At 44.4% G+C, this 144179-nt stretch overlaps 7 protein-coding genes and 2 pseudogenes across 8 annotated transcripts; 5 read left to right on the top strand and 4 right to left on the bottom strand.

The window, feature by feature from the left end:
- Positions 1-13598: 13598 nt before the first annotated feature.
- On the bottom strand, positions 13599-16938 carry LOC123401957. Its single transcript, XM_045095822.1, has 2 exons — positions 16133-16938; positions 13599-14342 (listed from the first exon to the last, which is right to left on the bottom strand). The coding sequence occupies exons 1-2, from the start codon at positions 16928-16930 to the stop codon at positions 13983-13985; spliced, it is 1158 nt and encodes a 385-aa protein (XP_044951757.1). The 5' UTR covers positions 16931-16938; the 3' UTR covers positions 13599-13982.
- Positions 16939-18735: 1797 nt separating this feature from the next.
- LOC123401956 lies at positions 18736-20271 on the bottom strand. The gene has a single exon (XM_045095821.1). It carries the CDS (start codon positions 20180-20182, stop codon positions 19037-19039), a length of 1146 nt encoding a protein of 381 aa, XP_044951756.1. The 5' UTR covers positions 20183-20271; the 3' UTR covers positions 18736-19036.
- Positions 20272-46045: 25774 nt separating this feature from the next.
- On the bottom strand, positions 46046-50523 carry LOC123402035 (putative U-box domain-containing protein 53). The gene is made up of 9 exons (XM_045095893.1): positions 50187-50523; positions 49933-50054; positions 49231-49361; positions 48930-49135; positions 48437-48663; positions 48011-48070; positions 47666-47911; positions 46690-47457; positions 46046-46609 (listed from the first exon to the last, which is right to left on the bottom strand). The coding sequence occupies exons 1-9, from the start codon at positions 50383-50385 to the stop codon at positions 46412-46414; spliced, it is 2157 nt and encodes a 718-aa protein (XP_044951828.1). The 5' UTR covers positions 50386-50523; the 3' UTR covers positions 46046-46411.
- Positions 50524-52470: 1947 nt separating this feature from the next.
- LOC123401852 (aspartate aminotransferase, mitochondrial-like) lies at positions 52471-56820 on the top strand. Its single transcript, XM_045095709.1, has 10 exons — positions 52471-52852; positions 52981-53066; positions 53607-53813; positions 54144-54249; positions 54555-54659; positions 54762-54934; positions 55261-55420; positions 55522-55617; positions 56275-56369; positions 56463-56820. The coding sequence occupies exons 1-10, from the start codon at positions 52661-52663 to the stop codon at positions 56527-56529; spliced, it is 1287 nt and encodes a 428-aa protein (XP_044951644.1). The 5' UTR covers positions 52471-52660; the 3' UTR covers positions 56530-56820.
- Positions 56821-58741: 1921 nt separating this feature from the next.
- LOC123404869 lies at positions 58742-88751 on the top strand (annotated as a pseudogene).
- Positions 88752-99321: 10570 nt separating this feature from the next.
- LOC123402874 (RNA-binding protein 48-like) lies at positions 99322-102864 on the top strand. Of its 2 annotated transcripts, none has more exons than XM_045096835.1 (9): positions 99322-99465; positions 99557-99640; positions 99755-99835; positions 100476-100615; positions 100779-100875; positions 101487-101556; positions 101919-101981; positions 102066-102153; positions 102247-102864. In XM_045096835.1, the coding sequence occupies exons 1-8, from the start codon at positions 99404-99406 to the stop codon at positions 102141-102143; spliced, it is 675 nt and encodes a 224-aa protein (XP_044952770.1). In that variant the 5' UTR covers positions 99322-99403; the 3' UTR covers positions 102144-102153; positions 102247-102864. The 2 variants fall into 2 exon arrangements, with proteins under 2 accessions (XP_044952770.1, XP_044952769.1); XM_045096834.1 differs by having other exon boundaries at positions 102244-102864.
- A 4223-nt stretch (positions 102865-107087) lies between these two features.
- On the bottom strand, positions 107088-108690 carry LOC123404868 (annotated as a pseudogene).
- Positions 108691-111761: 3071 nt separating this feature from the next.
- LOC123404795 (protein transport protein SEC16B homolog) lies at positions 111762-119960 on the top strand. Its single transcript, XM_045098738.1, has 14 exons — positions 111762-113596; positions 113636-114073; positions 114171-114494; positions 115373-115501; positions 115575-115697; positions 115816-115983; positions 116552-116677; positions 116757-116891; positions 117100-117227; positions 117327-117438; positions 117566-117892; positions 118009-118113; positions 118202-118500; positions 118589-119960. The coding sequence occupies exons 1-14, from the start codon at positions 112091-112093 to the stop codon at positions 119139-119141; spliced, it is 4473 nt and encodes a 1490-aa protein (XP_044954673.1). The 5' UTR covers positions 111762-112090; the 3' UTR covers positions 119142-119960.
- An 18351-nt stretch (positions 119961-138311) lies between these two features.
- On the top strand, positions 138312-140542 carry LOC123403338 (transcription termination factor MTERF4, chloroplastic-like). Its single transcript, XM_045097279.1, has one exon. The coding sequence runs from the start codon at positions 138352-138354 to the stop codon at positions 139504-139506; it is 1155 nt and encodes a 384-aa protein (XP_044953214.1). The 5' UTR covers positions 138312-138351; the 3' UTR covers positions 139507-140542.
- Positions 140543-144179: the final 3637 nt, after the last annotated feature.

The following is a 144179-nucleotide window of genomic DNA, read 5'->3' as shown; positions in this document are numbered from 1 at the left end:
TTTTATAGCCTTCTTGTTAGTGTAGGAGCCTCGAAGAGATTCCCATTCAAGTATGAGATAATTAAAACCACCAATTCTATGATCATGAGATATTCTCAACTCATGATTTCTTCATTGAGTTATCTTGGTTTGGACTTCACCTAAAGCTTTTCCTATGGATTATGCTATCATGGTGCTTGTCATTAATCCCAGTTCTCAATGCACCCTCTTGGTGTAATAAGTTTTGATATCTTTGCTTTCAGCTATCCCTGGTTCTTGTAGTGGTTGGTTGTCACCTCATATTTGTTGAGATGATTTTCATAAGCCCATTACTATCTTGTTCTTTTCGTTGTTGTTTTTCCAACAACTCCGTTCAATTCTTCTTGCAAGGATGCTTGCCAAGTTCATTTGAGATAGTAGTTGTCATTATTTCTTCATTCTCTTCTTCCGTATGAGCTAGTTCATATTCTCTTGTTCCGGAGGCATTGTGATATTGCTCTTTTGGGTCAATCTTGTTGTTCTATCAAGATCATGGTGTCCCCTTGCTCTATTTACTTGTTTGTTGTGATTATTGTCTATTTCTCCTACCTTTTCGATTTTTTTGTCCCATTTTCCTACCGAAGTGCTGCCGAAATTTTCCGTGAATTCTTGCTTCTTTCTCATATCATTCCTCATCGCTTTGCAACCTTCAAGGTTCATTGTTTTCACTCGTTTGCCAAAGAAGCGACTAAGTTTTTACCTCTTGTTCTTTCTCATCCTCTCCCCCTTTCATTCTTGAATCTCGGGGCGAGATCCTCTTGTAGTGTAGGAGAGTTGTGACAGCCCGATGCCAACGTTCCAGAAGATTCCCCCTTCTTTCCGTTTTCGTCGTGTGTCTATTTATATTTGTCGCATCATCATCGCATCATTCTCATCATCTGCATGGCAACGGCATCTCCGTTGCCACCCGTTTTCAAAACTTGCATCCGTTAGTAGTTGCCGGTTCTCGTCGTTGTCCGTTCTGAGTCCGACCGCACACGCACGCGTCCGCGGCACCGTCGAAACCCTGGTTTTAAAGTGTGCGTAAAACTTTCTCTGATCGGGTTGAGATTTGACGTGCGGTCTTATTTTATTTTAGCTAGACCGCCTGTCGAATTTCGTCGTGATCGGAGTCCGTCTGGTACCCGAACGGTCGACCGTTGCGGCACCGTATTCGGTCTACCGTCGGACGTCTATCGGTGTTTTATAATCCATCGCCGTGCCGCCCGTTTTCCCTCTCATCCCTACATAGCCCTTCTACACAGGTCAGTAGTGCCACCTAGCCACTTCCTTCGTTCGTGGTCGTCGGATCTCGATCGGACGGATGAGGTCCACCCCCACCATAGACCAACCCTATATAAGCTCCACCCCCATGGAGAAACCTCTCTCACTCCACTAGGGTTCCCCCTGGTCATTTTTGCAGCCACCCCCCTAGAAATCCCCACCTGCTAGGCACACCCCTTAAATCCCGCAGCCCAAGCTCCATAGTCTTTCTCAGCCTTCGGATCGGAGATATGGGGCTCAGATTCGCCCAAATCCTCACCTACCAGACATGTCCGTGGTCAAATAGGACATGTCCGGGCGACCACAGGAGCTCCATGCCATGGCGAGCTCCTCCCGAGCCCTCCCCGTGCCGCTCCGAGATGCCCCGTCGACGCCGTCTGGCCCCGCCGCCGCGCCACTCCGGCGAGATCCCGCCGCTGGCGACCACCGGGTCGAGCCCACCGCCCTCTTCCTTCCCATCTCGGCCTCCCTCTAACTCTTCTTCTCTCTGTGTGCCACGCAGGAAACCTCCATGGAAGCCAACCCCGATCTCTTCCACCGGCCCCCGGCTCGTGCCGCCACTGGCCGGAATGGGACCGGAGGACCCGGATCCACCCCCTCCCGGCCGCCTCCGCGCCTCGGCCGTCTGCCCTCGCCACCGGCCGCCGCCTCCATGGCTGGCAGCTCGTGCGCACGTGCACGACGAGGTGCAGCGCGAGCAGCCTGGCACCTGGGCCTCGCTCGGCCTCCCACGCCTGGGCCCAGGTCGGCCTCCCGCAGCGGCCCAGGACCTCGTGGCCTCTCCCCACCGCCAGCGCCGGCCCAAAGCTCCCTCCTCCCAATTCGGCCCAAGTGGCCAGGGTGAGTACCCCCCTGCGCCTGTGCGTTTTTTTTTTATTTTGTTGTTGTGCTAGTTGTGTTGGGCCTAGTAGTAGATCCGGCCCATTAGATATTAGTTTTTTTTTACGGAATTAGCAAATTCCAAAAAATAGACGATATTAAAACGTCCGTAAATTTTATTCCGTAAGTCGGATCGAGGTGATCTTTATATGGATTTGGTGTAGAATTTCGCGTAGTATCCATTTTTGCAACTTGCATAAATATTTGATGAGGTTTGTCCCACTGTTTTCCTAGAGTAACGTGTTGTCCCATTAGAATAGTGCCCGAATTTATTTTCCGCGCGAGTTCGAACTGTTCGTATGCCTTAGGTAAAATGCCTATATTTTAGGGACCATTATTCCATGTATTTTAGAGCGATCACAGGTATTTTTGCATGTATGGATTGCCGGTAGTTTATTTTCTCGTGTATAGGTTATTTTCCCGCATTAATGTGTGGCATTATTTTGTGTTGCAAACCCCACATATTTTATATGTTTCCGGGGTAGAAAAATCTCGTGGATTTTTCTGTGAAGGTAGTTTTAGCTTTTGAGTAAGTTAGTTCGCGCGATATTTTGCCGTGATGCCCTTTTGTTTCATTCGTAGGATTTATTTCGTGCTTCGTTTGATTAGTTGTCAACTATGGAGTTGATCTTGGATGTTTTGTTTAGCCCCTGGTATTTTTGGTTGCAATAGAAATGCATGTTTAGGTGTTGTTTGCTTGCTCTCAAGTTGCTAGAAATAGTGCTGTTTTAGAGGAGCTGAAATATTTCTAAGTCTGGAATCTGTTATATTTTGTTGTTGTCTTGTCTTGCTTGCATCTTGTGATGTGTAGCTCTTTTGAGGTTGGTCCAATGGAGTTAGTTGTACCCCTTGTGTTTCTCTGGCATGCTGTAGATTTTCATGCCATTTGGAGTCCCGTAGCTATAGGTTTTGCTGCTGTTAATATGGCTTCAGATCGAAAACTGCACTTTCATGAAGTGCTATTTTCACTAAGTCTGAAATAGTGTGTGCGATGCCTTTTTGTGACTTCTTTCCCTAGTGTTCCTTGCTGCCATGCTAGTTGTTGTTAGTTGTTTGTAGTAGTGCGTCTTGCCCTCTTTCGTGTCATGCCTTGCTTGAGCCTATTGGGATTTTGTAGCTCGTAGTTGTGGGGCGTAGAAAATGCTATGTGGCTGATTTTGGCAGATTGTAGTGATTTCTTGTTTTGCTCGTAGTTGTTGAACCGTAGCTTCGATTTGATCGTGTCCTACATGAAACTTACTTAGAATCTCGTGTAGATTCATGTTCTCTTGCTGTTTGTATGTTTTGAAGTGCTCGTGACCGTCGTTGCACACATATTGCATTCATGCCATCATATCTTGCGATGCTTGTAACTTTTGACCCGTAGCTCCGTTGGAGATGTTCTTTATGTGTAGATTGCTTGTCTTGACGCGTAGAATCACGTGAACCTATTTGTTTTGCTTTTTAATAACTAATTAAATGCATTAGTTCAGATCTGGACAGAATTGTAAATTAACATGTGAGGTCGTCTCGGAGATGCTATATGTCATTTCCGGCCTCATTTAAAATGTCTAGATAGGTAGTTTAATTTCCGCTTCCCCTCTTGCATGTTTGACAACATTAATATTGCCGTGTAAATAACCGGGGTGAACTAAATAATTCACATGTGGAGTTTCGTCAATATGCAACTCGTTGCATATTGAACTTCTCTTAATGTGTAGTTTTGATTGTGTGAAATTGTCATGCCGTGACTTGCATGTATTTAGCTGCTCATGCATCATATGTGTTGTGCATCGTGTGGTGAATTCCGTGTATTGATGCTTGTTTCCGGTTTCCCCCGTCTCGATAGAGTTCCGCAACGTGCCGGATTGTGAGGACCCGTTCGACTACGTCAGTTCGTCTGCTTCACGGAGGCATTCTTCTTCCAAGAGGGCTCTCAGGCAAGATGATCATTTCGCCAGATACCATTACTATCATTGCCATGCTAGTTTTAACGCTTCTATCGATTATGTCTCGTTGCCTACCTTAAATATCAGCCTTCTCAACAATGCCATGATAACCTTCAACCTGTTCGACCTAGCAAACCACTGATTGGCTATGTTACCGCTTGCTTATCCATGTTGTTAGCGTTGCTAGTTGCAGGTGCAGATGCTTCCATGTGAAAGCATGGGTTCCTTGTTATATCACCATATTAATGCTATTTAATTTAATGCACCTATATACTTGGTAAAAGGTGGAAGGCTCAGCCTTTCTAGCCTGGTGTTTTGTTCCACCTTTGCCCCCTTCGTTTCGGCTACCGGTGTTATGTTCCATAAACGAGCGCTCCTAACACGATCGGGGTTGTTATGGGGACCCCCTTGATAATTCGTTTTAGATTAAAGCTGGTCTGGCAAGGCCCAACATTGGTTTTACATTTGCCCAACATAATAATTTGATAATACTGAATTGCATAGGGAGTTAGCGCTACCCGAGGAGTAATTTTACATAAACAGGAGGGGCCAGTGCTGATGGTGTTGGTCCCAAACGGTCTGCCTGCGGGGCCACCGCGAGGAAACTCGAGGTTTGGCACCTGTAGCTAGTTCCATCCGTCGTGTCCTGAGAACGAGATATGCGGCTCCTATCGGGATCGTCGACACGTCGGGCGGCCTTGCTGGATTAGTTTTACCTTTGACGAGATATCTTGTGCATCGGGATTCCGGTGATGCTTTGGGTAATCTCGGAGTTGAGGTTTTCCACTAGGGAATCCGACGAGATCGCGAGCTTCGTGATTGAGGATTTCTATGTGGCTTGTGGTAATTTGTGATGGACTAGTTGGAGCACCCCTGCAGGGTTAAATCTTTCGGAAAGCCGTGCCCGCGGTTATGTGGCAACGTGGAAGCTTTGTTTAACACTGGTTCTACATAACTTGAAGTTAACGTAGTTAAAATATGCCAACTATGTGCGTAACCGTGACTGTCTCTTTCGTGAGTTCTTTCTCCGATCGAGGACACGGTGGGGTTATGTCTGACGTAGGTATGTGTTTAGGATCATTCATTTGGTCATCAGTAGTCACGTCCGTTATGCGTAGATCTTCCCCCTCTTATTTCTTGTACTCGTAAGTTTAGCCACCAAATATATGCTTAGCCGCTGCTGCAACCTCACCACTTAACCTTAACTCACCCATTAAGCTTTGCTAGTCTTGATACCTTTGGAAATGAGATTGTTGAGTCCCCTATGGCTCACAGATTACTACAACACCAGTTGCAGGTACATGTAAAGGTTACTTAATGCGAGCGCGTTGATTGTTCATTTGGAGTTGCTTCTTCTTCTTCTTCTTCATCGATCTAGGATGGGTTCCAGACCGGCAGCCTGGGATAGCAAGGATGGACGTCGTTCTTATTTTTCTCGTTTGATTTCGTCCGTAGTCGAACCCTGCTCTTACTCTTGATGATTATGTAATGTACTGATGTGCCTCTAATGTAGCTTGTGACGAGTGTAAGCAAACTCTGTATATATATCTCTCCTTTTCAGTACATGTACTTGTAACGATATCCATTCTTGCGACACGACGAGATGCGCTTCTGTCCCTGACGAGGCATTCGTGCCAAATTGAGGATAGGGTCGCATCTTGGGCGTGACAACCACATCTTACCACAGTGGATCATTCCCAATGAGATTGGGGATCTTTTTTCGGTTTTGGTTTTTGCTTTCCATTTTATTTTTCCGTTTCTTTTCCCTTTTGTATTTCACTATTATTCCTTTCAGTTTATAATGTATTTACTTTTTACCTCCTTGGTCTGTCTTTTACTATTTCTTCACCTTGTCATTTTTGTGTCAATACGTAAATATTTTAATGAAATGTAAGAACATTTATTTTGATGCACCTGAACAACTTTTCATATACAACAACATCGATTTATGTCACTTTCTCATACCATGAGCATAATTGACATTCACATTCCAACAACCGGTGTTATACAATACGATATCGATATATCAAACCATTCATGAAGTGTTAAAAGTCACTTTGACATAGGTACCAAGGAGTGATATCAAAACAAAGTCGGAGAAGAGTACATACCCACCGACTAACATGACGGTGTGTGAGTGGGCATATGACATGCATATATAAAGCGTGTATCAAGACAAAGAATGAATGGAGGTAGTAGCCCAGACATAAGACCAGAAGATGTGATGGATGTAAAAACTTAAAGCATTAGGGAATAGGAGATGTCGGGAAAGAGGGCACCAGTGTTCAATGGTGAACACAATGATCATGTGCATCTGCATGGAGCATGGCAGCTACTAAGAGCACGAGTTCCCAGAGGAGAACAGAAGCACATGTTAGAATTAACTAGAGCCTTCGAGTTATTTCCCATGTACTTGATTGATTGAGATATAAAACCAAGCCCCTACTTAGGGTGCAATCGCTTCACGGGATTTGTAGAGTTTCCAAAGGAATGTCCATCCCATTGTTTTGAGTTCCTTCGGTTGCGTTCGGATCAAAGGAATTAGCTACAAGCACCTCGTTTCCTTTGTTTCGAGAAGTGCATGAATGCACTGTACAGGCCACCGCATTCTTGTACTTTTTTAAGTTCCTTTTATTTTCTTATTACCTGTGTATCGAACAAGGCCTTACGTACCTTTGACTTGAAGATGAAGTTGATATTGTAATCCATTGTATACATGCCATCCCAGGTTTCCGGCTTAATCAATAAAACCATGATGTGGGTTCTCTATGGAGGTTGAGACCAAATCTTCAAAACACATGGGCTTGGCTCCATTCCAACGGAATCGGCTCACAAGTGTCGCTTTGTGGGACCTTGAGGCGATGACTAAGCTAGCCACTATCATTGACGCTCTTGTCAGGTAGATTCACGCCATGCATATTTTCCGAAATAGAGACGGTGACACTTACTACTCCCAACATTTACAAATTTAATATGGTTTGTCTATTTTAATATAGGCTCATACAAGCTAAAATGAGTGAACTAACGCACTAAAATGCATCTATATATACATCCAAATCAGAACAAAATTACTCCCTTCGATCCATATTATTTGTTGCACTAAATCAACGACAATTAATATGGATTGGAGGGAGTAGAACATCTTAATTATGTTTGTAAATGGGTGGAGCATTATGTATGATTGGTGTGTTCCCGTGGAATGTTACACTATTTTTTCAGTCTCATCCATCAGCAGAATTATATTTGTCAACTGTTTTGCAAATTCAGTCCAAGCGTTGCGCTGAGGGCGAAGTTTTGCAGAAAATCTCTAGTAGAGTCTTACGGCAAGGTTTCGAGAACTGCATTGTCTATCGCGTCTGAAGGCCTGAAGTATGTGATGTGGCCCTGAAGAACACCCTATCTCCTCCATCTGACCACCATGGTTATGTCATAACTGTGTGTACACCGAAGTCACTTTCACATAGCTAGGTACATGTACTACAGAGTACTTTACAAAGTAATGGCATCAGATCAAAGACGAAAAAGAGCACATCCACCAACCTACTTGAACCCGTCCACATATGGGCATGCATATATACCACACCAAGTAGCAGCAAGCTCAACAATCTACCACTGATGAAAGGAGGTGAGTGACCGAGACTAGAAGGGGAGGATGTCAAATTACAAGTATTAGGGAGTAGGAGACACCAGGAAAGAGGACACTTGTGCTCAGTGGAGAGCACGATGAGTCACAATTTCTACCAGTTGTGCTCAGTGGAGAGCACGATGAGTCACAATTTCTACCAGTTGTGCTCAGTGGAGAGCACGATGAGTCACAATTTCTACCAGTAGCATCTCTGCTCACCAAGGCACGAGGGCTTCAATATAGAGAGCATAATAGTTCAATAATGAACATGCATGACACTTAAACTATTTGTGTCGCAAATCTTATCTGTTTCCAAAAGTACAAGATTTAGCTAATTCTCCGTAACTAGCAAAGTGGCCCGCTCAATGCTCGGGCTACAAATGTAATTTGAATAGTCAATATCTTAGCCTTGTATCTTGAGCACGTGATTTTCGACTTGTCTAAATAATTTAGGACCGAATTAGGTGACAGAACCACGCCTTGAACATATGAAGGCTAGGTATCGACAGTAGATAGAATACCACCTCTGAATTACGCACGCAAACTAGAACCGTTATCTGTAGTAGAGATGAATAAATATTTCACGAACCAGAGATTGCTTGCATAAGATCCATTATATTGCCTCGTATTTAGCCATGTTAGCTTCTGTCGGCCAAATATAAAGCACACGGGACGCTGCTAGTTTATTCAAATCTGTAATACAATACTAGAAGGATTACTTAACTTTGCAAAATTCAAAAAAAAAAAAGAGAAAAAGTAGATACTTCCGAAAATTTGTCACTGAAGCTACAGGGTATCATAAATTAACAGAACCTTCAGCAAAGCCATAGCCACCCATGAGTTGTCTCGTTTTCTGTTAGAAGGAGAAAAGAAAAACACAATCAGTAAATCAATATGCTTCTATAGCCCAGCCCTTTTTTTCTTGAGGAAAAGTCGACACCTTCTTACCTGATAGTAAGTCACTTCATCAGTCGATTTGTCCCCTCTCGCCTGCATTTTATTTATCTTGTTTCTGTAATTTTCACAAGCTCCAGAGAAGGGATACACAGGTGATTTAAATAGCATTGATCCCCCGCAACGGTGAGTAGGAAAGGCTGGAGAGGCCCCGAAGAACATCCCAGTTTCGGCCAGACGGAGACGGAGAACATAAACCGACATTGGACCGTCTTCGCCAGTCCATGTTGCCAAAAGAGCATGACGCAAAGCCACGCCGTCCAATCCACGGGACAGCGCCCCTGTGACAGGCCTGCACATAAAAAACTAGACAACTAACCATGGGAAGCACCACCCTCCACACGCCTTCCGATGACATCAGGGAGCATCGTGAAAGCAAGGACGAGACGAGGAAGACTTCTCCACACCGGTGACGATGCGGTCATCTCATCACCGACAATCGGAGACAAAACACTAAAATTAATCCTAACCCTACCACTGGAACGAAGCATTGGGGTCCCCGCCCTCTCCTGTCACCGGAGCGGCGGAGGGAGTGATCATAATTCAGAAAGGGCCCACGGGCTCGCCAACAAGAAGATGCCCTTGGTTTAGAAGAGACCAGGGCATATCATTTCAAGACGTCCCCTGTTTACATGCCCGTCATGTCGAAAATCACTAGGATATGAACCACTTCGTCGAGCTTCCCAAGTTAGGCGAAATGCCTACTACTAGTTGCTTGCTAAACATGTCCACCCACAATGGCGCGCGGCGATTTTGAAGCGTAGACCGTTCCATCGATCGGATCCAAGAGTCTTGTAGGTGCATTTTGGTAGCAAATTCGACCTGGTTGTGACAAAAGCAATCCCCAACTCTTCTTTACAGCGTTGTTTTGAGGAACTAGTTACATCTCCACTTGCAACTGATTATCTAGTTGAACTGAATCCTACTTGTAGTCATGTTCAATCCCCTGAATCTGTGATTATTTGGCCCTCTTTTTTTTAGTAAGGTTCAGTTGCTCAACAACCTTGCTATGGAAAAGAAACGGCGCTGCTTCAACCCCCTCCTGATCGTCCTAACGGCCTCTGCCGTCGCCCGCCCTCCCGCCCTAGCTGGGCACGGCGATGGCTAAGGGTGGGCATAAAAAACCGACGAACCGAAACCATAACCGAAAAAACCGAATTTTCGGTTTTTAGCAATAGTGCATAAAAATTAGATTTTTACACTCACTAACCGAAATAAGTTCGGTAGGTTCGGTTTTGTTTTCGGTTAACCGGACTAGAAACCGAAAAATGTGTACGTATATCTTCCAGCCAGTTTACATGTGCATGCAATCTACTCCCTCCGTTCCTAAATGTAAGTCTTTTTAGAGGTTTCACTAGTGGACTACATACGAATGTATGTAAACATACTTTAGAGGTGTAGATTCACTCATTTGCGCTTCGTATGTGGACCACAAGTAAAATCTCTTAAAAGACTTATATTTAGAAACGGAGGGAGTAGCCCGTGTGTCGCGTTAAAAAAAAGCTCGCGTACGGCTGCGCGACCACATGCATGCAAACCTACACCAATATGCATGCAAGGCCAAGGGAAGCTCAGCCACGTGACCGCATGAGTCTGTGGGCTTCTTTTTATATTTTGTTGAGTTGAATTAGTGGGCCTCCTGATATAATGTGAAGCGACTCGCCGGTAACACAGTCATATTTAGGGCCTGTTTGATTCATGACTAACTTTGCCACAACTAACTTTAGACAAAGTGTGGCTGCCACAAAAAGTGTGGCTAACAAAATGGACACCACAAGTGTGGCAAGATTTGACAAAAAATTGAGTGTATGACATGTGAACCATATAACTAGAAAAGTGTGGCAAGCCACAAGTATGGCAATGAACCAAACACATGCCTAAGGTATTGTGGCATGACTAAGGTTAGGCGTGGCAACCTTAGGCTGAAAATCAAACAGCCCCTTAGTCCCTTCAAGGAGAAGTAGGCAGCAAACCATCTACTGTATATAAGAGGCTATGCGTGTGTGGTGCCAGACAAAAACACAAAGCTAACTACTCCTGTCTCGGTTCATCGGTTTATACCGAAACCGAACCGAAATTTTCGGTCAACCGAAATATCGGTTACCTATTTTGCACTCACATTTTCGATTTTCAGTTTAACAAACCGAATTCAATAAAATATCGAATGGTAAAAACCGAATTTTTGGTTTCTTAGCGTGGCGCTGGCTGCTACCATGTGTATAACAGTAGCTGTCTTAACCAAGACAAAATATGTGTATTCATTTATAGTTTGGTTGGTAAAAAGAGCAGTAGTGCTCACTTGGCCCTCGTGTTCTAGAAGCAATCAAACTCTTGTTTGCACATTCATTCATTCACAAATAGATGGATGGAACGGTCAAACGTATGAGACTCACGTACAGGAAATCAAATATAGGCAGGGGTGCTGACCTACATGATAAAATACAACTCCTGAACTAATCTGAGAAAATTAGAACAGTTATCCCAATGGAGTAGAGATGGAAAACTTACGGAAGGGCGACAACGATTTGAATTGATACAGAAATTAGAACAGTTATCCCTGAACTAATACATGTACCTCCACTGGTGATTTGAATTGTAAACCATGCACGAAAAAACTCACGGAAAAGCGAAAAAATTAAGAGCTCATGCCATACAGTTGGGGCTGTAATACTGGAAAATGTTGATAAAATATCTGTAGCTCCAAATCTGGACTGGGGCATCACATTGTTGAAAACAAAACATGTTGTAAGATTGATGTTAAGTTTCAGAGCTAATTCGAGTAAACCTGGCCCCTGTAAGATTTTTAAACACGTACTCCCTCCGTTTCAAAATATAAGACCTTTTAAAGATTACACTAGGAGACTACATACGAAACAAAATGAGTGAATCTACATTCTAAAATATGTCTATGTACATCCGTATGTAGTTCATAGTGCAATATCTAAAAGGTCTTATATTTAGGAACGGAGGGAGTATATAGCTTCACACTTGGGCGTAATAGGTTTCAGAGCTTATCCATCAACAGCTTCCCCAAAATTTCCCCTCTTCATTATCATTATTATTAACAACTTCACCTCTCATTGGGTATAATATCTACAAATTACAACCATTTGAAAAAAATCAGGAGATCAACAAGGCAAATGCATATTCAAGTCAGTTTACTAGCAGCTTCACCAAGAACAGTTGATTTTAGGCAAAAATGGCATATGCTACTTGCTAGTAATGATAACCAAGAAACACCAGGGTCGCGCTCTAATGCAAAATCCTGACAAAGAAAGCAAAGTAATCCTAGTATAGACATCACCCATCTAATGCTACACCCTGAAATAGACAACAACACTGGCTCGTTGGAGACAAATGCTAACACTACGGTGAATTGATTATCAGCAACTTAACTCATAAACTTTTGTCGACTGTTATGGCCGTCCAGATAGAAAACAAAATGTAAGAGTTCATAAGAAATTGACAACATCTGAAAAAGAGGTAGACTAAATTAACTAAACAGTTTGCTTGGCCAACTGCAAAATGTCAACTTGTGCATCCTAGCATTTTAGTTACAGAACTAAATACTAACACAGGAATTATAAGATATATGAAGACAGTAGACGCATCTGCTAGCAATCACAATGACAACTTATATGGGATATCATACTTACAAGAGGAACAATATTATCGTTTACGCTGGGCAGAGCAAGTCAAGGTCAATGTCCAGTTGGGCTTCAATATCATCCTAGATCAGACAAACAAGATGAAACATATAGATACACATGTGCATGATGCATCACATAGATTCAACACATGGACTGCCAAAAAAAATACATTTATCCTTGGTAACAAAAACTTAACGAAAACTAGGAAGAAAAATCACTGCAAAAATTTCAACAGGTTTGTGTCTTACTGAAAACAACATATAGTTGATATTTAAACAATGACGCACCTTTAAGGCCCATCACCAACAAAATAAGCAGAGCATTAGCAACACAGCAAAATCACACGTAGCAAACACTTAATTTGCAGATAAGTGGATGTATGAAAGGTTTAAGTACTGCCAGCTTGAAATGCTTACTTTGATAGAAAAAAAACTGACCATGAAAACTACAACCTATCTTCTTGACACTTAGAAGCTAAACTGGAGTTCTTTGTGTTTTAAGATCAAACATGGTTCAAATCCTTCTCCCGATGAACATGCGAAAATCATACGGACGATATCTGTAACTGAACTTCAATGATATATTTCTCTAGATGAAAACCAAAGATGGCAGAAACTAATTCAAAAACAGACTATGTGTCAAGTTGGAAGTAATCTGCCCCAAAAGACTAACAGATTATGTGCAACATTTCAAATAATAAACTGAGAAACTAAAGCTACCCACAATAAACACATAATTTATGGCCATGGCGCAGAGCATGAAAATCCACAAACACATAATACAAAATTAATGTTTCTTTGTGTCAATAAAGTTACTATTATCAAGTGCTTCTCCATTGTATCAATAACATTACTAGCATAAAAATGAACTGAGACACCTAAGTTTACTTGCCTAAACTAAAACGATGCCAAGTTGCCAAGCCTCCTCCAAGTGAGAATTCAATGTTTAGTTATGTCATCTCTCTTTAGCAGATAATCTGTAAATATGTGAGCCCCCCACAATTCATCCTGCAGCCCAGTAGGTATTTCCAATATGACCAGTGGCTCCAGATGGTTACCTCTGACCAACTAGAGGAGAACTCACTTACAGAGCCTTTCCATACTTGAATGAATACATATCTATTTTGTTAGTTGAAGAAAAGAGGGATCGATATGAATCTGCATATGAGCAAACCAAAATGACTTGTATATCAAACCATAACTGAAAAATATATTAAGCTAAAGCCAGGTGAATTGACCGTACCAAGAAGACCATTTACCTAAATTTGGGGCAGGCATCAGATTGATCCTCCAATTATCCACTATGAATTGCAAATCAGTAGTACAACATCAGGAATGTTTACCCACATGAAGGAGACCTTACTGTGGCTCATTGTTTTAATGCAGCAGCAACTAACTTGAAAACTGAAATTCTAATGCACTGAAGAATGGCCTGATCTCAAACTTATTTAGTTGGTTCCAGTAAGTGTGTCTAAAACCTGAATGAGGGCGAAGAAGTTCATAACCAATCCATGGTTTCTTCTCTGCCGAGGTGATAGAATTACATACCAGTATTCAGGGATCAAATTATCAATTCCATCACACGTTAGCAACGACCAACCCAGCATCTACCAGTCATACAACAGCGGACAACCAGCAGACAATTACATCATAGTCCTTTCTTGGCTCATGTAAATCTGAAATTAATCGGCAGTTCCCCTTTACAAGCAGCATCATAGTCTTGTTCGAGGTGTGGTGCAGCTTCCTTATGAGGGCATATGAACTTCTCCCTGAATGCCTTTTCGGTCTCCGTAAAAACAGTGCTGTAGCTCGGGTTGCGCTTGAGCAATCCATTTTCCTTGAGAAACCTTACAGCATAGTACCGGGGCCTGAATCGGCCCTCTAGGATGATACCGACAATTGCCGGCTGTTGAGCAATGTAAGCCGGTTGCAAGCCCACCTCAGATATGAGGAACTCGGACCTGTGCTGCAGCGATTCCTCGGACCTCGTCAGCAGCTTTGGAGCCTTAGAAAGAGCAATGCCCACCTCGGCATCCGTCCACGTGAATGTTTTCTTCAAGAGCTCTACTTTGGCGGTGATTTTGTCCTTGCTAAGGAATGCAACAGCATGTAGCGCATGTCTGAACATCGGAGATCCACGGGGTACACCAAGAATAAAATTAGCCTGAACATCACCCAAGGGATAAAGATGCCTGAACATCTGTATAGATATTGCTAATATAGAATAAAATTAGCTAAAAGGTATGGCAGAGGTTAACATGGCAATGCCAACCCCCTTTCTAAGATTATCTTCATTCACATAATGCCCTTTGCCATAGAAGCATCAATTCACCTCCCCTGTACAAATTTTCAGGGCCTTTGAAATGTCCATTACATAGTTGGTGCACTACTACTGCACCATTAAGTTTTCTGATCAGATGCCCAAGGAAAAGTAACAGCTGATAGGCCATACAAAAATATAACAGAGAAAAATAAACAAAAAAACTGATACAAACTACTGGTAAAAAACGAGCAGCTTTCACAACAATTAATATCTCATAAACAAAGCAACTGCAGGAAAACCAAAGATTTTCGGCTTAGAAGAAATAGAGCAGCAATCAACATACTAGATCCAAACTGCATCTAAAATTTGTGGTCAACAGTCAACACACTGTGGTCATAACAAATCCAAAATTGTTCTCCACTAAAAAAAGAAGTCCAAATTTTCCATCCAGAGGGAAATTTTGAGACTTGATGTCATCTTCATTGCCATAATTTTGAGACCATTGCCATAATGAGAGATGATGTCATCTTCAAGAGCTCCGTAGATTCTGGGAGCCAGTCGATTACCGAACAGGGCCTTAACTAAATAGGTGACACGACATTCAGTACAACCAAGAAAATACCTCATCCCCTTAAATGTGTAGACCAAGGTTGGATAAGACATCATCTCTCAACACACGCACACGCTGCACGCACACACAGTGTGGTTATAAGTCGTAACAAATCCAAAATTGTTCTCCACGAAAAAGGAAGTCCAATATTCTCATCCAAAGGGAATTTTGAGACTTCATGTCATCTTCATGGCCAAAATAAGACCCTTCTTTCATGGATAGCACTGAAAACTGCAATGGCCATTTGAGAACACAAAGATAGAGTGAAGATACGCTACTCACTGAAACTTGAAACAATTTGCAGAATGCCATATTCTCTGATCTCACACTCTTAGTTCCAATATGTGTGTCAAAATGACACGAGAATGGACAAGATAGCAGTGTGATGCTCTTCTCTACTGAATGATGCAATGAACATACAAAGACTCGCAAATCGAATTATCGGTTTGATCCTGGATTAGGATATCTAACAGACATACTATAGAAGACAGGCATCACTCAGTTAGGCCAGGATCACTGTCTCGGAATTAATAACAGCCTAACACGCAGAGTGATTGCCATGCCAAGTTTCATACTTGGTTGTTCATGCAAATCTGAATCTAGCGGGCACTTCCCCTCTGCAAGCATCAGCGTAGTCTTCAGCCAGGTGGGGTGCAGCTTCCTTATGAGGACATATGAACTTGTCCATGAATACCTTCTCGGTCATACAGAGTGTACAATAGTAGTTCCGGCCATGGTCTAGAATTCCATTTTCCTTGAGATACCTTAGAACGTAGTAACGGGGCCTGAGCCGGCCCTCTAGACTGTAAGTGAGCATTACCGGTCGGTGAGCAATGTATGCCGGTTCCAACCCCACCTCGGAGATAAGGAACTTGTATTTGCTCTGCAGCGAGTCCTCGGACCTCGACAGCAAAGATGGAGCCCTAGAAAAAGCAGCGCCCACCTCGGCATCGGACCACCCGAACAGTTTCTTCAAGTGCTCTACCTTGGTGGTGATTTTCTCCTCGCTGAGGAATGCAACAGCTTGCAGCGCATGTCTGAACATCCGCGATCCACGGGGTACACCCAGAAGACCTTCTGCCCACCCCGCCGCTGTCCGGATGCGTTCCGTCCTGATGTTGAGTGGCGATGGTGAAAGCACGTAGAGCTTGGCAATGTCGCAAGCACGTAGCCCGCACTCGCGCAGGAAGGCGACATTGGGCTTGACGACCCGCTCGAGGTCGGACCCGAGAATGGAGCCGCTCTTGAGGGCTCCAAGGAGGCTCTCGGAGGAGCCGAAGAAGGACAAGCAGTACTGCAGCCCGGAGACGACGGATCTACAACGGAAAGGGACGCCGGTGAGAAGGGCGAGGCGGGTGATCTCAGACGGCGACAGGCCGAGACCGGCGAGCCCCGCGACGACGGGGGACAGCGTCCTCTCCACGCTGGAGCAGAGGAGCTGCGGGTCCCTGGCGACGACGGCGGCGACTTCGGCGCCGGAGAAGCCGAGGCCGGCGAGGAAGGCGAGGACGGCGTCGGGGTTGGCGGGGGACTTGAGGTGGGAGATCCTGGGGGAGGCCTTGCGGGCCTGAGGCCGGGTGAGGCCGCAGGTGGCGACGAGGTAGTCCTCCACGGCGAAGCTGCTAGGGTTGGGGGGAACGGCGGGAGCGGCCGCGGAGATGAGGCGGCCGAGAGGTGATATGGTGGAGGCGGCTGGAGACGAGAGGAGATGGGCGAGGACGCGGCTACGCAGGCTGAGCATGGCGGCGCCGGCGGCCGGCGGCGACGGTGTGAGAGCGAGAGGATTTGGGTGATGTGGTCTGCTCTCTTCGACCTTTGATGATGACGACACAGCGACCCCACACGTCAGACTAAGCATATACTCCCTCCGTTCCTAAATATAAGATTTCATTAGTGGACTGCATACGGATGTATATAGACATACTTTAGAGTATAGATTCAATCATTTTGCTTCGTATGTAGACCCTTAGTGAAATCGCTTAAAAGACTTATATTTAGGAACGGAGGGAGTACATGATCTGATTGTCTTGGAAGCTCTTGCGATGGCTCTAGCTAAGGATGTTTATGTCCACAAGATTCAAGTGGCGCCGGATTGCAAGACTGTGGTGGATGATAGCAAGCAAAGAGCAAAAGGGATGAATGCAGCTATTTTAGCTGAGATCATCGAGCGTTCTAATGCTTTCACTGCTTGTAATTTCATTCGTGAATTTAGGAGTTCGAATTTCGAGGCTCACACACTCGCTAGGCATGCTCTATCTCTTGGGTATGGTCGTCATGTTTGGTTAGGCCTGCCTGGAGATTTACATTTCCTATATGTAAAAGTTGTCTCAGTTTAATAAAGTCAGGCGAGTTTGTCTCAAAAAAATGATAAATGATAATGTCTTAAAAAATGATAAGACAATATGCATGGTCAAGTGGTTAACAATATGCATGGTCAAGTCTTGATTCCCACTTGATAACATCTAGTACTACATACATTACAAAAATTATATAGAACAAAATAATCAGATTTTATACTTTGGTATGCCCATACATACGATCCATTTATGTATTGTTTTGATCCAATTTATCCTTTTTTTTACCGAGAGCTACTTAAATGTCTAAATGTTCTAAAATTTGAAACGCACCTTATGCACCAATTATTTACCATGCAAACAAATATTTGATTTTTATGAATATTTTGTAAAAAGTTTGATTTTTTTTTAACCGGATGCAGATGAGTCTGAGCTCAGAAATGGATATTCGTTCTTCAGTGATGCTTCTTACAACATCGACTCTTGGATTGTTCAAAAGCAGAGCTTGATTAGAAGCAATAGTCAAACGTACGTACACCTATAACAAAAATGAAGACTACCTGGACGAAGAATTTTTTTAATCTGGTGGGTGTAAAACAGCTACATATGCGGGGGCAGGGGTGCTAGATAGAATCATGTTTAAGTAGCCCACAAGCTTAGTTCAAGGACCAATATGTTGGTGTTTAACTAGTGTAAAGCTTGGTTTCAGGGATCAATCAATCAAGCACCAGGCCTTGTTTTTTACCTCCAGAAAGAATTGAAGAAAATACTCTCAGACAAATGTTAACTTTCAGCATCATGTCAAGACACACACAGATTCAGAGTTAACTTTCAGCTCTGATTCAAATCCAGAGTCAGCTCTGATTCAAAACCTGAGTTCAGTATGTCTACAGCTACGCTATATTGACATTTGGTACTTGCATGCCTGAACTGAGATTTAACTAAATAGGTGACACGACATTCAGTACAACCAAGAAAATACCTCATCCCCTTAAATGTGTAGACCAAGGTTGGATAAGACATCATCTCTCAAAACACGCACACGCTGCACGCACACACAGTGTGGTTATAAGTCGTAACAAATCCAAAATTGTTCTCCACGAAAAAGTAAGTCCAATATTCTCATCCAAAGGGAATTTTGAGACTTCATGTCATCTTCATGGCCAAAATAAGACCCTTCTTTCATGGATAGCACTGAAAACTGCAATGGCTATTTGAGAACACAAAGATAGAGTGAAGATACGCTACTCACTGAAACTTGAAACAATTTGTAGAATGCCATATTCTCTGATCTCACACTCTTAGTTCCAATATGTGTGTCAAAATGACACGAGAATGGACAAGATAGCAGTGTGATGCTCTTCTCTACTGAATGATGCAATGAACATACAAAGACTCGCAAATCGAATTATCGGTTTGATCCTGGATTAGGATATCTAACAGACATACTATAGAAGACAGGCATCACTCAGTTAGGCCAGGATCACCGTCTCGGAATTAATAACAGCCTAACACGCAGAGTGATTGCCATACCAAGTTTCATACTTTGTTGTTCATGCAAATCTGAATCTAGCGGGCACTTCCCCTCTGCAAGCATCGGCGTAGTCTTCAGCCAGGTGGGGTGCAGCTTCCTTATGAGGACATATGAACTTGTCCATGAATACCTTCTCGCTGATACAGAGTGTACAATAGTAGTCCCGGCCATGGTCTAGAATTCCATTTTCCTTGAGATACCTTAGAACGTAGTACCGGGGCCTGAGCCGGCCCTCTAGACTGTAAGTGAGCATTATCGGTCGGTTTGCAATGTATGCTGGTTCCAACCCAACCTCGGAGATGAGGAAGTCGGACCTGGGCTGCAGCGATTCCTTGGACTTCCTCAGCAACGATGGAGCCTTAGAAACAGCAATGCCCACCTCAGCATCTGTCCACATGAATGCTTTCTTCAAGAGCTCTACTTTGGCGGCGATTTTCTCCTCGCTGAGGAATGCAACAGCTTGCAGCGCATGCCTGAACATCGGAGATCCGCGGGGCGCGCCAAGGAGGCCTTCGGCGCACGCCGCTGCCGCCCGGATGCGCTCCGTGCTGATTTTGAGCGGCGATTGTGTAAGCACGTAGAGCTTGGCAATATCGCAAGCATCTAGCCCGCACTCGCGCAGGAAGGCGACGTTGGGCTTGACCACCCGCTCGAGGTCGGACCCGAGAACGGAGGATCCACCATTGAGGGCTCGAAGGAGGTTCTCGGAGGAGCCGAAGAGGGGCAGGCAGTACTGCAGGCCGGAGACGATGGATCTACAACGGAAGGGGACGCCGGTGATAAGGACGAGGCGCGCGATCTGGGAACGCGAGAGGCCGAGGCCGGTGAGCCCGGCGACGACGGGGGCCAGGGTTTTATCCACGCCGGCGCAGAGGAACAGGGGGTCCTTGGCGACGAGGGCGGCGACATCGGCGCCGGAGAGGCCGAGGTCGGCGAGGAAGGCCAGGACGGCGTTGGGGTTGGAGGGGGACTTGAGGTGGGTGAGCTTGGCGGAGGCCTTTAGGGCCTGAGCTTCGGTGAGGCCGCAGGTGGCGACGAGGTAGTCCTTCACGGCGAAGCTACTAGGGTTGGGGGAAACGGCGGAGATGAAGCGGTGAAGTGGGGAGACGGAGGCGGAGGAAGAAGGGAGCAGTTGGGTGAGGACATACTTGCGCAGGCGGAGCATGGTGTACTGCTGCCGGCGCCGCCGGCGGCGAGAGGGGGGTGAGTGAGGGAGGATTTGTGTGTTTTGGTCTGTGGTGTGGTTGGACCTTGATGATGAAGCTGAGCAAATGACCCCACCCGTCAGACAGAGTCTCTCACATCTGATAATGGGCTGGGCTGGGCTGGGCTGCAGCGACTCATACAGGAATTTCCCTCAGCATCTTGTAAAAGAAAAACAATGGTACAATCAGTTTGTCGTTGTCGTCGTTGTTGTTGTCGTAAAAAAAGGTTGAGCATTTTTTTCCTTTCTCTTTCGAGAGTGTTTGATCTATTCATTTTCAACCATGAAAGCACAACGGACATCAGAAAATAATAAAAACTACATCCAAATTCATAAATCACCTAGCAACAACTACAAACATTGAAGCGAGTCGAATGTGCACCGTCGTCATCGCCACTCCCTCAACGAAGTTGGGCAAGGCTTATTATAGTAGACAGTCGAGAAGTCGTCGTGCTAAGGCCCCACAGGACCAACACACCCCGAACAACAACTGCTGCCGAGGAAGAGTAGCGTAAATCGATAGGATCCACCTCAAGACACATGAACGTGGACAAATGACAAACAGATCCGAGCAAATCCACCAAGAACATATCCGTTGAAGACTGTCAGCATTCCTGAAGAGGTCAGGCGGGAAGAGCAAGCTGCTGCTAACACCAAGCTGACCGTGAGCCTCGCTTGCCAGCTCAGCTAGCGGGCCCGAATGGCCTCTAGGCCAACTAGCTGGTTAAGTACCCTTAATAGGCGGCTTTAGGCAAACGGCTGGCAGTGAGTGGATATGACCGAGTCTTCTTCCTCCTCCCCTCCTTCCGACCAGGTTGTAATTCGAATTCATGATGAACTCTATGAAGAATTAGATCAAGATTCTTACTAGTGCTTACAAAGACATACCTCCACACGTCCACCGACGATGCTAGACGCATCATCAGAACAGAGGCTAGGCGGGAAGAACTTTATTCCATATTCAAGGAGCCGTTGTCATCTCACCTTTTTAAACACGACACAAACCCTGACAGATCTCGAAGGCACAATTACAAGCGGAGCCCTCCCACCGGCAAGGGTCCGAGTCCATCGTGTCACCATGGCCTTAAGGCCACCAAAGACAAGGCGGTCAAGCATCGGCGCCGGCGGATGGTAGAGAAACCCTAATTAGGGAGGAGGCGGCTAGGTTTGAAGCGTCTCCTTGCCTTAATTTGCGCGCCTTTTAGAGGGAGGGAGTATATTCAACAAAGAATGAGCACTGATCCGGCCAACGATCACGCAAGATGAGTAGGAAACTTATATTCAACAAAGAATGAGCATTGATCCGGCCAACGATCACGCAAGATGAGTAAGAAACACACGTCAGTTTGAAGCGGCAGAATTCCATTAACAGGATCAAGATTTGCTAGTGCTTTTCACTCATAAATTACGACCCCGATTGGGAATTTCACCAGGGCAATCTCGTTGTTTTGAGAAGTTGGTACGATCTATATTTGACTCTCAAGAAGATATATATTTTGATGTGGGCGTGGGTCTGCTAGCTGCTCTCCATCTCTCTCCCAATATGCAGTTGATGTTGGCAGCATACCTGTCGTGTCATGTCCAAGTCCAACCCCAATTTATGTAAACACGTCAATGCACTGTCGCGTTGCTCACTGGGGGCTTTTTGTGTGTGTGTGTGTGTGTGTTTTGCAAAGCTCAGTTGGTAAATAACATTGCCCGTATTTGTAGAGAAAGAGCAATACTGGTGTACATCATTACTGGTGAGATTTACTTGTCAAATTTCACCTGCCATCAGTGGAGAACATAAAATTCAGGCTTCACCAACTAAGGCCAGATAGACTCAGATTATTTTTTTCCACTTACTATAGATAATTTGTTCACTTGGGTGTAAGTCAGAGAGGAAGATTCAGAGTTTCAGAGTAACCTGGATTGCCATGGTTGTAGTTTGGACCATCTTATGCACCCTGATTATTTTAGCTGAACTGCACCCCCGTACGTGGCACCATATCTGTCTATGTTCAAACCCAGCCCCTGTTTATTTAGACTCGTCGATTTATAACCATGTCCAGTCCCTGAATGCGTCTCTGATTATAAGGCTCTCCTTTTCGTGTAAAGTTCAGTTGGTATACAGTCTTGCCGAGTTTGATCTGGAGAGTTGTAGCTCTGAAGAGTCTGAAGTGAATCGTACATAAAAAAGTTTAGCATGTTAGCTTCTGGCATCATTGCTATTAACTTTCTCCTCTGATTCGAGTTAACTTGGCACTTTTAAATGCTTACTATACCTCACACTTGAATTCGGTATAATAAGTTTCAGAGTTAACATTCATCTTTGATTCAAATTCAGAGTTCAGAGTAGAAAAATTGCCAGCATGTTTCGTCTGGTTGCCTGGAAGAAGAAAAAAGCACCATCCAGTTTCAGGACATGTCCACCTGCAAGAAACAAAGCATTATCCACATTCAGTAAATCAGAATGCTCCTGTTGCGCAGCCACTTTTTGCTTGAGGAAAAACTCCACATTTTCTCACCTGGTGGTAAGTCGCTTCATTCATCAACCTGTTCCCCTCGCCTGCATTTCATTAATCTTCTTTCTATAATTTCAACAAGCACCAGAAAAGGGATCACATCTCTTGAAAGGTTTCTAAATACTTGCTTAGCTTCCCACCTGAATCGGGTATAAAGTTTCGGAGATCACAGAATGGAGTCTGAGAGATTCAGAGTAAAGGTTCAGCTCCGATTCAAATTCAGAGTACAAAATTTTCATAATGCGGATTGTTTATCCATCACTGAACTTCAATGACATCTTCCTCCAGATGAACACCCGATAATTCAAGTACAGACTTGTGGCCAGTTGGAAGTAATCTGCTCCAAAGGCTAGCAGATTATGTGCAGCATTTCAAACAAATAAGAATACCAACTAGCAGATTTAGGGGAAGTAATTAAGAACCTGCAGTCGCGGCTGCAGATATTCAGACCATGAATTAAGAGCATGGATGTACATGATACCAACTGTTGATGCCTATATTCACAATCACACTGACCAAAGTAATAAATTAAGCACTCGGTTTAAGCCAAACTAAAGAAGAGGTAGCTCAGTTACAGAAGGAAGAAACACCAACTAGCTGCTAGTGAACCTCCTGGTGGTGCTTGGCACAAAGAATTACCCACAAAACCAGAACATAATAATGAACTAAAAATCTTAACCAATATGACCAATGGTTCCAAATCGTTGCTTCTGATCTAACCAAAGGAGAACTCATTTGTACACACTATCCGTGGTTGAATGAATGTCGGTGTTTATTCACGACATCAGCCATGGGTAGGCTAAACATGAGTGGTGGGAACCGAGAGGACACCAGCGGGCTCCGGGAACAGGGTTGGTACAAGCCTGGGCCAGTCGGGCTGCAGGCAGTGGCCACAGGCCAGAGGTCGGCGGTAGCTGGGCCGGCCCAGCCCAAGGAGGGGCGAGGCAGGATAGCATCCCAGAGAGCCCGGCCTGTTTCCTTTTCATATACAGTTTTTTCTATGCTTTTTTCTTCCAACGGAAATGTGCTTAGAAAATAGAAAAGGAAAGGCATGTTTATGCAAAGTAAATAGAAAAGTTTCTACAGAATAAAAGATAATATTTTTTCTGCAAAGAAAAATAAATGTTTCTGAAAATAAAAATAGATTTTCCAGAAAAGAAAAGTTCATGAATTTTATAAAAGGATTAATAAAGTTCATGAATTTTTATTTTCAACAGAATATATTTCTGTATAGTTAGAAAAAGTTCATGAATTTTATGTTCACGTTTTTCCGCTGCAAAGTAAAAGTTTAATCCTCCAATTAAATTGGAACCAACGGGAAAATTTAATTGGAGGAATTATTTTTCCCCTGTGGGTGAAATAAGATTCAGATAGTTTCCGCTATGACAAAAGAAAGATGTTTGTTTTAAAGTTAAAATATGGTATTGTTGTTTTCTGACCAACGTTGATGACAATAATACTATAATTCTATGAGTCATCATGTGGATATAACAGGGATTACTACTCTTTTTTTGAGGTAGAAGGGATTGCTACTTGTGTGTGTGTTTTGTTGTTGTGCTAGTACTAGAGTTAACAATATTCAATGTTTTTGTCTCCTCCCTAAATTGCAACAACGAACATAAATTGCAAAAATTCAAGCACGCACAGGTCCATCACCTCAGGAGAGTAACCCTTTGAACGACAAAGAGGCGGCCATATAGGCGACCGGGAGGCTGCCGCTAGGATTAGTTTTTTGCTCTACGGGGGTGATGCAACTTTGGTAGTTCATGAGATGACGACGGCGTCGACTTTGGTTCTGATCGCAAGGATCTTCTCTCCTCTGTGGAGGAGTCATGGTGGAGAAGGTGGGTGAAAAAAATGGCAACTTAGAAGAAATCAATGACACCGCCTATGATGGTGATTGGATCTGCAATCTGGGGATCTAGCAAATAATGGGCGGATGGTAAGGCTTCAAAGACGGCTAGTATATCAGCTAGGATTGGTGAGTTGATGCTAATGTAGAAGGAATCAAGGGGCTTCATCTTCGAGGACCTAGGACATGATCGCTCTAGTATAAAGTAGTGGTTGGTTGTTGGAAAAGTTTGCTCCCTACAACCTATGAATATCAAAGCATTGGAAAGAATGGTGTTGAGGGTGTGGGGATCACACAAGCAAGCACAATTCATGGATATCGGAGGCAATATCTCTATTGTTCACTTTGGTGGAGAAGGGGATTGAAAACACACGCTAAATAATGGCTCATGAAAATTTAAAAAAATGGATCATGGCAGTTTGACTTCAATGTAAATATTCTTAAGGGTTATGAAGGTAATGTTAGATCGTTTGAGATGGTGTTTGTTACAATTGAAGCATGGATTCGAGTGACGAACCCGCCACTAGACAAAAGAACATAGGCTTTCATATTCCCAACTGGCTCGAGAAAATAGTGCGAGTGGACATTGTAAAGGATGGCTTCATGAGGGGCAAGCATCAAGGAAGGTTGGAGCCACTCGTGTGGGATTTCTTCCTTAAATCCTCACTGGAGGATAAGAAGGAAGCACCATGAATCTTCCATGTCTCGTCTCACTACATCTTCTCTCACAAGTAAGGATGTGCCATCAATCTACGACATTTGGTAAATCAGTCAGTATGCTCTCATATATTTTGCAGACACCGCCTGCTCGAGGAAAAGCTCAAAGTCTTCCCGCGTGGTAAGCCACTTCATCACTCAAATAAAAAGGAAATCATCGATACGACATACTTGAAAGAACTACGTACATGAAAACAACATTGCATTGGACAAGATATGTCTAATATAAATATCCACCAGACATAAAAAGACAAGCAAACCTGAGAAATCAATCATACTGGCCAACCAAACTCTGTGTCGTCACCATAACTCTTTTCTAATGGTGCCTTAACCATATCCAAAAGCATTAATATGAGAGGATAATTGTGTTACAGTATATGTGGATTGTACTAGCCCTTTCCATCAGTTCGGACTTTTGATTGCGTTGGCCAATGCATGAAGCTTAACATGATATCAGAGCTAAGGTCTTGAGTTCAAGTCTTGACTTTCGCAATTTATTAAAAAATTGCTGGTAACCCCCCTTTGTGTCCACGTAGAGGCCTCTTGAGTCATACGTGAGTTTCGCGCGCCGTCGCTCTCTTTCTTTCCCGTCACACGTGAGAGGGGGTGTTACAGTATATGTGGATTGTACTAGCTAGCCTTTTCTACCAGTTCGGACTTTTGGTTGCGTTGGCCAGTGCATAAAGTTTAACAAATTGACACTGAGAAATGACTTTTGTAGTATAGCATGAGAAATGGATATGTTGTATGCCACGCGCTTGATGCGGCTTTAGTTTGGACTATCTTGTGTTGCTCCTTTCTGGATATTTAGTTGAACTGAATCCCCGTACGTGGCACCATACCTGTCGAGTTCAAACCCAATGAATAGTCATGTTCAACCCACTGAATCTCTCATCATCGGGCTCTCCTCTTTGTGTAAAGTCCAGTTGGTAAATAACCATACCGAGTTTGCTCCGGAGAAAGAAACAATAGTGTTATCACGTCGATTGCTCATCAAGACCTCTTTGTGAGTTTCCCCCCTCTGTTCCAAATACAGGATTGTTAGAATTTTCAGGATTAATTCAAAAGCTGTATTTTATTATCATCTGTCAACACACTGACTTCATGTAGTAAGTTCACTAGTGAAGTTTGTTTATCTACTCCAAATGAACATGCATAAATGTTGGAGAACTTTTTTTGATAAATGTTGGAGAAATAAACTCCAGAAATAAGAATGATGCAATCAGCTAGCATTTGCACTTGGTTTTCGTCACATGTGTCTGTCCAATAGAGAGTGAACCTGTATGAAAGTATGCACATTTTAATACGACAAGTTAGACATTTATCAAAAAGACACAAAAGCTTTTCGATCAAAGTCCTCTAATCTAGTTTAGGATAAGTGATTTATGAACATAATAAGTTACTCCTCTAATCTTTGCATGAACCAGTAAAATGTGTCATTTACTCAGTAAAATACATCACCCCCCCCCCCTAAAAAAAAAGATAAAAAGTGTAGAAAGCATTCTGCAACATTCTAACTGTTTTGGCATGATCTGTAATTCCAAACATGACGGAGGGAGAAGAGGGTAGATAGGTGAGGACGCAGTATCAGTAGCAGATCAGGGCGGCGGGGGAACGATGGCCACCGGTGGGAGCTCCTAGTCGGCGCCGTATGCATCGACTAGGAGTTGTGGCGCCCACTAGTTGCTTCAATTGGTCGGCTCATTTCACCACCCGTATTGCAGTCCATCACTAGGAGCATTTTATTTGCCGATCAAACAATTGACTGGTTGACGAGTGACCAGTTGACTGATCGGCCGTTGACTTTTGAGTAAAGTATGGTTTTGAAAATGAAAAAAATCACAAAACATCATGAATTAAAAAATGTTCATGTGCTTTGAAAAACATTCACCGAATTTGTTTTTTACAGTTTTTTAAATCAATTTTAAATTATTTATCGCGTTTGAAAAAAATCGTCAATTTTGACAAAAAAAAGTTCATCAACAATTTCAAAAAACTTGCATTTTGAAAAAAAAAAGAGAGGAAAATAATATAAGTAGTCACAACAAGTGAGTTGGCCTTGTTGGTTAGTTTAGTTTGGACAGAAAGAAGAGAGGAGGGCGCGAGTTGGAATTACCTCATGCTGACATTTTTACAGGGGAGTAGAAAATGGAAAACTGGAAAATGGGCCAGCCCAGCGCCGAAATTGCTAAAGTTGAAGTATCGGGCGCGGAATAGGAAATGCCCGGAGGAACCGGGAGGTCCAAAAGGGCGCCCTCAGCGCTGGTTAGGCCAACCGGCGCCTGCAGGGCTCCTCTTCATGAGCCAGCCCATATGGAATGTGTTGGTCCTTTAAAAATTGACAAAAAGTTCATAATTGTTTTAAAAAGTTCAGATTTTCAAAATAGTTTAATGATTATAAAAAACGTTCAATGATTTTTGAAACTTTACGTATTTTCAAAAGGTTCACAGAATTCGAAAAAAAATTCATTAATTTTAAAAAATAGTTCATCGATTTTCAAAAAAAGTTCATCAATTTTTTTAAAAAAATCAGTGATTTTGAAAAAATTCACGAAGTTCTAAATTATGTTCACCGATTTTCATAAAAGTTTATCAATTTCAAAAAAAAGTTCTCAATTTTTTAAAAAATTCACCGATTTCCACAAAAGTTGATCAATTTGGAAAAAAGTTCACGTGCTAAAATTCAGGTAGAATTTTTAAATGGGCCGGCCCATGACGGAGCGCTGCAGGCGCCGGTTAGCAAAGTTTGCGTGTAACTGGTGCCTGTGGCGCTAAATAGGCTGCCCCTCAAAGAAAAAGGGTTACTTATAAAAAAGGCAAACGCATGTGCGTGCAGCTTCCCGTTCCACGTGATACTCCACACACACACATACACACACACACAAAAAAAAAGAACATGATACTCGAGACACACACACACAAAAGAGAACCACATGATAATATACCAAACCAATCAAATTTTTTTTTGCGAATGAAAAAATTTCATTGATTAATCAAAGGAGTCTTTCTTACATAGGGTATCAAACTCCTCCGGTATTCCACGCAGCCAAACAGTTGTACGCTGTTTTACATGTCCGATGTGGGCAAGAGCATCGGCGGTCTTGTTCCTACTTCTTACCACATGCGATATCACATGTTCTCCCACCTCTTCTAGGGTCCGCTGGATCTGTGTAACCATGGTTGCACACGGTGATCTGTTCATGCCTTCTTGGATAATCATCTAAGCCGCTGTCAAGCAATCTGTCTCAATGATCATAGGCAGTACACTCCAAGCTCTCGCAATGGCTATCCCCTCCATACAAGCCGCCAGCTCCGCTTCGAGTGTAGAGGAGCAGGAACGGAGGTATCGGCAGGAGGAGAAAATCACTTGGCCTCCCTCGCCACGGAGGATCATGCCTGCACCGCCAGTATGATTCTCGGCATTAAAAGCCCCGTCGACGTTCAGCTTTGTCCATCCCCGAGGTGGTTGAAGCCATCTTTCTTCCAGCACATTGGTGTTCCTATTCTCATCTTGCTTTGTTCTAGGTTTCCCCTGATGGGAAATCACCATCTTCCCTTTTGCGATGCCAGCACTCGGATACAGCTTTAAACACAACAAGGTTTCGATGTAACTTGACAGAAATCGAGTGGAAGCTTCAACAGGCGGGGCCTTTTTGCCATGGGTCAGTTCGTTGTGGACATACCAACTTCGCCACAGGGTCATCAGCAGAGGTAGGCGCTCCTCAGGCATGCATTGGTCTAGAAGGTGGAGAAGCCATTCCGCACTAGTGTTCCGTACAACCTCTAACTTCGGCATCCGCCATGAATTCTCCATGTCCCTCCATAGACGTTGAGCGATCGGGCATCGACAGAGTGCATGGAAAGTGTCCTCTCGCTCCATTCCACAAATGACATAGGTGTCCGTCAGCCCAATATTCCGGCGTTTCAGATTTGCATCAGTAGCAAGGGAGTTTGTAGCAACCCTCCAAGCAAAAACTCGCACCTTCGGGGGGGCCTGGCACCCCCATAGTGGTTTCTAGATGGACCAAGTACCATCAGGTACCCTACTCGACGCAGTCATAGACGATCTGTATTTTTCGTCATGAGCAAGATGATAAGGCGCCGTGCGGACCGAGAACACTCCTTTAGGGTCTGCAGCCCATGCGAGAACATCATTCACAATCCGGTTTGGGGAGGCCTTGATCGCACTAATAGCATGGACATCTACTGGTGCGAAGTAACAGTTGAGACTCTCCATGTTCCAGCGTCCATATTCATCCAACAGCTCAGACACCCTCCGCAGACGGCAATTTCCTCTTCTCGAGATAGGGCGATAAGAATGGGGTCGAGGGATCCATGGATCTCTCCAAATCCGTATCTGTTCACCATTACCAACGCGCCAGATGAGACCCTTTTTAAGCAGTTCCAATCCAAAAGTGATTGCTTGCCACGAAGGTGACGCATTCCCTGTAAACACCGTGTCTTCCAGAGCTCCGTTGCACTAGTGGGGACGGGGCCTTTAGCCCCGGTCCGTAAGGGGCTTTAGTCCCGGTTCACCAACCGGGACTAAAGGGGCGAGACTAAAGGCCTAACCTTTCGTCCCGGCCCTCTTACAAGCCGGGACTAAAGGTGCTCCACGTGGGCGTCTCGTAGCGCCCCAGGGGCAGGCCCTTTAGTCCTGGTTCGTTACACGGACCGGGACTAAAGATTTTCAGATTTTGCTGGTTTTTGGGGTTTTTTTTAATGAAATTATTTTTGGTTTTAGGGTTTAGGTGTTCGGGAGATTAACGTGATGCCTCGTTTGGTGTTCGGGAATTAGTTTTCATATAATTTAAATAGAAATAATTATGCATATATATATAAGATTAACTTATCTTACAAGCGATCATATATATACAATTATATGGAGATCTGAATTATCGGGACTAGAGTCCGTCTATTCGATTACATGGACGAACATCAGTAATGGCCCTTAGCTACACTAAATCGTCCTTTGTCTTCTATAGCTTCCGTCCTCAGAAATCCCGCAAGCTCCTCTGCAACAGCAATCGCGCGTTGCTCTGGTAGGACCTTCGTCCTCATGGCTGTGTGCTATATAAGAAGAGGAGATGAATATGAATATCAATCATGATAACAAAGAATGACGGGTAAAAATAGAGGTGTGAATGTTCATTGCTTACATCGAATCTGTTATCCTTGAACTCAGAGGTAAACGTGCGAATGGTCTCGCAAACATAGTATCCGCATAGATGCGTTCCCCGTGGCTGTTGGTCGCACTTTACGAGAATAGAATATATATAATTAAAATAATAATCTAGCATCATAAATATATTGAAAATTAATAGAAGTATATCATACTACTACTTACCTGAGCCGCTCTAAAGGTCAGCTTCTCAGGAAAGTTACCGGGAGTCACACACTTGAACCGCTTCCAAACCCTGCCCGACAAGGATAATGATTTGCTAAGTTTTTCATTAATTGATATATCAGAAAATCATCGAAAGAGACCGATAGAGCGCAAGAATGATTCAAATTACCCTTGGAGCATGTCCTGCAGGCTTTGGAACTGTTCCAAGGGTCTCGATAATGGGTCGAAGGCATCAACTCTTCCCTTATCAATTTGAATGTCCAGCAGAATCCAATGGAAGCTGCACATGTGTGTGTATGTATATATATATATATATGTGTGTGTGTGTGTGTGTGTGAGTAACTTATCAATTACACTTATAAGTGTAAAGATCCTCGCCTGAAGTTGTATGGAAACAGTATGTGGTCACAGAAATTTTGATCTGTTAGAAATCTTAGAAGGTTTTCCTCCGTCTCCTTGGGTTTGTCACTTAGCGTCGCTATATGTATTTTATCTGAGTCAATAAACCCAATATTTAGGATGCTCTTACTTTTACACTCCAGAATCTTCATTCTGCATAATAGAGTACAAGTTATATATAGACAATGAATTGAAATAACTAAACAAGTTATATGTAGACAACGAATTGAAAAACTTACAGACAATAGCAACTCATAAGCGATTTGTCGAGGGCGTCGCCATTGTACATCTGGAAGAGTTCATCAAAGTCGATATGGATTTCTTCGGAGCGGCCGTAGTACTCCCGTGGGACACTTAGCACGATCATCGTTCTCCCATTCTTTGATTCACTTAAGTACCATTTATGTAAGTAACGCATATTTGTTGGGAGATCATCTTTGCTGACCAAAGGCTCTCCCATGACACATTGTGGCTTAGGGGCTACCACAGCCTTGGGTATCCTGTCGTCTTGGGAAGCCAGCAAATCTTCAACCGAGATACCACATTCATCCGCCAACTCCTTTGCTCTTTCAAAAGCTTGCCCCTGCACCGGAGGGGGAACATTCTCGGTTAACACCTTGAGGGGTGGGATCGATTGTTTAGCCTGTTGTCCAAGCTGAGGAACGTCTGATTTTTTCTTGCTTGTAGTTGAACTTGATTTGCTCCCACTTGCACTTGCACGTGAGCTGCTCTTTTTCACTTCCTTCTGCAATGTGCGTGTATAGTCATCAGGCTTATAGTGTAAGTCATACTGTGATGGAAGGGTTATGAAGTCTTTTGCCCATGCTATTTGCTTCTCGGTGTATTCTGGGCGGGGCTCGGGTTCCTTCTTTTTCATCGGCGCCTCATGTTGTTCCTTTGCTATCCTGGCGTTTTCCTCGGGGTACGATCATAAGGTCTGATAGGAAGATTAGCATGAGGTACCTTTGGGAGGGGCGACAATTTGCGCTTTGGGGAGCTCTGTCGCTTAGAAATCATCGACGGAGCGTTCTTGCTGGCACGCTTCCGCTTAGTATCATGTGAGGGCGTCGGCGGAGACGGACGACCCAAGTCCGGCGGCGGTGATCGAGATGGACTCGTGTTGTGCTGGCCGACGTCATGTGGAGGGCTTGGAGGTAATGGAGGTGTAGGTGACCTGCGACGACTCGGAGGCGGTGTTGTCCTTGGGGCCGAGCCAGGAAGCTTGATGTAGTTCTTGTCCCATAGGATGACTCCACCCAGTACTTCTCCGAGTGTCCTCTCATCTTCGGGTCCAGCTATGTCGAGCTCCATATCATTAAACCACGTCATGATTTCATCCACCCCGACTTTAGCAAAGCCAGCTGGAATCTCACGGCCATGCCAGCGTGCATCAGGGCCAGAAGGTAAAACTTGTCCGACGGCCACCTTCATGGATATGTTCTTGAATTTCTGATGGAGTTCACATGATGTTGACTCCTTGATTCCATCCACGGGGTAGCCGGGACCGCCCTCTATCATTCTTCGTTCATCGTCGGGCGGGGCCTCAGATTCAGCCACACTGCTTTTCCGCTTAGATGGGGCGCCGGTAATATCAAGTGCAGGATCTTCCTGGCGCGGTACTCCTCTAAGCTCATCAATCTGCTTCTGTTGCTCGTTAATCCTGGCAAGCAATTGGTTGAACTTGTCATTCTCCTCATCCTGCTGCCACTTCTTTGCTCTCTCTCGGCTTCTGTAAGTGTCTTGGTCTCTCGCAAATCCAAGCCACCACGGGTAAGAAGGACCGAAGCCTCGCGTTCGTCCTCCATGTTCGTCATTGCCGAGGACCAGTGTGAGCAAATCTTTATCTCTATCTGGAGTGAACTTTCTTTGTCCCTCCTTAATTTCTTTCACTATCCTTTTCCAATTCTCCCTGGGTATCCTAAGATCGTCATTGTAGATGAGGTCCCCTGTTGTTTCGTCGTACGACCCACCATGCGCAAGGAACCAATTTCTTGCTCTCAATTCCCACTCATCACGGAGTGGTTCAGGTACGATGCCTTTATCTATCAGATCTTGCTCTTTCTTATCCCACTTTGGGATGGCAGTCTCATAGCCCCCTGGCCCCAGCTTGTGGTGATATTTCTTCTTGTCGGCATTTATCTTGTTCTTTTCTGATAATGCCTGGGCATCTTCTGACTCCTTGTACTCTTGAAATGCCTTCCAGTGATTCGCCTGCTTGGCTAGATACCCCTCGAATGCTGGCACTTTCTGTGTCTTCAGATAGTTTTTCCATAGCTTCTTCTTCCAGCTACGGAACAGTTCGACCATCTTCTTCAGAGTCCACTGCTTGACTTTGGCCCTCAGTTTGTCTGCGGCGTCTTCATTCTCACATTCTGGCAGGTTGAAATGTGACATGAGATCATTTCAAAGATTATCTTTGTACCTTTCGGCGACATAGTCACTATCGGTTGCCCTTTGCGCTTGTTCCACTCCCGAACGCTGATCGGGACGTGATCCCTAACGAGAACTCCGCATTGCTTCTTGAATGTGTCAGCAACATTCTTAGGAAGCTTGGGTTCGCCCGTAGGAAATAACACCTCAAATGTGTAATGCGTCCGTGCATCCAACTTTCTAGTCGGGCCTCGTTTCGTAGTTTTGCTCGATGTGGAGGCCTAAGAGGGAGAAACATTCGTCAAATGAATGTATATGTATACAATATAGAGCTATCTCCAATATTTTTCACATATTACAAGTGATTGTCGAACTTCATATGTATACCTCGTCGGACTTCTCCTCTTCACTGGCTTCTCCATCAGTGGAGCTATCACCTTCTCCGTCATTGGACCTATCTCCTGCCCCATCGGCTTCATCTTCGTGTCGCTCGACCTCCATTCCAACGTCCTGATTTAGATATGACGACGGAGATTCAGCTGGTTCAACATCGGGGCCGTCTTTGATTATATCTTCGAGAAGTTCTTCCTCTTCGAGGTTCCTGATATGTGGATCCATAGTTCTGCAAAAAACGGATTCTCTTAACCTTTGTACCAAAAAAGAATTATTCTATCAGGAACTCCGTTCCAAAACAACTTAAGTCTCGGGTCGTGGCTCCACCCGGGACTCCTAGATTTTTGCATAGTATTCAAAGTAGGAGTACTTTTCCAATTTGAGCATTCAATAAGCAAAACCAAACCGTAAAATAAAGTAGTATTGAAATTAGCATGCATTAAATTATAAGCTAATACATCATCACTTTTGTCCGTACATCGTCGAATATTATCACTAATACTCCTCGAATACTATCATACATATAGCATCGCTAATACATCTAGAACCGTAGCGCCCGACGGGTATCGGCGCGGGCGGTGGACACCTAAAGAGAAGGAACCATCACAGGATCATAGCTCCAGTGAGATCCCCGAAGAACCTGCCAGGTATGCTCGAACTTGCCCTCCAACGCAACCATGTAGCGACGGACGTGCTCATCCTCCTCGCTGACACGGTGACGTACCACCTCCGCGGTGTCCGGAAGCCTCGGCACCCTCACTGGCCCACGCGACCGCCACCAAACAAGGATCGGGTCAACGACGGGCTGGCTCCTCACCAACCTACGCCCCCCGGAAGGTAGCACCTCCCAATACCAGCCGGGCGGAGCCCAGTCCCGGACAGGGCCCCTCTGATCAAGCAGGTGTCCTCCGCCGAGTCGACGAAGAGGATGCGGGATAGGCATCGTAAAATGAACTAAAAAATAAACTAGTTCTATTAATTTTCTTGCTAAAAATAAACTATTAACACTTAAGCATATACAATAGCAAAATTAAACTATTAACACTTAAGCATATACAATAGCAAAATTAAGCAATAATCTAAGAAACACTATTAACAATTAAGCATATACACTATACAATAGCAAAATTAAATGACAAAAAATATATTTCTTCTTCTTGCACTCTAAACTAATTTTTCCTCTTCTTCTATTTCTCCTCTTCTTCTACTTCTACTTCTCCTCTTCTTGTAGTACTTCTCCTCTTCTCTTCTTCTACTTCTCCTCTTCTCTTCTAATTTTTTCTCTTCTTCTACTTCTCCTCTTCTTCTATTTTTCCTCTTCTTCTCCTCTCCTCCTCTTCTTATTCTCCTTGTTCTTGTTTTCTTCTCCTCCTCTTCTTATTTTCATTTTTCCTAATCTTATTTTCTTATTTTTGTTCATATTTCTTCTTCTTGTAACCCTAACCTAATTCTAAATATTACTAACCCTAATAATCTAGCACAAACCTAATAACAATAGGAATTAAATGACAAAAAAATCTTTTTCTTTTTCTTCTTTTCTTCTCCTTTTTCTTCTTTTCTTCTCCTTTTTCTTCCTTTCTTCTCCTTTTTCTTCTTCTCTTCTCCTTTTTCTTCTTTTCTTCTACTGGCCGGAGTGTTGGGGAGGAGGGGGCGGGGGGCTTACCGGCCGGAGGTGTCGACAGCGCGCGGCGAGGAGGACGGCGGCGCGCGGCGAGGAGGACGGCGCGCGGCGAGGAGGACGACGGCGACGGCGAGGAGGACGGCAAGCCGCGGCGAGCAGGACGTCGGGCAGCCTGACGGCGTCGTTGAGTTCGTCGTTGTGCCGCGCCGGGCAGGAGAACGAGAGGAAGAAGAAGAGAAATGGATGATTTGGGTTGGAATTTTTCGAAGTCCCGCTTATATAGGTGGATCTTTAGTCCCGGTGCGTGGCTCGAACCGGGACTAAAGACCCCCTTTAGTCCCGGGTGGAGCCACGACCCGGGACTAAAACCCCTCGTTTCCCGCCTCCTCGCCTGCCGAAAAGGGGTCTTTAGTCCTGGGGCGTGGCTCCAACCGGGACTAAAGGGGGTCTGTAGTCCCGGGGCGTGGCGCCAACCGGGACTAAAGCCCCTCCTCGACTGTACGATAAGTTTAGTCCCACCTCGCCCAGCGAGGAGGACTAACACTTGTTTATAAGCCCCGTCGCAGTTTCTCCATCGAGTTCCTCTCTAAAGCAGGCTTACGGGCCTAAACTCACTCAAAATTGTAACTATATTACAAATTATAGGGAAAATTCAATCTAAATTCAAATGAGAATTTAGATTGAATTTTCTCTATGATTTCGAATATAGTTTCAATTTTTTCATAATTAATAATTTTGACTATCCAAACTATTATCTATTTTGTTATTTTCAATTGAAAACTATGTTTATTAAAAATTCTTTTTGCATATTTGAGAATTTGACAAAACTATAATAATGAAAAGTGTTTCAAATTGAATAAATAATGCAAAACTATTTTTTATTTTCATAATTAATAATTTTGACTATCCAAACTATTATCTATTTCGTTATTTTCAATTAAAAATTATGTTTATTAAAAATTCTTTTTGCATATTTGAGAATTTGACAAAACTATGATAATGAAAAGTGTTTCAAATTGAATAAATAATGCAAAACTATTTTTTATTTTCATAACTAATAATTTTGACTATCCAAACTATTATCTATTTTGTTATTTTCAATTAAAAACTATGTTTATTCAAAATTCTTTTTGCATATTTGAGAATTTGACAAAACTATGATAATGAAAAGTGTTTCAAATTGAATAAATAATGCAAAACTATTTTTTATTTTCATAATTAATAATTTTGAATATCCAAACTATTATCTATTTTGTTATTTTCAATTAAAAATTATGTTTATTAAAAATTCTTTTTGCATATTTGAGAATTTGACAAAACTATGATAATGAAAAGTGTTTCAAATTGAATAAATAATGCAAAACTATTTTTTATTTTCATAACTAATAATTTTGACTATCCAAACTTTTATCTATTTTGTTATTTTCAATTAAAAACTATGTTTATTAAAAATTCTTTTTGCATATTTGAGAATTTGACAAAACTATGATAATGAAAAGTGTTTCAAATTGAATAAATAATGCAAAACTATTTTTTATTTTCATAATGAATTATTTTGACTATCCAAACTATTATCTATTTTTTTATTTTCAATTCAAAACTATGTTTATTAAAAATTCTTTTTCCATATTTGAGAATTTGACAAAACTATGATAATGAAAAGTGTTTCAAATTGAATAAATAATGCAAAACTATTTTTTATTTTCATAATTAATAATTTTGACTATCCAAACTATTATCTATTTTGTTATTTTCAATTAAAAACTATGTTTATTAAAAATTCTTTTTGCATATTTGAGAATTTGACAAAACTATGATAATGAAAAGTGTTTCAAATTGAATGAATAATGCAAAACTATTTTTTATTTCATAATTAATAATTTTGACTATCCAAACTATTATCTCTCGAAGTAGCAGCGTTTCGAACGAGAACTCATCTCTTACAAAGGGATTTCATTTTTTTGAACTTATTTGAACTCCATACTTTTTGTGTGTTCAAAATGCACCATTCAAAGGCACATCACAAAATTTCAACAATTTCTGACTTCATTTGGTATATTTCGTGCATTTACTATTTTTTTGAGCTAGTTGACCCTGAAATTGAAAAGCACTACAAATGAACTCTGAAAATGTTGAAAGTTGGGCTGCTATCATCATTTCACCCACATAGCATGTGTTAAAAAGTTGAGAGGGCTACGGCAAAAACTGGATGCAGTTCGTGTACAAAACGGACAATCTCTCTCGAAATAGCAGTGTTTCGAACGAGAACTCATCTCTTACAAAGGGATTTCATTTTTTTGAACTTATTTGAACTCCATACTTTTTGTGTGTTTAAAATGCACCATTCAAAGGCACATCACAAAATTTCAACAATATCTGACTACATTTGGTATATTTCGTGCATTTACTTATTTTTTTTGAGCTAGTTGATCCTGAAATTGAAAAGCACTACAAATGAACTCTGAAAATGTTGAAAGTTCGCATGTTATCATCATTTCACCCACATAGCATGTGTTAAATAGTTGAGAGGGCTACGACAAAAATTGAATGCAGTTCGTGTACAAAACGGACAATCTCTCTCGAAGTAGCAGGGTTTCGAACGAGAACTCATCTCTTACAAAAGGATTTCATTTTTTGAACTTATTTGAACTTCATACTTTTTGTGTGTTCAAAATGCACCATTCAAAGGCACATCACAAAACTTCAACAATTTCTGACTTCATTTGGTATATTTCGTGCATTTACTTATTTTTTTTGAGCTAGTTGACCCTGAAATTGAAAAGCACTAGAAATGAACTATGAAAATGTTGAAAGTTGGCATGCTATCATAATTTCACCCACATAGCATGTGTTAAAAAGTTGAGAGGGCTACGACAAAAACTGGATGCAGTTTGTGTACAAAACGGACAATCTCTCTCGAAGTAGCAGGGTTTCGAACGAGAACTCATCTCTTACAAAGAGATTTCATTTTTTTGAACTTTTTTGAACTCCATATTTTTTTTGTGTTCAAAATGCACCATTCAAAGGCACATCACAAAATTTCAACAATTTCTGACTTCATTTGGTATATTTCGTGCATTTACTATTTTTTTGAGCTAGTTGACCCTGAAATTAAAAAGCACTACAAATGAACTCTGAAAATGTTGAAAGTTGGCATGCTATCATCATTTCACCCACATAGCATGTGTTAAAAAGTTGAGAGGACTACGACAAAAACTGGATGCAGTTCGTGTACAAAACGGACAATCTCTCTCGAAGTAGCAGGGTTTCGAACGAGAACTCATCTCTTACAAAGAGATTTCATTTTTTTGAACTTATTAGAACTACATACTTTTTTTGTGTTCAAAATGCACCATTCAAAGGCACATCACAAAATGGACAATCTCTCTCGAAGTAGAAGCGACCCCCACAATAAGAGACGACATTCTTCTTCTCATATATGGTGGACACTAGCTCACCTGATTTTTCAACCGTCGATGATGGTCGCTACTCCTACTTCCCCTAGTGCATAACCAATATCTAGCACAAGGAGAAGAAGGAGAAGCGACCCCCACAACAAAAGTGGTTCCGCTGCACGCCACGTGGGACTAATGGTCTTTCATTTTTAAATGACTGTTTTAATCAAAAACAGATCTGTTACAAAAGGGATTTCATTTTTTGAACTTATTTAAACTGAAGACTTTTTGTATATATATGTGGTCGAAATGCATGATACCATGAAGTTAGAAAGGGCTAAACCATTCAAAAGTAGCAAATGAAGTTAGAAAGGGCTAAACCATTCAAATTTGGAAACTATAATGGCACAAACAGAAACTAGACATATATAAATTGGTCCAAGAAGTACATGATACTAGTCCAAACAGTACATAATAATAGCTACCATAGATATATATACAAGTGTTCGACGTTCAGAACACTACTCGTCTGAATCATCTGAATCAGAATGTCCACCTTCCTCGAGGTGACGCTCGCCATAGTGGACGACTCGAATCTTGCGGTACAACTCGTATGAAACGTATGCATCTTTTGCTGCATACTCAATGTTGATATCATCAAGTGGGCCCTTCTATCAAATTTTGTGCTGAGACTTTGGGAAACTGGTCTTCATATCAACATATGAATCGTCGATCAAGGCAACTGCCATATGAGCCATCGAAGTCCTGTCATGTCGAAGCCTGAATATCGTTTGGAGATCAACGAGGCAACCAGCTGGTATCTCAATACCGAAGCTGTGCCTCATCTTCAGCTTGTCGTTCCTTATGTCAACGGAAGCAATAGTGATGCCGCTGTGAAGGAAGTCCATGAGTTCTGGACAATGCTTGTCACTCCTGCAACAGAAACAAATTAAAATGGAACAAATGTTACATACTGCTGCAATAAGGAAACATGTTTCACTACAACTAAAGAGAAAATTATCTTTAGGATTCAAATAGAACATATGCAATGGAACCTAGACAGATCACTATAGCTATCCAATGGAACCTAGAGAGATCACTAGCTATATGCAATTTTCATGACTATGACATATCATATTGCTATCCAATGGAACCTAGAGAGATCATTAGCTATATTCAATTTTCATAACCTTGGATCAAAGAACACCGCATAAAATTGTATCACTACAACTATGATTTCAATGGAACATATTGAACCAATCAAATTTTTCAGATTGTGGAACACTATTCCAATCAGATTGTGTTCCCTTCAACTAATCAAAATTGTTTCACTACAACTATTTGAAGCGAACCAACTATGATTCCAATGGAACATATTAAACACTAGTTGATTCTAATACGATTTTTCAGATTATGGAACACTATTCCAATCAGATTGTGTTCCCCTTCAACTAATCAAAATTGTTTCACTACAACTATTTGAAGGGAACCAACTATGATTCCAATGGAACATATTAAACACTAGTTGATTCTAATACGATTTTTCAGATTATGGAACACTATTCCAATTAGATTGTGCTCCTCTTCAACTAATCAAAATTGTTTCACTACAACTATTTGAAGGGAACCAACTATGATCCCAATGGAACATATTAAACACTAGTTGATTCTAATACGATTTTTCAGATTATGGAACACTATTCCAATTAGATTGTGCTCCCCTTCAACTAATCAAAATTGTTTCACTACAACTATTTGAAGGGAACCAACTATGATTGAAACAAATAAACTTACAATGTCATTATCTTGGATCAAAGAAAGCCTCAAAACTTACCTCGCCCATTGGAAGATCAAGACATGGCGTGCGAAGCATAGTTGGATGACGGCAACACCGCGTTGATCGGCCGTGTACTCCAGATCAAGCCCCAAGAACTTCTCATGCTCCATTGCGTCGTCAAACCATCGTTCCTTCAACTGTTGAAATAAAACGGCACCTCCCTGCTCAGGTTCGTGTACACGACATGGAGCTTGGTCGTGCCATGTGCGAGCACCTCATGAAAGCTAGTTGGCATGGTGGAAGAAGAGAAGGGAAGAAGAGAGGAGAAGAACAGAGAGGGAGAGCGAGAGAGAAGAAGAAACAGAGAAATGGCGACTCTACGCTTCGGTTCGTGCTTTTCATCGCCCGAAACGACGCGGGATGCAAACCGTTTGGGTCTTTAGTCCTGGGTTGAGCCACCAACCGGGACTAAAGAGGTATACCAACCGTCGCCACCACTACGGCAGGCCACGTGTTAGTCCTTTAGTCCCGGGTTGAGCCACCAACCGGGACTAAAGGGGGATACGAACGGTTGCCACCACCACTGCCCGCCGCTTAGCCCTTTAGTCCCGGTTTGGGACACGGACCGGGACTAAAGCCTCGAGGGAGGCATTGAGAATTGGGGCGACGTGGCCGGGCCTTTAGTCCCGGCCCAGAGGCAGGCCGGGACTAAATGGTCCCGGCCAAAGGCCCGTTTTCCACTAGTGTTGTGGTAATATTTTGCCTTGATTACGTGTGCAATAAGGAATCTGGTCTGGTTAGAAGCCTCCATGCTTGCCTCGCCAAAAGTGCTTGATTGAACAGCCGGAAATCTCGAAATCCAAGTCCCCCTCTACTCTTTGGTTCACAGACTTTTTCCCAAGCTTTCCAGTGTGTTTTTCTCTTGCCATTTTTGGCTCCCCACCAAAAGTTTCGGACTAGGCGAGAGAGGTCCTCGCATACAGAGGCAGGCAGTTTGAACACCCCCATTATGTATGTGGGAATCCCCTGGGCAACAAACTTAATCATAGTCTTTTTCCCAGCTTGAGAAAGAGTGTTGCCCCATTCCAATATACGCTTTGTGAGACTTTCTTGTAATTTTTGAAACTTGCCCAGGTTCATCCTACCATCAGGTGTTGGCAGCCCAAAGTATTTCCCTTCAAACTCTTATTTTTGAACATCAAGGATCTGGCGCACTTGGAGTTGAATCTCTTCTGGGCATGCATCACTAAACTGGATGGAACACTTTTGGGTGTTGATAAGCTGCCCGGTAGCTAGTGCATAGCTCTGGATTACACCTTTTACACACATAGCTTTCTCTTGATTCGCCTTAAAGAAGAGCAGAGTATCATCGGCAAACAAAAGGTGGGACACTCCAGGAGCCCTTCGACAAACTTTAACTGGGGCAATATTATTGGAAGCTACCCCTTGCCTGAGTAGAGCAGATAGACCATCAACAACAAACAGGAAGAGAAATGGGGATAAAGGATCACCTTGGTGTAGCCCCCGTGATGGTGTAAACGAGTCCAAGATAGCACCACTGAACTTGACGGAATATTTTACCGAGGTAACACAAGCCATTATCCACTGTATCCATTGATTAGAGAATCCCAACTTTTCCATTGCTTGCCTCAAGAAACACTAGTCGACACGATCATATGCCTTGGATAAGTCGAGCTTATAAGCACAGAAGCTATTATCTGGGTTTTTGTCTTGGTGCATAAAATATAAACACTCGAAGGCCAATAGAGCATTGTCGGTGATCATCCTACCTGGGACGAAGGCGCTCTGAGCAGGCGAGATGATCTCATCCAGTATAGGACGCAGCCGATTGACCAGACACTTAGCCACAATCCTATATCACGTTACATAAGCTGATGGGCCGGAAATCCACAAGCCGATTAGGGTTAGATACCTTAGGAATTAACACAATGATCGTCTCATTGACGTCCTGGGGCATCACCCCTGTACTGAAGAAGCTCTTCACCGCAGCAATAATATCAACCTTCATAACTGCCCAATTTTTCTGAAAAAATCTCGCCGGAAAACCATCCTTTCTCGGGGCTTTGAGGGGTCCTATTTGGAACAAGTTATCCGATATTTCCTGATCCGTGAACTCCTTGCACAAGCAGTTATTCATTTCTTGGGACACTTTGGGTTCAAAGAGGTTTACCAGGGGTTCCCTTATCAGGTTTTCCTCAACTTTAAATAGCTCCTGGAAATAAGAGTTAACCATGTTACTCATAACCTTCGGATCACTATGGGCTACCCCTTGAGCATCCACTAGGCTTTTAACTCGGTTCTTGCGTGCACGCCAGACTACTTTGCGATGAAAGAATTTAGTGTTCTGATCACCAACCCTCAGCCAATCCACCCGAGATCGCTGCAACCAGAGGAGTTCCTCCCTGTATAAGAGCTCATTCATATGGTCCGTTACCTTCCGAATCTCATTCCTATCTGCATTCATGTTAAGGAGTTCCTCCAGTCGTGACCTACTTTTTTCCAGCTCCTGAGTGACATGGCTAAATTTTTCCTTACTCCAGACCTATAGCTTGGTCATAAGTTGGTTCAGCCCTTGTCGTACTTCCCCAAGGTGCACCATCCTTCCTGCTTCTGCCCAGCCCGATTCAATTCTCTCTTGTAAACTAGGCTCGCGTTCCCAATCAATCTCATACTGCTTATGGGAAGGTCTCCGAGTTTTATCAGGCTCTTTTTCGCAGCATAAAATGACAGGTAGGTGGTCAGAGCAAGCACTTATCATATGCGATACCGCCGCATCAGAAAACATATCACGCCAAGCACTGTCTGCGACCACCCTGTCCAATCGGACCTTTACATTCCGTCTCCCCTCGCGTTTGTTACCATATGTAAAGGGCAATCCCGAGAACATCAAATCCTGAAGTCCACATACTTCTAATGTGTCTCTAAAGGCAAGCATTTGTTGATCTCCGCGAGGTGACACTGACAAATGTTCAAAGGACCACATTGCTTCATTAAAATCGCCCATAACACACCATGGGAGATCAGATTGCACTTTCAGTGTCTGCATCGTGGACCACATACGGTGTCTGTTTTCCACCCTGGGCTCCCCATACACACATGTGAGTCTCCACTCCGGATCCGACAAGGACGACCGAATATACACATCAATGTATCTTTCGTTTACTTCTTTAACATCAACACATAGTTTTTCACACCAGAACATGGCTAGACCCCCGCTAAGCCCCTCACTGTCAGTTCCAGCAAAACCCCACAGACCCAATCTACCACAGAGACGATGGACTTTTGTTGCTTTTTGTCTAGTTTCACACAAAACACCAACCGGCCTTTACTTTTTGGGCAAGGCCCGCCAGTTCACGAACTGTCTGTTTGTTGGCAACACCCCGACAGTTCCACGTTAGGCAATTCATTGCTCCTGACGGGGCACCACGCATGGCCCCGTCAGTTCACCGGCAGCCCCATGGCCGGTTGCCTCCATATCCACCTCACTCACCGTTTTGTTGTCCACCTGAGCCCTGTTCCTAGGGCTACATTGTTCCTCCAATTGATGTTTGTCCAATTTCCCTTTCTTCTGTATTCCCCCCGGCACAGCAGCAACGAAGGGCACCATGGCGTTGGTAACATCTGCCACTAGGTCGAGCCCAAGCATCCCATCGACCTGGTGTTTGCCCAGAACAGAGTCATGACCGTCCAACGATACAGATGCGGTTCCATACGAACCGAGAGAGCTCAAGCCACGTATAGCCGGTATCATATCTTCCGAACTGAGAGGTTCATCACGAATCACTAGGTTGCCCGGTCTCCTTCCCCCCGGCACCTTTTTTGTAACCCTGCTCTTCTTCTTCCTGTGCTTGCTCCCTTCTATGCCACCTGTAACTGGAGCTTTGGCTTTGAAGCTTACATCCATCTGCTTCTTCTTACTGCATTCAGGTTTCTCCCTCTCAAGGTGTAATTTCATGTTATCCACCTCCTTAGCCAAAGTCTGATTAGCAGCATCTGAACAAGGCGTTTCCCCTTGTTCAAAGTTATCGTGAGCATCAACTCTCTGCGGAATCCCAGCTTCCTCATTAAGCTTACTACTTCCACTAGAACCGAGATGTTCGACGTTAGTAGCCGATCCAGCACTACCAAACGAGAAACTCATTCCTCTTCGAGCACGTGGCTGTCCCGGCGAGGGGGGTGTATGCTGTCCTAAGCTCAAATTTTGTATAAGGGGAGCATCGGAGTGTGGAATCATAGGCCTTCGAGGGGAGACCCAGGAGCTTCTTTTCACAAGCTAGTTTATCATGTCCCATGAAGCCGCAATGAAAACAGAAGTGTGGAACACGTTCATACTTTAACTGGAAGATACTTCGTTTGACAGTCCCTTGCACCTTATACTCCAGTATTACCTCCTTTTGCAACCTCCTGTTATAGGGGAGTTTCACTCTGATCCGCAAGAATTCATTCATTGCATGGCCTGATTCTGGTGCATCCACCTCCATTACTTCGCCCAGGGTCCCTCCTATAGCTCTTCCATACACCCTTGTTTGTCTCTTCCATGGGACATCGAACACCCGCACCCATACTGGTACGGAATCGAGGATTGATTCCGATGGTCTCGCGTCGCCATCAAACGGGGCTACCAGCAGGGCATTGGCATCATATATCCATGGCCCTCCCCTACCCACAAAGTTAAAGTCTCCTTCTGAAAAGAGCTTGATCACGAAGTGATTACTCTCCATTGGTTTGAATTCCACACCTGTTCTTAGCTGCCAAATCTTTTCGAAGTGGTTGGACAGTGTCTTTACGCTTGGGTACTTCTGCGCTCGGTATAGACCCAGTAGATTCCATCTTTCTGATTCCTCTACTTCTTCCTCATCTTCCTCAAAATCCACGGCGACGAAGGCCACATCATCCATGACCACTTCACCCCCGATCTGTGCTTCATTAGGCGCCGACAGTCCGCCTCCAGACCTCGGAGCATCCCAATTGCTATCCTCATCCTCTCCCTGGCGCATCCTGTGATCGTGTGTCCTCCCAGCCCTAGACGTTACCATGGCACGCTCGCGTGGTGGCTTCGGGTGGGTAGGGACCTCACCGGTCCCCCATGATCACCCCCACCACCTGCGGACGACGACGGCTTGGACGACATTGGGGCAGGCAAGCTACGACCAGGATCAGGCGGATCGGAACTTGCTTGTAAGGATCGGCTATGGGAGTTCTGTCGCCCGCATCTATAAATAGGCTATGGGGGTTCTGTCGCCCGCATCTATAAATAGGGTTTACCAGGGTTTTACCCCCGTGCAGGCGTCGGTCTCCCACAGGCCGGGAGGGACTAGGACTCAGAGACGACGAAGACCTCGGATACGTGCACCCAAAACGATATCCACATTCAATCTGGCTTTCACATCACAGCACAAGGCCAACAACGAAGGACGACAAAGCCATATATCCTCCAACAAGTTTCAATGCCATATATATAACCTCGGCATCCTTCCAAATCCAACCAAAATTTTCCGTATTCTATTTTATACCAACTCAACTCAACTCAGGGTTTCCTCTCCTCTCCTCTCCTCTCCTCTCCTGGACATCTCCACTACTTACCTAACCAACACCATCGTTGCAAAAATTGCTCCTTCGCGTTATGCGGAAGCAGCTGACACCACGACAACAGACACGCAAAAACAGCTCCACTCTCTGTACCAAATGCCACCAGCATTCTCTCCCAACCCAACCCAACCAAGCCCCGATGATATGTGCACCACTTTCTTCTGTCAGACTAGCTAATGTATGTATTTACCACCATAAGCCTCGCTCAGTCCATCACAGGCCTCCCCCCCTGGGACAACCAGCTGATGATGGCGCTCCTGAGACACAGGTCAGGCCGCAGCGTCTTGTCATGCAGCCGCGCCTTGGTCACCGGCGACACGTCCTTGTCGCGCAGCCACATCTCCATCGCGCTGCGCTCGTACGAGTACCCGTCCGACGCGATGCACGGGTCATACATCAGCGTCTGCAACCAAACACAAGCATGTTAGTGTCTATCGATGGCACACACACACACTGGGGCGACATTACTCTACTGTACTGTACCTTGAGTATTGGGCACATGAAGTGGCTGGGTGTCCCTGGCGAGCCCGGCACCACCTGCGCCAGCGCCACCCCCGACACGCCGTCTGCGATACGCTTCAGCCGTAGCAGCTCCGCCAGCACCACGCTCTTGAGGTCAGGCCGGTCCTTGCTCCGCATCTCCAAACAGTCTAGGCCCAGCTGAGCAAGTTCAAGCGCTTCCTTCTCGGGCCAGTCCCCTGCACTCTCATCCAGGAGATGAGTGATCTGGCCGTCTTCCACTGCTTGCTCCACCACCTCAGGTAGCCCGATCGGCGTCCTTGCCGTCAGCAGCTCAAGGATCACCATGCCAAGCGCGTACGTGTCCGACTTGACCGACACCTGCCCGCTCCTCTGGTACTCCGGGTCCAGGTAAAACAGCGTGCCCGCCAGACCGGTGTTCTTGTACATGGTGCGGTTCGACAGGGTCTCCCTGGGTGGCATCAGGGTTGACAGGCCCACGTCGCCAATCTTGCTCACCAGGTTGCGGTCGAGGAGGACGTTTTCAGGCTTGAGGTCACGGTGGATGATTGGGCTGGGCTTTGCGCTGTGCAGGAACGCGAGGGCTGTCCCAATTTCCCAGGCAATGCGGAAGCGATCAAACCATGGGATCGGCGGTGTGCCCTCTCTGCACCGCAGACGATCCGCAAGGCTGCCATTCTCCATGTACTCATACACCAAGCAGCCCTTGTCCGGACAGGCTCCCAGGAGCATCAGCAAGTGTGGGTGGCGTATTCTGCTCAGAATCTCAAGCTGCAGAAAACAGAGTGCACATGCATCAACCTTTTTTGAACATTGTCACTTGATGACTTGACATAAAAATTCGTCAAAGATGGGACGCTAGCTGCTTCACTATGTCATGATGAAAAGGCCATTAACACACACAAACACGCGCACAGAGTGCTGCCTAATAAAAGAAACAGTTCACTAGAAGAAGATGAATTCAGGAAATAAATAATACCTCTTGGTTGAAATGCTTGGTACTGGTGCTATCATTAGAATGAAGGACCTTTATCGCTACATCCAAGTGATTGATATGGCCCTTGTATACCGTTCCATTAGACCCAATTCCGATCTTGCATGACCTTGCATTATCAATCTCTTCCCAAGTGAACTCTGAGAATGATGCTGTAGCATTATCCACCCTGGCCTGGATCTGACTTAACTGAGCTTCCACTTCCACGCGTCTCGCAGCTAACTCATTCACCTGATACACATAAATAAGGATCAGAGGTAAGATGATTTAAACATTTCTGCTGAACTGGTAAATTCACCCTTTTTGACAGCAGCCACACCACTGACTTGCCTGAAGAGATGCATCAACAGACTTAAGCTTCAGCTTTTCAAGCTCTCTACTGACATCATGCTGCAATGGGACAGGTTGTCAGATCAAAGCAGAGTTAGAGTGCAATCCCCAAAACATACCATATTCCATTCACCTCTTTTTCCAGAGCAACAGTCAATTTGAATAATTAAGAATGCATCTATAATAATTCAAGATCCATAAGGCACGTGATAACTCCATAGTAACTCGTTATCAATCAGATTGGAGGAAAACACATTGCTGTAGCAAAGCTAGCGAATAAAAAACTGGGGAATTTTCTATATATGAACCATTATCTAGGAAAATAAATAAAAGCAAAAGCTATGTGCTGGACGCATAAATATAGTTTCAATGAAGACGTTCATATAATTAGAAGTCTGTCAATAATTAAGAAATTGCACCACCAACCTTGTTATCTGAAAGCATTAATTCCTGCAGTGAAATTTCTTTTGTTGGCACCTTGTCCGAACCAATTCCTCTGTCCTTGTTGGCATATACTGGCACCTTTCCAGTGAGATAATCGTTCAGAGTATAACCTCGAACAGGTGAACTACTTTCGAGGTTCTCTGATTCCAAGGTGGAGCGTGGCAGGTTTGGAAGACCAGGCAGGCCCTGCCCTGAACTGCCATCCAAATCTGATGAGACAGGGAACAGGTAACATTCAGATGATGAGAAGGGGAAATAAGCAACTCCAACTTGTCTATCTTTGCATTTGAGATTATACTTTTAAGCCGAGTACTAGAAACAAGACAATAATAGGCTTATGTCTTCATGCAAGCTTGCTGCAGTTTCACAGTTCCAGTAGCAATGAGAAATGGGAAGGAATACATTGCAAAGATGCACAAGAAGGGAACATACGTGAGAAATATTTCGTGATAGGTTGACGCCTATGGGGCCTTACCTGATCTTGAGGACGTTCCATCTGTAGATTCTTCGGTGCTGGAGCCCCCGGAGTTGCCTTTTGGTACTAGAGAGCCAGAGGGCAAGCCACTTTCTGATTCAGGAATATGAACTGAAGACAATCCATCCTTTGAAATAACATATCCTGTGCAAAAGCTGGGGAGACACTTGCAAATTTTGGTGGTCGTCCTACTTGCACCGGACCTCCTATAAGATCCAATGATCAACAGGAGCATGCACATTAATTATTATTCATCAGGAATTAGTACAGTGCAGGTATGAGTACGAGTATGAGGAGCTACCTAGTGAATGGGCTCTTGCTGGAAGGGTTACCGTTACCGACAACGAGGAACCGTATCTGGTACTCAGAAACAAGACTGGAAATGGTATCCGCGAGATCCTTACCCTCAACAAGCAGTACTTGAGCTTCAACCTGAGCCAAGCAAGTCAAGAAATTAGTCCAACCACCAGATAAGGGGTTGATGCATTCATCAGCCAATCTAGAATAGGAAAATGGAGATATGCTTGTTAAGGCAAGTAGTCCAGAATAGGAAATTGAGATATGCTTGTTAGGGCAAGTAGCCTAGAATAGGAAATGGAGATATGCTTGTTAAGGCAAGTCGACCTGGGCCTAGCAAGTAAACAAATAAATTCAACCAGCAGACAAGGGTTTGATGAATTCATACAATGTATAGACTATGAAATGGGAATGGAGTACACCTACTTGTTAAAGCAAGTCAACCTGAGTCAATTAAACAAACAAACAAACAAATCCAACCAACATAGAAGGGGGGTCGACCCATTGAATCATACATACATTCAGATTCAGTCTAGAACATGAAATGCAAGTCAACGTGAGCCAATTAAATAAACAAACAAATAAATCCAACCAACATATATAGAAGGGGGTCGATGATCCATTGATTGATTCATCCATTCATTCTGATTCAGTCTAGCTAGAACGCGGAAATGCAAAGGGAGTAGTACTTGCTAGTCCAAACCACCTTGTTTTCATCACATATGTCCTTGCAGCGGCGCAGCATTTCCTGCTTCTCGATCCACAGTTTCTCGAGATGGCCCTCGGCGACGATGGTGCTGGCCTCGTCAATCGGGAGGAGGTTCCCCACTGAAGGTAGTAAGCCACACACACACACAGGCACAGACATAAACACAAACAGATGGTGAGCATGCATGCATACGGCGAAGGCAAAACTCGAACGCGTGGAAGCGACGGGGAGGAAGGAGCGGGGGCGCGTACTTGGCGTTGGCACGGCCCGGACCGGGGTGAGGACGTGGATGAGCTTGAAGAAGGCGGGAGGGGCGCCGTCCCTGGTGAAGTTGCCGAGCGCCCACCGGAGGACGCGGGCGCTGGATTTGGGGCGGCCGAGCGCCAGCCCGACCACCGTGGGCGCCGCGCCCGCCGCTCCGGCCTCCTCCTCTTCCCCTTTGTCCGCCATCGCGTGCCCTGGTTCATCAGCAAGAGACGGGGGATCGGAATCGGTCAGCAACGGAAGCGGGAAATTACCGCCGCCGCGAGAGAGAAGCACGAGACTCCCGCCGCCGCGACGCGCGCGGCGCCGACGAGCAGGCCGAGCAGAGCAGTCGCGCGCTCTGGTCGGGGGAGAGCGAGAGAGAGGAGCACAGCGCAGGGGTTCCGCCTCCGCGGCTTCCGCGCGAGGCCCCGCCGACTAGGGTGCGGTAGGGCCTCTCGAGCCGAGCCGAGCAGTCGCGCGCGCTCTGGGGTTGGGGGAGCGGCGCGAGCGAGCGGGGGAGGGGTTCCACATGCATTCGGCGGGGGGTGGAGCGGGGCTTACCCGTGGGGCGCGGGCGTTGCTTCACGTCGGCCGGCGACGGCTACGGCGACGGCGACGGCGAGGCTCCCCGGAGCGGAGGAAGAGGGAGGGGAGGAGGGAAGCTACGCTACGCTACGGTCCGTTGCAGCAGCGGGGGGTTGCGGAGTTTGTAGGACGCAACGGAGCTGGCCGATGGGCCACGCTAGCTTCGTGGGTCGGGCCGGGGCGAAAGCCCACTTTGGTTGGCGGGCTGGTTGTTGGGCCCAGCCCATCTCCGCTTTGCCTTGTCTCAAAAAAAAAAAAAAAAAAACTCCGCCCTGCCACCGGTGTGCACACAGCCGCGAGAGGGGAGGAACCGCGGCCGCCATCGGCCGCTGCGAAGAAGATGATCTCGTCGGGTGGTAGTGCACCGCTCCCTTCCGTCGACGAGCTCCGACCAGACCATCAAATCGTTCCTTAAATGTCCTCATCCGGCGGGAGGCACTGAACGTTCGTTGTCCGGTTCGAATGTCCGAAATCTCACAAACCAGAACCAAACTCGAGGAAGAGTTTTATTAAGGAAAGCTCTCGATCTCATTTATTCATGCGTAATGGAAGGCCTCACATAGACCGAGGATCCAAAAATAAAAAATGTTAGACCAATACGCGATGTTATGGACATCAAAGCTATCTTCCCTTCTCTCATATCTAAAAACAAAATCTCCTATTAGAAGTTTTGTACTAGTAGTTTCTTCGATAATTATGGCATGCAATCCTTTGCCTCCTTTGATGAATTGCTCGATTTACTTTCACACAGTCTATTCTGATTACTCCCTCCTACAGGGGATGCAACTTAGCAGTCCTCGGATGCAGAGCGGGACAATAGAGGCTTGGCAGTACCATAACAGCGGTACTATCGCTCAGAACAGCGTTAGTACGGCTTATAACCGTAGTGCCGCGCACCTACTGTCGCCCTATAACCACTGAGAGGGCATAGGGTCCTGAAGGGAGCGGAAGTGAAGCGGTAGTGGCGGGCGGGACTATCGCTCGCACTACCTTTTCATTGTCGTGCAACCCAACACGAAAAGTCAAGCCCCAAAGGCACGGTACCGAACAACGGTACTACCGCTTATAAGGGGTACTATCGCTTGCCCAGAGCGGCGCTATCGCTTGAGGCCTTCAGGACACATGCACGAAAAACATAGGAGCGGCTCCATCGACACAGGAAAGGAACGAGGGTGTAAATGAAGATGTGTACATGTTATTTTCATCCAACGAAGCGGATCCCTTTTAATAGTACGTTCTCCTACCATTCAAACGCATCAAAAACGAAACGCAGGAAAATAACCATCTTCACTTTTAAAATCAGAGAAGAAAGAATCGTGGTGTGTCATATGTTAGATTATCCGAAAGGCTTTAATGCACATGATTAGTCCGTAAATGCATTGTCATCGATCACCCAAACCATATAAAAAGAAATATGCCCTAACATCGCCCGTCTCGCAGCTCCGTAACCACGCGCTCGCCGCAGTCGTTTCCAGCCTCTCCCCCGCCAGCTCTGGCAAAGCAGTCCTCTGTCCCGTCCTCCCCGCGGGAGACGTCGACGCCGGCCCGGAAGCCACAGCGGTACGTCCGGCAACTCTCGGGCTCCGCCTTACACTGGATGTGTTCGACACATCGTCTGACCAAACCTTTTATGATTTTTAAGAAAAACGATGGACTCCGAACAGAAGTAGTAGTAAAAACAAAAACGGTAAAAGTGAAAACAGCGGAGTGAAGCCAGCGAAGGCGAAACGGAACGCCTTTTTCTTCTCCCCTCCGAAACCACCACCGGCCCGCCGCAACCAGCACGCAGATTTCCTTCCACCTTTCCCCTCCCCTCCCCTCCCCTCCTCCCCTGCTCCGGCGACCGGCAAGCCGGCCAAGAAGCCCACTGCCTACCCCTCAAGCCGGATCCGCCATGGCGCTGTACCGCCGCGCGGCCTCCGCGATCCGGCGGCGCGGGGCCCCGTCCACGCCCCTGCCGCTGCTCCCGGCGCGGGCCATGGCGTCGCTCCTCGGCCACGTCGAGCCGGCGCCCAAGGACCCCATCCTCGGCGTCACCGAGGCCTTCCTCGCCGACCCCTCCCCCGACAAAGTCAACGTCGGCGTCGTGCGTGCTCCCTCTCCCGCCCCCCCTCCTCTCCTACACCTTCGCTTGCTTCTTTCTTTCTTCGGGATCTTTTGCGCCCGAACGAATGCCGGCTGGTTCTGAGAAATGGCTGGACGTTCGGACTGCAGGGCGCCTACCGGGACGACGACGGCAGGCCCGTCGTGCTCGACTGCGTGCGCGAGGCGGAGCGCCGGATCGCCGGCAACCTCAACATGTGCGTCAGATCCCCCCCTTCTCCCGCTTTCCTTCCCTCCGCTCCCACTTGCTACCTGCTGCTTGCACGCATAGTGTTCGATGAAATTCCCCACCGGCCAGGTGACGGCGGGCTTGAGTTGATGCTACTAGTGTTTTTTCCGCCTAGCTCTGCATGTTGGGAATCCTAGCTGCTTGCTTGATTTGCACCTGCTGATCCACAAGTTAGTTGCAAGAACCCCCCTTATTCACTTTTGTGCGAGAAGTATCATGCTAGATGTTGGGCGAAATGAGATTTTGGAATGATAACATTTGGAATCCTCAGCTTATTAGCAGGACACCGGTTCTGGATCGATCTACTTGCACATTTTTCAGATGCTCCTTTTTGGCAGCTTTATCATGAGAGTGGTTCATTCATCCTAGACAAGTTTTGTATATTTTGTTTGATACTTGACCATATCAGTGTTAAACACTTGACTGCTGGAGAGTGGAGACTGCCAGTTTGCCATGAGTTTTGGCTTCCAGACTAATGATCCGTATCTTGGTTAAATTTGCAAAACAGGGAGTACCTTCCCATGGGAGGGAGTATCCACATGATTGAAGAGTCGCTAAAGCTGGCGTATGGTGAGGACTCCGAGTTCATCAAAGATAAAAGAATTGCAGCGGTGCAGGCACTTTCAGGAACTGGCGCATGCCGGCTCTTCGCTGATTTCCAGAAGCGTTTCCTGCCGGATTCGCAGATCTACATACCTACACCAACGTGGTCCAAGTGAGTTCATATTCTGCTGTGGCGCCAATGGTTCTTTTGTTCACTTCCCAGATTATTTGAAGGAAAAAAAGAAAGAAAGATCTTAAGTAAACACCATTGTGGCCTGCATGAGAAATACCCCCTCCATTCCATGTTAACTGTCGCTCAAACGGATGTATCTAGCTAGCCGTAGATACATCCGTTTGAGCGACAGTTAATATGGAACGGAGGAAGTAGTTTATATTACCTTAGGCTTGCTCCTATGGTAGCCAAACAGAATTCTTTAAGCAGCTGTCTTCCCACTTGCGTTACATCCTTCGTGGCTAACATTAATGTCGGAAACTTCTCCAGCCATCATAATATTTGGAGGGATGCTCAAGTGCCGCAGAGGACATTCTCATATTACCACCCGGAATCGAGAGGGCTTGACTTTGCAGGATTGATGGATGATATCAAGGTGATCCATTTCTCTAGTACCATTTTAATTATGACATCTTGCATTGTTGCTCATTCCTGTATCATACTTTGTATGGATTTGTAAAACCACGTAGCTATAGATCACTTCTTGTCATGTTACCTGACCTGTTTGTTACCTTGAGCGGTTTTATATACATATATAGTTTCAGCCTGTTAGATTTTGGAAATTAAGACACAGAAAGATTCACCATTTCCCAAGTGATTCTAGCATGTTGACAGTGTGCATTTGTCTTTCGATGCTTCAATTTTATGTTTTCTTCTTCTGATTTTCTGTGTCACCCGCAGAATGCTCCAAATGGTTCTTTCTTTTTGCTTCATGCATGTGCCCATAATCCTACTGGAGTAGATCCCACTGAGGAACAATGGCGAGAAATATCCTATCAGTTCAAGGTAAGGAGAATGAGAAGATAACAGATATTGGTGTTAATTGTATATTGGTTTCCTGTTTGCTACAGGTTACAGCTTGCATATCTCACTCTTGTGTTTCTATAGTTGAAGAACCATTTCCCATTCTTTGACATGGCATACCAAGGATTTGCTAGCGGTGATCCAGAGAGGGATGCCAAGGCAATCCGTATATTCCTTGAAGATGGACACCAAATTGGATGTGCTCAGTCATATGCAAAGAACATGGGTCTTTATGGACAGAGAGCGGGATGCCTGAGGTATCCAATTGATCACTGCTAGTTGTCCTTGAAACATTTATCATGAAGCAATAGTGTATGTTCCAACCAACTACACGCATGATCCTGTAAAATTAAGTGTGGCTTTCCAGTAAAAAGTAAATAAGCATGGCTTGTCGGAGCTTGTTAGATTCCTCAAGACGCGTTTTAAAATAAAACAAAAGACTATGAAAGGATTCACTTCAGGGAATGCTCCCTGTGTATTGTCTGTAGCAAAGTCTATGACTCTCAAAGAAAATCTGTTATGTTTTGTTTAAATGGTAGCCATATCATGATCGTTGGTACCGTTTGATTTGCTGCCATTGCAGTATTCTCTGCGAGGATGAGATGCAAGCAGTTGCTGTTAAGAGCCAATTGCAACAGATTGCGAGACCAATGTACAGCAACCCACCTGTTCATGGTGCGCTGGTTGTTTCTATTATCCTTAATGATCCAGAATTGAAGAACTTATGGTTGGGAGAGGTCAAGGTAAACTGTTGATTAGCTGTCTAAACCATTTAAAGCTCTTAAATAAGCCTATGGAGTATGTAAAGAAAGTAGTTTATTAACCATTCTGGTTTTGTCTCTAGGGTATGGCTGATCGTATCATTGGAATGCGGAAGGCACTTCGGGAGAATCTTGAAAAGTTAGGTTCACCTTTATCATGGGAGCATGTCACCAATCAGGTAAAATAGTACTATGATAATGTCATTATGGAATTTCTGAATATGATACTAGTGTCATGCAAATTTTACCGATGCGCAATAGCTGTGAGAATGCTAGCAGTCCAAAGGTCCCATCCTGGGGTACCCTATTTGGTGTAAGTTTAAGAGATTTTGGCTCCCACACTTTTTATGCAAACTCAGATGGGGAGAATGATTCTATGATGTGTGGGCTAGTGCTGTTACAGTCCTGCAAGTCACAGCCATGTCAAAGAACCAAACAGCCATCTAGAAACATGCTAGGGGCCGGTGCGTTGTGGGTTTTATATTTTATATTTATCATCTATGTATAAAACTCAAGGTCCTTTTAATCTTGGCTTTTCTTGGTCCTAATTTTTTTCCAAAACAACTAGAAGTGTGAATTTATAGTATATTAGTTGCTTTATGTTTGGGTATAATAAACCTGAGAAATGAAGGTGCATTCAAGCTCTTAGTCTCAAAGCTGGGAAAAGTCAGTAACTTCGGCCATTAAACTTGTAGCCTTGTAGGTAACAATACTAGTGCATGCTGATCTCCTTTTGTGTGGTGCTGATATCTTTAGCTGGACGAGAATCATTTCAACCTTGTTTCTTTTGGAGATTGAGGTTGCGGGTGTAAAAAATGTTCTATACATTTGTGCAGATTGGAATGTTTTGCTACAGTGGGATGACGCCTGAACAAGTCGACCGCTTGACAAGTGAATACCATATCTACATGACACGCAACGGGAGAATAAGGTATTGATAATGATCCAGTTTCTTTGTGTTCCTTTATTTTGCTGGTGGTATATTTCCTCACATTAACTTGTTCTGCATCATCGCTTCTTTCAGCATGGCCGGCGTAACGACGGGCAACGTCTCCTACTTGGCTAATGCCATTCATGATGTTACCAAGTGAAATTGAGGACCATCTTCAGCGAATGGAGCGAAAGGGGTTTTCCCTTTATTACTGGGGCTATTCATTCTATACTGTCATGCTAGAGAAATAAGTTCTAGGAAGTAAACCTGTTGCGGCTGTCCAACAACGGAAAATTCTACCTGTATGTATGGAGAAGCAGAGACGTCCCGACTTATTTTTGCCAGATTATCTTATTGTGATTCTAGTCACATTCGAATGAAACGCCAGTGGAAAATGCTTGGTTATACCTTGATTTTAACAAGATGCTGGAGGACTTCAAACTCGACGAAATCAAACATTTGGATACTCTCTTGCAGTTCTAGCTCCAAGCGTATGCTTTTTTCTTCACCATTCGAGATGTTTGGCTTGGGTCTAAGCAGAATAATGTGCTCCACTATCTTCCCAGTGTAGTATGATATGCAGGATTCTAAAGTTTTTTGTTTCTTTTCTGAAATGGATAGGATTCTAAAGTTTCAAGTATGATATTACCACACCTGAAATCTGAGGATGAACCTATTAAATTGTGGTCTAAAGGTAATTTGTTACGATAAAACACACATCTCCCCACCTTTTTAGTCAACAATGTAACCCAATAACTGAAGAATTTCCGGTCCCAACTCGCGCTAAGGGTAAAATGGATAGTATCAAAACATGCTTTCATCCCACTTTATGCATAAAGCAACATACTAAAGTATACCGTCAAATGATACAATGTAGTGAGGAGATCCTTTTACAAAGTAGGTCAAAAGATACAACATGAATCCTAGTAATAAACCTAACACATCGTCGAGGCCCTATCCACAATACCCGAGCTCCACGACAATGCCCCCAAAAAGGTGATGACGTGAAGTGACATATATGAGATTTTACATAGGTGCATACTATGCGAAAATTCCTTTTGGAGATCGGCTTCTATGGAAGCCGTTTTTTGAAAAACCCAAAATTTATATTTTTAAATTCAAAAAATCTGAAAAAATACAGATATACATGAAGGCATAACACACATGTGTGTAAATATTTAGGACTAAATATGTTGAAAGGAGGGCTGTGCAAAAAGAAAATCTGAGGCTTTTTAACACATGATACTATTCATTCTCAAAGTCCAGAAATTTGTCTTTTTTGTGCAGGTCGCATTTAAAGGTATTTCATCCTGAATTTTTACACAAATATACATTCCATCCTTCTATAGTTGCATATTTGTTTTCAGAATTTTTTAAACTAGAAAAGTTTAAATTTTAGATTTTCTAAAATAAAGAACTCCATGAAGCTCGGTCATCAAAACGCCCAACTTCACACTATGCCACTATGGGAATTCCCGCGAAATTATAACGTGCAAATTAAAATGGCAAAAACATGTTTTGGACGGGTAGCGTTATATATGTTCTCCGCAAGTTTATATTTCATTTCCTTCAGTGTGAAATTGAATTGGATATCTAGTTATGCGTTCCCTCCCTTCCTAAATATAAGTCTTTATAAAGATTTAACTATTGAACTACATATGGATTTATATAGACATATTTAAAGTGTAGATCACTTATTTTGCTTCTTATGTGGTTCCCTACTAAAATGTTTAAAAAGACTTATATTTAGAAACAGAGGGAGTAGCATTTTGAAGAACACATGAATGCACGTGAATTTTTAGTGATAGGGGAAGTCTTGCACAAACTACACAAACTTAGCTCAAATACAAAGAACAGAACGAACATCTGGCATAAGAAAGGTCACCGGAACCGCGCTCTACTTATCTGTTATTGATTCTTGGTTTTACGATAGCTAATAAGTCTTGCCGGTTGGTGCGCTCTACTTAACTAGTGGAATTAAAATACATGATATAGAATGTTGCTATCAATTCATTCAGTTCCTTAAACATATTCTGCAGTATTTTTATCGTCGGTCTAATCCTTCCTGTCACAGTCTGTCTTCCCCAAGGATCATGCTGACACACACCATATATTTATATATCTGACCATTTGATACGTTACGCGCTAAGTGCCATGCGTGAATTTATCAACTATTTGCCGTGGAGAACGTGTAACAAGTTTGTGTTGATACCTGAACTAGCGGAAGCAATATATAAAGTCGACCCTGCAGCTCTCTAACCACACTAAACAAGCAATTAACACAAACAAACAGCAGCAACCAAGAAGTAGAAGAGTGTTACAGTACATCAGTGTTCAGTAGCTAGATGGCATCTGCAAGAGCTCTAGGCACCATGGCAGTCTTCCTCCTCGTGGCACTCTCCACCTCCCACATCGCGTCCTCGCTTCGCCCGGGTCTCGGCGTCTGCCGTGCGAGCGGCTATCTTCCAGGAAAATCGGGCAACTGTGAGAAGAGCAATGACCCCGACTGCTGCGAGGATGGCAAGAGATACCCGCAGTACCGCTGCTCGCCGCCGGTTACCGCGACCACCAAGGCCGTCTTGACGCTCAACAGCTTCGAGAAGGGCAAGGACGGTGGCGGTCCATCCGAGTGTGACAATGTCTATCACAGCGACGAGGAGATGGTCGTGGCGCTCTCCACCGGTTGGTTCAAGAACATGGCCCGTTGTGGGCACCGCATCAGGGTCACCGTCAATGGCAAGTCCGTGTACGCCAAGGTGGTGGACGAGTGCGACTCCGTCTATGGCTGTGACGACGATCACAACTACGAGCCTCCCTGTGCCAACAACATCGTCGACGCGTCTCCGGCGGTGTGGAATGCCTTAGGGCTCGACCAGAATGTCGGCATGGAGGGCATCACCTGGTCTGATGAGTGAGTGTTCGAAACAAAGGTGAGGGCATGTTGTTGGTATGAATTATTGGTCTATTTGCATGTATATAAAGTTTCGTTGTTAGAGAGAAGTCCAGTGTACACAGGTCCTATATATACAGTGGGAAATCGATTTGGTTCTGTGTATGATGTCATGATTTTACCAAATAAACAGTGCAGCCTATGGTTTAGCACCAATGAGATGTTTGTGTGTGCTCTCCAAGGCTATAATAGTGAGTAGTGTGGTGCATAAAGAATTGGAAACACACGAGACACCTCAGAAAGCTGTATACTCATTTTCAAGTGTAGCTGAACAAGTATAACAAATCGTTAAAAAGCACATCTTTCCACAGAGCAACTCTAATTCTACGGAGCATTATCTTGAACGGCTGCATCTAAATTACAGCATGTATGCAGCGCAGGAAGACTGGGAGTGCTTCATGACGCAGATTTAACTCCCATAGCAATTCACTCAAGTGGAGAATATCAAGCAAGAATCAACAAATGGAGCTGCTTAATCACGGATCTGGCAAAAGCATGAGGAACTAATAATCCATGCTTGTTCATGCTTATATTTCATTAAGTCAACTAAATGTGCAATCAAGATGATTTCATAATTCCATAATGTTACAAGCGCTCAACTTGGGCATGATACATGCCGGCGTGGCGGAACAGTATGATGGCGTCTCTTGTTCCAAGAATTGATAACCTCGGACCATAAGTCAGTTTTGGACAATATCTTTGTAATTTAGTTTACATATTTATCTCAGAAATGTTGCTTAACCGTCCGAAGAGTATGGTTGCCCGAGATAATTTCGCCAATGTAGAGCACTTTCATTTTAGGGTGCATGTTTACGGAAATTATTTTGGTGGCATACGAACATTATATCATACTTAAGAAAACAAAAATAAAAGGGAAGTTTTGCTAATGTGATGGAAAATTGTTGTGATAGACCACTGAATATAACAACATATACTAAACCACATAGGCTTTGTAATTTCTCCAAGTTCTTCTACGTTTACTTCCTAGAGTATTGTGAGAGACTAGTGAATATAGCCGCATAAAAAGACTTATATTTAAAAACAGAGGGAGTAGCATTTTGAAGAACACATGAATGCACGTGAACTTTTAGTGATAAGGGAAGCCTTGCACAAACTACACAAACTTAGCACAAATACAAAGAACATCATATTATCTGGCATCAAAAAGGTCATCGGAACCGCGCTCTACTTATCTGTTATTCATTTTTGGTTTTATGATAGCTAACAAGTCTTGCCGGCTGGTGCGCTCTACTTATCTGGTGGAATGAAAATAGAACATAATGTTGTTATCAATTCATTCAGTTCCTTGAACATGTGCGGCAATATTTTTATCATCGACCTAATCCTTTCTGTCACTGTCTGTCTTTTCAAAGGATCATGCTGAGACACACCATATATTTATATGTCCGACCATTTAATACGTTACGAACTAAGTGCCATGCCTGAATTTGTCAACAATTTGCCGTGGAAACATGTAACAAGTTTGTGTTGATAACTGAACTAGTGCTAGCAATATATAAAGTTGACCCTGCACCTCTCTAACCACACAACACAAGCAATCAACACAAACAAACAGCAGCAACCAAAAAGTAGAAGATGATTAAAATTCAACAGTATTCAGTAGCTAATATGGCATCTGCAAGAGCTCTAGCCACCACGGCAATCTTCCTCCTGGTGGCGCTCTCCACCTCCCACATCGCGTCCTTGCTCCGCCCGGGTCTCGACGTCTGACGTGCGAGCGGCTACCTTCCAGGAAATCGGGAAATTGCGAGAAATGCAACGACCCCAACTGTTGCGAGGATGGCAAGAGATACGTACCCACACTACCATTGCTCACCGCCGGTCATTGCGACCACCAAGGCCGTCCTAAAGCTCAACAAATTCGAGAAGGGCAAGGACAGGGGAGGTCCGTCCGAGTGTGGTAACGCCTACCATAGTAACGAGGAGATGGTAGTCGCGCTCTCCATCGGCTGGTTCAAGAATATGGCCCATTGCGGGCACCGCATCAAGGTCACCGCCAGTAGCAAGTCCGTGTATGCGAAGGTGGTGGACGAGTGCGACTCAATCTATGGTTGGGACAACGACCACAACTATGAGCCACGCTGTTCCAACAACATTGTCGACGCGCCGCAAGCGGTGTGGAATGCCTTGGGGCTCGACCAAAACATTGGCATGAAAGGCATTACCTGGTCTGATGAGTGAGTTTTGATATTAAAAAAAGGTAGCGCAAGTTGTTGGTTCCACTAGTCATATAAAATTCCATACAGGGTGTCATGTGTATAATGTTCATTGTTAGAGAGAAGTCCAATATGTACGGGTTGAGTCGATCAGATTATGTACGTGACGGCGTGATTTTATGAAATAAGCAGTGCATCCTATGTTTAGTACCGATGACACGTTCTTGTGGGCTCTTCAAGCGTATAATATTGAGCAGTGTGGTGCATAAAGAATTGGAAACACACAACAAACCTGAGGAAATTGTACGCTCACTTTTAAGTGTAGCTCAACAAGTATGACAAGGTGGCTTTTAATTGAGGTAAATAACTTTGGGTTAAAAAAGGCATAAATGTAAAGGTTGTGAGGCACCGGTACTCGGTGTAGGACATGATGACCTTGCTTACAAGCCTGCACAACTAGGAGTAGCCAAGTGGATCAAGGCAGTGGATTGCGAAAAGATGCAGCATTGTTTTTTGTACCAACTGGGTATAAATTTCCCTCCAAACCGCGGTACTCAATATACCATTTGTGATGTTCTAAAGTCACTTGGCGTAGATATATGTACTACTTTTACCAAGTAATGACATCAAATTAGTATGGAAAAGAGTACATACCCACAAACCAACCTGATACCGTGCAGATGGCATGCATATATATCGCACCATCTTCATCCAAATAGCCGCAAGCTCAACAATGTACTGCTATCAAATCGGTTGGTTCTTGATGAAAAAATGAAGAGGGTAGTAGCGAAGAGGGGGGTGCAAAATTAAAAGCATTAGGGAATAGGAGACTTTGGGAAAGAAGGCACCGGTACTCGGTGTAGAACAAGATGACGCTGACACTAGTAGAAAACGGGCCTTTGGCCGGGACTACCTTTAGTCCCGGCCTGCATCTGGGCCGGGACAAAAGGCCCGGCCACGTCGCCCCAATTCTCAATGCCTCCCTCGAGGCTATAGTCCCGGCCCGTAAGAAACCTTTAGTCCCGGTTCGTGTCCCAAACCGGGACTAAAGGGCTACGCGGTGGGCAGCCCGCATGTGCGCCACCTTTAGTCCCGGTTTGTGTCTCAAACCGGGACTAAAGTCCTCTGCCTATATATAGCACAGCCCCCCTCTCCCCACTTCGTTGCATTTTTCTTGGATGAAGGATTGTGGGTGGGTGCTTGCTCTCCACTTTTTTTTATGCACTAGAGGTGTTTGTTGAAATGTGTGTTAGAGCGATGCCGCTTCAGTTCACCGAACACAACTACGATATGAGATGCCCGAGCCACGCTTAAACCTCTTCCTCTTTATTTCTACTTATTCTAAAAGGTTAGCAACTATATTTCCTCGTTTAGACCGTGCGGTACTAATTTTTAGGATCGTGATTGTATTTGATATACTGTCGTATAACGCAGAGATGAGCCATCCATGGATGTACGGTGATCGACGCATAGCCGCTTACAGAGAAGGTGTTCATTCTTTTCGAGATGCAGCCGATGCGAACAGCATGGTGGTGGCTATATGTTTTGTCCATGTGTTGAATGTCGGAATGAGAAGTATTACACTTCCTCAAGAGTCATTCAGAGCCACCTGCTTCGGTCCGGTTTTATTTCGGGCTATAATGTTTGGACCAAGCACGGAGAAAGAGGGGTTATGATGGAAGACGACGATGAAGAAGAAGAGAACGATGATGACAACTACCGATATATGTTCCCTGAGTATGCTGATACCGCAATGGAAGACAATGAAGAAGAAGATCAGGATGAAGAACGGGAACCAGATGAGCCCGCTGATGATCTTGGCCGGGTCATTTCTGATGCACGGCGAGGTTGCAACACGGAAAAGAAGAGGTTGCAGTTCAAGCAGATGTTACAGGACCACAACAAATTGTTGTACCCAATTTGTGAAGATGGCCAGAAGAAGCTGGGTAGCACACTGAAATTGCTGAAGTGGAAGGCAGAGACCGGTGTGACTGACTCGTCATTCGAAAAGTTGCTGGTACTGATGAAGAAGATGCTTCCAAGAAAGAACGAATTGCCCGCCAGCACGTACGAAGCAAAGAAGCTTGTCTGCCCTCTAGGATTAGACGTGCAGAAGATACATGCATGCCCTAATGACTGCATCCTCTACCGTGGTGAGAAGTACGAGAATATGGATAAATGCCAGGTATGCACTGCATTGCGGTATAAGATCAGAAAAGATGACCCTGGTGATATTGAGGGCGAGCCACCCTGGAAGAGGGTTCCTGCCAAGGTGATGTGGTATGCTCCTATAATACCACGGTTGAAACGTCTGTTCAGAAATAAAGATCATGCGAAGTTGTTGCAATGGCACATGGAAGATCGTATGAAAGACGATAAGTTGAGGCACACCGCTGATGGTCGGCAGTGGAGAAAAATCGAGAGAGAGTTCCCGAGATTTGCAGCTGACGCAAGGAACTTATGGTTAGGTCTGAGTACAGATGGCATGAATCCTTTTGGGGAGCAGAGTTGCAGTCACAGCACCTGGCCCGTTACTCTATGTATCTACAACCTTCCTCCTTGGTTGTGCATGAAGCGGAAGTTCATTATGATGCCAGTGCTTATACAAGGTCCAAAGCAACCCGGCAACGATATTGATGTGTACCTAAGGCCATTAGTGGATGAACTTTTACAGCTGTGGGCCGAACCAGGTGTACGTGTGTGGGACGAGCACAAACAAGAGGAATTTGACCTTCGAGCGTTGCTTTTCGTAACCATCAATGATTGGCCTGCTCTTAGTAACATTTCAGGACAGTCAAACAAGGGATAAAATGCATGCACGCATTGTTTGGATCAGACAGAAAGTATATATCTCGACAACTGTAGGAAGAATGTGTATCTGTACAATCGTAGTTTTCTTCCGCCCAAGCATCCCTTAAAGAAAAAAGGCAAGCATTTCAATGGCAAGGCAGAACCCCGGGGGAAGCCTGTCATCGTACTGGTGCTGAAGTATTTGATATGGTCAAAGATTTAAAAGTAATCTTTGGAAAGGGTCCTGGCAGCCAACCTGTTCCTAACGGCCCTGATAAGCGCGTACCCATGTGGAAGAAGAAATCTATATTTTGGGAGCTACCCTACTGGGAAGTCCATGAGGTCCGCTCGACAATCGACGTGATGCACCTGACGAAGAATCTCTGCGTGAATATTCTAGGCTTCCTGGGCTTGTATGGGAAGTCAAAAGATACACCGGAAGCACGGGAGGACCAGGAACGTCATAAAGGAAGAGATGGCATGCATCCAGGGCAGTTTCAAGGGCGTGCCAGCTACGCTCTTACTAAGGAAGAGAAGGAAATCTTCTTTGAAGTCCTGTTCAGTATCAAGGTCCCGACTGGCTTCTCGTCGAATATAAAGGGAATCGTAAATATGAAAGACAAAAAATTCCAAAACCTAAAGTCTCATGACTACCACGTGCTTATGACGCAATTGCTTCCGGTTGCATTGAGGGGAATTCTACCGGAAAATGTTCGCCTGGCAATTGTGAAGGTATGTGCATTCCTCAATGCAATTTCTCAGAAGGTAATCGATCGAGAAAGTCTATCAGGGTTACAGATTGATGTGGTCCAATGTCTGGTCAGCTTTGAGTTGTTGTTCCCGCCATCCTTCTTCAATATAATGACACACCTCCTAGTTCACCTAGTCGACGAGATTAGAATTCTCGGTCCTGTGTTTCTACACAATATGTTCCCCTTCGAGAGGTTCATGGGAGTCTTAAAGAAATATGTTCGTAACCGTGCTAGGCCAGAAGGAAGCATCTCCAAGGGCTATGGAACAGAGGAGGTCATTGAGTTTTATGTGGACTTTCTTCCTGACCTTAAGCCGATTGGTGTTCCTGAATCTCGGTATGAGGGTAGGCTGACAGGAAAAGGCACACTAGGAAGGAAAGCAAAAGTATGTATGGACGGGCATTCTTTCTATCAAGCACACTACACAGTTCTACACAATTCCACCGTGGTGGCTCCGTATATCGTGAGACACAAGAATATTCTACGCTCCGAAAACCCGGGGAAGGCTGACTCTTGGATTAAAGGGGAACACGAGAAGACTTTCGGCAGTTGGTTGCAGACACATCTCATGAATGACGACACCGTTGAAGATGAGCTGTACTGTTTGGCTAGGCCACCATCTTCGACTATATGTACTTTCCAAGGATATGAGATAAATGGGAATACATTTTACACAGTTGCCCAAGATAAACAGAGCACCAACCAAAATAGTGGTGTCCGCTTTGATGCAACAGACGAGATGTTGGAAATATGCCCTAGAGGCAATAATAAATTAGTTATTATTATATTTCTTAGTTCATGATAATCGTTTATTATCCATGCTATAATTGTATTGATTGGAAACACAATACTTGTGTGGATACATAGACAAAACACTGTCCCTAGTAAGCCTCTAGTTGACTAGCTCGTTGATCAAAGATGGTCAAGGTTTCCTGGCCATAGGCAAGTGTTGTCACTTGATAACGGGATCACATCATTAGGAGAATCATGTGATGGACTAGACCCAAACTAATAGACGTAGCATGTTGATCGTGTCATTTTGTTGCTACTGTTTTCTGCGTGTCAAGTATTTGTTCCTATGACCATGAGATCATATAACTCACGGACACCGGAGGAATGCTTTGTGTGTATCAAACGTCGCAATGTAACTGGGTGACTATAAAGATGCTCTACAGGTATCTCCGAAGGTGTTCGTTGACTTAGTATGGATCAAGACTGGGATTTGTCACTCCGTGTGACGGAGAGGTATCTCGGGGCCCACTCGGTAATACAACATCACACACAAGCCTTGCAAGCAATGTGACTTAGTGTAAGTTGCGGGATCTTGTATTACGGAACGAGTAAAGAGACTTGCCGGTAAACGAGATTGAAATAGGTATGCGGATACTGACGATCGAATCTCGGGCAAGTAACATACCGAAGGACAAAGGGAATGACATACGGGATTATATGAATCCTTGGCACTGAGATTCAAACGATCAGATCTTCGTAGAATATGTGGGATCCAATATGGGCATCCAGGTCCCGCTATTGGATATTGACCGAGGAGTCACTCGGGTCATGTCTACATAGTTCTCGAACCCGCAGGGTCTGCACACTTAAGGTTCGACGTTGTTTTATGCGTATTTGAGTTATATGGTTGGTTACCGAATGTTGTTCGGAGTCCCGGATGAGATCCAGGATGTCACGAGGAGCTTCGGAATGGTCCGGAGGTAAAGATTGATATATAGGAAGTCCTGTTTTGGTCACCGGAAAAGTTTCGGGCTCATCGGTAGTGTACCGGGAGTGCCGGGAGGGGTGCCGGGGACCATCGGGAGGGGTGTCACGCCCCAAGGGGTCTCATGGGCTATTGGAAGAGATAAACCAGCCCCTAGTGGGCTGGAATAAGTTCCCACTAAGTCCCATAAGGTTTGAGAAGGAAAAAACACAAGGTGGAAAGAGTTTCCAAGTGGGAAGGTGGAATCCTACTCCAAGTAGGATTGGAGTAGGACTCCTCCACCTCCAATTTCGGCCAAACCTTGAGGGTTTGAGGCTGCCTCTTCCCTCCCCCTCCCTCCTATATATACTGAGGTATTAGGGCTGATTTGAGACAACTTTTGCCACGGCAGCCCGACCACATATCTCCACGGTTTTACCTCTAGATCGCGTTTCTGCGGAGCTCGGGCGGAGCCCTGCTGAGATTAGATCACCACCAACCTCCGGAGCGCCGTCACGCTGCCGGAGAACTCATCTACTTCTCCGTCTCTCTTGCTGGATCAAGAAGGCCGAGATCATCGTCGAGCTGTACGTGTGCTGAACGCGGAGGTGCCGTCCGTTCGGCACTAGATCGTGGGACTGATCGCGGGACGGTTCGCGGGGCGGATCGAGGGACGTGAGGACGTTCCACTACATCAACCGCGTTCACTAACGCTTCTGCTGTGCGATCTACAAGGGTACGTAGATCGGAAATCCCCTCTCGTAGATGGACATCACCATGATAGGTCTTCGTGCGCGTAGGAATTTTTTTGTTTCCCATGCGACGTTCCCCAACACGAGAATGGGCACAGTTTGGAAACATATTACGGGTACATAGAGGAGATATGAGAACTTGACTATGGACCTACTTTTAAGATCCCTTTATTTCAGTGCAAATGGGTGAAGCTAACAGGAGGCGGGGTAGTTGTAGACCAAAAGTACGGCATGACAACAGTGGATCTCAACAATCTTGCGTACATGGACGAACCATTTGTCCTAGCCAATGATGTCACTCGGGTTTTCTATGTGAAGGACATGTCTACATTAACGAGAAAAAGAAATCAGCAAAAGAAGATATCGTCCGATGAGCCAAAACGCCACATAGTTCTTTCAGGGAAAAGAAACATCGTGGGAGTAGATGACAAGACATACATGTCAGAAGATTATAATAAGTTTCATGAAATTCCGCCCTTCAAAGTGAAAACTGACCCAAGCATCCTACTGAATGATGAAGATTCTCCATGGCTACGACCCAGAAGAAAACAGAAATAATAGATAGGAATATTGGTGCAATAATGTAATAATGTATTAAACCTTTTATGTAATGCATGTATGGAATGTACTAAATTTCAAACACTTTTCATTTTCATAGTATCCATGTAAGAGATGAGTTCTCGTTCGAAACCCTGATACTTCGAGAGAGATTGTCCGTTTTGTACACGAATTGCATCCAGTTTTTGTCGTAGCCCTCTCAACTTTTTAACACATGTTATGTGGGTGAAATGATGATATCATGCCAACTTTCAACATTTTCAGAGTTCATTTGTAGTGCTTTTCAATTTCAGGGTCAACTAGCTCAAAAAAATAAGTAAATGCACGAAACATACCAAATGAAGTCAGAAATTGTTGAAATTTTGTGATGTGCCTTTGAATGGTGCATTTTGAACACACAAAAAGTATGGAGTTCAAATAAGTTCAAAAAAAATGAAATCCCTTTGTAAGAGATGAGTTCTCGTTCGAAACCTTGATACTTCGAGAGAGATTGTCCGTTTTGTACACGAAGTGCATCCAGTTTTTGTCGTAGCCCTCTCAACTTTTTAACACATGCTATGTGGGTGAAATGATGATAGCATGCCAACTTTCAACATTTTCAGAGTTCATTTGTAGTGCTTTTCAATTTCAGGGTCAACTAGCTCAAAAAAAAAAGTAAATGCACGAAATATACCAAATGAAGTCAGAAATTGTTGAAATTTTGTGATGTGCGTTTGAATGGTGCATTTTGAACACACAAAAAGTATGGAGTTCAAATAAGTTCAAAAAAATGAAATCCCTTTGTAAGAGGTGAGTTCTCGTTCGAAACTCTGATACTTCGAGAGAGATTGTCCGTTTTGTACACGAAGTGCATCCAGTTTTTGTCGTAGCCCTCTCAACTTTTTAACACATGCTATTTGGGTGAAATGATGATAGCATGCCAACTTTCAAAATTTTCAGAGTTCATTTGTAGTGCTTTTCAATTTCAGGGTCAACTAGCTCAAAAAAAAATAAGTAAATGCACGAAATATACCAAATGAAGTCAGAAATTGTTGAAATTTTGTGATGTGCCTTTGAATTGTGCATTTTGAACACACAAAAATTATGGAGTTCAAATAAGTTCAAAAAAATGAAATCCCTTTGTAAGAGATGAGTTCTCGTTCGAAACCCTGATACTTCGAGAGAGATTGTCCGTTTTGTACACGAAGTGCATCCAGTTTTTGTCGTAGCCCTCTCAACTTTTTAACACATGCTATGTGGGTGAAATGATGATAGCATGCCAACTTTCAACATTTTCAGAGTTCATTTGTAGTGCTTTTCAATTTCAGGGTCAACTAGCTCAAAAAAAAAGTAAATGCACGAAATATACCAAATGAAGTCAGAAATTATTGAAATTTTGTGATGTGCCTTTGAATGGTGCATTTTGAACACACAAAAAGTATGGAGTTTAAATAAGTTCAAAAAAATGAAATCCCTTTGTAAGAGATGAGTTCTCGTTCGAAACCCTGATACTTCGAGAGAGATTGTCCGTTTTGTACACGAAGTGCATCCAGTTTTTGTCGTAGCCCTCTCAACTTTTTAACACATGCTATGTGGGTGAAATGATGATAGCATGCCAACTTTCAACATTTTCAGAGTTCATTTGTAGTGCTTTTCAATTTCAGGGTCAACTAGCTAAAAAAAATAAGTAAATGCACGAAATATACCAAATAAAGTGAGAAATTGTTGAAATTTTGTGATGTGCCTTTGAATGGTGCATTTTGAACACACAAAAAGTATGGAGTTCAAATAAGTTCAAAAGACCATTGCAGAACATATGACCAAATTAATACAAGTTCATCATCACATTAAAGCCAAATAACAGTAGTGATCAAATGTTATTATTGCAAAAAATAAATACATAAATTTCTCTCATAAAACAACATACAACTATGTAAAACATTTAAATGCAACAACAAACGCGATCAAAATCGCAACTAAGGTAACAATTGACCCAACAGCATAATGATATCAAGCCTCTTTATCAATGGCATATTTTCTAATATTCCTAATCTTCAAGCACATTTCATCCATCTTCAAGCGCATTGCATCCATCTTCAACCGCATCGCATCGATCTTCATCTTGTGATCATCGATGACATCGGCGACATGCAACTCGAGTTCCATATTCTTATCCTCAATTATTTTTAATTTTTACTTCAAGTATTTGTTTTCTTTTTCAACCAAATTTAACTTCTCGACAAGAATTTTTATGTGGGTTGGAATTTCCGGTTCACATACCTCCTAGATTAAAAAAATATATGTCACATTGATCGTCATAATTGTCATAAACACTAAATAAAACAAATAGTTATAAAAGATAATATATACCACATCCGAATCATAGACAGGACGAGGGCCGACGGAGGCGGAAACCAAAACCATCGCACTATATAATAACAAAAAATAATGAAAGTGAGTAATTTATACAAGTATGTATCTAAATCATACAAGATTTTTTTTTATTTTAAAAAGAAGATAAGAACAAGAGGCTCACCACGGTGGTGCTCGCAGTTGGTGCACGGCCAAACCTAGACAAATATTAAGGAAAATGGAGCTTGGAGGTCGAGCTTGGAGAGGAGAAAGCTTAAGTAGAGTGGCTCGGGCATTTCATCGAACACGTCATGTGCATGAACTAGAGTGGCAAGAGCATGGCATGATCACACTTCAACAACCAAAAAACAGGGGATATGGCGGGCAGGGGCGATGGTTTATATAGGCAAAACTTTAGTCCCGGTTCGTGCCACGCCCCGGGACTAAAGGCCACTACTTCCCGCCTTCTTGTCTGCCGAAAAAGGGTCTTTAGTCCCGGGTCGTGGCTCCACCCGGGACTAAAGACCCCCTTTAGTCCCGGTTCTTGCCACGCCCCGGGACTAAAGGCCCCTGTTTCCCGCCTTCTGGTCTGCCGAAAAAGGGCCTTTAGTCCCGGGTCGTGGCTCCACCCGGGACTAAAGGGGTCTTTAGTCCCAGTTCGTGGCTCCACCCGGGACTAAAGATCCACCTATATAAGCGGGAGTTAGAAAATTTCGAACCCAAATCGTCCATTTTCTCTTCTTCTTCCTCTCGTTCTCCTGCCCGGCGCGGCAAGCGACGAACTCGACGACGCCGTCAGGCTGCCCGCCGTCCTGCTCGCCGCCGCCTGCCGTCCTCCTCGCCGTCGCCGTCGTCCTGCTCGCCGCCGCCGTCGTCCTCGCCGCGCGCCGCCCTCCTCGCCGCGCGCCGCCGTCCTCCTCGCCGCGCGCCGTCGACACCTCCGGCCGGTAAGCCCCACGCCCCCTCCTCCCCAACACTCCGGCCAGCACAAGCAAAGAAGAAAAAGGAGAAGAAAGGAAGAAAAAGGAGAAGAAAGGAAGAAAAAGGAGAAGAAAGGAAGAAAAAGGAGAAGAAAGGAAGAAAAAGGAGAAGAAATGAAGAAAAAGGAGAAGAAAGGAAGAAAAAGGAGAAGAAAAGAAGAAAAAGGGAAGAAAGAAAGAAAAAGGAGAAGAAAGGAAGAAAAAGGAGAATAAGAAGAGGAGGAGGAGAAAAGAAGAAAAAGGAGAATAAGAAGAGGAGGAGAGGAGAAGAAGAGGAAAAATAGAAGAAGAGGAGAGGAGAAGTAGTAGAAGAAGAGGAGAAGTAGAAGTAGAAGAAGAAGTAGAAGAAGAGGAGAAATAGAAGAAGAGAAAAAATTAGTTTAGGGTTAGAAGAAGAAGAAATATTTTTTTTGTCATTTAATTTTGCTATTGTATAGTGTATATGCTTAAGTGTTAATAATGTTTCTTAGATTATTGCTATTGTATATGCTTACGTGTTAATAGTTTAATTTTTCTATTGTATATGCTTAAGTGTTAATAGTTTATTTTTAGCAAGAAAATTAATAGAACTAGTTTAATTTTGCTATTGTATATGCTTAAGTGTCCGGGACTGGGCTCCGCCCGGCTGGTATTTTAGAGTTTAGGTTCTCGCCAAGACCCGGGACTAAAGGTCCTCCTATATAAAACGAGCCTTCGAAGTTCCCGCCCGGCTAGTTTGTTAGTTTATTAGTTAATCAAATGTCCGTTTTTTGCAGAACTATGGATCCACATATTAGGAACCTCGAAGAGGAAGAACTTCTCGAAGATATAATCAAAGATGGCCCCGACGTTGAACCAGCCGAATCTCCGACGTCATATCTAAACAACTCCGGATATGGAATGGAGGTCGAGCGACACGAAGATGAAGCCGATGGGGCAGGAGATAGGTCCAATGACGGAGAATGTGATAGCTCCACTGATGGAGAAGCCGGTGGAGAAGCCGGTGAAGAAATAATAAAGTCCGGCGAGGTATACATATGAAGTTCGACAATCACTTGTAATATGTGAAAAATATTGGAGATAGCTCTATATTGTATACATATACATTCATTTGACGAATGTTTCTCCCTCTTAGGCCTCCACATCGAGAAAATCTACGAAACGAGGCCCGACTAGAAAGTTGGATGCACGGACACATTACACCTTTGAGGTGATAATGCCTACGGGCGAACCCAAGCTTCCTAAGAATGCTGCTGACACATTCAAGAAGCAATGCGGAGTTCTCGTTAGGGATCACGTCCCGATCAACGTTCGGGAGTGGAACAAGCGCAAAGGGGCAGCCGATAGTGACTATGTCGCCGAAAGGAACAAAGATAATCTTTGGAATGATCTCATGTCACATTTCAACCTGCCAGAATGTGAGAATGAAGACGCCGCAGACAAACTGAGGGCCAAAGTCAAGCAGTGGACTCTAAAGAAGATGGCCGAACTGTTCCGTAGCTGGAAGAAGAAGCTATGGAAAAACTATCTCGAGACAAAGAAAGTGCCAGTATTCGAGGGGTATCTAGCCAAGCAGGCGAATCACTGGAAGGAATTTCAAGAGTACAAGGAGTCAGAAGATGCCGAGGCATTATCAGAAAAGAACAAGATAAATGCCGACAAGAAGAAATATCACCACAAGCTTGGGCCAGGGGGCTATGAGACTGCCATCCCAAAGTGGGAAAAGAAAGAGCAAGAACTGATAGATAAAGGCATCGTACTTGAACCACTCCGTGATGAGTAGGAATTGAGAGCAAGAAATTGGTTCCTTGCGCATGGTGGGTCGTACGACGAAACAACAGGGGACCTCATCTGCAATGACAATCTTAGGATACCCAGGGAGAATTGGAAAAGGATAGTGAAAGAAATTAAGGAGGGACAAAGAAAGTTCACTGCAGATAGAGATAAAGATTTGCTCACACTGGTCCTCGGCAATGACGAACATGGAGGACGAACACGAGGCTTCGGTCCATCTTACCCGTGGTGGCTTGGGTTTGCCAGATATCAAGACACTTACAGAAGCCGAGAGAGAGCAAAGAAGCGGCAGCAGGATGAGGAGAATGACAAGTTCAACCAGTTGCTTGCCAGGATTAACGAGCAACAGAAGCAGATTGATGAGCTTAGAGGAGTAGCGCGCCACGAAGATCCTACACTTGATATTACCGGCGCCCCATCTAAGTGAAAAAGCAGCGTGGCTGAATCTGAGGCCCCGCCCGACGATGCACGAAGAATGATAGAGGGCGGTCCCGGCTACCCCGTGGATGGAATCAAGGAGTCAACATCATGTGAACTCCATCAGAAATTCAAGAACATATCCATGAAGGTGGCCGTCGGACAAGCTTTACCTTCTGGCCCTGATGCACGCTGGCATGGCCGTGAGATTCCAGCTGGCTTTGCTAAAGTCGGGGTGGATGAAATCATGATGGGGTTTCATGATATGGAGCTCGACATAGCTGGACCCGAAGATGAGAGGACACTCGGAGAGGTACTGGGTGGAGTCATCCTATGGGACAAGAACTACATCAAGCTTCCAGGCTCGGCCCCAAGGACAACACCACCTCCGAGTCGTCGCAGGTCACCTACACCTCCATTACCTCTAAGCCCTCCACATGACGTCGGCCAGCACAACACGAGTCCATCTCGATCACCGCCGCCGGACTTGGGTCGTCCGTCTCCGCCGCCGCCCGCTCCGGATACAAAGCCTGAGCCTGTCACGGATACAAAGCGGGAGCGTGCCACCAAGAACGCTCCGCCGCCGCCCGCTCCGGATACAAAGCCTGAGCCTGCCACGGATACAAAGCGGGAGCGTGCCACCAAGAACGCTCCGCCGCCGCCCGCTCCGGATACAAAGCCTGAGCCTGCCACGGATACAAAGCGGGAGCGTGCCACCAAGAACGCTCCGCCGCCGCCCGCTCCGGATACAAAGCCTGAGCCTGCCACGGATACCAAGCGGGAGCGTGCCACCAAGAACGCTCCGCCGCCGCCCGCTCCGGATACAAAGCCTGAGCCTGCCACGGATACAAAGCGGGAGCGTGCCACCAAGAATGCTCCGCCGCCGCCCGCTCCGGATACAAAGCCTGAGCCTGCCACGGATACAAAGCGGGAGCGTGCCACCAAGAACGCTCCGCCGCCGCCCGCTCCGGATACAAAGCCTGAGCCTGCCACAGATACAAAGCGGGAGCGTGCCACCAAAAACGCTCCGCCGACGATTCCTAAGCCACAGAGCACCCCAAAGCGCAAACGGTCGCCCCTCCCAAAGGTACGTCATGCTAATCTTCCTATCGGACCTTATGATCGTACCCCCTTCCATCACAGTATGACTTACACCATAAGCGTGATGACTATACACGCACATTGCAGAAGGAAGTGAAAAAGAGCAGATCACGTGCAAGCCCTCCACATGACGTCGGCCAGCACAACACGAGTCCATCTCGATCACCGCCGCCGGACTTGGGTCGTCCGTCTCTGCCGCCGCCCGCTCCGGATACTAAGCGGGAGCGTGCCACCAAGAACGCTTCGCCGACGACTCCTAAGCCACAGAGCACCCCAAAGCGCAAACTGTCGCCCCTCCCAAAGGTACGTCATGCTAATCTTCCTATATCAGACCTTATGACTTACACCATAAGCCTGATGACTATACACGCACATTGCAGAAGGAAGTGAAAAAGAGCAGATCACGTGCAAGTGCAAGTGGGAGCAAATCAAGTTCAACTACAAGCAAGAAAAAATCAGACGTTCCTCAGCTTGGACAACAGGCCAAACAGTCGATCCCACCCCTCAAGGTGTTAACCGAGAATGTTCCCCCTTCGGTGCAGGGGCTAGCTTTAGAAAGTGCAAAGGAGTTGGCGGCTGCATGTGGTGTATCGGTTGAAGAATTGCTGTCTTCCCAAGACGACAAGATACCCAAGGATGTGGTAGCCCCTAAGCCACAGTTTGTCATGGGTGAGCCTTTGGTCAGCAAAGATGATCTCCCAACAAATATGCGTTACTTGCATCAATGGTACTTAAGTGAATCAAAGAATGGGAGAACAATGATCGTGCTGAGTGTCCCACAGGAGTACTACGGCCGCCCCGAACAAATCCATATCGACTTTGATGAACTCTTCCAGATGTACAATGGCGACGCCCTCGACAAATCGCTTATGAGTTGCTATTGTCTGTAAGTTTTTCAATTCGTTGTCTACATATAACTTGTTTAGTTATTTCAATTTATGGTCTATATATAACTTATACTCTATTATGCAGAATGAAGATTCTGGATTGTAAAAGTAAGAGCATCCTAAATATTGGGTTTATTGACCCAGATAAAATACATATAGCGACGCTAACTAATTATCCCAAGGAGACGGAGGAAAACCTTCTAAGGTTTCTAATAGATCAAAATTTCTGTGACCACATACTGTTTCCATACAACTTCAGGTGAGGGTCTTTACTCTGTTGTGTCCATTCACTTATAAGTGTAATTGATAAGTAACTGATATATATATATATATAAGGGAAGAGTTGATGCCTTCGACTCATTATCGAGACCCTTGGAACAGTTCCAAAGCCTGCAGGATATGCTCCAAGGGTAATCTTAATCATTCTTGCGCTCTATCGGTCTCTTTCGATGATTTTCTGATATATCAATTAATAAAAAACTTAGCAAATCATTATCCTTGTCGGGCAGGGTTTGGAAGCGGTTCAAGTGCGTGACTCCCGGTAACTTTCATGGGAAGCTGATCTTTAGAGCGGCTCAGGTAAGTAGTAGTATGATATACTTCTATTAATTTTCAATACATTTATGATGCTAGGTTATTATTTTGATTATATATATTCTATTCTCGTAAAGTGCGACCAGCAGCCACGGGGAACGCATCTATGCGGATACTATGTTTGCGAGACCATTCGCACGTTTACCTCTGAGCACAAGGATCACAGATTCGACGTAAGCAATGAACATTTACACCTCTATTTTTACCCGTCATTCTTTGTTATCATGATTGATATTCATATTCATCTCCTCTTCTTATATAGCACACGGCCATGACGACGAAGGTCCTACCAGAGCAACGCGCGATTGCTGTTGCAGAGGAGCTTGCGACCTTTCTGAGGACGGAAGCTATAGATGACAAAGGACGATTTAGTGTAGCTAGGGGCCATTACTGATGTTCGTCCATGTAATTGAATAGACGGGCTCTAGTCCCGATAATTCAGATCTCCATGTAATTGTATATATATATGCTCGCTTGTAAGATAAGTTAATCTTATATATATATATGCATAATTATTTCTATTTAAATTATATGAAAACTAATTTCCGAACACCAAACGAGGCATCACGTTAGTCTCCCGAACACCTAAACCCTAAAACCCTAAAACCCAAAAATAATTTCATTAAAAAAAAAACCCAAAAACCAGCAAAATCTGAAAATCTTTAGTCCCGGTCCGTGTAACGAACCGGGACTAAAGGGCCTGCCCCTGGGACGCTACGAGGCGCCCACGTGGAGCACCTTTAGTCCCGGCTTGTAAGAGGGCCGGGACGAAAATGTTAGGCCTTTAGTTCCGCCCCTTTAATCCCGGTTGGTGAACCGGCACTAAAGCCCCTTACGGGCCGGGGCTAAAAGGCCCCGTCCCCACTAGTGTGACCACAACCCTGCATAACTATGAGTAGCATGAGAGCAAAATGATATATCAATTCTTCATGGAGAAAGCAATGATTCAATGCAGTTACAAGTAGCATGAGAGCAGGAACCCTTTCCCTGTGAAAAGCTAAAACTGATGCACCAGCTACACCCATTGATTATGGGACACTGGATGGAGAATGTATGAAGTGGATGTATCATAGAATGCTCCCTGGGTGTCATACATCTTGTCATTGTTGTTGACGGCAGCCACGTATAGCTGAGACATGAGCCTGGTAGTATTTGGAATGACAATTCGGATGCACACCAGCTTGCTGTGTGCAACTCTGCGACCGGATTTGTGGAGTATTGGCTGCGGTATGGTCACTCACAACACCATGATGTAGAGATCTGTGACGCCACATGTGGATTTCATGCGTGTACTTGTGAGTCTAGCTAGTTATCTCGACTGTTTGCGCAATCATTGCTTCTCGAGATACATGACAGCAAAGAGCTCTTTCCTGGTCATTACGAGCAAGGGAACATGCAATGGGCTTGTAGATGGTCTTGTAAGTTGTACCCCTTTTCCTTTCTGCAACCCAAAACCCAAAAGATGCTCAATATTCATATTTCAGTAGAAGGATGGAGAGAGAGAGACAGGTAGAGGTTCGAGACACCCCGGCGATGAAAGTGAAAAAAAATACACGGTGTCGCCAGGTACCGGCAGATTCACATTCACTCATTGCTGCTCTAAGATTTGTGCGATAATGTTCAGTATAAAGCGTGTTTCGGGAATACTGGTTAATACAATAAGAGGGGTCCACAACAACTGCTTTCTATGTCGAATGACAGCCCAATCTTACATATCATTTAAACTATGAGATCGTTTTTAAAATAATTCATATATTTGAACTCCTCACACCAAGACCTTTAAAACTAGACCAATCTTATATACATTTCAAGCATGCTTAGAGGTCAACATTTCACATTCCGTATGTGAAACAAACATATTTCGATAGAAAAATGTAAATCAAAACATGTTTCAGAAAAGTGAAAAATATGAAATAACCTATTTCTCTAGAAACTAAAAGGCAATATGAAACTGAGATGTCGACTTGTGAAACTGATTTGTTATAAATATGTAACAGTTTATTTCAAATGAATGAAGTATCCTATTTCAAAGATGTGATTTTTGTGAAACAAGCCGGTGAAAAGTAAAATGTAGGTTTTGAAAGTGAAACAATTTGAAACTGAAATGTCAACTTGTGAAACTTATTATTGGAAAATGTAGGTTGTGTAAATGAACAGAAATAACAAGCCAGTCAAATGTGAAATGAAGAGCGAAAAATGTGAAACAGACCAAATACTTTTGAAACGATTTTTTACACATTTCCTAATAATCAATTTCACAAGATGACATTTTAGAATATGAGAACTGAGAAAACAATATATGGGTGGTCGGAGTGCTGTCTTATGGTCTCGGCGAACTCGTCGTCAATTGTATGATGAGTTAGTACATGGGGAGGGGCGTATGTAGTCACGCCCTGACGATATAGCCGATGTTCGTGACCATATTAACAAATCTCGATGTCGTTGCTTGTGTGTGTGGTTTTTTTTTCTTCGGATGATCCACTAAGTGCTTGGATATCTTGGTATCATGAGTAAGTTTTCGAGTTCTCGTGTGGTTGATCTAGAGGACAAAACCCAGGGCCTACCCAATGCATTCTTTTCGCAATATCTAGTTCCAACACACAAGTCAGGTTGATGTTCTAACAAAGACACTTGGTTAGATCCAACATGTAAGAGCATACATCAGAAGTGCTTGAGCGATTGCTTTGATCAAAATCTCTGTACCAACATTTGTTTTTTTTCTGTAATTTGAGAAATATGATCAAGGCCACAACTTCACACTCGCTCGATGCCTGCCTAGTTTGCCATAGTAAAAATAATTATCGTTACATCGATGAACTTTGATTGTACTCTTACCCATGTTTAATAAGTTGTCTTTTCCCTAAAAAAAACTATTATATGTTCTCACAAACTTCTGCGATTGATTGTGAAAAAAAGACGCACCATGTGTTTTTACTGATTCACGAATGAATTCGCATGTTTTTTCAAACAACCGGTGTTACGCCGGGAATCATCAAAAGGCACGTTGACATAGGAACATGCACCACTTTACCAAGTAAATGACATCAGATTGCAAAAGGCAGTACAAAGACTCACCAACCAACACCAACCAACCTGACACCGCGTGGGTGCATATGTGCATACATACCATACCATATAAAAAGTGAGGTAGTAGTCTAGAGAGATGAAACGGGAAAGAGGTGAAGGATGTGAAGCTAAAAGCATTAGGGAAAAGGAGACATTGGGAAAGAGGGTACATGCGCTCAAGGGAGAACTAGATGATGTTGCAGGACAACAGGTACTCCGTTAGAATGTGGAACAACTCACCAGTGCTTGTATTGTAGACAGATGATACAGATTAGTTGCAAGCTGCAGGAGAGCAAACAACACATAATAGCATGTCAACACAACGCTTCCATACATACACATAAGAGGTATCCATTTAGGGGGCAAGGTTGTCCTTGTCAAAGGCATCACTCCATTCTTGCACAATCAGTCTAGGGCCGCTTCACAGGATCTTAATGCGCTAGCTAAGCTCACCCCCGTAGTTGATCCCTCGTCATCCCCTAACACTCACCCTTGGGCTGCTCTAGCGTGTTCGTCAGAGGTGGAACTCCATGATGAGGTTGACCACTTCATTAGGCTGCACTACGACCTCCCTTCCCGCGTCGTACTCCTCTCGACCATACCTTATAATTGGTAGTGCACTATCTTGTGTTTCTCCTCACCTCGCTTATTCACTCAGATGAATCCCTATAGCACCAGATATGTCATATTTTATCGAGTATAATTTGCTTAGATGCAACTTATTTACATCTCACATTTTTTTACGTAAGAATCTTCTTTGGAATATTACATGATATCACTGCAATGTTATTGTGTTGTCATTACTACATATGAATTTGTCTTATCGATAATTTATGAAGTATTCATAACAATATTCTATAACTTTCATATATTTTTGGCACCGTTTTATATTATTTTTTAGACTAAGTTACTTATCCAGTGCCCAGTGTCAGTTTCTGTTTTTTGTGTGTTTTTTCTTTCATAGAAAATCCATATCAAAATGGACTCCAAACGCGATAAAAATTTATGGATTTTTTGTTGTAATATATATGAATTTTGGGAGTCGAAATCAAGAAAAGACGATGCCCGAGGGCCCCACAACTCAACAGGGCGTGGCGTGCGGAGGGCGCCCTGATGGATTGTGGCCAGCCCTTAAGTCATTTGAGGCGCCTATTTTGCCGCAAGAAAGATATTTTCGCGATAAAAATCCCCTCAAAATTTCATCCCGATCGGAGTTACGGATCTCCGGGTATTTAAGAAATGGTGAAGGTCCAGAAAACGGCAGCGAAAACAGGAGAGAAACAAACAGAGAGAGATCCAATCTCGGAGGGGCTCTCGCCCCTTCGGGAGCCGTGGCGGCCAAGGACAATTGGGAGAACCTCTCCCTATATTGGGAGAGGCCATGGAGGAGCAATCCTAAGGGGGGATACTCTCTCCCCCTCTCTTCCGGCGGCGCCAGAGTGCCACCGGGGGAGCCATCGCCGCGGGTGATCGTCTTCATCAACATGACTATCTTCATCACCTTCCTCATCTCTTTTCAGCGGTCCACTCTCCCGCACCCCGCTGTAATCCCCTACTTGAACATGGTGTTTCATGACACATATTATTAATCAATGATGTGTTGTCATCCTATGATGTTTGAGTAGATCTATGTTGTCCTTTGGGTTGATTTATGATCTTCATTGGTTTGAGTGTACGTTTTATGTTGGTGTTGTCCTAAGGTGCCTTCCGTGAGGCACACACATGAAGCATTCAAGCTGAAGGGTGTTGCAATATGTTCATGATTCGCTTATAGTGGATGACTAGAGTGATAGAATCTTACACCCGAGTAAGGGGGTTGTTTGCGTATGGAAGTAAAGAGGACTTAATATTTAATGCTATAGTTGGGTTTACCTTAATGATTTCTAGTAGTTGCGGATGCTTTCTAGAGATGCAATCATAAGTTTATATAGTCCAAGTACGAAAAGTATGTTAGCTCACGCCTCTTCCTCATATAAAATTTGCAAGAAAGATTACCGATCTTGTTATCAATTGCTTAGGATGATTCCGCACACCATACCATCTCGTTATTCCACACTCGCTATTTGTAATATATAGTAATTTATTCTAACTCTATTTAGTGCAGCAAATATTTTCATATTTTAGTTCTCCAATATCATGCAAAGCTAACCTTTCCATACCCACAACACAGTTTTATTTCTCAGTACTAGATAGAAGCAAACGTTCGGTGTATGTAGAGTCGCATCGGTGGGAGATAGGACTTGAAAATTATTGATCTTACCTTTAGCTCCTTGTGTGTTTGACACTCCATACTTACCACTTCCATCTTTGGAAAGTGCTACGATGATTTCTTGCACTTGGGGATTATCAAGCTCTTTTCTCGCGTCGTTACCGGGGAGCAATAGTGCGGGGTTAATATTTTCGCGTATGCTTGTTTTCTTCTATCACTAAGTAGATTTTTTTTGTTTTGTTTCTGTTTTTTTTTTGTTTTGTTTGTTTAGTTGTGGGTGAAACAAACAAAATATTGATTTTTTACTTGCCTCTTAAAAGAGAAGCTATTGGAAAGTTATGCATTGCAGAAGTGAGGGTCGACCTTGAACACTTGTGTTCATGCTCATGGAAACAATGTAGAATTTTTCATGGAAGTTTCTCATAAAAATAATTATCCCCTTGTATATACCACTGTACCATAAAAATAACGTGTTTTTCATAATATTCATGATGCTCTTTTGCATGTTTCATCAACTATCCTTATGTGAGCATCATTGAAATTATCATGCCTAGCTAAAAGGCTTTAAAGAAAAGCGCTTGTTCAGAGATAACCCAACAGTTATCCTTTCTGTTTTTGTGTGTTAACATGATTAATATACTATAGTAATAATGTTTTGTGTCTTTTATTTAAAAAGTGTGCCAAGTAAAGCCTTTGGGATGATTTGGATGATAAGTAGAATTGATATGGTGCCAAAACAGAAACTTCGACGTCCAGTGCAGAAATTCTGTGATTTTACTAGAATGTCTTTTGTATATGAATTTTTTAATAGTATTAATATACAAATTACCCAGGACTTCCTAAATTTTCAGAGTTGTTTGAGTTACAGAAGTATGGTGTTTGTGTTGATCATTAAAGACTGTTTTGTTTTAGACAGATTCTGTTTTTGCTTGCATAGTTTGCTTGTTTTGATGATGCTATGGATTGTATCGGGGGGGGGGGGGGGGTACAAGCCATGCAAAACATATAGTACAGTACCTTATGCAATAATTAAATATGAATCAATTTATAACAGTATCTAAATTTATGATTTTACTATTATACTAATAGATCTCACGAGATTTTTGTTAAGTTTTGTGTGATTGAAGTTTTCAAGTTTCGGATGAGATACCGACATGAGGAGAATAAGGAGCATTAATAACCTAAGCATCAAGATGCCGAAGGCACCCCCAAGGTAATATCCAAGGAAGACTCAACCGTCTAAGTTTGGGGATGCCCCGAAAGGCATCCCCTCTTTCGTCTTCAACACTATCGGTATATCTTACTCGGAGCTATATTTTTATTCGTCACATAATATGTGTTTTTCTTGGAGCGTCATTTTATTTTGTTAGTATTTTCTTTCTGTTACTTATAATCTTGTTTCTGAATAAAAATTTACAATAATTGTCTTTAGAATGCTTGAACTGCATGTGTGAGGTGTGTTGTATAAAAAGAGAAACTTTTGCTGTAGTATTTGAATTATCATATTTTACTGGAACATGGAAAGTTTCAAAAAAAATTATAAAGTACTTTCATAAAAATTCTTTAGTTATTCCTAAATTTTCAAAAAGAATATTAGAGATATATTAGTGCACTGTTTAAATGAATTGCTATAGACTGTCCTATTTAGACAAATTGCTGTTATAGTTTTTTTATCTACTTATCCTAGTGTTTTCATAGTTTATATTGGTAGATATAAATTATGGAAATGATAGTATACATTGCCTAATGTTTTAAAATTATTATGCAACTTGTCTTGGCAGTACATGAAGTGTAGGTTTATTCTTATGTGTACTAACCTATCTCACAAGTTCTTTTCAGATTTTGTGTGGATGAAGTTTTTGAGACTTAGGTAAAACCGGGATATGAGAGGATTGAACGGGATAGGAAATCTCAATCTTGCGGATGCCCAAGGCACCCCAAGTAAATACTACAAGAAGTTTCAAGAATCTAAGCTTGTGGATGCTACGCATCCCACTTCTCTCCGTCAACAATTATCGGTTAGCCAATGTTGATCCTAAGTTTTCATTCATTAACATGTGCTATTCTTGGAGCAAATTTTGTGGTTACTGTTGCCTTTTATTTCATGCACCATGCTAGTATGAGATAATACTTGGCTTATTTTTAGAATGCTTCATGCGCTTCACTTAAATCTTTTGAGTATGACTTCATAGAATGCTTCATGTACTTCACTTAAATCTTTTGAGTATGACTTTATAGAGTGCTTCATGTGCTTCACTTATATATTCTGAGCTTAAATATTGGTCACTCTATATTCATTAATGAAAGCTCTATGAACTTCACTTATATCTTTTGAGAGTAGTTTGATGATCACTCTTGTGCTTCACTTATATCCTAAGAGAAAATGTTGAATGAATTGAATGTCATAAAACGTGAAATTATATATGCTTCATATGCTTGTCTCGTGGGGAGTAATGACTTTACATACTAAGAGTATAAGAAATAAAATTAGTGAAGGTTAGCAAACATAGCATTGGTCACTCGAACAATTCACGAAAGAATATTGAAGGAAGAGAGATCTCACATATAAATATACTATCTTGGACATCTTCTATTGTGAGCCCTCTTAATTATTTTCAAACTTGACCAATTAGTTGACGTTGGACAAGGAAAAGAATGTAATGGTTACGTTTTCTTATATCCACATAGTAGTTATATTGTCATAGATCCTGTAACATGTGGTGCTTGCTTAGGATCTTTTGCTAGCCCCAATATCCGCACTAAGTAGAGATACTATTTATGCATCCATAACCCTTAAACCCAGTTTCTTGCCATGAGAATCCACAGTACCTACCTATGGATTGAATAAGATCATTCAAGTAAATTTTCATCGGTGCACAAGGCAATAAAAATTGTTCCTAAACATGTATGATCTTTTATTGCAAGGGAAAATAAGCTTTGTACGATCTTGTGATAGCAAAGAAATAAAAGCGACAAACTGCATAATAAAGTTTGCTATCACAAGGGGCAACATAAAATGGCGTTCCTTTTCATTAAGAGATTGCACATCCAAAATTAAAAAGCGCATGACAATCTCCGATTCTCTCTGCGAAGGGCCTATCTTTTACTTTTTTGTTTTTAATTTTATGCAAGAGTCAATAATGTTCATCCCTATTTCAATCTATTAATTTTTTTAGTTGGCAAGCATCATATGGCGGAGAAAGATGCAGGCACATATATCCAGTTGGATATAGGTGATCATGATTAATTATTGTTGCCATTATCCCTGAGATAAATAAGTTGGGAGGCGGAACATTAAGCTCTTATCTTCTTATGTGTTTAATTGAAACTCTTTGTTCTAAAAATATGCCTTGAGTGTCAGCAATCATGAAAGACTAAATGATAGTTGAGTATGTGAAATTTGCTAAATCTAAGCTCTTACATAGACCCTTCCCTAAAATAAGATGAATTGTAATTGCTTGATGGCTGAAAACATAGTTTGCTAGTTTTCAAGAAAGTTTATTGTCTAAACTTTAACATGTGAATACCTTGTTACTTGATCATGAGAAGTTATATGAGAAAAAGTTGTTGTTTTATGAAGCTAGAAAAAGTGATTGGAAGTAACATTGGTCAAACTTATATACTATGCTAGCATTCACACTTCATAAATTATTTATTTTATCATTTACCTACTCGAGGATGAGCAGGAATTAAGCTTGGGGATGCTGATACGTCTTCAACTATAGAAATTTATGAAGCATTCATGCCAATATTCTACAACTTTTATATACTTTTGGCAACATTTTATATTATTTTTTGGGACTAACTTAAATATCCACTGCCCAGTACTATTTCATGTTTTTGTGTTTTTTTTGTTTCATAGAAAATCGATATCAAACGGACTCCAAACGCGATAAAAATTTACTAAGATTTTTTGGAATATATGTGAATTTTGGGAGTCGGAATCAACGCAGGGCGATGGCTGAATGCCCCGCAAGCCAACATGACGCGGCCCAAGGGCATGGCGTGTGGCGATCCCTTAAGTTGGTTGAAGCCCCTCTTTCACCGCAAGAAAGATATTTCCCGATAAAAATTCTCTCAAAATTTGAGCTTGATCGGTGTTATGGATCTCCAGGTATTTAAGAAACGGTGTAGAGCCAGAAAACGGTAGCGAAAATACGAGAGAAACAGAGAGAAATCCAATCTTGGAGGGGCTCTCACCCCTTAGGGAGCGATGTCGACCAAGGGCCTGTGGGAGAACCTCTCCTTAGATGGGGAGAGGCCATGGAGGAGGAAGCCTAAGGGGGAGACTCCCTCCACTTCTCTTTCGGCTGCACCGGAGTCCCGCCGGGGGAGCCATCACCGCGGTGATCGTCTTCATCACCTTCCTCATCTCTTTTCAGCGGCCCACTCTCCCGCACCCCGCTGTAATCCCCTACTTGAACATGACGTTTCATGCCACATATTTTAATCAATGATGTGTTGCCATCCAATGATGTTTGAGTAGAACTACGTTTTCCTTTGGGTTGATTGATGATCTTGATTGTTTTGAGTGTACGTTTTATTTTAGTGTTGTCCTAAGGTGCCTTTCATGAGGCACACGCGTGAAGGATTCGCGCTGGAGGGTGTTGCGATATGTTCGTGATTCGCTTATAGAGGGTGGCTAGAGTGACAGAAGCTTACACCCGAGTAAGTGAGTTATTTATGTATATGGGAATAAAGGGGATTTGATGTTTAGTGCTATGGTTGGGTTTACCTTAATGATTTCAAGTAGTTGTGGATGCTTGCTAGAGATCCAATCATAAGTTCACATGATCCAAGTACGGGAAGTATGTTAGCTCATGCCTCTCCCTCATATAAAATTTGCAATAATGATTACTGATCTTGTTATCAATTGCCTAGGATGATTCAACACACCATACCATTATTATTAAACACTCGCTATTTGCAATATATTCTAACTCTATTTAGTGCAGCAACTATTTTCATATTTTAGTTCTTCAATATCATGCAAAGCTATCCTTTACATACCCACAATATAGTTTTATTTCTCGTTACTAGATAGAAGCAAACGTTCGGTGTATGTAGAGTCGTATCGGTGGCACATATGACTTGAGAAAATGTTAATATTACCTTTAGCCCCTTGTGAGTTTAACACCATACTTACCAGTTCCATCTTTGAAAAGTGCTACGATGATTTCTTGCACTTAGGGATTATCAGGGATGTAAATTTTGGACTCTGTACTATTTTGGTGTATGTGATTTTTCCTTATGACCATCGCTTATATGCAATTTGGAAGTACCTCATTCATAAGATCTTCAAAGTCTCGGTTTCTGATACTGAGATGTATGCAAGCAATCAAGCATGCCCTGTTCTTCAGCTTGGGCCTAAGCAGAGAAATGTGCTCCACTATCTTTCTGCCAGCACGTATATGCAGTGTAGTCGTACATTCACGTAAATCAAAATGAAATGGTGATCTGCGAGATTCTTCAGTTCAAAGTAAGATACTACTACGCTACTGAAATTTGAGGATGAAAATCTAATCAACAAGTTCATTGAGGTTGAAATGCAATAATTATATCATTTTCAGAACTTCAATTGTCATTAAAAGATCTATTAAAGTTATTTAACCTAAAACAAATTTAACATTGGGTTTTTCATCGATGTAAATGACATGAGAAGGTGGGTGGTGTTTATTTTTGAACATTCTGATGTATTATTTGTATTTTTGCCAAATTCATACATTGGCTGTAGGCCCACATGAATTTTCAGGAATTTTATAAAACAATTATGATTTAAAATAAGCTAGAAAACATTTGACGCACCCGAGGCGCTAGCCTCACTCTATGCAAGTGGGTCCACAGGTCAAAGAATACCCCATTTAACTAAGACTTGGTTAAACTAGACACCAGGGCCACATGTTAGTGTCTTACCAGCGTTGTAACTGATGTATTAAGCACAGGGCCCACTAGTCATGATGTAATTAGGACAGAGTGTTAGCCTACCTGATAGTTAAAACGTCGTTACCCACACTGCACGGTGGCGGAGGGGATTTATGCAGCCGGTATTGTATTATAAATAGTATCTGTGATTTTATGTGAATGCCGAATTTTGACATGCTAGTATGGTTGGAAGAGGCTCAAGGCCCATGAAACTACAAGGTGCAAATTAAAATGGCAAAAATATGCGTTGAACCAGGAAGGAACACCAACTGATCTTCAGGAAGCATTACATATGTTCTAACCAAGTTGTATATTCTATTTCCTGCTGTGTGAAATTGAATAGGACATCTAACGCTTCACTAAAACAATTATTTAGGGCATCTAGTTTCTTAACATTTTGAAGAACACATGAATTATACTTGGACCTGATTTTTAAGTAAGAAGAAGGGAAGCCGAGCATGAACATACGAATGAGACGTGCACGAACTTGGCTAAAAATCAGAAAAAAAAGGTGGTAGAAATAGAATAGAATGTTGCTATCAAGTCACTCAGTTCCTTGAACATGTTGTGCAATATTTTTATCGGTCCAATATTCCTTCCTGTCACTGTCTGTCTTTCGCGGGGTTTTATCAAACCATTTGATACGTTACGCACAAGTGCCATGCCTCAACGTACTTACCAACGATTTGCCGTGGAGAACATGCAACAAGTTGGTGTTGACAACCGAACTAGCGCAAGCACTATATAAAGTCGACCCTGCAGCTCTCTAACCACACAACACAAGCAATCAACACAAAAAAACAGCAGCAACCAAGAAGAGGTAGACATTTACAATTCAGCAGTGTTGAGTAGATAATATGGCCACTGCAAGAGCTCTAGGCACCATGGCAATTTTCCTCCTGGTGGCGCTCTCCACCTCCCACATCGCGTCCTCACTCCGCCCGGGTCTCGGCGTCTGCCATGCGAGCGGCTATCTTCCAGGAAAGTCGGGCAACTGTGAGAAGAGCAACGACCCCGACTGCTGCGAGGATGGCAAGAAATACCCATAGTACCACTGCTCGCCTCCAGTCACCGCGACCACCAAGGCTGTCTTGACGCTCAATAGCTTTGAGAAGGGCAAGGACGGCGGTGGTCCGTCCGAGTGTGACAATGCCTACCATAGCGACCAGGAGATGGTCGTCGCGCTCTCCACCGGCTGGTTCAAGCACATGGCCCGTTGTGGGCACCGCATCAAGATCACCGCCAATGGCAACTCCGTGTACGCCAAGGTGGTGGATGAGTGCGACTCTGTTTATGGCTGCGACGACGACCACAACTATGAGCCTCCCTGCGCCAACAACATTGTCGATGCGTCTCCAGCGGTGTGGAATGCCTTGGGACTTGATCAGAACGTAGGCATGGAGGGCGTCACCTGGTCTGATGAGTGAGTGTTTGAAAGAAAGGTCAGAACACAGATTATTGGTACCACTTCTCGGTCTAGTATACACAGATCCTATATATAGTGGGAAGTCGATTTGGTTCTGTATATGATGTCATGATTTTACGAAATAAATAGTGCAGCATATGGTTTAGCACCATTGAGATGTTTGTGTGTGCTATAATAGTGAGTAGTGTGGTGCATAAAGAATTGAAAACACACGAGACACCTCAGAAAGCGGTATGCTCATTTTCAGGTGTAGCTGAACAAGTATAACAAATCGTTAAAAAGCACATCTTTCCACAGAGCAACTCTATTTCTACGGAGCATTATCTTGAACGGTTGCATCTAAATTATAACATGTATGCAGGGTAGGAAGGGTGGGAGTGCTTCATGACGCAGATTTAACTCCCATGGCGATTCACTCAAGTGGAGAACATCAAGCAAGAATCACCAAATGGAGCTGCTTAATCTAGGATCTGGCAAAAGCATGAGGAAATAATAACCAATGCTTGTTGATTCTTAATGTTTCAGTAAGTCAACTAAATGTGCAATCAAGATGATTTCATAATTCCATAATGTTACAGGCGCTCAACTCGGGCATGATACCGGAGTGGTGAAACAATACGATGGTGGCTCTTGTTCCCAGAACTGATAACCTCGTACCACTAAGTCAGTTTCGGCCAATATCTTTGTAATTTAGTTTACATATTTATCTCATAAATGTTGCTTAACCATTCGAAGAGTATGGTTGCCCGAGATAATTTCGCCGACGTAGAGCACTTTTAGTTTAGGGTGCATGTTTACCGAAATTATTTTGGTGGCATACGAGCATTATATCATACTAGCTTAAAAGGACAAAAATAAAAGGAGTTTTGGTCAATGTAATGGCAAATTGTTGTGACAGACCACTGAATATAACTGAGTATATAGCAAAAAACTACCACGTTACAGTTTTGCATTCAAAAAAGGAATAGGTGTCTGCATTGTACAATTTTACGGTAAAAGTATAACCATGCTCGGTCCTCAAGTGAACTATCTTTACCTCCATATTTATTTCAGTACTGAAACCAATCTTATCCAACACATAATGTCTTGCATGGCAGGGGATACGCTAGTAGAATAGTAAAAAATAAAAATTACAAGTTGAAGCAAAAGAAGTCATGCTTAATTACGAAAAAATACTTGTCGTTGTGACTTACTGTATCCACTTCGAAGTCCTCGTCCAGCATGATGCTGAAGCGCCTATCATCAACTAGGTAAGACGTGTCGCAAAGGTCGCGCTTGTCTTGGCAGTATTCGCACATAACGAATTCGTCGTCAGACATTTTCTAAAATAGAGAAAATTTGGGCATGACATTTACTAAAAAGTGGACATATGAAGCGCCTGAAATTTGCCGGAACGAAAATGAATCAACATTCCGACAAAACATTAAGTTGACCAAACTCAGAAATACAAGCAAAACTACCAAACATGAAGAGCGCTCTTTCGGTGCAAGGGAAGTATCAAAAAGAAAAAACATGAATGAACAAGAATAAAGAACATCAGCATTTTACTTTCATCTTTGTCAGATAATAATTGGTTCGGATTTTCTTTCAGCACGGCAAGCACCCTAGGCAAATTTAGGAACCTACTTCTCCCCCAATCAAGCAAATCCTAAGCACTGCTTAATGGTTTCCAAAGGAGTCACCACTTATTTAATATAGTTTCTAAAACAATCACTAGTCTTGCTTACTTAATGGTGTTCCAACAAATAATCATCAGCCTTGCCCTGCAAAAAAAAGTCTCTAGTTCTAGTACTAATTAATGGTTTCTAAATCATTTATTTGGTTAAATAAGAAATAGTCTTTTCCTGTGAAAAAACACCAGTCCTACTGATTAGTACAGTAGTTTCTAAATCAGTTATTTGATCCATAAGAAATAGTCCAGTTCTGCAAAAAACTATTTATCCTCACCTGCAAACTGAATGGTGTACGTTGGTCATTTTCTGTGTAGACATAAGTATGTCTGACTTCATCGCTGCACATTCACAACATGTATGTTGTTCATCATATAGTTAATTACTAATGGGAGGATGCTGATCCATTTGCCTATGCTTGTTCCGTAAATAAACTAAAATGGGTACTAATCTTCATACAAGGGGTATAAACCCATCCATCTCTATCGAGTTCGTGCTTTTGTTGGGTCGCTGAGGTCGATTCTACTATTTGGTTGTTGTTGTCAACATAGTCAATCATGGTCTGCCAATCAGGTCAATTCTTTTGAGGGTCCTGGTTTGCCAGTTTCTTATTTTATTGTTTGCTCATTTGTGCCTATGATCCCCTTGCATGGTATTGTCATAGATTTTGTCTTCGTTAAAGCTCTAACGATAATTTTTTCAGTTGACACCCTAGGATGCCCTATGTCTCATTCAAACATCAAAACATCGTTCTGATCAGTGTTCGGTCAATAAAAAATTGATTCAACTGGACCACGGCATGCCCAGACATCCTGTTTGGTCCCACCTGCAGCGAGTCAGTCCATATTTCGCTTAATGTCTCCGTGGGCGCACGGTTGTGCGGGCCGCTGTGCACGCCGTCGGGGCCGGGATAGATTTCATTAATGAACTATATACGGACGTATATAGACACATTTAAGAGTGTAGATTCATTCATTTTGTTTACCCTTAGTGAAATCTCTTAAAAGACTTATATTTAGGAACGGAGGGAGTACGTAGCGACGGGCGTACGAGCCGGCCAGCGGGCGTGCCAACCGGGGCACGCGGTCGCCGACGCAAGTCGGCGTCCTGGATGCAGCCGCGGGTGCGTGCAGCCGTTGCCACGGGCGGGCGTGCAAGGCACTGCCACGCGTTCGCTGCCGTTGGCGGGCGCGTGCAATGTGCTGGGCAGAGTCGCGGGCGGGCGTGCGTGCAGCTGGGTGCACGACCCGGCGTGCTAGGCGCAGCTGCGTGACGGCCTCTAAACGGGCGTGCGTGCACCCACGGGCGCGTGTGGCGTGCTGGCCAGATCGCAGGTGGGCGTGTGCGGCGTGCTGGGCATAGCCGCAGGCAGGCCTGCGGGCAGCCATGGGCGCGTGCGGTGTTCTGGACAGAGGTAAACCCTAGGGGAACGAAGGAGGCGTGAAGGGAGGGATGGGGCGAGAGGGGTGAACCTCGCGACCGGAGGAGGAGAGCGTGGCGGAGGCGGAGGGGGAGGCGGCGGCCTTGTCGTCGCCCATCATCGGGGGTCGGTCGGCGCGCGGTGGCCGGCGCGGGTCGGAGGGAGGAGGAGGCCCTCGCTCGTCGGAGGGAGGAGGCGAGGACCGGTCGGAGGGGGAGGAACCCTAGGGCGCTCGGTCAATCGGCGGGGGAGGACCGGGCGACGGCAGGAGGTGGTTAGGGCCGGCCTTCGGGGGAGGAGACACGGGAGGGAAGGGGTTATAGTGGGGGGAGGGTTAGCAATGGCGCACCTCCTAAGAATGCGCCATTGGTAACCAGGGTTACTAATGGCGCACCTGGTGTGTGATGCGCCATTACTAGTTTTGAAAAAAATTAAAAAAAAAATTGTTAGTAGTGGCGCACCGTGGGTGTGGTGCGCCATTACTAGTCAAAACTAGTAACGGCGCACTTTCCCCTGGTGCGCCACTGCTAAGTCTAGGAAGGGTGTGGGGTTAGGACAAAAACTAGTAATGGCGCACCGCACACGAGGTGCGCCATTAGTAATATGGCCAATAATGACGCACCTGTATCCGGTGCGCCACTGCTATATAGCAGTGGCGCACCACATACATGGTGCGCCATTAATGTCCATATTAGCTATAGCCGTTTTTCTAGTAGTATATATGTCATGTGCTTGCCATAGTCTCAATCTCACTCTTTGTGATATGGCTAAATCTTGTGGTAAAGTTGTTTCTTTTTTTGGAATTGTGCAACGAATATATGTACTATTTAGTGGTTCTACCAAAAGATAGAGAGTTTTTGTGATCCATGTGAAAGATTTATCTGTGAAATCTTTGAGCAATACTCACTGGGAGAGTTGGATTAAAATGTAAAAGCAATGAGATATCAAGCTCCTAGCATAAGATCAGCTCTACTTGAGTTAAGTGAAGATAGTGGTACAGAACCCAAGGATAGGAGTGATGCAAAAAAATTGTTTGATGTGCTTGGCAGCTATGAGTTCATACTTCACATGGTCATTTGGCATGACATTCTATTTGCTGTAGATACAGTGAGCAGGAAGCTGCAATCACCATCCATGTGTATTGAGTCTGCCTTAATGCAAATAGATGGTATGAGGACTTATTTTGACACGTATAGAGAGGAAGGGTTTGTTTCTGGTGTGGTAATTGCCAAAACAATTGCAGCTGAAATGGTGTTGAGCCATCATTTCCAGTAAAGCGTCGTGTTTCTAGGTGTTGGAATTATGCCCTAGAGGCAATAATAAATGTATAGTTATTATTATAATTCCTGTATCAAGATAATAGTTTATTATCCATGCTATAATTGTATTGAATGAATACTCATTTACATGTGTGGATACATAGACAAAACACCGTCCCTAGCATGCCTCTAGTTGGCTAGCCAGTTGATCGATGATAGTCAGTGTCTTCTGATTATGAAAAAAGTGTTGTTGCTTGATGACTGGATCACGTCATTGGGAGAATCACGTGATGGACTAGACCCAAACTAATAGACGTAGCATGTTGATCGTGTCATTTTGTTGCTACTGTTTTCTGCGTGTCAAGTATTTATTCCTATGACCATGAGATCATATAACTCACTGACACCGGAGGAATGCTTTGTGTGTATCAAACGTCGCAACGTAACTGGGTGACTATAAAGATGCTCTACAGGTATCTCCGAAGGTGTTAGTTGAGTTAGTATGGATCAAGACTGGGATTTGTCACTCCGTGTGACGGAGAGGTATCTCGGGGCCCACTCGGTAATACAACATCACATACAAGCCTTGCAAGCAATGTAACTTAGTGTAAGTTGCGGGATCTTGTATTACGGAACGAGTAAAGAGACTTGCCGGTAAACGAGATTGAAATAGGTATGCGGATACTGACGATCAAATCTCGGACAAGTAACATACCGAAGGACAAAGGGAATGACATACGGGATTATACGAATCCTTGGCACTGAGGTTCAAACGATAAAGATCTTCGTAGAATATGTAGGATCCAATATGGTCATCCAGGTCCCGCTGTTGGATATTGACCGAGGAGTCTCTCGGGTCATGTCTACATAGTTCTCGAACCCGCAGGGTCTGCACACTTAAGGTTCGACGTTGTTTTATGCGTATTTGAGTTATATGGTTGGTTGCCGAATGTTGTTCGGAGTCCCGGATGAGATCACGGACGTCACGAGGGTTTCCGGAATGGTCCGGAAACGAAGATTGATATATAGGATGACCTCATTTGATTACCGGAAAGTTTTTCGGAGTTACCGGGAATGTACCGGGAATGACGAATGGGTTCCGGGAGTTCACCGGAGGGGGGCAACCCACTCCGGGGAAGCCCATAGGTATTTGGGGGGTCACACCAGCCCTTAGTGGGCTGGTGGGACAGCCCACCAATCCCCTATGCGCCAAGAAAGAAAAAATCAAAGGAAAAAAAAAGGAAGAAGTGGGAAGGGGGAAGGACTCCCTCCCACCAAACCAAGTAGGACTCGGTTTGGGGGGGGGGAGAGTCCTCCCCCCTGGCTCGGCCGACCCCTTGGGGATCCCTTGGACCCCAAGGCAAGGTCCCCCTCCCTCCTCCTATATATATGGGGCTTTTAGGGCAGATTTGAGACGACTTTCTCACGGCTGCCCGACCACATACCTCCATAGTTTTTCCTCTAGATCGTGTTTCTGCGGAGCTCGGGCGGAGCCCTGCTGAGACAAGATCATCACCAACCTCCGGAGCGCCGTCACGCTGCCGGAGAACTCTTCTACCTCTCCGTCTCTCTTGCTGGATCAAGAAGGCCGAGATCATCGTCGAGCTGTACGTGTGCTGAACGCGGAGGTGCCGTCCGTTCGGTACTAGATCGTGGGACTGATCGCGGGATTGTTCGCGGGGCGGATCGAGGGACGTGAGGACGTTCCACTACATCAACCGCGTTCTCTAAACGCTTCTGCTGTACGATCTACAAGGGTACGTAGATCACTCATCCCCTCTCGTAGATGGACATCTCCATGATAGGTCTTCGTGCGCGTAGGAAAATTTTTGTTTCCCATGCGACGTTCCCCAACACTAGGAAGAAACAATTTGATGAAGATGACAATGATGAAGCAATGTTTGAAGCTGAGAAGGATTTTAAAGTCAATTATTTTTTTGTCATGGTTGATAAGGCAGCCACTTCACTAAAAACAGATTTGAAGAACTTGAATCATTTAAAAAATATTTGGATTTTTAATGAGTTCGACGACCTTGAAGTCATTGGAGCATTCTGAACTTAAAAACAGTTGCACTAAATTTGCAAGTTCATTCTCCTCAAGTGGTTCATCTCATGTTAATTTAAATGATTTGATTTCTGAGTTAACTGTTATACAGTCAACTTTGCCTGATAGAGCGATGTCTGCTATGGATATTTTTGAGTTTGTCAGAATCAGATTGTTATCCTAATATTTCTATTGCATATCAAATTTTCTTTACTATGCCTGTGACTGTGGCATCAACTGAAAGGAGTTTTTCGAAGTTGAAATTATTGAAGAACTACCTGAGATCTACAATGTCGCAAGAGAGATTAAATGGCTTGGCAACTTTATGCATCGAGAAAAAAAAATCTTGGATGAAATTGATATTGATACTATCATTAGTGATTTTGCTTCTCGGAATGCTAGGAATTTTTTTTGAAGGTAATATGTAATACATTATGTGATATGCACATTGATTTTTGATGAACTTAATTATATATGATGAATGCTTTATTTAAAATAAAATATATGATGATTACTAGTTAGACATTTATACTAAGGGCCCCGAAGGGCCCAGGATTGTAGTTTCGCCCCGGGCCCCTGAAACCTCAGGACCGGCGTTGCACCATGTATCTTTACTAATTCACGAATGAATTCGCATGTTTTCCAAACAACCGGGAATCGCCAAATGTCACTTTGACATAGGAACATGTACTACTTTACCAAGTACTCCCCCTTCTAAAATATAAAACATTGTAGAGATTTTACTAGAAGACTATATACGGAGTAAAATGAATGAATCTATACTCTAAAATATGTCTGTAAATTCGTATGCAGTTTATAGTGCAATCTCTAAAGGGTTTTATATTTAGGAACGAAGGGAGTAAATGGCATCAAATCGCAAAAAATAGTACAGACTCGTCAAACCAAACCTAGCACCATGTGGATGGGCATAAGCATACATACCACACCATATATAAAAAAAGTGAGGCAGTAGCCCTGAGAGATGAAACGGGGAGGAGGTGAAGGATGTGAAGATAAAAGCATTAAGGAATAGGAGACGCTGGGAAAGAGGGTGCGTCCGCTCGAGGGAGAACTAGATGATGTTGAAGAATGGCAGGTACTCTGTTGAACTGTGGAACAACTCACGTACTCGTGCTTCTACTGTAGACTAATGAGACAGATTAGTTGCAAGCAGCAGGAAAGCAAACAACACATAGTAGCATGTGAGCACAATGATTCCATACATACCAAGGAAAAAAATAGCGAGCTATGGGAAATGATATCGCCTCTGAAAATATGCTATTAGCGAGACATTATGCATTGATTAATTTAACAAGGCAATTCTTTACACACTATAGCGTGCTGTTTTTTCAGCGATACATATATACACATCTGAGTAATTCATTTAGGGGCCAAGGTTGTCCTTGCCAAAGGCATCGCTCCATTCTTGCACAATTGGTCTAGCGCCGCTTCAGAGGAAAATGATGCACTGACTAAGCTCACCGTCGTAGTTGAGCTCTCGTCCTCCCATGACACACGCCCTAGGGTTGCTCCAGCGCATCCTTCGGAGGTGGAACTTCATGATTGAGGCTGACCACTTCATCAGGCTACACTACGAGTTAGCAACCAGCAGATCCCTTCCTGCGCCGTACTCGTCATACCTTATAACCGGCAGTGCACTATCTTGTGTTTCTCGTCTCTAATTCATTCAACTAAATCTATGTAACACCAGATCTGTTGTGTTTTATCAAGTTCATTTTTGCTTCGACGCAACTTACTTACAGTTCACATTTTTTACATGAGAACCTGTTTGGAATATTACATGAGATCACATGGGAATGTTATTGTGTTGTTATTACTACATATGAATTAGGCTTTTCGGGTGTAAATTTTGGACTTGTGTACTATTTTGGTTTATCTGGTTTTTCCTCATGGCCGTAGCGTATATGCAATTTCGCACTACCTCACTCATAAGAGACTCAAAATCTCGATTACATATCAATAGCATCGCTTTGTTGTGGAAACAAACATCGCTACATCGATCATATGGAATTTGGTATGTTTATCAAATGTTGGCAATCTCGAGAGTTATAGTTAAGTTCTTTGTGTGCAATTTTGAGCTAGTATCACTTGAATAATACTCCCTCCGTCTTAAAATAAGTGTCGCTGCTTTAGTACAAAAATTATACTAACTTAATACATAATTTGTGTCACTTATTTTGAGACAGAGAGAGTATTATCAATAGATTTGCATGTGTGGAGGGATGGTTCTTTTCTTTTTCTGATTCTTCTTATGATTGACAAGATCTACTATTGTTTGAAATGGGTTATATTAGTTTTGCACTTTTTGTTGAATTGCCTACCCATTCAAAGTTTCAAATGTACCAGTCATTTAATTTGGCAGGTCTGTACATTTATATCACTAAACTCGCATAGGGTTAAATCAACACTTTAACTTAATGTCACAAGTTGTGTGGAAATTTTGTACCATGTATTTATTTAAGAGCATGTTTTCCACCTATGATCTCACACTTCCAACACAAATACCGATCTAAACAACATAGAGTTTTGAATTTATGTCTTAACAAAATCAAAGATACAATGTTGCAGAAATTCAAAGTTGAGACAAGGTGAAGATAGCTAGTGCTAGTCGATCAAGTGTGTTAGCACCATGAGCAACCCTTGAAGAATATTTTGTCTCCATCTGACAATCAAGGTGATGTTGCTTAGTGCACAAACAATTTAGGCCGTTGCAATCACAAATCCTGATGCTTCTAAGTCCTATAATGTATATGGGTTTCAATGACACCTGAAAAAAACAAGTCCAACTAAGTGCAAAGCTTGTATAAAGCATGCACCTAGTGTATGTTGATTGGAATCTAGCAACGACTGAGTTCTACTCCTTGCTCATCCTCAGATATACACATCGGTTTCTTTGTGAGTTATGATCCTAATGCTTCACCCTTCTCTCACTTAAATAGAAACACATGTGGCACAACTACCATGTAATGGATGCTTTCATGCCATGCAATACTTCCATAAGAAGCACATGTGTAGTACTATATTGTTCTGTCCATCCTCAACCTCAATGTACTATGATTGTATCAATTCAAATCCATACTATAGCAACGTTTCCTTAGATGACCGCATTTTTTGAAACTTTTTGCATCTGCTGCCACAGTCGCGTTGGCACTAAAGAATAGAAACGGGCTAAGTAATTGTAGTATTCTCAATATACGATCACATATCAATCAAAATTCATCAAATAATACTTTTGTAAATAAGTCGTACCGAATTCTCACCGCTAGATGGCGAAACGGGTAGCAAACATGTTGAAATGGATGTGCAGTTCCATCGCCAATATCCAGCAGATCATTGCCTTACATTACGCCCATGATGCTATGGCGTGTGATCGTCACCTCTCTTCTTACAAACCCGTGTGGGTGTGTCCTGGATTGCAAATGGATCTTTAATAAAAACAGTCAAAGGGCTTTTCACGAAATGACCGGATGCAGTTGGCCCATAAAAAGTTGCTTTGTTATGAAGGGTCATCCTTCACACATGATGCCCCTACGGCAAGACGATGATGTGGTCCTTCTTGCGTGAAAGTAACTTTTTTTTTTTTTCTTTTAATAGCCACAGCAATATTCAGTCAAAGTATATGAGGGAACACGGAATACCTAATAGACAATTATGCACATGATTTTGCCTCTATGTTAGTTGGCTGACTATATGTCAAGAGAAAGATCATGGTAAAAAATCCAAATGATTATGGAAGAGCATTCGTAGTGTTCACATATTTATTGAAGGAGACATTCAAAATTTAAACCGGTTGAAGAAACAATTTTTTTGAATTGTTCGAATTGCCTACCACATTCGTAATGTTTTTGGCTACCACTATCAAATTATCTCTCTATACACGTAAATTTTCATGTGCAAGCTTACTATAGTACTTGTCCTAAAAATGCATATAATGGACGTATCTATAATTAAAATAAATCTAGATACATTCATCTCTAGGACAAGTATTTGTGGACGGAGATAGTAGTATAGTCAGAGAAAGACAAAAGACCTTTCTACCCCTCTTCGTGAACTCCTCCTGCTCAGCCCGTGCCCCCGGCCGGCCCAGACCCGAGCCCAGGCGGTGACCGGCGGCGGCGACGGCCGTGGTCGCGGGTCGGCAGTCAGGCGTCGCAGCGAGGCTCAACTCCCCCTCTCTCCCAGATCCGGCCGCCGCGCGCCCAAGGAAGGAAAACTCCCCCTCGACGGTCGCCCGGCGAGATGCCGCGCGACCGCGACGAGCCGGCGGCCGTGCGCGTCTACACGGTCTGCGACGAGTCCAAGTAACCACCATCCCATCCCATCCCACCCCCCAACCCTAGCTCCTCCTCCTCCTCCTCCGCGTCGCCGCCGCTAACCCCGATTCGGTCGCAGGTACCTCGTCGTCCGGAACGTGCCGGCCCTCGGGTGCGGCGACGAGCTCGGCTCCACGTTCTCGGCGTACGGCCCCCTGGAAGAGTGAGCCGGCAGCAGCGACCTGAGTCCGCCTCCTCTTCTTCTCCCTGCTAGCTAATGTTCAGTGCTCACCATTTTTCTTTCTTTCTCTGTGTGTGTGCGTTTGGTTGGGTTCAGGTGCAAGCCCATGGACGCCGAGGACTGCGAGGAGTACACGGACGTCTACTTCATCAAGTTCGCGCAGGTCAGCAACGCGAGGTGACCAATGCACGCATATATCCACCTACCTCGTTCGACTGTAGGATTGATTTTTTTACTCCCTCTAGGGTGAAGAGAGTCGGTGATCGATTCGTGGGCATGGTTTGCCGCGGTAGCCTCGCTTTCGTATGCTCTTTTTAAGATCCGTAAGGTTCGGTCAGCCAACTGATAAGATTCTCTTCTGTTTTCTGTCATTATGTATCTGATGATCCGGCAGTCATATCTCTGAATATCGCACCGAAGGGTGTGTGTAGCTTGCTGATCTACCGGGAAAACGGTGCTCCGTGCTTCTGTAATTGAGGGGGAAATATTTGAGGCCCTTTATTCAGCGCTATTAATGGAAGTGAGTGAGGAAGGATGACTTGAGTAGGCTTTCCAGATGCAAAATCCATTAATGTCGTATCCTTCGATGTCGGTTTGTGTGCATTACTTGGGACTACCAAGTTGCCAATGAATGGAAGGATTGGGTTAATTCCTAGACCTTCTTTGAGGGCATGGTTTAGTTCAGGTCCTGTGGTCCAGTCTTTGGCACCTGGAAGCAGATCTGGCGCCAATAGTTGCCTGCCCCTACTACTTGTTTGGTGCCTTCTTTCGATTACTTTTTGTTTTTAAGTGTGGTAATGGTTCTGTCATGTTGCAGGTTTGCAAAGAGGAAGCTGGACGAGTCTGTATTTCTTGGCAACCGGCTGCAGGTTTCATATGCGCCTCAGTTTGAAAGTCTTCTGGATACCAAGGAGAAACTGGAAGTCAGGAGAAATGAAGTCCTCAGACGAATAAGATGTATGGTTTCATTTTTCTTTTTAAGTATATCTGCATCGTAGAATGATTCTATTATTGGGATGGCACAATGCAACCGTAAGATATATCAAGGACTGTCAGCATTGCTAGTATGTTTTCCTTGGTACTCGACTATTCGGGTTTAGATATTTCTTGCATTTTTCAGCACCTGCTGGAAGCAGACCCGAAGGGCTATCTCAGTATTCACCGGGTCAGGGATCATCTAGTGGGAACCCACACCATCATTTGAGCTCCAACAAGAGGTTAATATTTACACTCTTCATTTGGTTTTGTGCTGTAAAACTGATAATCAAAAGTTGGTCATAATTTACTCATCGGATGAAATCATGCTGCCACTTCAGAATTGATATTGGTAGCATGATTGACTCCAACCGCTGATTTTTTTTTCTTATGAATACTTGTGTTATGGTTCACGCAGTTAAGCATGACCAGAGAAAATTAAGAACTAAAAGGGGCAAACTAGTTAAGAGGTTTTATCAGATCCTACAGACATTTACTTCCTATGTCAGGTTTCTGTGTTTGGACTTTGTAAGTCGTCTGGTTGCCGGCAATTTTGCCAGGTCGATGATCTAATGGAATAGCTCGCTGTTTGAGGCCAGACATGCCCTGAGCTTCTGTGCATCAATGTGGAGATTTTGACTTGGCAGTACATTCCAAGATTCTGTGTCTTTCTGTTAGGAAATATATTCAACCATGATACAATCATATGCTAACTTATTATTTCGAAGGTTTTTTGTATGCAGAGCTGCACTACTTACCTAAAAGCCTAGAACAAAACAACCCGACCGTTTTCCAAGAAAAAGACGAGCACCATGGTGACTTCTCCTCTAAAGTTTCATCTTATTATCTTCAGGGAATACACGAGGGCAATGCCCGCTGCTCATATCGAAGATGATCGTTTCAGCCATGTGCCCTCTAATAAGGTATGTAGTATTAGTAAAACAATGTGTTTGTTAAAAACTGAGTGAAATTAAGTAGTTGTCCACTGAGAAAAATTGGGACATTTCGTAAGAAGACCAGATCACATGCTAAAGGCTGCTTTATTTGCAGAAAATCTGGGAAAAAACTTTAATCAGTTAAGCTCCATTTTTACCAGAAGAAAGCCAACATTAGTGCACTAGCTCATATACAAATTACCCGAGCAGGGCAAAATCTCTACTACCTCATTATTTGTTAGTGCAGACATCAATCTTTAGGAGTTCCCAACAAATCCCTTCTTTCCTTATCATGGCTTATGTTTTTTCGTTCCGTTAATAAAATGGCTTGTGATGCTATTATTTACTAGGACTATTTCCCGTCCGAGTCGATGAATGCGACCGTCAACCTAGTCAGGCAGAAGCTTGATAAGGTCAGAGTATCTGCGTCATCTATCACTTTCGGTGCAGCAGCCACATGGGTGACCTAAAAAGAATTTACATTTCCAAAATACCAGATGCAGTCTGACGGTGATACCTCCCATGCCGCCGCCGCATCCAAGAAACCAAGGGTCGACAACCGAAGGCGTATTTGAATCTCAACGGGTAATGCAGAACGTTTCGAGGCCTTTCGTATTTGCTTTTTTGTTTTTGCCTATGTTTTTGCACACTGACTTTCCTGCTCATCATTTGCAGCAGGTTGTCGATTAGTGATGTTATGTATATGTGCCAGAGGAATGAATGGCGTGTGATAATCTCAGGCTCAGCAGCTGTTTGTATGCTCCCTCCTTTTTGTCTACATACATGGTATTCCTTGCCCGCGGAACGGTCATGTTTCCGGTTTCCCCGAATTTCTACGGCGGATCCTGGCAATCTCTGGCTGTGTGGAGTAACATTTTGCCTGGAGCGGAAGTTGCTGCCCTTTTCAGCTACCATATTGGTTGACAAATTGCGAATGAAAGCCAGAGGTGAGGAGTAGGGTGGCTGCAATCCAATCGTTTGATTCTTAGTATGTGTGTCATTCACACTACCTTTTCATTATGGTTGGTCAACTCAACACCGTGTGATGTGAGTTCAAAGACTTTTCGATGCCGTGCGAAGAAAATATATTTGCCCATCTCTAAAAAAAATGGTACTAAACCATGTTAGGGGCTGAGCAACCCTATTTCTCCCCACTGCTCACTCGATCGCAATGAAAGCGCCTTCTAGCGCACGCGTCCATGGCATCACCCTGTAAATTTCTCCCCTTCTATCAATGCAAAGATACGCTATATAGGCGTATTCGTGAAAGAAAAAAAAGAAATATTATGTCTGTAAGTAGGTAAGCCATGGTCTCTTGGAGAAGCGATGTGGTAGTAGCAACTTAATTATGGTGATGATCTGGATGTTGGTGGTGGCCAGACAGCTCTGGCTAGCTAGGCATGTGTCTTTTGGTTGAGCGGTTGGTGCTGCCTGTGGTTGCAATTTAAAACGGAGTCCTGTCTAGGAATTTCACAAGGAAAAAATAACAACAATATCACAAGCAGTTTAGCAGAGGGCACCTACTGTGCCATTTTCATGTACTGGGATGGGAGGAAATGCGTAGTGTTTCCTTACAAATGTGCATGCCAATTTATAATTCACTAATATCCAAACGTGTTGTGCCTATTTTGTTTCTCTTTCAGAGTCATATAATACACGGATTAGAATATGTACAATGTAAGTATATTAGAATTGTGTACGATAACGTTATGAATGTTTTACGACGTCTCGTGTGATATTTGCCGAGTCTGAGAAATGGAAAAGGAAGCGGAAAAAGAAAGAGGAAATGTGCGCTTCTATTGTGGGAAGAGGAAACTATTTTGTACAATAGCATCTTCTTTTCCAAATGTTTGAATTTCGTAAATCACGTAGGTTTTACGAGGGTAGGGTGGGGGAGATGCTACTGTTTGTAAGCTTACGCATCCTGCTACAGTACAGAGTTGCAAATGGTCAACATCGAATATGGTAAGGGGGGTGGGGCGGGGGTCATCATCGCCGGTGGTGTTGTCGCCGCCACTCCCTCGTTGCAAGGTCCTACGCGACTCGACCCGAACAGAGTCATGGCTGCAACATCGGTTGGAAAAAATAACAACAATATCACCAGCATGTTTTCAGCTTCACTTTCTTGATAAAGAAATTACCAGTCTGTTTTCGATTTCTTCTTTCAGACAACTGTTTGATTGGATGTAGTTTTTTTAAACACCCCCTCGATTATTTTACTTACAATTTCTGATTTCTTCTTTTAGCATTAGCATATGGCCCCTACTGTGCCATTTTCATGTACCGGGGAAAATGCGTAATCTTTTCATACAATGGGTGTACGTCAATTGCGGCGGGGCTCATCTTCGACTCAGATAACCCTTTTGGGCGACGGTGCGCCCTCGGTTCTGGGCTTGATGGTTTCCGACGTCTTCCTTTGTTGTTCGTCTCGTAACCGGCGGCGGCGGTTGACGACTGGTGTTGGCTCTTCCTGCATTAGGGCCCCCGGAAGTCTGGATTGTAATTTCTCTTTCTTTGGGGGTCTTTTTGCATTTGTGTTGGGGCGCTTTTGGTCTCGCGTGGTCTTTCATCGATGTTGCTTACGCGCTGTGTTTGTAACCTTTGCTGGTTAAGACATATGTAGTTATCCTAAAAAAAGGGGTGTACTTCAATTCATAATTCACTAACTAATATCCAAACATGTTGTGCCAATTTTTTTTCTTTCTTTCGGACTCACGGTGTACATATTTGTGAGACTCATGTTATACATAGATTAGAATATGTACAATATAAGTACATTAGAATCATGTACAATGACGTTCTCAATGTTTTTAAGACGTCCCATACGATTTTGCCGAGTCTGAAAAATAAATAAATAAAGAACCAAAAAAAAAAAATTGGCTCTTGGGATCATATGATCCCTCCAAAAAAAAGAGGAAATGTGCACCCATCCGAGAGATATTAAAAGAAAACCTATTTTCTGTAAGAGCATCTTCTTTCCAAGTGTTTGAATTTTGTTAATCACATACTCCCTTTGTAAAAAAATAAAAACATTAGATCACTAAAGTATCACTGTTGTAAGAGTGTTTTTACGTGGGTGGGGCGGAGGAGATGGTATTGGTGTAAGCTTATGCCTACTAGGACACGGAGTTGCAGATGTAAACGACAAAGATGCTAGGGGAGGGGGGGTGGGGGGTCGTCGACGGTGCTGTCGTCGTCGCCGCTTCCTCATTGGAAGGTCTTGCGACATTCCGCCCAAACAGAGTCACAACTGCAACATGACTTGGAATTGGAAAACGATGTCACACATTTGTTTCCTCAAGCGCAAAAACATCGCTCGTGTTGCAACCATAAAGCGTAACGTGGTGTCCTACCACGTTTATGCAGTCCAATGGCTGGGGAGGCGGCGGGCCTTTATCTCGGGTGGCGTCCCCTCATTGATAAATGCAATTCTTGGGAGGAGGGGGCAGGTAGGCGGACTTTAAGGCCACTTCCAATGCATCGGTGCTAAGATGAGGTGTTGAGCATATTAAATAGTTTAGCAACTAAAGTGTCCAATGCATAGTTGCTTAGAGGGTGCTTGGATACGTTTTAGTCCCATGACTAAAATTAGTAGGACTAAAACTTGCTAGTCTCACCCATGCTTGGATCCAAAATACTAAAGAGACTAAAATCAATTAATGAGCATTTATTATGTTCCCTCTCCCCTAATCCTACCACAATAACAGCCAACTCCTCCCGCCAACTCCTCTCCCGCCACTACTGTTGCTCATACACAAGAAAATTTGTCCATACACAAGTAAATAAAATTTGTCCATACAAGTAAAGTAAAATTGTCCATACATAAGAAAATTAGTATTGTCCATACACAAGAAAATAAATAACATGACAATGATCTTAATGGCCCTGGAACAAACCATCAGCAATTCTATCTCTCAATTGATTCATGTCGACCGAATCTTGCTCCATTTCTAGATCCCTCCTGTTACGACGCCTCCTCCTTGTTTCCTCAAGGAGAGGTTGATAATTCTCATCTCTGTCACACCTGTCGAATTCCGTATCCGCCAACTGACTTTCGCGAATAAAATTGTGCAAGGCCATACATGCAACAATAATTTTTGTTTGCTTGTGTGGAGGATAACTTTGTATTTTAAAAAGGATCCTCCACTTATTTTTCAAGACTCCAAAAGAACGCTCAATGACATTGCGTAGTCTAGAATGAGTGTAGTTGAAGTGCTCTTTTTTACCTCTCGGCATGGTGCCTTGATGGAACTCTTGGAAATGGTACTTCTGTCCCCTATATGGTGCAAGATAACCCGCCTTGTTGGGGTAGCCCGAGTCAACAAGATAAAATTTTCCTAATGATGGCAATGCATTTCAGTCAAAGTCAATGTCAATGTATACACAATTCAATCATGTACTGAATGTGAAGTATAGTACCTGGAGGTGGATGAGGAAACTTGTGACTAAACCGGCTAAGGGCATCCTTGAAGGGCCTCATATCATGAACCGATCCAGGCCACCCGACAAGAACGAAAGTGAATCTCATGTCAAAATCACATACAGCCATAACATTCTGACTACAGTAGCCATGTATGTTTAAGTACTGCGGAATCTTGGTAGGTGGCACCACAATTTGCACATGAGTCCCATCTATTGCCCCAATGCTGTCGTTGAACCATGGATGCCACTGAGCATTTCTTAACCTTTCATGCACAACTCTGAATTCAGGATCTCGTGGCTTAATTATGTCAATCGAAAGCTTAACCACAAAATTCAATACTTTGTCAAACTTCCTAACAACTGTCTCCATGGACCTTACAAAACGATTCTCACTTTGCCTAATGGACTGACCATCTCCCACCATCCATAAAAACATAGCTAGAGCCTCAACTGATGACATCTTCTTAGTAGACTTCAGCCCATAAGAATCCACTAGAAAATTATGTAGTTTATGAAACACAGGTGGATACATCCTAAACATTTTATAGCAGTCTGTTCTGTGTCCTAGAGTTCTTAGTACCCATTCATAGCCGGACTCTTTAGCTTTTAAAATCCTCCTTTCCCCCTTATCCATGAAACGCTCAATGTAATATGAACCAAACATTTGGACGATCATACCTATATTGTTGAGCCTTTTCCGCCTCAACTGGAGTAGTGCTAGCACTGTATTTCTCCTTGCATCTTCCTCTTCCTCATCACTAGAGTCCTCATCAATACTTTCCTCTTCACTGGGCTCATCAATACTATCACCATCGGTAGAGTCATCCTGCAATTCAAAACATAAAGGTGCACATAGTAATTCAACACATAGTAATTAGGTGCGCATAGCAATTCAAAACATAAAGGTGCACATAGTAATTCAACACATAGTAATTAGGTGCACATAGCAATTCAAAACATAAAGGTGCACATAGTACTTCAACACATAGTAATTAGGTGCACATAGCAATTCAACACATAGTAATTAGGTGCACATTAGCCCAACTCATCATAGGACACATGACACAATAGGGGACATTGGATACATGACAATCTAGCTAAGACTCATCTTCGTCATACATCTTCTTTGCTTTGCACCATCTCTTCAACCATATGAGCCTAGCTTGAGGGGTCTTCATGTTCTGGAAGACAAACATGTTGGGTTTGTCCTTGAATAAGTCACAGGCTACAAAGTACTCAATTGAATCCTCTGCTGCCCCACACTCAATGGCAAGTTGCTGACATGTAGCTACTGCTACCTTACGCTCCTCACTTCTCTTTGCCTTTTCGTTGCCTTGGTCCACAATTGCCTGCAATATAGTGTTTGATGTCTCAGCTTCCTTGTCCATTCTGGTGGTGATCTCCTTCAAAGTCCTCAAAAATGGACCCTTAGTTTTGCCATTCTCCATGTTCATTTTCTTTAAAGGACTACTTGTTGTACTCCTAAAATCAACTGAGTTGGTACCCCTCTTGCGGGTATTGATACTCATTGGGCTGCCATCCGCAGCATCATCATCATCGTCGTTTGCCTTTGTATCATCTTCTGGCCCAGGTACGTAAGCAGAAGTACCATCCACAACTACCTCATGAAACATCTCATGCAACAGTCCAATGTAGTCAGGGTTACCCTTTCTAAATTTCTTGAGATTTGGTCTACTCTGCAAAATAGTATTTGTACAACATTAGCATATATCTCAATGTACGTAGTGTTACATTTGATCATGAAAAAGCTTTAGTTGTCGTACCTTGATCTCCCTCTCCCACCAAGTTGTAGTTGCCGTAACTTCTCCATGTTCGCCGCGGCCACATCCAGTTTGCTGCTGCAACCAAACCCAATCATTGTACATACCCTTCAGATTCTGGATTTTGTTCTTCAATTCCCTCCCTGGATGCCACAATCTTGTCTTTTGATAATATTTCTCCTTCATATTTTTGTAACCCTGACTGGTCCAAACTTTAGCAGTAAAATTGCCATCATCTATCTCCTCACAAGCTAACTCACACAAAATGTATGTATTTTCGTCTGTCCAATTAGCCTTGCTTTTTAGCCTCTAAAAGAAATATGCATAAGTAAATAGCCTACATCTCTATGTTTCAAAGAAATGTTGTGAGCAGAATTTCATACCTTCCTGTGCTGGTTCAGCGTGTTATCATCTTCATCTTCGTCTTCTTCGATGTCGTCATCATCATCCACCGGAATCGACGCTTCCTGCTGCTGCCCGCGCCATTTAAACCCCCACGACGTGCAGCAACTCGCATGGCAGCAGCATCACCTCCCCCCGACGCAACGACGGCCTTGCCGCGAGCACCTGGTGCCCTAGCTATGGACAGACCTTGGCGAGGTGGACGACCTCGCAACGGCAAGCCATCTGATCTTGCCCGTTGTGGGGGGAAACCTTGACCGGAGCCGCTGTCCCGTTGAAGAATATGTGTGTACATGGTCATGTCGGGGTACGAGGCGGTGGCGTAGTCGGCGTTGAGGTCAAGGTTCCCCAGGTCCATCCGCGGTGCGGCGACATTCCCGGTCCTCGGAACACGACTGCCGGAACTATCACGCCGGAGACGAGGGGGCGTCAAGCCCCACCCTTCGCCGTCCATGGACTCCGCCGCGGCACCAGATGACTCCGTTTGAGACAAGAAATCGAACGGGGCGCCGTCCATGGCCTCTGCCGCAGCACCAGGTGATCTGAGACAATGTTCTCATCTACTTAATGAAAGAACAAGCACAAAAACTGAAGAAAAATCGAGCGACAGAGGACTGACCTGGTGCGGGGGCGGAAGGGCTGCGGTAGGCCGAGCCGGCGGCGACCAGCAGAGGTGGAGGGGCGGCCAGCAGAAGTGGAGGGGCGGCGGCGTCCTGCGGAGGTGGAGGGGCGGCGGCGTCCTGCGGAGGTGGAGGTGCGGCGACGACCTGCGGAGGTGGAGGTGCGGCGGCGTACTGCGGAGGTGGAGGTGCGGCGACGACCAACAGAGGTGGAGGGGCGGCGGCGTCCTGCGGAGGTGGAGGTGTGGCGACGACCTGCGGAGGTGGAGGTGTGGCGACGACCTGCAGAGGTGGAGGTGCGGCGGCGTACTGTGGAGGCGGAGGCGCGGCAGCGGACGAGCCGGCATCCTGCAGAGGTGGAGGCGGAGGCGCGGCAGCGGACGAGCCGGCGTCCTGCAGAGGTGGAGGCGGAGGCGCGACAGAGGTGGAGGCGGAGGCGCAGAAGGGATGCTAAGCCTCCTTATTTAATGCTTTTGCAACTGAAGTTGTGCATGCATCGGTGCATTTGCTTCGTTTAATTGTTCTACCTGGATTGACGGGCTTAGCATCGTTTCTTTTTGGGATCACCATATATACTCATCTCTCTCCTAGTAATTATGTTGCCACATCACATTTTTTTTGTCTATGTGGCAGCCTTAGCATCGTATAAGGTGGAGCATTGGGAGTAGCCTAAGAGGGTGCTTGGATCCAAGAGACTAAAACTAGTCTGACTAAAACTAGTCTCTTTAAGAGGCTAAAGTTTCAAGCACCCCTGACTAAAGAGAGGCTAAAACTAGTCTTGAGGCTAAAATCTTTTAGTCAGGGGTACCTGTTGGGGAACGTCGCATGGGAAACAAAATTTTTCCTACGCGCACGAAGACCTATCATGGTGATGTCCATCTACGAGAGGGGATGTGTGATCTACGTACCCTTGTAGACCGTACAGCAGAAGCGTTAGTGAACGCGGTTGATGTAGTGGAACGTCCTCACGTCCCTCGATCCGCCCCGCGAACTATCCCGCGATCAGTCCCACGATCTAGTGCCGAACGGACGACACCTCCGCGTTCAGCACACGTACAACTCGACGATGATCTCGGCCTTCTTGATCCAGCAAGAGAGACGGAGAGGTAGAATAGTTCTCCGGCAGCGTGACGGCGCTTCGGAGGTTGGTGATGATCTTGTCTCGGCAGGGCTCTGCCCGAGCTCCGCAGAAACGTGATCTAGAGGTAAAACCGTGGAGATATGTGGTCGGGCTGCCGTGGCAAAGTTGTCTCAAATCAGCCCTAAAACCCCACTATATATAGGAGGGAGGGAGGGGAGGAGGCAGCCTCAAAACCTAAAGGTTTGGCCGAAATTGGAGGTGGAGGTGTCCTACTCCAATCCTACTTGGAGTAGGATTCCACCTTCCCACTTGGAAACTCTTTCCACCTTGTGTTTTTTCCTTCTCAAACCTTATGGGCCTTAGTGGGAACTTATTCCAGCCCACTAGGGGCTGGTTTATCTCTTCCCATAGCCCATGAGACCCCTTAGGGCGTGACACCCCTTCCGATGGTCCCCGGCACCCCTCCCGGCACTCCCAGTACACTACCGATGAGCCCGAAACTTTTCCGGTAATGCACGAAAACCTTCCGGTAACCAAATGAGGTCATCCTATATATCAATCTTCGTTTCCGGACCATTCCGGAAACCCTCGTGACGTCCGTGATCTCATCCGGGACTCCGAACAACATCCGGTAACCAACCATATAACTCAAATATGCATAAAACAACGTCGAACCTTAAGTGTGCAGACCCTGTGGGTTCGAGAACTATGTAGACATGACCCGAGAGACTCCTCGGTCAATATCCAATAGTGGGACCTGGATGCCCATATTGGATCCTACATATTCTACGAAGATCTTATCGTTTGAACCTCGGTGACAAGGATTCATATAATCCCGTATGTCATTCCCTTTGTCCTTCGTATGTTACTTGCCTGAGATTCGATCGTCAGTATCCGCATACCTATTTCAATCTCGTTTACGGGTAAGTCTCTTTACTCGTTCCGTAATACAAGATCCCGTAACTTACACTAAGTCACATTGCTTGAAAGGCTTGTGTGTGATGTTGTATTACCGAGTGGGCCCCGAGATACCTCTCCGTCACACGGAGTGACAAATCCCAGTCTCGATCCATACTAACTCAACGAACACCTTCGGAGATACCTGTAGAGCATCTTTATAGTCATCTAGTTACGTTGCGACGTTTGATACACACAAAGCATTCCTCCGGTGTTCGTGAGTTATATGATCTCATGGTCATAGGAACAAATACTTGACACGCAGAAAACAGTAGCAACAAAATGACACGATCAACATGCTACGTCTATTAGTTTGGGTCTAGTCCATCACATGATTCTCCTAATGATGTGATCCCGTTATCAAGTGACAACACTTGCCTATGGCCAGGAAACCTTGACCATCTTTGATCAACGAGCTAGTCAACTAGAGGCTTACTAGGGACAATGTTTTGTCTATGTATCCACACAAGTATTGTGTTTCCAATCAATACAATTATAGCATGGATAATAAACGATTATCATGAACTAAGAAATATAATAATAACTAATTTATTATTGCCTCTAGGGCATATTTCCAACAGTACCCCTACTAAAATGTGCATTAGTCCTCTCTCTCCTCATTTAACTCCTCATGCAAGTTCTGGATTGGAGGGTTTGGAGGATAATAAATGCTCATTAACTTGATTTTAGTCTCTTTAGTACTTGGATCCAAGCATGGGTGAGGCTAGCAAGTTATAGTCTCACTACTTTTAGTCATGGGACTAAAACGTATCCAAGCACCCTCTAATTAACCTGGATGCATATACTGCAATTTGTGTATGAATAATTATAAGTGGGCATCTCCGGTGGATGGGGTCAGGGGAGGAGAATCTTGTCTGCTTCACTCACTGCTCCACCGCCGGGGAAAGAGATTAAAATCAGCCGGGGAAAGAAAAAGGTGGAACAAAACAAGAGGAAACGAAAGCTCGATCGGTGCCACCACACCACACGCAGACAGGGAGAGAAAAAGAAAAATGCAATGCAAATGCAAACCGGTGGCGCCATGAGCAGCCCATGACGCACGCGACGTCGGCTGTCGCCCTCCCGAGCCAGCCAGCCAGCCAGCCACCGCAACCGCCCACCGTCCTTGTCTTGTCGCGCCGGGGACGGGCGAGCGGGCGAGCGAGCGGATCTCGGGGCGGCGGGGCGGGGCGGGCCCTAGGTAGATCCGCGCGCCCCCACAGACGCGAGATCTCGCGCCGACACCCGCTGGGCGGGAGATGGCCGACGACCTCACCGACGCCGACTTCTTCGACAGGCTCGTGGGCGACGACGCCCCTGCGCCCGAGCCGGGTCCCGCCGTCCGGGGCTCTCCGGAGGCGGAGGGGCTGGCCCGGGGCGTCTCCGGCCTCGGCCTCGGCGAGCCCGGGCCGTCGGCGGCGGGGCAGGTCGCGGCGCCGCGCGCTGTGGCTCCGGAGGGCGGGTCGCCGGGGCAGGGGAGGGGCGCCGCCGCCCTCCACACCGCGGTGAAGCAGGTGCAGTGGGCCGCCTTCGGGGCCGACGACGGGGGGCTCGACCCGTTCGGGGATCTGGCGGCGGCCGCCGGCCAGGAGGAGGACCCGTTCCCCGGCACCGCCTCCGCGGGCCAAACCCCCGGGAGCTCCGCTGTCGGTGGGGCCGTGGATCACGCCTTCTTCGGCGGGACCCAGGGCCAGGGCCTGGACCTGGCCGCCGAGACGGCCAGGGATCAGGGCTTTGCCGGGGTGGGCTCGGACCAGAGCGCGGCCACGCAGCTCGGCGGTGCCGGCGCTGCCGTCGACCCCGCGGATCCCAGGTACCTGGAGAGCATGTACCCCGGGTGGAAGTACGACGAGGCCACGCAGCAGTGGTACCAGCTCGACGCTGCCCAGGCGGCCGGCAAGGAGCACCAGCAGTTTGGTGCTTCCTACCTGCACAACTCGGCGCAGGCCGGGCTGGAGACCATCGCGGAGGAGAGCGCCGCCGCCGCCGCCGCGGGTATTGCATCCGGCTGGGGACAGGGGGCCGCTTCGGAGTACCCGGCCAACATGCTCTTCTACGCCGAGTACCCAGGGTGGTACTTTGACACCGACAAGCAGGAGTGGCAATCGCTCGAGGCGTACCAGCAGGCCGCCGCGCAGGCCAGCGCAGCTAGTGCTGCTGCTCAGGTTGGAACTGCAAACCATGGTCTTGTTGCGCCTTCTGGTGGGGTAAACTACAGTGTCAACCAAGCCGAGGTTCCTGCCGTCAGCAATCAGGTCGCCCAACATAACTACGGCCAGCAGAGCCAGTGGCAGCCGGATGCATTTGCTAACAGCATTCAACCTGAAAGTGCAGCGAATATCTTGGCAGGTAGTTTCTATGGTTCCGATCAGCACGCACACGCCGAATCCACCAGCTCCTCCCCAAATCGTCAGGTTCCCTTTAACACAGATGAAACTTCCACAAGTCATTATGGCAACCTTCAGAATGACTACAGCACGATTGGTAACCAACAAGCCGGTTACAAGGGGTTCGAACCTTCCACGGTTTACCAGACCAGTCAAAATGCGCTCCAGTCGTCCACGGGTAACCAGGGCAGTTACAAGGCATTTGAACCCACCGCTGCTCGCCACATTGGTGAGAACAAGGGTTCTACGCCTTCTACTGGTTTCAGTGCTGGTTACAAGGGATTCACTCCTTCCACGGTCCACCAGGCTGGTTACAAGGGGTCTGGTACTTCTACGGGCCACCATACGAAGGCATTTGAGCCTTCCTCAGGTCACCAGGCTGGCTACATGGGATCCCAACCTTCCACTGGTCACCAGGCTGGCTACATGGGATCCCAACCTTCTACTGGTCAACATGCTGGTTACATGGGATCCCAACCTTCTACAGATCACCAGTCTAGTTACATGGGATTTGGAACTTCTACAGATCAGGGTTATGGTGATGCCAATGGTTTTGTCAATACACAAGGCTTTGTTCCAACGGGGAGTATGTACAACAGCCAGAAACAAGCTCATGCAAACACCCAAGCACACTTGTCTAACAGCTATCTCGGTACTGAGAACTCCATGAACTTCTCTCAGCAACAATTTAGTGGTACAAATGCTTCACACATGCAATTTGGTTACTCTCCGCATGGAGAGGTGTCATCGGCTGGACGCCCACCTCATGCTCTGGTTGCTTTCGGGTTTGGAGGAAAGCTTATAGTTATGAAAGGGACAAGCTCAATGGCCACAAACTTTAACAGTGGAAATCAGGTATGCTTATATCTTCCATGCAATATATTTTGATAACCAAGAGAAATTATAAATTTTATCGTGAAGTAACTAAAAGTATTTTGTTTGGCAAATATAGGGGAGTTCTACTGGAACAGTGTCAGTTCTTAATTTATCAGAGGTTGTTGCGGATAAAGTTGATGCTTCAAGGATCACTGATGGCAGTGCACTTAGTTACTTCCATGTCCTATGCCGTCAACCTGTTCCTGGTCCTCTTGTTGGTGGAAGTGCTGCATCAAAGGATGTAAACAAATGGCTCGATGAGATGATTACATGGTATGAATCTTCCACCAGTGAACACCCGAGAGGTGATCCTCGCAAGTTGCTTATTTCGTTGCTGAAGATACTATGTCAGCACTATGGGAAACTACGAGCACCTTTTGGGTCTGATCCATCACAAGAGGTACTTCCTTTCTTTCATGCTTTACTCTGTTGCAGTTATAGTTCTACTGTTACTTCTGTTGCCATTCTATTGTCCGCTTGCTCCCCTTCACTATATTTTAGTCATTTGGAACTTTCATCAGAAGGAGGATCCCCATAATGCATGTTCTACTCAATCAACCATTGTGTTGTGATAATGCCACATAGTGCAAGTAAACTAACTAATATGATTGGTAGGATTGATATTTCTGAATGTTTATGCTAGATGCAGCAGACATGTTTTTTATTTATAATTATGTTTGGTACTATTGCGTGGCCATATCGTAGGTTGTGATTTTACATGTCCCACTCTGTTGAACTCTACCTACCGGGTACTGCTAAGGGCCACTGGTTCCAACCTGTTTCATGGTCCTTGTTTAGGTTGCAATTGAAATGTTTTTTTTTCAAGATTGAGACCATTATTGAGTTAATTTTCATCAAGTAGCATCTCAAATTATGGATTGGTATTATTGGTCTAGAATTAGGTGAATGTAACTCGTCTTAGCAATATATCAGGTGGAACCTAGCAAAACTTCATTGTTGAGTAACATAAAGGATAATTTGACTATTTCTGTAACCTTTACACAGCTGATTCTCGTTTAAATTCCTGGTAATAGGATACAGACGGTCCAGAGATGGCAGTTTTTTTCAAGATTGAGACCATTATTGAGTTAATTTTCATCAAGTAGCATCTCAAATTATAGATTGGTATTATTGGTGTAGAATTAGGTGAATGTAACTCGTCTTAGCAATATATCAGGTGGAACCTAGCAAAACTTCGTTGTTGAGTAACATAAAGGATAATTTGACTATTTCTGTAACCTTTACACAGCTGATTCTCGTTTAAATTCCTGGTAATAGGATACAGACGGTCCAGAGATGGCAGTAACCAAGCTCTTTTCATCTTGCAAGAGAAGTAGCAATCATATGGGAGATTTTGGGTCGAATTTTGGTTTCATGCAAAATATCCCCTCTGAAAGTCAGATGCAGGTACTTCTTATATCCTCTGTCATGCCATATTTAACCAAATATCCCCCAGTTGAGGCAACTACTCTGCTTGTAGTCTGTTGCGCAAGAGGTACAAGCTCTTCTAGTATCTGGCAGAAGAAAAGAGGCTCTTCTGCATGCTCAGGAAGGTCAACTGTGGGGGCCTGCAGTCATACTCGCTTTACAACTTGGCGATAACGTTAGTTTAACTTGATTAAACTTCTTTCTTTCATTTGTAACAGTTTGCTTGATTTAGCTGTCAGGTTTCCAGCTCCCTGAATTAGTTTTCTTTCTCCTTCATTTGATTGGTTATGCAGTTCTACGTGGATACCGTGAAGAAAATGGCTCAGTGCCACTTCATTTCTGGGTCACCTTTGCGAACATTGTGCCTTCTCATTGCTGGTCAACCTGCAGATGTTTTTAATGTAGAGAACAACAGCAACATCAACTATGATACACTAGGTGCATCCCAACAACCTATGCAGGTAATTACTTAGTTATTGTTTCTTCACTTGCGAGATGCATTGTTATTTTCAACAGTTAATGATTATTATATAGGCACTGTCTTTCTCATGTTGTTATGTAACATAATATATTCCTCCTGTTCAGATATTTGCTCATTATCTTAGGAAGATCCGTTTCACAATTTTTATCCATTGAGGAAGTCAAGAGTATAACTATTGCAATAGCTTGACTCTCTGATCCCACTTCAATGCTGTGAAAGAGACTAAGTAGTTGTAGTAAGCCATTCTGTTGGTGTATGTATGGCTATTTGTCATTTTGTTTTATTAGAGCTGGTGCTTGTTAGGAAAGCAACTTATCTTTATTGAAGGACCAATACTAATACTTCCTAACAGTGCTCCTTATTTATTGGTACTGCACTGAAATGAAAGCAAGATATTATTGATTACTAGTGTCACGGGTTCTCAATGTTGCTTAGAAAAATGATTGCCTTTTTACTATCATTGTATGTATCAGTTAGTCCAGTTTCTAACTTCTGAATTTCTGCTTAACTTGTGACTGACTTCATAACTCCGTGTTACCATGGGACAGACTAATCCTAATGGTATGTTGGATGACTGGGAAGAGAATTTGGCTATTATAACTGCAAACAGGACAAAAGGTGATGACCTAGTTATTACCCATCTTGGAGATTGCCTTTGGAAAGAGAAAAATGAGGTTTGTATGATACATATTCGGAGTTATATGTGTTTCTTCCTTTTTGTGATCAATTACCGTATGGAGCTACTTGATACAGGTTGCAGCTGCTCATTCATGCTACTTAGTCGCTGAACTAAACATTGACCCATACTCTGAAAGTGCTCGGTTATGTCTCATTGGTGCAGACCATTTGAAATCTCCTCGAACATTTGCCAGCCCTGAAGCCATTCAGGTCTGTTACAGCTTCCTTATTACCTGCAAAAAAATTCAAGCTCAGTGCAAGTTTACTTCAAAACTTTCTTGTGTTGTATATTGAATCCACAGTGTGTTCTAAACAATCATTATGTGGATACATATGCATGATCTTGCATAGTCTATTACTTGTTTTTGTTTTCTGCCATTCACTGCTCTGGGCTAATATATTTGAAATGCAACTACAGAGGACAGAGGTTTATGAATATACAAAGGTGCTTGGTAATTCTCAGTATATCCTACTACCCTTCCAGCCATACAAGCTAATATATGCATACATGCTTGCGGAAGTGGGAAGGCTCGCTGATTCCTTGAGGTAGGTTATTGCCTTGTGTTTTGCATGATTAGACAATAACCTGGTGTTTTCTAGAATCTGTTCTTGCACAGTATGACCAAACTAAATCATCTCTTCAAGGTACTGCCAAGCTTCTATGAAGGTGCTGAAAGCTTCCGGCCGTGCACCAGAATTGGAAGCATGGAAACAATTATTTTCCTCCCTGGAGGACAGGATACGCACTCACCAGCAGGTACAACCTTACATAATTATAATATGTGTGTATGCTGTTCTACTGGATTCCAAATCCTGTTCTACATTGTAGCTGAGGTGTGCACCTCCTTTGTTAATCACTAACCCACTTGCTTTACCTTTTTTAGGGTGGGTATGGAACGAATTTGGCCCCTGCGAAACTAGTTGGGAAGCTATTTACCTCGCTTGATAAATCTATATCCCGCATGATGGGCACACCATCCGCAACACTTCCACCAGTGCCACAGGGCTCTGTTGGTGATAAGGAAATCTATTCAGCACCTGCAGCTGCAAAATTTGTAAATAGCCAATCAGTAATGACGATGTCATCGTTAACTGCATCCCCTTCAGTGCATTCTATTACTGAAATGGCAGAGAATAGTGGTGGCGCTGGCAGGAAGATTGCACACAACAGAAGTGTTTCCGAACCAGACTTCGGCAAACCACAAAAACAGGTATATATGTTTTTTTATAGAGGAAGAGAGATGTAGCAGCTCGTATATTGATGGATGTTCTGCAAGGAAGATGTTCTAATTTTCCCTTCTCACTTCATATTGAATAAATCTATCAGGGTTCGCGATCGGATAATACACAGAGCAGTGCATCGGGTTCAAGATTTGGTTGGATTGGCTCCACGCTGCAGAAGACAATGGGATTTGTTTCAAAATCCCGCCAGGTGAGTTATAAATTGCAGTATCTCCGCCATTGTTCAGTTTGTCTTATCAACATAGCAATGCTGATGCTGAAATCCTGTTGTTCCGAAGGCAAAATTAGGGCAACAGAACAAGTTTTACTACGATGAAAAGCTGAAGCGATGGGTAGAGGAAGGTGCTGAGATTCCTGCTGAGGAGCCTCCTCTCGCGCCACCTCCAACAAAATCCTCCTCATACCAGAATGGAATGCCGGACTATAACTTAAATGGCCCTGCTAGTGGAATGCATATTCCTAATGGAGTGGCAGAACAAAGATCTCCAAAACATTCAGATCATGGTTTGGGGATGCCACCAATTCCACCCAGCCAGAACCAGTTCTCTGCTCGTGGACGAATGGGTGTCCGGTCCAGGTATTTCAGTACTGATGACATTTGCTTTCAGTTCCTTTTCTCTAATTTTTCTGTCAACAAGATAACTTTAGCATTTTGTCCATTTTAGATATGTGGACACATTCAATAAGGCTGGTGCAACTGGAGCAGCCCAGTCTTATAATAGACCGGCTGCTCCATCTGTGACACCACCTACTGGTGCCAGGTTCTTTGTTCCCACAGCAGCTGCTGTCGCTGCAGAGCAGATGCCTAGCCAATCAGCGGAGACACGTGGCGAAACCTTCCCTCGGGATGAGCGTTCATCCTCACCCCCAGCAGAAACATCATTTTCATCACCCCCGCCAGCAGCACAATTTTCGACAGGAATGTCATCTACCATTCAGCGGTATCCGAGCATGGACAACATTGCTACCCCGAACCAGGCACCCTGGATGTCCCCGGGAAGTAACAGCAGCTCATTCGCATCAAGATCACGGGCAGCATCATGGAGTGGAACATACTCTGACCAATTCAGTTCCACGGCGGGGGCTAGGTCACCTGACGGACCGATTGTGCCCTCGCCACAAATGCCTGGCAGACCCCCCTCGCACAGTCGTTCCAACAGCAACTCGTCCGTCCAGTTTACCGGTTTAACGGAGGATCTTCACGAGGTTGAGCTCTGACAGGTGAGGTGACGGCTCAGCATAATGCCCACACAACCTTGGTTAACCGCGTCTCTTCCAGCAAACCCCAACTAAGTTAAAAGGTGAAAGGAGCTGTTCACAGCGAATCAGCTGATGATCGCCAGGGACAGAGATGAACAGGCCTCGCCTCCAATTTTGAATGAAACCTTGGGGGAAACCGCACCGAAACTGAGGTGCGCCAGACGCGTACTACACAAGTACAGTCTTGGTTTTTTGAGTATTTAGTAGCTATATGTTGTTTGTTATTATGTATTTACTAGAGCGCGGGAGAAAAGAGCCGGGCATCCTTTTTTTTCGTTGCGTGCGAGGAAAAGCAACATCTGGATGCCATTGTACAGATAATCCGCCTCTACCCCGATTCATTGTTCGAAGGCGCAAACCAGTTCACCCCCTCATTCTTTTTTTGATTTTGATGAGAATAGAAGATAGAGATAATCTGTCTATCATTCTAGTGTAAGAAAGGAAAGCCCAGCCACGTTGTAGAAAGTGTTGTTGTTGTTATACTTGTCTGTACTTGCTCCCATACCATGGTATATTGTGTTGTATTGTATTATTCTTTGGAGATGATTCAATTCTTTTGCCTCGGTTAAACGCAAAAAAGAGCTCATTGCCCCTTGTGAGTTGATAGCTGTTGTATTCAGCAAGTTCTTTGTTTTTTTCTTGATCTTGGCTGGTGTGGTTTGGAACAATTTCGTCTATGTGCTCGTTGTTGCTTGACCCAAATTGTAAAACTATGGTGTGGGGTTTGTGATATACGGAGTTTATAGCAGTGGAACGTCTTATGGTTCACTTTACTCATGCTCGATCCTTGGATTCATTTTGAATTGCATATATCACATGCTCGATCCTTGGATTCATTTTGAATTGCATATATCAAAAGGTCATGAACACGTGAGCACGCATCGGAAAACCAGAGGAAACAATGAGAAAGAAAAGCATGGTAAGGTTCCTTAGGTTGGGTAGAACCCTACACTTGTTGCTCTTCCAAAAATCCCCCCCCCCCCCCCCCCCCCGGCACACATGAGGCCTTGTCGAAATAGTCGTCTTGCAGCAACAATCACCACTGACAATCACATGACGCAACCAAATGACAAAATAATACATACCTCAATTGTCATTGCTACAACGTTGACCTCACTCGGATATCCTAAGCTACGCTAATGGATTACGCAAGCGGGATGAGAAGTGTTCGAGGAGGATGGGTGGTAGTTATCCCACTCTTGGAGATTAAATCAAATCACCATAATGGCGCTCGTATTTACACACGGGTATGTCCTAAAGGATACCAATGCAACATCTTTCGACTCGTGGAATTATGGTTGAAGCTTTGGGTGATCAAGGGGCGACCTCTTGTAATCGTCAAAAAAGAAGCACTCCAAATGATTCATTTTGGTTCGCTCGGTATAAACCAGTGTCTGCTTCGTGCATTCGAAAAACACCACTACAAACTAGAAAAACGATTTGATTTGGAAAATGTCACCGGTGGCGTGCGTCGAAGTATCCAACTGTTGACGGACACATTTTTCTTAAATTATTATCTCGATAATGGCCTTTTAGTATGCACCAATTTTTCACTGTCATATAACATGTTTATTTTTATATAGATGTATGTTTTACTATATATATTGTATTCGTAATAAGAAGTTTTTCTTTTTTGTATAGCATAGGCAGTCAAGAGTCAACATAAGACTGACGCGCACACTGCGTCTTTACATTCTGAAATAGCCATGGCAGTTTTCAATGCAATCCTTAATCTATCTTTGCATCAAAGAATGTTCTCATTCTGGCCATGAAGATGATATGATGTCTCAAACTTTTCTTTGGATGTAAATTTTGAACTTCTTTCTCCGCAGGAAACATTTTTGGATTTGTTGATGGCCTGTTGGCCACATTGTGCCACTGTTTTCTTAGGGTGCTGATCACTGTTGAGGATGCAGTTTTGATCTAGTTTGGGCTTGCTCTAGTTCTTGTAAGATGAAAATCTTCATTCTTCCTGACATATTAACTTCCCTGAAAGCAGGCCATTGTTCATTAGTTTGTATCAGTTGATTTTTTTATTTGTCTCATGTATTTTTGGATGGCCTACTAGCTGATACTTTTCCAGGGGCATTTGATCTCAGAACTGAATAGTTGAGTAGTAGGCTAGTTGCATTTTTCTTGACACTCTACTTGCATATCGTAAGAGATATTTCAAATACCCTGGTATTCTTACCGTAGAAGCAAATCGATAGTTGTATGGTATGAGGTTGAAAAGCAGATGTCATCTCATACAATAAGTCAATAAGGGAATTTATGTTATGGTAACCTTAGAAAGGCTCATGACATCATTACCATGTTAATTCAGCCATATCTTTTAGCTAATTTTGTTCTATATTAGCATTATATGTATAGATAACACGCACACACAAAATTATGTAGCCAAGGGCCCTTGTCGTGCCTTAATTTTCCCTCTTTATTTTCTCTTTTTTCTCAAGTCACGGTACTCCAAAATCCACATACCTTCACGTGTATATATATGCACGCAGCCTTGACCAACATGACACAAGTCCTACTCGGACTCTAACTAGCCAAACTAACCTCGGACACCTACTAACCTGTCCCTGCAAGGACTAGTACCCGTACATGACTCAGGACTCCTAGAACTATCTAAACTAGACACGTACTTAGCCCAAGACCATGGACTACACGTCCTAGCACAACCTATACATGCACTAGTGACTACAAACTCAAGATTATACCTAACAATCTCTTCCTAATCTTGACATGCCATCTTCTTAGTGTTCCGTCTTGTCTTGACTCGTTGTTGACTCGTGACTTGTCGACACATCGACTAAACCGTCGTATCCGTACATTGAGTATGACCCGTCTGGAAACATGTAGAACTTCCTTGCTCTACAATGTTGTGCCACCGCCATTGCTTGGCCGCTGCCTTGCACTCGGTCCGCACCATACTCTTTGTACTTGCTTGTAGTAGATCCACTCTCCACTACTCGCACACCTCCTCGCTTTACGATGGCTTCGCCTACCATCGTCCGCCTTCGGCATCACACCGAATCCATACTGGCCGCAACCAGGACGCTCCACGAGGACATGGATATGACTCACGGAACACCGTGCACACCGCTTCAACTCCAACGAATCATCACCAAGACGAGCACTTGGACATGACGACGCCGACGACTCACTGACACGACGACCGAGATGTCCCAACCCGCACGACTCCTTGACTCCTATTCCCTTGGACGATGACCTTGATGGCTTCTCGGCACCGCACCTCGGCACCATCGCTCCCATCAACGATTTTCTTCCACCGCCTTGCCGACGACCGCCCACTGTCCCTCCTTGCCGCTTCGCCGAACGACGATCTCCTGAACCTCTTCATCCGTCGCTCCACGAACGACCATTGCCCGCCGCTCCTCGTCGCTGCACCACCCAGCGACCATATAGCCCGCCCCGAGGCGCTAGTCGGGTCACCTCCCCGGGGCAAGCATAGCTTCACCTCGACCTTGCTCTAGATACCAATTGTTGGAACTCAACCCTCAGGATCGATTACATGAAATCACTACTAACACGCACACACAAAATTATGTAGCCAAGGGCCCTTGTCGTGCCTTAATTTTCCCTCTTTATTTTCTCTTTTTTCTCAAGTCACGGTACTCCAAAATCCACATACCTTCACGTGTATATATATGCACGCAGCCTTGACCAACATGACACAAGTCCTACTCGGACTCTAACTAGCCAAACTAACCTCGGACACCTACTAACCTGTTCCTGCAAGGACTAGTACCCGTACATGACTCAGGACTCCTAGAACTATCTAAACTAGACACGTACTTAGCCCAAGACCATGGACTACACGTCCTAGCACAACCTGTACATGCACTAGTGACTACAAACTCAAGATTATACCTAACAATCTCTTCCTAATCTTGACATGCCATCTTCTTAGTGTTCCGTCTTGTCTTGACTCGTTGTTGACTCGTGACTTGTCGACACATCGACTAAACCGTCGTATCCGTACATTGAGTATGACCCGTCTGGAAACATGTAGAACTTCCTTGCTCTACAATGTTGTGCCACCGCCATTGCTTGGCCGCTGCCTTGCACTCGGTCCGCACCATACTCTTTGTACTTGCTTGTAGTAGATCCACTCTCCACTACTCGCACACCTCCTCGCTTTACGATGGCTTCGCCTACCATCGTCCGCCTTCGGCATCACACCGAATCCATACTGGCCGCAACCAGGACGCTCCACGAGGACATGGATATGACTCACGGAACACCGTGCACACCGCTTCAACTCCAACGAATCATCACCAAGACGAGCACTTGGACATGACGACGCCGACGACTCACTGACACGACGACCGAGATGTCCCAACCCGCACGACTCCTTGACTCCTATTCCCTTGGACGATGACCTTGATGGCTTCTCGGCACCGCACCTCGGCACCATCGCTCCCATCAACGATTTTCTTCCACCGCCTTGCCGACGACCGCCCACTGTCCCTCCTTGCCGCTTCGCCGAACGACGATCTCCTGAACCTCTTCATCCGTCGCTCCACGAACGACCATTGCCCGCCGCTCCTCGTCGCTGCACCACCCAGCGACCATATAGCCCGCCCCGAGGCGCTAGTCGGGTCACCTCCCCGGGGCAAGCATAGCTTCACCTCGACCTTGCTCTAGATACCAATTGTTGGAACTCAACCCTCAGGATCGATTACATGAAATCACTACTAACACGCACACACAAAATTATGTAGCCAAGGGCCCTTGTCGTGCCTTAATTTTCCCTCTTTATTTTCTCTTTTTTCTCAAGTCACGGTACTCCAAAATCCACATACCTTCACGTGTATATATATGCACGCAGCCTTGACCAACATGACACAAGTCCTACTCGGACTCTAACTAGCCAAACTAACCTCGGACACCTACTAACCTGTTCCTGCAAGGACTAGTACCCGTACATGACTCAGGACTCCTAGAACTATCTAAACTAGACACGTACTTAGCCCAAGACCATGGACTACACGTCCTAGCACAACCTGTACATGCACTAGTGACTACAAACTCAAGATTATACCTAACAATCTCTTCCTAATCTTGACATGCCATCTTCTTAGTGTTCCGTCTTGTCTTGACTCGTTGTTGACTCGTGACTTGTCGACACATCGACTAAACCGTCGTATCCGTACATTGAGTATGACCCGTCTGGAAACATGTAGAACTTCCTTGCTCTACAATGTTGTGCCACCGCCATTGCTTGGCCGCTGCCTTGCACTCGGTCCGCACCATACTCTTTGTACTTGCTTGTAGTAGATCCACTCTCCACTACTCGCACACCTCCTCGCTTTACGATGGCTTCGCCTACCATCGTCCGCCTTCGGCATCACACCGAATCCATACTGGCCGCAACCAGGACGCTCCACGAGGACATGGATATGACTCACGGAACACCGTGCACACCGCTTCAACTCCAACGAATCATCACCAAGACGAGCACTTGGACATGACGACGCCGACGACTCACTGACACGACGACCGAGATGTCCCAACCCGCACGACTCCTTGACTCCTATTCCCTTGGACGATGACCTTGATGGCTTCTCGGCACCGCACCTCGGCACCATCGCTCCCATCAACGATTTTCTTCCACCGCCTTGCCGACGACCGCCCACTGTCCCTCCTTGCCGCTTCGCCGAACGACGATCTCCTGAACCTCTTCATCCGTCGCTCCACGAACGACCATTGCCCGCCGCTCCTCGTCGCTGCACCACCCAGCGACCATATAGCCCGCCCCGAGGCGCTAGTCGGGTCACCTCCCCGGGGCAAGCATAGCTTCACCTCGACCTTGCTCTAGATACCAATTGTTGGAACTCAACCCTCAGGATCGATTACATGAAATCACTACTAACACGCACACACAAAATTATGTAGCCAAGGGCCCTTGTCGTGCCTTAATTTTCCCTCTTTATTTTCTCTTTTTTCTCAAGTCACGGTACTCCAAAATCCACATACCTTCACGTGTATATATATGCACGCAGCCTTGACCAACATGACACAAGTCCTACTCGGACTCTAACTAGCCAAACTAACCTCGGACACCTACTAACCTGTTCCTGCAAGGACTAGTACCCGTACATGACTCAGGACTCCTAGAACTATCTAAACTAGACACGTACTTAGCCCAAGACCATGGACTACACGTCCTAGCACAACCTGTACATGCACTAGTGACTACAAACTCAAGATTATACCTAACAATCTCTTCCTAATCTTGACATGCCATCTTCTTAGTGTTCCGTCTTGTCTTGACTCGTTGTTGACTCGTGACTTGTCGACACATCGACTAAACCGTCGTATCCGTACATTGAGTATGACCCGTCTGGAAACATGTAGAACTTCCTTGCTCTACAATGTTGTGCCACCGCCATTGCTTGGCCGCTGCCTTGCACTCGGTCCGCACCATACTCTTTGTACTTGCTTGTAGTAGATCCACTCTCCACTACTCGCACACCTCCTCGCTTTACGATGGCTTCGCCTACCATCGTCCGCCTTCGGCATCACACCGAATCCATACTGGCCGCAACCAGGACGCTCCACGAGGACATGGATATGACTCACGGAACACCGTGCACACCGCTTCAACTCCAACGAATCATCACCAAGACGAGCACTTGGACATGACGACGCCGACGACTCACTGACACGACGACCGAGATGTCCCAACCCGCACGACTCCTTGACTCCTATTCCCTTGGACGATGACCTTGATGGCTTCTCGGCACCGCACCTCGGCACCATCGCTCCCATCAACGATTTTCTTCCACCGCCTTGCCGACGACCGCCCACTGTCCCTCCTTGCCGCTTCGCCGAACGACGATCTCCTGAACCTCTTCATCCGTCGCTCCACGAACGACCATTGCCCGCCGCTCCTCGTCGCTGCACCACCCAGCGACCATATAGCCCGCCCCGAGGCGCTAGTCGGGTCACCTCCCCGGGGCAAGCATAGCTTCACCTCGACCTTGCTCTAGATACCAATTGTTGGAACTCAACCCTCAGGATCGATTACATGAAATCACTACTAACACGCACACACAAAATTATGTAGCCAAGGGCCCTTGTCGTGCCTTAATTTTCCCTCTTTATTTTCTCTTTTTTCTCAAGTCACGGTACTCCAAAATCCACATACCTTCACGTGTATATATATGCACGCAGCCTTGACCAACATGACACAAGTCCTACTCGGACTCTAACTAGCCAAACTAACCTCGGACACCTACTAACCTGTTCCTGCAAGGACTAGTACCCGTACATGACTCAGGACTCCTAGAACTATCTAAACTAGACACGTACTTAGCCCAAGACCATGGACTACACGTCCTAGCACAACCTGTACATGCACTAGTGACTACAAACTCAAGATTATACCTAACAATCTCTTCCTAATCTTGACATGCCATCTTCTTAGTGTTCCGTCTTGTCTTGACTCGTTGTTGACTCGTGACTTGTCGACACATCGACTAAACCGTCGTATCCGTACATTGAGTATGACCCGTCTGGAAACATGTAGAACTTCCTTGCTCTACAATGTTGTGCCACCGCCATTGCTTGGCCGCTGCCTTGCACTCGGTCCGCACCATACTCTTTGTACTTGCTTGTAGTAGATCCACTCTCCACTACTCGCACACCTCCTCGCTTTACGATGGCTTCGCCTACCATCGTCCGCCTTCGGCATCACACCGAATCCATACTGGCCGCAACCAGGACGCTCCACGAGGACATGGATATGACTCACGGAACACCGTGCACACCGCTTCAACTCCAACGAATCATCACCAAGACGAGCACTTGGACATGACGACGCCGACGACTCACTGACACGACGGCCGAGATGTCCCAACCCGCACGACTCCTTGACTCCTATTCCCTTGGACGATGACCTTGATGGCTTCTCGGCACCGCACCTCGGCACCATCGCTCCCATCAACGATTTTCTTCCACCGCCTTGCCGACGACCGCCCACTGTCCCTCCTTGCCGCTTCGCCGAACGACGATCTCCTGAACCTCTTCATCCGTCGCTCCACGAACGACCATTGCCCGCCGCTCCTCGTCGCTGCACCACCCAGCGACCATATAGCCCGCCCCGAGGCGCTAGTCGGGTCACCTCCCCGGGGCAAGCATAGCTTCACCTCGACCTTGCTCTAGATACCAATTGTTGGAACTCAACCCTCAGGATCGATTACATGAAATCACTACTAACACGCACACACAAAATTATGTAGCCAAGGGCCCTTGTCGTGCCTTAATTTTCCCTCTTTATTTTCTCTTTTTTCTCAAGTCACGGTACTCCAAAATCCACATACCTTCACGTGTATATATATGCACGCAGCCTTGACCAACATGACACAAGTCCTACTCGGACTCTAACTAGCCAAACTAACCTCGGACACCTACTAACCTGTTCCTGCAAGGACTAGTACCCGTACATGACTCAGGACTCCTAGAACTATCTAAACTAGACACGTACTTAGCCCAAGACCATGGACTACACGTCCTAGCACAACCTGTACATGCACTAGTGACTACAAACTCAAGATTATACCTAACAATCTCTTCCTAATCTTGACATGCCATCTTCTTAGTGTTCCGTCTTGTCTTGACTCGTTGTTGACTCGTGACTTGTCGACACATCGACTAAACCGTCGTATCCGTACATTGAGTATGACCCGTCTGGAAACATGTAGAACTTCCTTGCTCTACAATGTTGTGCCACCGCCATTGCTTGGCCGCTGCCTTGCACTCGGTCCGCACCATACTCTTTGTACTTGCTTGTAGTAGATCCACTCTCCACTACTCGCACACCTCCTCGCTTTACGATGGCTTCGCCTACCATCGTCCGCCTTCGGCATCACACCGAATCCATACTGGCCGCAACCAGGACGCTCCACGAGGACATGGATATGACTCACGGAACACCGTGCACACCGCTTCAACTCCAACGAATCATCACCAAGACGAGCACTTGGACATGACGACGCCGACGACTCACTGACACGACGACCGAGATGTCCCAACCCGCACGACTCCTTGACTCCTATTCCCTTGGACGATGACCTTGATGGCTTCTCGGCACCGCACCTCGGCACCATCGCTCCCATCAACGATTTTCTTCCACCGCCTTGCCGACGACCGCCCACTGTCCCTCCTTGCCGCTTCGCCGAACGACGATCTCCTGAACCTCTTCATCCGTCGCTCCACGAACGACCATTGCCCGCCGCTCCTCGTCGCTGCACCACCCAGCGACCATATAGCCCGCCCCGAGGCGCTAGTCGGGTCACCTCCCCGGGGCAAGCATAGCTTCACCTCGACCTTGCTCTAGATACCAATTGTTGGAACTCAACCCTCAGGATCGATTACATGAAATCACTACTAACACGCACACACAAAATTATGTAGCCAAGGGCCCTTGTCGTGCCTTAATTTTCCCTCTTTATTTTCTTTTTTTTCTCAAGTCACGGTACTCCAAAATCCACATACCTTCACGTGTATATATATGCACGCAGCCTTGACCAACATGACACAAGTCCTACTCGGACTCTAACTAGCCAAACTAACCTCGGACACCTACTAACCTGTTCCTGCAAGGACTAGTACCCGTACATGACTCAGGACTCCTAGAACTATCTAAACTAGACACGTACTTAGCCCAAGACCATGGACTACACGTCCTAGCACAACCTGTACATGCACTAGTGACTACAAACTCAAGATTATACATAACAATCTCTTCCTAATCTTGACATGCCATCTTCTTAGTGTTCCGTCTTGTCTTGACTCGTTGTTGACTCGTGACTTGTCGACACATCGACTAAACCGTCGTATCCGTACATTGAGTATGACCCGTCTGGAAACATGTAGAACTTCCTTGCTCTACAATGTTGTGCCACCGCCATTGCTTGGCCGCTGCCTTGCACTCGGTCCGCACCATACTCTTTGTACTTGCTTGTAGTAGATCCACTCTCCACTACTCGCACACCTCCTCGCTTTACGATGGCTTCGCCTACCATCGTCCGCCTTCGGCATCACACCGAATCCATACTGGCCGCAACCAGGACGCTCCACGAGGACATGGATATGACTCACGGAACACCGTGCACACCGCTTCAACTCCAACGAATCATCACCAAGACGAGCACTTGGACATGACGACGCCGACGACTCACTGACACGACGACCGAGATGTCCCAACCCGCACGACTCCTTGACTCCTATTCCCTTGGACGATGACCTTGATGGCTTCTCGGCACCGCACCTCGGCACCATCGCTCCCATCAACGATTTTCTTCCACCGCCTTGCCGACGACCGCCCACTGTCCCTCCTTGCCGCTTCGCCGAACGACGATCTCCTAAACCTCTTCATCCGTCGCTCCACGAACGACCATTGCCCGCCGCTCCTCGTCGCTGCACCACCCAGCGACCATATAGCCCGCCCCGAGGCGCTAGTCGGGTCACCTCCCCGGGGCAAGCATAGCTTCACCTCGACCTTGCTCTAGATACCAATTGTTGGAACTCAACCCTCAGGATCGATTACATGAAATCACTACTAACACGCACACACAAAATTATGTAGCCAAGGGCCCTTGTCGTGCCTTAATTTTCCCTCTTTATTTTCTCTTTTTTCTCAAGTCACGGTACTCCAAAATCCACATACCTTCACGTGTATATATATGCACGCAGCCTTGACCAACATGACACAAGTCCTACTCGGACTCTAACTAGCCAAACTAACCTCGGACACCTACTAACCTGTTCCTGCAAGGACTAGTACCCGTACATGACTCAGGACTCCTAGAACTATCTAAACTAGACACGTACTTAGCCCAAGACCATGGACTACACGTCCTAGCACAACCTGTACATGCATTAGTGACTACAAACTCAAGATTATACCTAACACATCTTTATCCCTGAACATATTTTTTTAGGATAGTAAAGTGGTTTTATGCACTTTCCTTATTTGCAATTTCTTCCTGGGAAGTCGGTAAAGGAAAAGAGAAAAGCCGGATGGGATGCCATGTTGTACAGAATCTTGCAGAATTTCAAACATAAATTGAATAGTAGACTAGACATGCTATGTACCTCAATTAAAAACCAAGCTGTGTGAGGATGGTGTACATTTGTTTGTTTTTGATGTGAAACTGAATGTAGATGGTGCTTTTGTCTTATTCCGGCGGACAAGACGAAACATGACGGCCATGACTTTGTTATTTGATGATGCCCTGAAGCTTCAGTGACAACTGAAGGCTCTGTTAGTTGCTGGTACTATACATGATTCTGAAGGCTCTGTTCTTTTTTTTTCGAATAAAAGGCTCTGTTAGTTGATGATGCCCTGAAGCCCTGACGCTTCAGTGATAACTGACAAGTATGGCCTGACGACGGTATGGCTTTTATTCAGGAAGCTCCTACTTCTCTAATGTTTTTGAATTTTATTCTCTGTCCAACAATCTGACATGCATTTTATTTCTCAAAAGGAAGGAGAAAAAGTGCAAGAAATTTCTGTTGTTGTTTTAGGATCAAGATCTTTCGTATTTTTTTTTAGAAAAGGAGGTTAAGACCCCCGGCCTCTGCATCAATCGATGCATACAGCTATCTTTATTACTTATTCAACAAAGGTCTGACAAGAACATACATCAAACCACCCGAAGCTCCCTCTCACACCTACAAACCGAAACCGTGATAATGTGGAGTGCTCTCACTCTTCATATCTAAATCCGGTGTCGTCTCCGATCCATCCACATGACGTATCGGAACTCATAGCCGGTGCAGCAGACCTAAAGCGTACACCACATGCACACGTTTTAAAAGCCGCCATCATCATCGAACCGTTGAACCATCTTCACGAGAGAGATCCGCATAATCCTTGCCAGTCCGGCCATCCGTCGACGCCACCACGGCGCCCAACAACACCACCCCCCTGCGCTCGTCCATCCAGACGCGAAGACTCAGTAAGATCTGTCGTGCGTAGCACCTGCCGACCAGCCATGACAAAGCGTAGCACCTATCGGCCAGGCATGACCTCACATCACCAACGAAGCTCCGTGCAGGACGAAGACGCTCCACCTCCTGCCTCTGTCTTCCAGCGCTGCTCCAAAAACGATGCTCCATAGAGAGGAACGACACCGCAATGCCGCCATCGTCCGATCTGGAAAACCAGATCCTAGGGTTTCCCCCGGAGCAGCACGAGTGGATCAACAGTAGTTACAAAACGAAGCCTTCATCAAGGTAACGGCGCAGAAAGCCGCCATCAGGCCCGTCATCCCCGGCGGAGGGGGCGTCGCCACCACCATGGTCCCGGGTTAGCCGTCGCGGTCGGCACCGCCAAGACCGGATTAGATCCGGCCAGCAAGCACCAGGAGAAGGCACCTGGAACCGGTCGCTGGCGCGGTGGATCGGGTCGAATCGGCTACCACCGCTATACCGTCGCGCACAGGAGGACGTCCAGCAGTACCAGACGACGCCGCGCGCCACCGGCCGGAGCCGCCGCCCCGGGAGCCGACGCCATTCAGGCCCTAGATCCCCGCCGCCACCGGGAGCCGCCGCCCCGGGAGCCGAAGCTGCCGCCGCCGGGAGCCGCCGCCGTCCAGGCGCTAGATCCCCGCCGCCCCGGGAACCGCCGCCGTCCAGGCGCTAGATCCCCGCCGCCACCTTCATCAAGGCCACATGCCAGTGCCGTGGAGCCCTCTGGCAGCGGCGAAGGGGAGGGAAAGAGGGGGGAAACGCGGCGGCGGCGCTAGGGTTGCCCCCGAGTCGCCAGGGAGGGGGCGACGCGGGGGGTGTCTTCTTCATCCCCCTATAGTGCATCTTTCGTATATAATTCATACTATTATTTTCTTCTTTTTATTTTTGAGAACTCATGACGAATTAACGATGTGCATAAATGTCCAATGCTGTCCACTTACATGGGTTTATTTTCATGTGGGTTCACCAAAAGTTAAATGCATAATATGTTTTTACCTTAAAGTGCGAAGTGCACATTTAGTTTTTAATACACTGAAGACCCATGATGAAAACCATTTAACCGAGAGCAAAGAGTAGATGATTTCGCCATTCTTATTTCAGGAATTCATTTGTCCAACATATAGTTTCTGGTCTTCTCAACTCAGACGTGGTCTTCTATCTACTGTCGGCGCCTTGCGTTGATGCAGTAAGTTTACTAGGTGCAGTATATTTGATTCCCTGTAAGTGAGTACGACATGTTTGACTGCTCCATCCATGAATTTGTTTATGAAACTACAAAGAAGAGCGTGTGCGTGAGTTCTTCGAGCTCATGTGTACCGTTCCTCCTTTTCTTGGTACACTAAAAAAGTTGTTGTATGGTGTTGTGTAACCATGTAAATGATTCCATGAACTCATCATGATTAAGCAGTGATGTTGCACGTAGGCAACATTCTGTTTGTCTTGCTGGTATGCATTATGTAGTACTAAATTCACACGGTTATGTCCACTTTGCCCGGGAAAACAGTTTCGAAATCTCGATCCAACCTACAAAAGTGCCATTTCAAGATCTTTGCGCGCCATACTTGTAGTAACACATAAGTTCACAACATCTTGCATCCTAAGTAGGTATGACCATGTTTTGCGGTCCTTTTGTGGTGGAGCAACACCGTCCGACCCCCTATACTACAATTCCTCATATGCATTCCTAAACCTTCACTCCTCAAAGCTGAGGAGTTAAGAAAGTGGCCAAACCTAAACCAATCCTTTAAATTTAATTCCTTCAATTCCTCAGATGCACTCCTAAATCTTCACTCCTCAAAGCTGAGGAGTTAAGGAAGTGGCCAGACCTAACCCAACTCTTTAATTTTAACTCCTCAGATGAACTAGGCATAAGTCTCTTAGATGTGCGGCCAGAGCAGCACCTCGCCCGCACACAACTCCCTTGTGTCGCCTAGCCCTGATTCCGCCGCCTCGTCGCCAACCTCCGCCACCGTGGAGGTCCGCTGCTCTTGCCCCATGCTGCCTAACTCCACGACACATGAAATCCTAGTGCTCGCGACAAGTAATTTGGTGAGCTCGTGCCAAATAGCTAGTGATCCAGTTGGCGAACAACTTGGGGCCAATTCTTTTGTAGCTTATTTTGGGCCGCGAAAATAAGCTGTCCCCTACCTAGCTTATTCTAAAAACTTATTTTTTATTTTTATTTTAGAGGTCTACTAGTTGACCTTTAATTAGTAGGCTTTTAAAATAATTTTTCAATTTGGACTTCTATAATAAGCTAGGTAGGGGTAGCTTATTTTCACAGCTTCAAATAAGTTACAAAAGAACTGGGCCTTGGTATCTTTTTTTTTTGATCCACAACATTGCTTTGGCATTGCTTTACTCAAATTGGTTTATAAATCCGGACACTCATATTACATTTGCATCAAGTACGTTTTTAATGTGACCACACTCCTTGTAGTTCGTGGACACTCAATCTCCCTCGGCTGCAGCATGTCATTAGGGCATACTTGTTTATGTTCATGAAATCACATCGAGAAAGAAAAAGAAAACACATCTATTTTGGGGAGAAATATTTACCTAATAATAAAGCGGTTATTGCTTCTGTCGGAAAACCCGTCGTTGCCGTTTTTGCAAAAAAGCCCCTCCTATTTTCTGTATTCAACCCACAGTCACCGCCGTCGAGTCCGCGTCTCCCTCCTCCCGCACCAGCCCGCCTGGGCCCAGATCCGGCCCGCCTGATCATATGAATTAGTCACTTTTGACCTAACTAGCAAAATGGCCCGTGCGTTGCCACGGAAGAAAAAAAACATAATCTCCAATGATGGTGACCACATTACGTTCAAATATCATCGCTTGATTTAGAAATTTTGTGCACAAATGCAAGAAAATGTTTCTTCTTTTAAATTTATTCACAAGTTGAAGCAATCTTTACATTTTCAAAAAATATATATCATGGTTGTCAAAAATCTTGGTAACTCAAAGATTTATTCTGAATTTCAAGATTTTTTTTAGAAAACATACAATAATAATCCGATCCATCCAACAGTTAATTCTTCAAAATTCACACAGAAATATTGTCACAAAGACTTAGAAGCATTAATGTTTAACTACATACATTAGATCTTTCGTGAACAATTTTACAAATATGGAAATAATTTTAAAATTGAGAAGATTTTTTCCAATTTACAAACATTTGCTAAAAATCGTGAATATTTTTTATATTTCGAATGGGTTTAAATATTTTCTTTTGAATTGGCGACCAATTCAAGAAAAGACGAAAATATCTTTTTATGTTGGAGGATTTTATTTTGAATTCACAAACATTTTTTGAAACGCAGGAAGTTTTTCTGAATAAACAAACATTTTTATAAATCAGTAACATATTTATTAAATTCATGGACATTGTTTTGGAATTTTCCAAAAAAAATAAAAATCCGGCGCTTTTTTTGAATCCTATTTTTAATTCAAAATAAAAATTCGTCAGCATTTTAATTCAAAATTCCTATTTTTTAAAATACAAAAGTTTTTGTAATTCTAAATTCTTTAAATTATAAATAAACAAAAATGGAACGGAAAATTTTAAATAAAAAAAAAGAAACTATCAAAACAGGCATTAGCTATTTTTAAAATTTTGTGACATTTTTTAAAAGCATTAACATATTTTGAATTAGAAAGCATTTTGTTAAATGCCTTTAATAATTTTTAATACATGGAATTGTATTTGACATCATGGACTTTTCTTATTGTACAAAACTTTTTCTAAAATTGCAAACATTTTATTGTAAATACGAGCATTTTATACAAAACTCCGACCAGATTTTGAGGTCACAAACATTTTAGTTTTTTAAATATGTTGATTTATATTTTTCAGTTTATCAAAATTTTAAAGATTATTTGAAGTTCTAAATTATTTAAAATAAAAAAATAAAACCGAACTGAAAATAAATAAATAAACAGAACTAAAAGCAGGCGCCTGTGCATGGGCCGGCCCATATGATGTGCTGGATATTCTCCCAGCATGCAGAGCGTAATATAGGAGGATTTTACATGGGCCGGCCCAGTTCAAGATTTTTCGATTTGTGAAACGTTTTTTATTACTTACCAGTGGCATGGTGGGTAACTTATGCAAACTTTAGGGGTAATTTCCAAAACGGACGACCAAAAACCGTATTTGCTTTATTATTAGGGACAAAGCAAATAGGGTTTCTGGTCGTCCGTCATGAAATTTTTGCAAAAAGGTCCTTCCGTTTTCTGTTAATAAACCCGCAGTCCCTGATTAAGTTAAAAAACGTTTCGCTTTTACGTAGCGCCCCCCAGGCTTATCCATTCCCGTCCTCAACCGCAGGGCTGACGGGAGAGGAGGCGATGGAGCTCGGGGCGGGGCCTTGTCGCCGGCGACGCCAGGCCGAGGGGCGGTGTGCGGGACCGAGGAGGCAGGGTCGAGGAGGTATGGCGCGTGGACGTAGGAGGATAAGGAGGCGGGGTGGACGAGGGCGGTGTGCGGGCGCATGAGGATGCTCCGCAGCGAGGATCCCGTTCCCGTCGCGTCCCCCGTCCCGGTCGTCGAGCCCCTGCGTCCCAACCGCGGCCTCCTGTTCAACGTCGGCCGCGGGCTGGAGCTGCTGCTGACCTCCGAGCCTTCCGAGCAGGCGATGCGCTCCTTCCCGTTGCGCGACCTGCGCTGGATGGACCACCACGTCTGGTACCCGGACTGGCTCGCCGACGTGAGGATGGAGGTCAGGCACGCGCTCCGCTCCCCCTCCTCCAGCTCCACATTTGGCGACGTAGGGAACCTCTCGTCTCGTCTCTGAAGGTAGAGTGGCCAGAGGAGCACCGACGTGGTGAGCTTCCCCTTTCCCCCATCTACACCCAGATCTGAAGATCAACTACAGTTTGTACGTCTTGGTTATACTCTGTTTCAGTTTGTACACATATCGTTTTGGTTAAACTCCTGTCTTAGATGCCATGGCTGAAACTAGAGCAAACTGTGTTTGTGCATCAAGTTTTGGTTCAGTTTTGGATGACTGAAACTAGGTAGAGCATACTCCATTGTAAAATTAGAAACTAGAAATGTTGCACAGAGATGTTAATCTATTTAACCGCTTTCTCAGATCAGTTTTACACAATACTATTTGGATGTGTTTTTGTAATAGTGGTTATATACTCTTTATAAATTTATTCATCAATATGATTTCTCAATTTTCTGTGTCATACATTTTATGTATCTTTACTCATCAAAAAACAAATACGAGCAAGACAGTTACAGAAAAATTACTTGCAAGCATATTGTGATTTACTTCTTTACAGAGTACTTATTTTTTCTTTATAGAGTATTCTGTTATATTTGTATAATCTCCTTTGTTGGTCTCATGCTGACCATCTGACAATATGTGGAACTCTTTTTTGTCTGTCCTGAAGGTTGTTGACTACATAATCTATGGTGATCCACACTCTGTTGGTTCACACTCATTGAGTTCTCTTGTGAAGGTATTATATTTTCACATGGTACATTTACGTTTTTTGGTAGTTAATTGATGGTTTGATACATGATACATTTCATGTAGAGGGTGCTAGAGCTGCACTTAACTTGCGAACATCATCGCCTTGTTCTTCCTGACAACGTAAGGACCACCAACTTCCATCTGAGAGCGAGACCGATTGAGTGCCTGCACGCCTCAAGTTTTGTTTTTGGCATGATAACTAGGGTTGCTGTTAGACAAGGAAGATCCATATGGTTGACTTGCGCCGCTGTAGGAAAGGAAAGGTTTTGTTTTTCGCCTACCATATCGATCCGCCCCATCTAAGACATCGACATAGTTGTTGGACTGTTGATTGCCATCTGTTCCTCCCGGTGAGATGACTTGCATTGCATACCCTTGACAGATATGGTCGGATTGTTTATCACCATCCTCAGTTCCAGTGAGATGAGTAGAATTCTTCAGTCAGCCAGCCGTGTGCAATCATGGTTGAATTGTTTCTCCGGCGCCTACTGTTTTGGTTTTGGTGTTAAGTTGGGCAGAACTTGAATTGCAATTAGTAGTTGGGTTGACCACATCGCTAGCTATGTGAAATAGGTAGATATGTTGTCAACCGAGTGGTTAGGCTCCATCTGTAATCCCTATCTGACAAAAACATGATTTTTTGGGTTGTCGGATTTTTAGAGGCATATCTTTAGTTAGCTCGGGGAGGGCGCGGATGAGACGGGCAGCGATTTCGCTGCCGGTCTTACTGTTCCGACGAGAGGGTTCGGGGAGGAGCGAGCGGAAGAGGAATATTCGGATTGGGCTGATGGGTTGGTGGAACGGTGGATCTGATGAGTAGAAGACGGCTGTTGTTGCCGTGTGTCTTCTTAGACTGTCCGGTTCATATGTGGTTCTCTTGAATGCTTCACTTTGGTTCCTGAGCATAGCAGCGATCTGGTAGTGGAGTGAGTCCTCTAGCTTGTTTGATAGCTGTGATAGAGACGGGATACTTTAACTTCTGATGAGCAGCGCGAGGTTAGATCCACAACTGACGATGAAACATGAAATTCAATCTGAAATAGTCTTACAAGAGCACGCACATAGTTTCTGCTGGTTATGCCGAGTGACTGGTGATGAGCTGAAATGACCATGCCTAGCTTCAGAATTGTTCATCATCCCTCGTGTCCTTTTTTCCAAAACCTGTTTAGCAGATTTTTAGCGTCAATTTTCAGATGGAGTGTTAATTCTGTTTTCAACGATTCCCATCCACATGTAACCTCTCTCCTTCATAACACCCGTACAAACACCAAGTGACACATAAGTTATTTTAACAATAGATAAGAGAGCTACAGTCTGACCCCTATTTCATCCCTAAACGCCCGAACGTCTGTCCGGTGCACAAGCTAATCACAAACTTTATTTATTGCTCAATAATAATTTTTATACATAAAACAAGTTGTGTCTTTTTTTTATACATGAAACAAGTTGTATTTTTTTTTGCCCGGTGCAACGCACTAGTAACAATAATAATAACTAGCTACTTTATTTTATTGCGTGGTTCTTCTTGCAGGGCATTTGAGCTTATCTCTAAATGGGTCTCAATACTCAATAGTCTAACTCAATCCAGCCCAGCCCAGCCCAGCAAGGTTGGACCAGACGCCACACCGAAGCAAACCCTCACCATTCCCTCGCCGCCGGCGCCACCTCGCCGTCGCGCCGCCATGCTCCGGCTCCGGCGCAGCGTCCTCGCCAAGCTCCTCTCGTCTCCCTCCGTCTCCCCTCTCCACCGCCTCGTCTCCACCACGGTGTCGGCGCCCGCCGTTTCCCCGGATCCTAGCAGCTTCGTCGTGGAGGAGTACCTCGTCTCCACCTGCGGCCTCACCCGACGGCAGACCGTCAAGGCCTCCCCCAGGATCTCCCACCTCAAGTCCCCCGCCAACCCCGACGCCGTCCTCGCCTTCCTCGCCGGCCTCGGCTTCTCCGGCGCCGACATCGCCGCGGTCGTCGCCAGGGACCCGCAGTTCCTCTGCGCCAGCGTGGAGAGGACGCTGTCCCCCGTCGTCGCGGGGCTCGCCGGCCTCGGCCTGTCGCCGTCTGAGATCACCCGCCTCGTCTCGCTCGCCCCCGACAAATTCCGGCGTAGATCCATGGTCTCCAAGCTGCAGTATTACCTGCCTCTCTTCGGGTCCTACGAGAACCTCTTCGGGGCGCTCAGGCATGGCTCCGGCCTTCTCACGTCCGACCTGGAGAGGGTGGTCAAGCCCAATGTCACGTTCCTGCGGGAGCTCGGGCTAGCTCACTGCGTCATTGCCAAGCTGTGCATCACTTTCCCATGGCTGCTATCCTTCAGCTCGGAGCGCGTCCAGGCAGTGATGGTGTGCGCCCAAGGTCTCGGCGTGCCCCGTCAATCCAGGATGTTCAGGTACGCGGTGCATGCTGTCGCATTCGTCGGTGAGCAGAATGTTGCCGCCAAATTGGATTACCTGAAGAAGACGTTTGGGTGGTCGGATTCTGAGGTCGGCGTTGCTGTGTCCAAGTTTCCATTGTTGCTCACGAGGTCTCACCACATGCTGCAGAGCAGGTCAGAGTTCCTCATCTCCGAGGTGGGGTTCGAGCCGTCGTACATTGCTCATCGGCCCATAATTGTCTGTTTTAGCCTAGAGGGCCGGCTCAGGCCCCGGTACTACGTTTTAAAGTTTCTCAAAGAAAATGGATTGCTCAAGGCTGACCCGAGCTATTATTTGAGTTTCATGGTGAATGAGACTGCTTTCTCCAAGAGGTACATATGCCCTCACAAGGAGGCTGCACCATACCTCGCTGAAGACTATGCAACCGCTTGCAAAGGGGAAGTGCCGGCTAGATTCATATTTGCATGAACTGAGAACACAATATTGGAATTTTGATGCTTACAGTACTACATATTCCACTTTATTATGCAGTAAGCTTGTAAGCTTTGTTTCAGTGTTCTTGCCTAACTAAATGTTGGCTGTCTGATACAGTATGCCTGCCACTGCTCGTTTGTTAGTTGTTAATGCTTGATGAAGCTAATTATTAGAGTTATGACTCCTGGTATCTCCATTTCATCGATCATTAGAGAAGAAAGCATGGCATGGTTATGAACTTGTTCATCCTTATGTCATATCGACACACATATTGAAAGTAAGATAGCGTGTGATCAGTTCATTCTGCAATATCAGTGAGTATGTACTCTTCATATCTTTCCATGAAGGAAGATCCTCGGTTTGGCCACATAGAGAAAGGAATTCTAATTTGAAATGAATTCACAAAAATTCACTTCGAAGAAAATTTTGATGATGCAGTTTTGATTTAGTTTGTTGGTTCCTTGCTCTAGGTCTTGTAAGCTGAAAACCGACCGGTCTGATTGCAGAAAACCATTTTCCCCCCGGTTTAATGACCCGGATTTTTCACTGGTTTTCCAGAAAACCGACCGGTCTGACCGGTTTTCTCCGGTCTGATTGCAGAACGGTCTTATATTAGCTTAAAAAACCGATAAGGCTGCCGGTTGCGTTTTTTTCCGGTCCGGTTTTTTAAACTAGGCTGCAAACATGTCATTTTATCAATTATACTGTGTTGCCAGTTTAGAAAGTGGCAAGGTGCACCGTTTCATTTTTTTTTTTCAAACTCACTTTTTGTGGTGTTTTCTATTTTGTCTCTCTGTTTCCTGATGCTAACTCAAGTGTTGTTATTTAGCTTACAAGGCTGGTGATCGTCACCATGGAGAAATGAGGAACCAGACGTTGAAGATATTTTAATTTGTTCATATGTAAAAATGGATCTTGGTAAGTAGTTCCGTTGTGTATGAAGATGTGCCATGTGGTTAATTTCATCAAACTCTTGTTACCTCAACCAAGTTATTTTAGATATGTTTAATAACTGCAATATTCTACTTAATCAGAGAGCTCCTCATACTGAAATGTTACGGAGATGTTTCCTTGGTGTTTATTCTGACAAATAATTTATAGAACCATTTTTTGCATCTATGTGGCTTGACTGAACCCGGAATGTGACCCTATGTGCATGCATTGTTCCAAGGTCATACTTCCTCTGTTCCTAAATATAAGTCTTTTAAGAGATTTCACTAGGGGACTACATACAGAGTAAAATGAATGAATCTACATTCTAAAGTATGTCTATATACATCTGTATGTAGTCCCCTAATGAAACCTCTAGAAAGACTTGTATTTAGGAACGGAGGGAGTAGTAAATTAAGCAGCCCAGTGTGTAAATGCAATTGCTATTTCTTGTATGCATCATGAAATGTTCAGACTAAATTTGATATATCTTATAATTCTACTTGAAAAGATGAATAAGACAACAAACCATTCAAGGAATTGCCAATCTGAAACCATGTTTTTTAGTGAGTTGAGAAACACAATTACATTAGTTGCAGCCAATTCAGAGGCGTGCCCAATGAATGTGGTTTAACATGCCACCATGTCAGGTCAAATGCAGAACAGTGAACATTAATTTGTGTATTTGTTCAAAAAGGCTAATGCTGTTAGTTTCTGCCACAAGTACCTATACAGCTATACTAAACCTGATACATGCCTGATAACTTGCTTTCACAGTGAGCATTTTTTTGCCTTGTCTGGGATTGGAACCCGTGCTCTGACATTTTTGTATGTGCATTGGCAACCTTCTGGTGTTATAAAGCTGTCTTCATTTTTACTCGTGCCTCTAAGAGCATTTTTGGGACTAAAGGCTTTGTTGTTGTTGTTGTTGCCTCTAAGAGCATTGTTGCGGAATGGTTTACTGAAAGCTTTGGACAACACAGTTAATACGGTTCTATCGACAGTTGAATCCAGCAGCTGCTTGCACATTCAGTTCTTAGTTAAGAAAATGTTGGCAGGAGCTATAACCTGTCAACTATGGTCTTGTCATATTCATTTGTACATTTCAATCAAAATCATAGATGCCATCAATTTATTTGTGGAGTTGACAACAAATTGCAACAAACTTGTCCCGCTTTTTTGCCACTCATATTTTGAAATTCAATCCGCTAGGCACCAGCTAATTGATGGTTACTCCTCGAGACATATATATTTAGCTTCCACCTGATGGAATTTGTTTCAGTGCTGTAAAAATGTCTGCACAATTATATCGAGATTATACTGCTGACATGTGCTGCTGGAAGAGGTTTCTACCTTGGGAGCAGATAATTAGATTCATCTGCCTTATCTGCGCACTTTTACAATTTTGTTGCACGATATGTTTTGCTTCCATTGTCTGTAGATTGGCTTTATAACTCAAAATAATGAAGTGATTTGAAAACTGTCCCCACCGTTTCCGGCCACCCCACCGGCTGTACCAGCATACCTCGTATTATGTGATCAGTTCTTCGTAAATGGAGAACATATCTCTCTGTTTGTTCATCATGTTATCCTTCGTATTCTGTCTCGCCATTCGTAAGTCGATATGTTTGTACGTTTGCATGTTTTTCATCTACAACTACTTAATGATTCCCCTCACATCAGTTTGCTATTCATACAAGCTAAAATCTTACTCTTGGTGGACCATTTTTTTTTTTGTGCATATGTATTAAGACGCTTGACCTGATTTCGAAATTGTCTAGAGTTTTATATGTTGTTTTCATTGCAAAATGATGGGTTTCCTTCGATAACTTTCCAATTATGAGTATGGGAATTGAAAGACATGCAAATTCTCAATTCATTACGGTGTCTAGTAGATAGATATAATATTTTCAGGAACAAGAAAATCAGATTTTTTTTCCCTCTCTATATTCACTATCATTTTGCGCCTTTGACATCTATTAGTTTCTATTTATTCTGTTGTGTTGTGTTGAGAGGTTTCGTTAGCAAGTTCGGTTTCTGTTTTTCCAAAGATCTTTTTTAAGAAATCTCCTGGTCATCCCTTCCTTTGAGACGACTTCTGATCCTACATTTAGAAATTGTGGCTTTTATACTCAATAGAGCGCCGTTTAGGTCTATTGAATTGACGCCATATGAGTCATATGAGATATGGAACAGGAAGAAACCTAACATGTCTTTTCTTTCATTTTGGGGACGTGATGCTTATGTAATATGGTTACAACCAAAGAACCTTGATCCCTGTCCCTGATCATAGAAATGCTAGTTTGTTGGTTATACCAAGGATACAATTGGGTATTACTTCTACGGGAAATGGCTTGATGCGATGAAACCAGAGATAGCATCCATGTAGGACCCTTCGAAAAGTACCCTTCGAAAAGTGTGAAACATAACTAACGTAAAAGGATCTATAAGAAAAAGATACACATATGGAAATGTTTACATCTACAAAGCTTGACTTGTTACAAAAGGTTTATCGACAAACTCAAGGCAACGACAAGACCTTCTTGCCCGTAGAACTGCTTTAATCTGAACGGATTTTATTAGCAATTGTTGCGTATTTCGATTAGAGATATGATAAATGGACGTCAAATAACTCTCCTTAACAAAATTTTAACCAAGGATGTATACATGATACAACCCAAAGGTTATGCCGATCCCGAGGATGCTGGTAAAGTGTGCAAACTTCGTATATACATCTATGGTTCGAAGCAAGCATCGAGGAGTTGAAATCTTTTTTTCTATGAAGTAGTCAAAGGGTTTGGTTTCACCAAGAAAAACGAAGAGGCTTGTGTTTACATGACAATAAGTGGGGGGCTTAGTAGCATTTCTAATACCATATGTGGATAGCATATTGTTAATTGGAAATGGTTAAGGAATTTCTTAACAAAGTGAAAGAACCATTGAAGAAAAGTTTCTCAATGAAAGACATGGGCGAAGCAGCTTAGTATCGGGCATTAAGATCTATAAGGATATAACTAGACACATCCACTTAATATCGGCCATTAAAATCTAACTCGCCACGCGCACGCTCCCCCGTCGCTCGATGCGTGCCGACCGTGTCGTGCCGTGCCGCGGGCCGACCCACCTTAAACATGTCGTGCCGTGCCAGCACGCGGGCTGGGGGTGGCGGCCCGGGCACGGCCCAGGGCGTGCTCGTGCCGGGCCCGGGCACGATTAGCCCGTGCCGAGCCGGGCCCGAGTCGTGCCTGGCACGCGGGCAGCTGGGCCGGCCCGCCAGGCACGGCCCGTTTGGCCAGATTTGAAATCTATAGGGATATAATTAGACACATCCAAATCACGTACATTGACAAAATAATAAACATGTTTAGTAGAAAAATGCCAAGAAAGGTTTCTGCCAATGTCACATGGCACTCCATTGAGAAAGAGTTGGTGCTCATAGACCATGGATAAGTGAAACAAAATAACTGAGGTTTCATATGCTTCTACAGTTGGATCATGCATGCCATGATTTGTACAAGGTCAAATGTATGTCCTACGCTCTAAGCGTTACAAGACACCAGAGTGCTCCGGGAAGGGGTCATTTGGACAACAATTAAAAATATTCTAAAGTACCTTAACATGACTAAGAAAATGTTCCAAGTGTTTGGAGTTGATGAAGAGCTCGTTATAAAAGGTTACACCAATGCAACCTTCATGACTAATCCAGATGATTTTAAATCTCAATAAAGATTTGTGTT

Source organism: Hordeum vulgare, chromosome 6H (genome assembly GCF_904849725.1).
Source record: "Hordeum vulgare subsp. vulgare chromosome 6H, MorexV3_pseudomolecules_assembly, whole genome shotgun sequence".
Taxonomy (NCBI): Eukaryota; Viridiplantae; Streptophyta; class Magnoliopsida; order Poales; family Poaceae; genus Hordeum; species Hordeum vulgare.
This window is presented reverse-complemented; position numbering and strand designations above follow the sequence as displayed.

Excerpts from the sequence above, each read along its gene's own strand:
- LOC123402035 (XM_045095893.1), bottom strand. The coding sequence starts at position 50,385 with ATGGCGGACAAAGGGGAAGAGGAGGAGGCCGGAGCGGCGGGCGCGGCG. Across the intron at positions 50,055-50,186 it reads CCGGGCCGTGCCAACGCCAA|TGGGGAACCTCCTCCCGATT; the intron begins GTACGCGCCCCC and ends TACTACCTTCAG. Across the intron at positions 48,071-48,436 it reads TAATGCTTTCAGATAACAAG|CATGATGTCAGTAGAGAGCT; the intron begins GTTGGTGGTGCA and ends GTCCCATTGCAG.
- LOC123401957 (XM_045095822.1), bottom strand. The coding sequence starts at position 16,930 with ATGCTCAGCCTGCGTAGCCGCGTCCTCGCCCATCTCCTCTCGTCTCCA. Across the intron at positions 14,343-16,132 it reads TCGGGTGGTCCGATGCCGAG|GTGGGCATTGCTCTTTCTAA; the intron begins GTGGGCGCTGCT and ends ACGGATGCCGAG.
- LOC123402874 (XM_045096835.1), top strand. The coding sequence starts at position 99,404 with ATGCCGCGCGACCGCGACGAGCCGGCGGCCGTGCGCGTCTACACGGTC. Across the intron at positions 99,466-99,556 it reads ACGGTCTGCGACGAGTCCAA|GTACCTCGTCGTCCGGAACG; the intron begins GTAACCACCATC and ends ATTCGGTCGCAG. Across the intron at positions 101,557-101,918 it reads GCCATGTGCCCTCTAATAAG|GACTATTTCCCGTCCGAGTC; the intron begins GTATGTAGTATT and ends ATTATTTACTAG.
- LOC123403338 (XM_045097279.1), top strand. The coding sequence starts at position 138,352 with ATGCTCCGGCTCCGGCGCAGCGTCCTCGCCAAGCTCCTCTCGTCTCCC.
- LOC123401956 (XM_045095821.1), bottom strand. The coding sequence starts at position 20,182 with ATGCTCCGCCTGCGCAAGTATGTCCTCACCCAACTGCTCCCTTCTTCC.
- LOC123404795 (XM_045098738.1), top strand. The coding sequence starts at position 112,091 with ATGGCCGACGACCTCACCGACGCCGACTTCTTCGACAGGCTCGTGGGC. Across the intron at positions 114,074-114,170 it reads ACTTTAACAGTGGAAATCAG|GGGAGTTCTACTGGAACAGT; the intron begins GTATGCTTATAT and ends TGGCAAATATAG. Across the intron at positions 114,495-115,372 it reads GGTCTGATCCATCACAAGAG|GATACAGACGGTCCAGAGAT; the intron begins GTACTTCCTTTC and ends TCCTGGTAATAG.
- LOC123401852 (XM_045095709.1), top strand. The coding sequence starts at position 52,661 with ATGGCGCTGTACCGCCGCGCGGCCTCCGCGATCCGGCGGCGCGGGGCC. Across the intron at positions 54,250-54,554 it reads GATTGATGGATGATATCAAG|AATGCTCCAAATGGTTCTTT; the intron begins GTGATCCATTTC and ends TGTCACCCGCAG. Across the intron at positions 54,935-55,260 it reads CAGAGAGCGGGATGCCTGAG|TATTCTCTGCGAGGATGAGA; the intron begins GTATCCAATTGA and ends CTGCCATTGCAG.